At 29.2% G+C, this 125406-nt stretch overlaps 13 protein-coding genes across 16 annotated transcripts; 8 read left to right on the forward strand and 5 right to left on the reverse strand.

The window, feature by feature from the left end:
* Positions 1 to 357: 357 nt before the first annotated feature.
* On the forward strand, positions 358 to 4211 carry Bm3277 (Uncharacterized protein; the record flags this gene model as incomplete). Its single annotated transcript, XM_043079526.1, has 5 exons — positions 358 to 411; positions 2655 to 2750; positions 3206 to 3400; positions 3928 to 4044; positions 4155 to 4211. 5 exons carry the CDS (start codon positions 358 to 360, stop codon positions 4209 to 4211), a joined length of 519 nt encoding a protein of 172 aa, XP_042935460.1.
* Positions 4212 to 5604: 1393 nt separating this feature from the next.
* Bm9107 (uncharacterized protein) lies at positions 5605 to 9913 on the reverse strand (the record flags this gene model as incomplete). The annotated part of the gene is made up of 13 exons (XM_043079527.1): positions 5605 to 5772; positions 5847 to 5936; positions 6020 to 6142; positions 6237 to 6354; positions 6515 to 6610; positions 6890 to 7151; positions 7318 to 7532; positions 7648 to 7853; positions 8246 to 8301; positions 8574 to 8802; positions 9099 to 9278; positions 9532 to 9676; positions 9792 to 9913. 13 exons carry the CDS (start codon positions 9911 to 9913, stop codon positions 5605 to 5607), a joined length of 2010 nt encoding a protein of 669 aa, XP_042935461.1.
* A 3480-nt stretch (positions 9914 to 13393) lies between these two features.
* Bma-ptr-13 (protein C24B5.3, putative) lies at positions 13394 to 24921 on the forward strand (the record flags this gene model as incomplete). Its single annotated transcript, XM_043079528.1, has 17 exons — positions 13394 to 13585; positions 14168 to 14284; positions 15559 to 15678; positions 16237 to 16380; positions 16681 to 16851; positions 17521 to 17640; positions 17937 to 18066; positions 18558 to 18727; positions 20315 to 20451; positions 20822 to 21029; positions 21290 to 21442; positions 22047 to 22198; positions 22613 to 22695; positions 23182 to 23276; positions 23626 to 23746; positions 24059 to 24276; positions 24682 to 24921. The coding sequence occupies 17 exons, from the start codon at positions 13394 to 13396 to the stop codon at positions 24919 to 24921; spliced, it is 2571 nt and encodes an 856-aa protein (XP_042935462.1).
* Positions 24922 to 27041: 2120 nt separating this feature from the next.
* Positions 27042 to 38638, reverse strand: Bma-syd-1 (the record flags this gene model as incomplete). Of its 3 annotated transcripts, XM_043079529.1 has the most annotated exons (16): positions 27042 to 27130; positions 27464 to 27716; positions 27834 to 28102; positions 28250 to 28380; positions 28527 to 28694; positions 28822 to 29033; positions 29307 to 29468; positions 29661 to 29875; positions 31348 to 31756; positions 31922 to 32173; positions 33589 to 33748; positions 34018 to 34212; positions 34507 to 34638; positions 34972 to 35080; positions 37173 to 37260; positions 38519 to 38638. In XM_043079529.1, the coding sequence occupies 16 exons, from the start codon at positions 38636 to 38638 to the stop codon at positions 27042 to 27044; spliced, it is 2964 nt and encodes a 987-aa protein (XP_042935463.1). The 3 variants fall into 3 exon arrangements, with proteins under 3 accessions (XP_042935463.1, XP_001896950.1, XP_042935464.1); XM_001896915.2 differs by lacking the exon at positions 38519 to 38638 and having other exon boundaries at positions 37173 to 37245; XM_043079530.1 differs by lacking the exons at positions 31922 to 32173; positions 33589 to 33748; positions 34018 to 34212; ... (2 more) ...; positions 37173 to 37260; positions 38519 to 38638.
* An 8832-nt stretch (positions 38639 to 47470) lies between these two features.
* Positions 47471 to 49363, reverse strand: Bm9109 (Uncharacterized protein; the record flags this gene model as incomplete). Its single annotated transcript, XM_043079531.1, has 6 exons — positions 47471 to 47682; positions 47856 to 47971; positions 48338 to 48448; positions 48696 to 48922; positions 49041 to 49176; positions 49248 to 49363. 6 exons carry the CDS (start codon positions 49361 to 49363, stop codon positions 47471 to 47473), a joined length of 918 nt encoding a protein of 305 aa, XP_042935465.1.
* An 839-nt stretch (positions 49364 to 50202) lies between these two features.
* Bm18154 (Uncharacterized protein) lies at positions 50203 to 51580 on the reverse strand (the record flags this gene model as incomplete). The annotated part of the gene is made up of 3 exons (XM_043079532.1): positions 50203 to 50229; positions 50948 to 51101; positions 51396 to 51580. 3 exons carry the CDS (start codon positions 51578 to 51580, stop codon positions 50203 to 50205), a joined length of 366 nt encoding a protein of 121 aa, XP_042935466.1.
* Positions 51581 to 55887: 4307 nt separating this feature from the next.
* Bma-mlt-10 (uncharacterized protein) lies at positions 55888 to 59830 on the forward strand (the record flags this gene model as incomplete). The annotated part of the gene is made up of 8 exons (XM_043079533.1): positions 55888 to 56063; positions 56293 to 56480; positions 56621 to 56942; positions 57143 to 57239; positions 57320 to 57553; positions 57986 to 58165; positions 58541 to 58702; positions 59054 to 59830. 8 exons carry the CDS (start codon positions 55888 to 55890, stop codon positions 59828 to 59830), a joined length of 2136 nt encoding a protein of 711 aa, XP_042935467.1.
* A 1046-nt stretch (positions 59831 to 60876) lies between these two features.
* On the forward strand, positions 60877 to 61825 carry Bm12419 (Uncharacterized protein; the record flags this gene model as incomplete). 2 transcript variants are annotated; one of them, XM_001896913.2, is made up of 3 exons in its annotated part: positions 60877 to 60942; positions 61156 to 61333; positions 61518 to 61825. In XM_001896913.2, 3 exons carry the CDS (start codon positions 60877 to 60879, stop codon positions 61823 to 61825), a joined length of 552 nt encoding a protein of 183 aa, XP_001896948.2. The 2 variants fall into 2 exon arrangements, with proteins under 2 accessions (XP_001896948.2, XP_042935468.1); XM_043079534.1 differs by lacking the exons at positions 60877 to 60942; positions 61156 to 61333 and having other exon boundaries at positions 61508 to 61825.
* Positions 61826 to 62717: 892 nt separating this feature from the next.
* On the forward strand, positions 62718 to 65202 carry Bm4314 (Uncharacterized protein; the record flags this gene model as incomplete). The annotated part of the gene is made up of 8 exons (XM_043079535.1): positions 62718 to 62736; positions 63106 to 63266; positions 63445 to 63547; positions 63688 to 63807; positions 63998 to 64135; positions 64445 to 64532; positions 64682 to 64829; positions 65062 to 65202. 8 exons carry the CDS (start codon positions 62718 to 62720, stop codon positions 65200 to 65202), a joined length of 918 nt encoding a protein of 305 aa, XP_042935469.1.
* Positions 65203 to 65816: 614 nt separating this feature from the next.
* Bm4208 (Conserved hypothetical protein, putative) lies at positions 65817 to 70120 on the forward strand (the record flags this gene model as incomplete). Its single annotated transcript, XM_043079536.1, has 10 exons — positions 65817 to 65920; positions 66968 to 67038; positions 67126 to 67251; positions 67572 to 67646; positions 67739 to 67791; positions 67945 to 68115; positions 68222 to 68406; positions 68753 to 68850; positions 68962 to 69083; positions 70091 to 70120. The coding sequence occupies 10 exons, from the start codon at positions 65817 to 65819 to the stop codon at positions 70118 to 70120; spliced, it is 1035 nt and encodes a 344-aa protein (XP_042935470.1).
* Positions 70121 to 74117: 3997 nt separating this feature from the next.
* Positions 74118 to 76480, forward strand: Bm17587 (Uncharacterized protein; the record flags this gene model as incomplete). Its single annotated transcript, XM_043079537.1, has 4 exons — positions 74118 to 74571; positions 74633 to 74875; positions 75758 to 76021; positions 76443 to 76480. 4 exons carry the CDS (start codon positions 74118 to 74120, stop codon positions 76478 to 76480), a joined length of 999 nt encoding a protein of 332 aa, XP_042935471.1.
* A 5819-nt stretch (positions 76481 to 82299) lies between these two features.
* Bm17588 (Uncharacterized protein) lies at positions 82300 to 84210 on the forward strand (the record flags this gene model as incomplete). Its single annotated transcript, XM_043079538.1, has 4 exons — positions 82300 to 82333; positions 82607 to 82680; positions 83274 to 83322; positions 83915 to 84210. 4 exons carry the CDS (start codon positions 82300 to 82302, stop codon positions 84208 to 84210), a joined length of 453 nt encoding a protein of 150 aa, XP_042935472.1.
* Positions 84211 to 114110: 29900 nt separating this feature from the next.
* Positions 114111 to 114873, reverse strand: Bm7966 (gag protein, putative; the record flags this gene model as incomplete). Its single annotated transcript, XM_043079539.1, has 2 exons — positions 114111 to 114277; positions 114768 to 114873. The coding sequence occupies 2 exons, from the start codon at positions 114871 to 114873 to the stop codon at positions 114111 to 114113; spliced, it is 273 nt and encodes a 90-aa protein (XP_042935473.1).
* Positions 114874 to 125406: the final 10533 nt, after the last annotated feature.

Below are 125406 nucleotides of genomic sequence, written 5' to 3' on the forward strand. Positions count from 1 at the left end.
ATAATTTGCTCCATATTACACGAATTAGCAGTAATATCGATAATATTTCAAAAGTTAATTCCCTCTTTTCCTTTTCAAATTGTAAACAAAGCTGTATTATTATTTCCTTCCTTTTTTTTTTTATAATTTTGAATTTAATTATTCTATTTTTTCCCGACAAAATTAAATCTTTTAATTTAACAAAAAATCACATTCGCTGTTTTTATGTCAATGTCACTTTAGTATATTACTAGCACTAATAACAAGCCATAATTTCAGAAAGTAACCATCGCCATGGATACAAAACTAAGCCCTCGATGCTCAACTAGTAATCAGCACTTCATCACCACAACAATGCATTCTTATCATTTCTGAGCGATGTTAACGAGGCCGAGAGAGAGACTCCTTCTCTTCCTCTACTTTACTTCAGTAGTAAGTCCTCAAGTCCTTCCATTATTTGCCACAATAGGTTGGTAATAATAGTAACAGTAGAGCCAGGTAGGTCAGTATAAAAGTTATTATTAACAGTAATGATAGTGGCAATAATGCTAATTTTAATAATGTGAAGTAATGACAATAATAATTAGTATGCTTAATAATGATATTAATATCAATAATAATTGCCCAAAATTTAAGAAAAAAAGTTCTATAATCTCATATGAAAACACTATATAATAATAATACTTTTTTAATAATACTGATAATTTCAGCAACGAAAACATTAATAATGATAATGATAACGATATTAATAGTAACAAAAAATAATAACGGTAATAATAATAATAATAAATAGTGCAGAAATAGCAATGATAAGGAAAATAACAGTGTATGATATAATGACAATAACAATAATAATAGTAGTGGTAATATTGTTAACAATAATAATAATAATAACATTAACAGAAATAATAATAACATTTAACAATAGTTATTGTATTTAGTTTTTTTTGACGGTTTAACTCATATTAATAAAAAGTACTAGCTGCAGTTATTAATGATAATGATAGAGAAAATTGATATGCAGTGATTGATATGCACTTTAGTATTGATGTTACCACTGCCAAACAATATGATAAATCAAGCATTTATTTGAAAAAAAATAAATTATTCTTAGTAGCTGAATCTTATCAAGATGTAAGTATTAGAATTTGAAACTAGAAAATTTTTAACAACTTTTTTAATTTCTTATATTATCATCATTTACACTTTTTTGACATTGTAAAAAAAGCCTGAAATGGATGGTTTTATTAATAAACTAGAAAATCTATTATTATTGATTTAAATAAACAAAAAGCAAATTGAAATAATTGAATTCAAATTAAAAACTGAAAAATTAAAATATAATTGTTATTTTTTGTTTACTATCCCCATTAGCAAGGTAAGCATTACAAATGTAACAAATGTTTAAATATTAATTTGAACAAAATTATTAGCTTTTATAAAAATGATTCATCCAGCCAAAATATTTGCTTTAATAGCTAATTTGCCTTTCATCTCTCTTTTATTTATTTTTTTTCTTTTAAATAATACTTAAGTTATACATATTTTCTCTATATATATGACAAAATATTTTATGTTAATTTGATTGTAAACAGAAAGCGGAAATGATCTGAGATAAATTTATTGCTCTGATAGCAATAAAAAAATTTTTGTGTTTTTTCCTCTTTTCATTTAGTTAGTAAACATTTTTTAAAAAAAGAAAAAAATGAATGAATTTTACATTTAATAAGAAATTTTATGATTTTATATTAAATATAATTTGTTTGTATTTACCACTTATTTCTTTCTTTCAACAATATTTTGCATATTATTTGTACATTTTCTCATTTTCTTTTCTTTTTTTGAGCTTAGCGAGAAGAATAACAAAATTATAAAGTATGATAATTGTGAACTGTAATTGGTTTTCAGCCTAAATTTTATGTGACACTTTTAAGTGTTAAGTAATTCTCAGTCTGCCACTGATGACATTCTCAAATGCATTTTTTTAATTAATTAATATGGAGCGATTCATTTTTGATTGCTAAGGTTTAAACTAATAATTAAGGAAATTGATAATAAAGTATAATTAAACTGTAATATTATGTCTAGTATGATATATTACAAGTAAAAATATTTTTTTTTTGTTGATTTAATTGCTTAGGAAAATATATTATTTTCAAAAAAATATAAGTGAAATAATTGAGTTGGAATAATAGTGTTAACACAATTTCTGGTTCAGGAATGATAAAATTATTTCAAAAATTGCAAAAAAGAAAATATACGGAATTATCCGGATTATTTCGACAACAGGAAATATTACGAATTTAGACGAAATGGTGGAAGAAGTTAAGTTGAGATGATAGAATGAAATGCAATAAGTTAGCTGAATTAAAATTGTCCTCTTTCATTACTAAAGAGCAGTTTTAATTGAAAATTAATAATAGCTTACTTTGTTAGTTTAATTATTTAAAAGAAAAAATTGGAATTTTAAAAGTATACAGAGTAAAAATCAAAGTAAGACAACATCGATACTGATCAAAAAAGACAACTGTTGATTAATAAGACTTAAAAGGTTAATTCAAGCTTAAAATCTAATTACTATTTGTTCATGTCAAGATTGATCAAAATGTTTATTAAATTGTAAAATATTTAATGTAATTTTATTCGATAACTATTAAATTAATATTTAACTTCAGATTTCATCACTTTTGCTGTGTTACTACTCTGGAATTTATTGTCTCTACTCAAAATGCCTACCATCTTGGCTAGCCAAGAATCGTCAACGTGTTCAGGTCATTATTTTCTTCCACTCTTAATTAATTCGATCATTATCACAGCATATACTGATAACCACTACTCTAACCCTATAATCATACCCATAATCAGTAATCATTAGATCACTATATTGTATTCATTAATCATTATAAGCTGCTCATAATCTCCAATAATCATCATTTATTCATGATCATTAGTGATATCATTATATTCATGATAATAATTATCGATTTAACCATAATCATGCTAATCACTACTGATTACAATCTAATAAGTGGTCACAATATCAATACTCATCATCAATACTTGGAGAGTTATACTTTCCACAATCGTTATCACTGTCGTAATAATAATAATATTAATGCATACTATATTTGTTGAAATTGGTAATATTCTTTTTTCTTTTCAAATTGCTCATTATTATCATTGTAGTGAATTATGTTGAGTTCTATTTCCGGTTTTCGTATTTCAGGAAAACGGACAACTCGTAGAAGATGGAAGAAGTAAAATGAGAATAAAAAATGAAAATGACACAGCGAGTAGCTATCAAATATTTGAATTATTTGTAATATGTACAGCAACATTTATCCTATTATTATCATTTATTTGGTTACTTGCTAATTCGATATTTAAAAATGCTGAAATTAGGCAGACGTATGGTAGATTTGTGAGTTTGTTTGTTTTCTTTTAAAAATAAAAGAAATAAAATTATAAATAAAAGTAAATTCAAAAAGGGATTGGAAAAGATGAAAATAGTGAAATAAAAGAAAAAAGGCAATTGCATTAATTATTTGTTATTTTTTTTATTTTTTGAATCAATCAAATTAGATAAGCGCAAATTAAAATAATCAGTAACTATTACATTTTACAATTTTATCTGCAATTTAATCAATTAATTAATTTTGATTGCAAAATTGAAATGTTCGATGCTAAGTAAGAAGAAGTGAAAGTTATACAATATGATTTAAGTACTTTTCAAGATCAAATTTTATTGAAATAATAATATTTTATCATATAATACAATTAGAAATAATCTGATAACTAAAAATTTTTGAAAATTTAATTGCTTTTATTTTAAAGTTTATTTGGAAATTTAAAAGAAAGAAAAACTTAACTAACTTTGTAACAGTTAAAATAATTACCAGAAAAAAGTGAAAATTTTAAAAATTAAAAAGAAAACAAATATATTATAAGGAAATGCCAACTGCTGTGATATGCTCATTATTTGCTGGAATTTGCGCTGTCACCGAATTTCACTATTCCATCGATTATTCATTCTTGCATTGGAGTGATAAATGGACATTCGCTGGTGTAAGCATATTTTATTTTATTATCAATTATAAAAAATTATTGTTAAAAAAAATTAAAAAATTTAAAAATCTGTTTTCTCATTTTCAAAATGTTTATTTTGCTATTTTCAGATTGATGCAACAGCGCTATCGTTTTTGCATGCAATTATTGCATTTGCATTACATTAATTGGAAACCAATGAATTTTTCAAAAAATTGCAATTCTTAGGTTTCTTTTTTTGTGCAAATAAATTTGTAAAATTTTCGTTTCTTTTTTTGTCTTAAAGTGATTATTGTTATTATGAAGAATCTGTTATATAATAGTGTTGGCTAAAATATTTAATGGTATTGCGATACTATCACACGATAAATGCTGACAGTTTGTATGGTAATATTAATAATATTTTAAAATCAGAAATTTTCCAAATGCAATTTTTTCTTCTCAATTTGATTGAAAATGAAAAAAGAATTTACCACGTATTGATGATAATAACATATCATGAATTAAATGGAATAATTTTAAATGTCAATTTCGAAATGAATTATACAAAATTTTAAAAAATGATATGTCGACAAGCTAATAATAATGTCGGACCAAACAATTGAGTTAGGATAAGAAACAATATTACTTTTGAAAAGGATGCACTAAATCTTTTAATAAGTTACAACAAGTTGTTCATTTTATATAATTAGCTTAATCTTTTTCTATTTCGATTATGTGCCTTCTTTCTTCTATTTTGTTGAAATAAATTTGTGAAATTTCTTATTTTTTGTTTGTTTAAAGCAAGTAATTATCGTTGTTGTGAAGAAACTGCTACATTTGTCATTTCGGAACAATTTCATCGAAATGATAAAGAAAAAAAATTGAAACTTATGTAACGCATATAAACTTTTCAACGACAATTGTAATTGTAATAGTTAAGAAATGAAAGTAAGCATTATGCTTCACCAATAAAATAACTCATGCATTTACAAATGTATGAAAATCTTTTGTACTTTTGAACACAACAATAATATGAACGATACTTTTAAATGAACAACAGTAAACAATCTAAGTATCATTCACCCGTAATAGAAATGAAATTTAACATGTAAAAAAGAAGCATAAAATGTAATCTTTTCAAGAGAAAAGAAAAACAAGACAAAAATTACATAAAAATATAATATTTATGCAGTTTATTATTGGTCATCCGAACATCTAAATGTCATCAAATCGATAAGTGTATATATTAGAATAAATTGAACAAATGGTATTTAATATTTTTTTCAGCTACATTAGAGTAACTGTCATATTTTTCGATATGAGCACAAAAAATATCTCAAAAAATTTAATATCTTTCCCAAAAAAAGAACGATGAGATCAAGAAAATAACAGATTGATAATAAAGAGTAGGAGTAAAGCGAAACATAACTTAGATCAATCACAGTTGCTATCTATCATTTCCAATACCACTCGATTGAGCTCGATGGGATATATGCATGCTAACTAATGAATGATGGTATCATTCTATAATAGAGCGATTCATCTTAAAAGTTAGAATGATGAAAGACATCCACCATATATATTTAAAACAAATAAAAATTACTGTTTGAAGAAAGAGCCAAGACGAAATTCAAAACTGCTAAAATTTGCCATTTCATCAAGACCAGCTGCGTCATTCATTCCTGGACATTTGAAACGGCCACTAATTTGACCGACGATGGAGGTTTCTTGGTCTAACTTTGAATTATGCCGAAGAAAATTTTCCAGCTGTAAATAAGATTATTAGAAAATGTACAATTTATAATAATTCAATAAGTTCATTCTTTTCAATAAAGACCCACCATTGTAATCATATGAGGCATAATAGGACCATTTTCCCATTCACATACATAAAAATCAGCACCATCCTTTGTAAAATCTCGATATTGACACTGAAAAATTATTGGTCAGTTACAAGATAAAAATTTCGAAATGCTTTCAAAATCGTTGGAAATTGAGAAACAAATATATTCACTTTCAAATTTTTCAACACTGCGTTTAGAAATGGTTGTCTCGCCAAAAGTGTAGGTGGAAAGCCGGCTTGTGGCCCAGTAGCAACGCGCCCAAAGTTCGATGTAGTCATCATGTTGTAAAGAGCCTTAAGATATCATGAATTACAAAACAGAAATTTATATTAACAAATATCTCGAAAGATTCCATAATGAAGAATATGAAATGAAAATCAGAGTTACAGCAATGCTATCCAAATCCTTTAACACAATTGCACTTTTCTTATTTTCATCTGTAAAATCTGGATCCAATGAGAATGAACGTTCGTAATCGAGTGAATGACTTGACATCACTGATTTACTGTAAGGAAGATTTCTTATGAAAAATGTTTGAAAATACTGAAAAGACATGTGAATTCCATAGTACCATTAACAAATATGAATTTTCTGGTAGTTTTGTATAATTTTTTTCTTTGGAAAAATCGATTTTCCAACTTCATTTAGAAAGTATCAAATATTACTTTCGTGTAATTTTTAGGGTTTTCCTCGGAGAAATACCTATTCCTCTCAGCCATTCATCATTGTCCGTATCATTCGAGCTGTTCAGGTCATCCGGACTGAAACAAAGTTTGTAGGAAGGATGTGACTAAATAATAAATAAATATAACCTGACAAAATAACCAAAGAATACGATGTATGTAGACAACAAATTGATGAATATCATGTGAATACTATCTGCAGTTCAATATACTGTTATTTCTTTCAGTATTTTAATAGGTTTCAATTAACTCTTGTCCATTTCATCTTCCTACTCTCTCATCACTAATTTAAGTCTATAAAACCATAGAACAGTTAAATATGGCTAAGATATTTTTTACGAAATAAATATGCAATACCTTTCGCTTCCCTTGTCATTTTTTTCGTTTTTTCTTTCCTCATCGTTTTCAACTTGATTTTCCTTCGAGTCGCTTATTAGAATGAAATCGTCACGCTTTCCAGAAAGTGAGCTGTCTGATGATACCCATGACTGCTCCTTCTTGTTATCAGAAATTAATGGTGGCTGACTCTGGGTAGTACCCAGCAAACTATTATCATTTAAAATAGAATGCCTGGATGATGAATATCGTGAATGACGAAGTGGCATCGAATATTTTATACCTAAAATTACAACGTTTTACTGAATAGCAAATTGAAAAGGATACCTGTTCAACAATGCAAATTTTTCTAGCAAAATTTAAAACCAACACTATTTAGAAAACATGAAAGAAGAACCATTACATAAAGGTTAAAACTAAAGTATAAACAGAAATTCAAAAAATATTACCGTCTTCTCGCAACTGTTGACGGAATCCATATGTTGTAGGTGTTATAACAACCTGAAAATTATATTTTTCATCACTTTTGCTCAAATGCTCATCCAATTCAACAGTGCCTTTTGGAGTCTTCCAAAATAATATCGTATATGTTGGACAGCAAGCGTAAAAGTATTGTCGCGTTCCAAATAGCCATGAATGATAGAGTTGTTCAAGTGATAAAAACCTATAGAAATATAAAATTAAATCATTTAAAATTTCCACTATATTAATAAAGTTTTATTAAAAGAATAATCAAAAAATATTCCAAAAATCTTCGCTAATAATTGGCCTAACTATACCATTGCATCGTTAGCGCTTGAACTAATGGATCACCGAGTGTATGTAAACTTGGCACAACAGGATTTCGCACACCTATCAATCGAGAGTCATTATCCAAACGTGGAAATGATGGTTGCCACGCTAAATCCGGAAATTGCCAATAAAGAGTGCAGGCTAGAAATTTAGATAAATCGCTCACCGATCTCTCAGTTGTTTCCATAGCTATCTGAAATATCACATCGTTATTTTATCTTGGTATAAATAAGCTATGTGTAACTGGCCAATCATTATTTTCTCCATTTTCAAGTTCAGATATAAGGCGGCAACAAAGAAAATGCTAGAATACACAAGAAACATAAAAACTAAAAAATAAGATAATGTAAAATTTAAAAAAAAATTATTAATACTAATCTACAAATAATTATCAGCATAAAAGATGAACTTCTATGAATTTAAAAAAGAAGCAAGCAATTTTTCCCCAATTTGGAATTGATAAAAGGCAGAACTTATGGCAAACTATAAATGCTAAACAGTCAAGATAATCAAGCATAATAATTTAATTAGCTATTGATTAAGCCGTTAAATACAACTGACAGTTCTAAATTGTTCACATCTTACTTCATTAGCTCCAGTCTGTAACGAACAAAACAGCTTGATTGCATCGTCATAAGCTGCTGAAATATGAAAAAGAGAAGAATTACACCAGAAAAGTGAATCAACTCCTAAATCCTTTTTTTTTACTCTATTTCAATTCTAAAACTTAACTTCTCTTCTAACAATATTGAAATTTTCGAAAAAATTTGGAGAAATGACCGGCCATATATGAACTTAACTAAGGAATTGAATCGTCAGGAATCAGTCAATACAGTATTTGTCAACTGCAAAGAAAAAAAAAATTTCCAAATTTTTGATGATATTACTTAAGATTATAGTTGCAAATCCTTACCGATTCCTTTTGATTTTTCTAGCCAGAAGAAACGTTTCGGCGATTCTAAGCGTAATTTAAGGCCAAGTCGGAGATCAACTGGAAGTGAATCTACTTTTGTCTTTGACTCTTCTACTCTTAAAGTTTTCTTTTTTGGTGTTGAACAACTGAATTCATCAATACTTGAGAAGTCAACTGGAAGTGATACCGTGGTGGAAGTAGTACTAGTGCTAACGGAGGTACTGCTTCGCTGCAATGCACATCAACATATTATATGATATTATAAATAATGCCATCATTTCTGAAGATCTGTAAATTTATGATTAGTGATAAGGCAGGATATTTGAAAATATATATTGGAAATTACAATGTTTCTTTTTGAAATGTAAGTTTCAGGACTAGCTTCTGGAAAATGAGTAAATTTTTGAAAAAAAAAAAAACTTCAATGGTTAGATAAATAACCGGTTGAGCAAAAATATCAAATATATTTTGCTTATAATAATGTCAATTAAAAGTAAAAAAGAAGGAATTTGTTACAAAACATACAGCTTCTGTATCTTTAGGCATGGAAATTTTCTTCACCTTGTCGAAAACACTTGATGGAAATTCCTGTAACGCATTACTGTCTGCTATGAGATCAACAACTGTCGATGAGACACCACATCTATCATCAATGATTTTCTCCGGCAAGGTATTTCGGTTTAATGATCTTTTACAAGATACTCGCTGTAAATCATATGTTATGAATTAGATAGTAGGTATCATGGAGAGATAATATTAATTAACCAAATAATAAATCACACATTAAACATAAACTAATACATAAAAAGTAAAATTGATTTGTTCACCAGTAAGCTGAAAAAAGAAATAAACATTAAAAATTATTTAGGCTTCTAAATCCAATGTTATTGCGCACATGCTTGATAGAAATTTTTGATAAAGAAGTATATTTGGTAAGATAAAGGAAAATGGATAATACTCGAAACGGATTTATTATAACTGAATCAGCTCCTTGCAATATCTTTGTTGAAAGCACCGAGAATCTTTCATCCGCCTCATTATCAACGGATAATTGTTTTAATGATGATGACGGTGATGACGAAGACGAAACTGATAATCCTCGTCTGAAATCATTAGAATTTACCCGACATGTGAATTTTCGAAAAAACAAGGATCAATAAAAACTGCATTTAATAAAACATAAAAAGAAAAAGTTAAATACTTAACAATATTAAAAACATCTGAAGATTTTTATCAATTTTTTTAAAATGCTGCCTGTTCTTGCGAATTCCTTTCTTAATAACATCGCAGGGATTTTTCCACGCTGGACTCCTAATTGAATGTTTGTTCCGATCATTCATTATTAAGCTATATTATCAGAAATTTTTATGTACTATTTCTGAAATGATCTAGCATAAAGCACGAGATTTTGAAATTGTCACTTTTTCGCATTCGCTTAATTTTCTTCTAAAGTAATAATGCATACTTCGATTTTTAATATTCTCGAATTATACAAGATAAACGAATTGCAAATAATAATTCTAATCAATATTAAATTGGAAAGAATAAACAGATGTAAAATAGAATGTTTCAGATGTAAAATAGAATGTTTAAGACTGAAAAAAATTGGCTGAAATCAAAAAAAAAAAATACGTGTTAGGAGATAGAAATACAAAAATATTGTTAACATCAATAAATGTCCAAAGAGAGATGCAAGCTAATAAAAGATTTAAGATAATGACATATATTACTACAAATGCTTACAGTCGCATTTTACAGCAATGAAATAACAGGTCGAAAGTATTAACAAAAAAAGCATCGAATAGATGAAAAAATGTTGCAAAATATTACAAACAGACAAATCGTAGCATAAAACAAGAGAAACTATAAAATATTAAACATCGTAGCCATTAAACAGTCAATTTTTGGGCTTCCTCACAAACTAGAAGTCAAATTATTCCTACTTAGTTAAATTATTCATTAATTTAAGGCTGCAAAATGAAAAAGAAAGATTGCATAACATATTTGATTTTAAAAATTGACTAAAAGGGAAAACAATTCATTGCAGTTTAAGAAATTTGAAAAAATAACAGAAAATTTTGAAAATGTGAGAAAAATACCACAGCTCAAAGGTGTATAAAAAATCATAAGAGTAAGAACAAATCGAACATTTTTGGAAAGGAAAAATTTCGGAAATCAGAGAAAAACAGCACAAACTGAAATTCATAAAATCATAAGGAAAGGAAAAGAAAAAAATATTTTCCGCAAAAATCAATTCGACATTTCCGGAAGAGAAAAAAAACACAACCCGAAAGAAAAAAAAAAACGAAAAACAAAATTCACCGCCAATTTACAGCTGTTCAGTTAGACGGTGGCCAACTAATGATTATTCCTTACAATTTTCCTTTTTTTTTTTGAATTTTGAAATAGGGAAATGTTTGGTACTTTAGTCAGGTCAACCGGATCCGGCATTTGCATCTCTACAATAGTATGATTGGTTATTTACCTAAATTTCTGTGTGACAGAATTGCTTCCTGTTTATAATGAAATATTTAACACTAATTCTTTGCATTGTTCTTTCTTTTTTGAATATTATATTGTAATAATTAAATAATTAGTTAATGATTGAATGTTAAATTCAGATTAAAATTAAGGAAATTAATTGTGAAAAAAGTGAGCGTAAAAAAATAGCAACGAATAATATTAGCAAAGAAAATGTTTAAATTGCTGAAAGAAGTAAACATGAAACAAGTAGAAAGCTAAAAAAGAGAGAAAGAAAAGTGATAGAAATTGGAAGAATTCATTTATAATATTTCATTGCTTTTTTTTTTTTCTTTTTCAAAAAATAAAGCTCAAAAATGCACTTTTATTAAATTTATCCTTCTATTAAATTTTTTACTGAATTTTTTATTGAATTTATTGAATTTGGGAACTTTTCAAGCATTTCAAAATAAAATCAGTTGCTCTGAGAAAAATATTCACAAATTATTTGCAGATTTCATTTTGTATAATTTGACTAAATTAAACGGCAGTTATTAAAATTTTATAATGAAATGATTATAAAATTGATTGTGCTAATTTTTTTTTTTTAATTTGTAAACAAATGAGAAAAGAAAATGAAAAAAACTCAATTGAAGTTTTGGAAAAATGATGATAAATTAATGCAATAGTTCGAAAAAAAAAGAAAAAATTTTCCATTGCAAATTAGAGATAAATGAGTGAAACAATAATTCAATTTAATTCAATTTTATTTTATTATTCATATGACAAAAAAGTTTATACATTAACTTACACTATGATATTGCAGAAATAAATGAGAACATGAAATTGTCACTATTAAATATGACAATAATAAAGCAATAAAGTTATCTTCCAGTTACGAAATAAATATAAATTTTCAGAAATGAAAATTTGCCTATATTTCCACTTATGATATACAAAAATAACTGAAATTAAATACTTTTTAAACAGAAATGCAAGCATTTTAAAAAATTCAAAATTCATTTCCTTGCCATTTCTTTAATGAAATTTGAAAAAATTGTAAAGATGAGAATGAAAATATTAGTGGAACATTTTATTCCAGATTTTATTACACTGTACTTTCAAGTTTTTAAAGTTCTTTAAAACTTTTTAAGTTGTCATTTCTTTGATGAAACAGAAGAGCTGTTTTAAAATTTTAAAGTAAAAATGAAAATTTTTTCTTTCTTTTAGAAACAAAAATGATTGTAAGTGACATAAAATTAAATTACAGCAAAAACGTAAAATTTTGAAAAATTTTGAGTAGAATTATACACGTGAAATTGCATGCAATCATGAATGAGATGGACATATGCGCATTTGTCTAAGCGCATATGTCTGAGCGTTTATGGTAAAATACAATTAGCTATTTCATAATGGCTAGAAATGAAATCTTTCTACTAATTGAAATGTGATAAATGAAACTAAAAAGTGAAATTTGAAAATTTTTTTCATTTGAATTTTCGTGTTAAGTTGATCAGTTGATAAAAACAAGTTATTAATAATTGTTTAAGTACTGAGAGAACAAAAAAACTATGATAAATTATTAGAAGCAAAAATAATGGAAATTTTGGAATCAATTTGTAAAATTTGTTAATTGATCAACACATGATAGAAAGTTAAATAATTACCAAATGAGCAAAACATTCGTTTAATGAAAATTAAAAATTTTTATTAAAGATCTGAAAAATTAAAAAATGGAAATAACTGAAGAAATAATTTAGATATGAATAGCAATTAAAGTACTCTTACAAATAAAAACTATGATTAATTAAATTTATTTATTTCATTTTTTTAAGTTCAATAATATCATTTTTACAAAGTCATCCATTTTAGACTTCTTTTCCAAACACTTTTTTTTGCTTTTTAAGCAACCAGTTCTCTTCGTTTCTTATTTTGGTCCTTTTAAAAGTTTGTTAAATGATAATTGAGTTTATTCGTGCACACCATTGCTATCATTTTTGATATTTCTTTAATTTTTTAGAATTTGAGTGTCTTACAAATTAAGATTTAATTATTGATCGTACTTTATCAAATTGCTTCGCGCAAAAAAAATCTTTTATAATTTATGATATAATTTATAAAAAAATTAAATATTGATTATATATATTCAAATACAAAACTGAAATTGTAAAGTTAGAAATGTTTATTGATCAGTGTTTTAATTTAAATTGTTATATAATCTTTTTCTTCTGTTTATTCTGTTCAAATAAAAAAAAAAAACATTCAAACCATGAAATAATCAAAAAAAAAAGAGAAAGAAAAATAAACTAAAAATATTTGAAGGTGAAAAAATTGATGTAAATTAAATTTTGGATTTAATAATGAGAAATATAGCAATTATATCATCACAATTTGGTTATTTCATTGGTACATATCCAACACAAACAATTGGTGTAGCATTAATACTTTGCTTTTCAATTCTTATCACATTCGTATTTCATCCGCCAATTATCGAAACGGATATACGACACGGATTTGTGCACCGGAACAGTCGAGCAGTTCTTGAATTTCAGGTTGAGAAAAAAATTCAATGGAATTCTTCAATTCTATTATTATTGCTAATCGCTTCTTTTTCAAAACTTTTGTTTAAAACTTTTGTAAAAAATCAAACTGGAAGAAAAAAAAAAAGCAGAAATTTAAGTATAACCAGATAGTTGAAGAGAAAATTTCTTTTAGCGATTATTAAAGAATTCTAATTTTCTGAGCTAAAATAATGATAACAATGATAATAATAATAATAATAGGAAAAGGTAAGCAATAAAAGTTAACAGCGATGAATTTCGTCTTTTTTTTTTCCTTTTAAACAATATGAAGTTGAACTTTTATCGAAAAAAAAAAATGTTTCAAATATTTCACACTCATATTCATAATTAAATGCAAATACTAATATCTCTAAAATTTTTTCTGCAAAAATATTAAATTAGCCAAACGAATATTGCACTTTTGATATTGCCAGGAATGCATTTCAATAAATAAAATTTTTTAAATAATTTAAAAAAAAAAAAGAGAAAGAAGAAAAAGAGTTTTTGAATAGTAAATAGTTGGATAATTTAAGATTTTTATGTTATCTGCCATTTTCATTGGTTGTTTTATAGCGTTTCGCAGAATTTTATAATTCCTCATGGATGGATATTGAAATGATGGTTGTACTGATTAAACCAAAATATTCAAATGATAAGGTTCTCCAAATTACACCTCAATTATGTGACCAGGTAAGTGTAATTTATTTTGGGGTAACTTCATAGGTAAATCCAATAAATTATATTTTCCTATTATTTCATTTTATTTTTTTTAATTCAATTAAAAATATTTAATTATTTTTGATAACATAATATGGTAATTAAGTGAAGCAGTAATTAGTGGAAGTTGAAAAAGTATTCTAATAAATAAAATCTTTTTTTTTTTTTGAGTACTTTTCAAAAACAAAAGAAAAAATATTTTAGACAAGCCATATTATGCTATGAAATTAATTAAGCAAGTTAGAATACTTTTTTCAACCTTCACTAATTATTCCTTTACTTAATTATTTATAAATAAAGTAATGGACTCGTTTTAATTTACTATAATAATTAGTTGATTTCTTATAATAATTGCTGATAGTGCAAACTTCGAAATCACCAATCTGATGAATTTATGCAAGTAAGTTGAAAATGTTGAAAATGAGAAATGTAAGAGTTAAATTTTGGATGAGATGAAGGAAAAAAATTTCATTATTTTTTAATACTAAATGTTAAAAAAACTCCGCAGCAATAAGTTTTTCTTTCTTTTTCTGACTCATTCTGTTCTGTGACAGAATATGCATTTTCAGTTGACAACAACTACATTAATTTCCTAGATAGAAATATTTTTAATTACAATAAATTCTTAAAGAGAAATTTTTAACTAAAATTTATTTCACTTGTTAATTACAAGGCTAAAGTTAAACTTAAACTTGTCAACTTTATAAGCATAGTAAGTTATAATTTTATTATTTAATAATACACAGCAATGATTTGGTCAAAAGTGGACATTTTTTCCGTCCACATTTATTCTCCTATCAAAATGCCAAAGCAAAACGATGAAAAGTTGAAAAGTTAAACAGAAGTGTAGGGATACCATTATTATATGCTATTAATTTTATCAATAAACTTCTTTAATGATATCAAATTTCCAATTTAATTTTTTCGTTTCTTTTTGATAATATTTAACTTATCATTTCATCTGTTTGATATTTAGATTTTTCTCATTTAACCTCACAAAATCTTGTTTTTTTGATCACTTTTGTTGAGGTTTTGTTATTTTACTGCCAGTCAATTCTATTATTTAAATAATTTTGTTTATTCTTAAATTTTTATCCATTATTGTTGACAGAGTTTAACTTTATTGATAGTTAATTTCAAAAATTCTTTTTTCTTCCTTTCAACTCTTTTATAAAAACAAAAAAAAGAGAAAAGATAACGAATTATTATTGCTAAAACTTCTAGCAGAAAACTTTCAAATTTTTTAGATAAAACAACTTGAATTACACATTCAATCATTCGAAGTCCCAAATAGTGTGAAACCAATTAAATATAATGAATTTCGTGTACCTGGTGGTAACCTTAATTACTTCTTCGATGCTTTCAAGGTATGCACTTGAAGCATTTCTTGTCACCTGTTATGCTTTTTTAATTGGAATCATAGCAATTAGAAATGATAGATTGGATTAAATCATTCATATTTAGCTAAATTAATTTTTTTTCTGAAAATCTGAAAAACTAACTTTTTTAAATAGCACTGATCTCATCGTTCTGTCTGAAATTTAGATTTTCCTCACTTATTCTCATCAAATTTTCTTTTATTTTTCTTTATTTCTTATTTTATTTTTGTTTTTACCAATTTTTACTGAACGATTCTATTACATTGGAATGTCAGGAATGATGCAGTAAACATGAAATTAAATTTTAATCATTCAGTTTAATTCATCATTTTGCTTTATATTATTAATTAGTTACAACAACAATTGCTATTGCTTGCTAATCAGATGCATAAATAGGGCAAAAAGCAATTTTATACACAATATTTCATCAAATTTCTCTCTTTTTAAATAAGTAAGCAAACATATGGAATTAAGAAATTCTATTGATTTTTTAATTAAGCAATTTTATTAATTAAGCGATTAAAGATTGAAATGTTATTATTGCAGTTCGGCTATGATCTTTTAACTCGTCAAAATAAAACAGATGGATCAGTTGTGTTGACATACCCACAAGGATCAATTTTTGGTCATCATGTCTCTCTGGCGTCACATTTTTTTGGAGTTAAACTTGTTGAAAATTACACAGAAAAGGTTATATCACTTTTCTACCAAAAAAATAATAAAAAAAGAGAAACGAAAAAAAAAAACAAAAACAAAGACGACAAAATTATATTTTGAACTAAAAATATATACATTTGAATTGTAAAAATTCTGAATTTCTCTTTATTTTATTTTATTTTTGTTTGAGAATATGATTAAAAATGCAATTATAATATTAGCCAATATTTTCACACATTATTCTTATTAATATTAATAAAAACTTTACTAAATGAATGTATACATTTTTTATAGAATTTTTTTTAAGCAAATTTAATATTTAAATTATTTTAGGGTTTACCAACAGCAATGGAATCAGCTGCGACAATTTCGTTATTTTTTATGGTAAAAGCTGATGGAATTTTACAAAAATATCGTTTACGCCACTGGCAACTTGCATTGAATGAATTAAGCGAAACCGGAAATTATTCCGATTTATTTGTTTTTTATATTTACGGCGACCAGGTGGGCAGTATACCTTAACTTAAATAAGTTGTTGAGTCTGTCAAAATTTTGACTTTAAGTTAAGAGTTTACATAAGTATTGAGGTGAATGGTTGACGAATAAATATTAAAGTGTCACAGATTAAATTGTTTCAGCAATGGACTATGTCTCTACTAAGCATATTATTATTATTATCATTGTCATTATCATTATCATTAATATTGCTACTATTATTGCTTATTATCTATTATTACTATTACTTATATTAGTACTAAATGACTTTTATAAATTGAAAATATTACATCCCAGAAGTTTATTTGTTATAATTCATTATTATGCAATTATATTTGTCTGTATATGTCTGTCATAATTGTTTATACTTTTCTTCTTTTCAACAAAAAAAAATAAAGAAGAAAAGAAAAAATAAAATTTAGCTGAGAGTAAAGTAAATTTTAAAAGTTCTAATTTTAAAGCATAATTTTGAAATATTGTCAGTGGTTTAAGTGAACGTTAATAGTACAAAGAATTAAGACAAAAACAAAAAAAAAAACAAGAGATATGGTTAAAAGTAAATAAATAAAGCAAATTTTCTATTTAATTCAAAAGTATTTGGATTGCTTATTTCAAATGTTTGGCACTCATTCAAGCATTTCATGAATTCTTCAGTTATTAGCTTTTCTCGTTACTTAGATTGCAAATGCTGAAATGGAAAGAGGAAATTTAAAATCACTGAAATTATTTGCAATTGGTGCATTTATAATGATTGTTTACATCGCATTTATTTTACGTATGTTTTCAATTAAAAGTAAGGTAAGAGAAAGTAATGTGTCATTAATGTTTGTCATACTAATAATAAATAAATTAATTCTAATAAACTAATTCCAACAAAAAAAAAAATTACCATTATTAAATTAATTTAATCTTGTTAATTAATATATTAGATTTGGAAAAAAAATTTTCAAAAAAAGAAACAAATGCCAATGAGTTCTAAGTTAAACATATTTAATCTATATGAATGAATTCAAAATTCGAGCAAATTTTCCGATTCGAAAGCTGAAAATAAAGAATTTTATTTAATTCGTTAAGTTTTATTCAAAAATTTCTAGATTTTGCTTACGTTAGCATCAATTTTCTCACCTCTATTAGCAACGATCGTTTCATTTTCATTAGCACAATGGTTTGGAATATCAATCACATCAATTAATGGCTTTATACCATTGCTAATGATTGGAATCGGTAATGCATTACATAATTCTTAGAAAATTTTCATTAATTACTGTGGGAATATGATAAGCAATAAAAAAAGTACTGGAAAATTTTATTTTAGTCAACGAAATTATCAGATTGTTCCATTTAATATTTTAATATTTGAAATAAACAAAACGAATTTTTTGTTTTTTGTTTATTTGCATTTATTTTAGCATTTTTTTTTAACTATTAGTTCTTAGCAATATATTATTGCAAAAAAATTTTTGCAGTTTTTATAAAAATGCCAATATTTCATTGCTTTGATCTTTCCGCATCGAAAATAGAGCGATAATCATTTTCGTGTATCGAAATTTAAGACAAATTAAAATTATTAATGGATTAGCTTTTTCACAAAATAATTAATTAGTTTAAAAAGAACAAATAAGTAATTTGTTAATAATTGTTTTTTTTTTTTGCATAATTAATGTTTAAGCTATTATTTAGCGATGCGACGTTAATTCAATATATTTGAATTTCAGGTGTTGACGATGCATTTCTTTTAATTCATGCCTGGCAAGACTGCGCTTCAATTTCAGACAAGCGAAACCGTATGGCAAGTGTGATCACTGCAGCTGGGCCAAGTATAAGTATTACAACAATTACTAATATTCTTGCATTTGCTGTTGGCGCAATTACTGCATCACCTACGGTTATTTTTATTATAAAATAGCAATAATATAATAATAATAACAGTAATAACAAATGTTTCGTAAACATGTAAGAATAATTGGTAGACAAATAAGACTAGACGAACCCTTGGCCTGAATTAGTGAGCCAAGATTTGTGGATGCATCTGCTCATACTGTAACACGGTTGCTCCTTTTGATAGGATTGTGACCCATCTCTCGCCGAATCTGAGGTCAAAGTGAAGGCGCTCGATGTGTCCAAGGTGAGAGGTCATTTCGGAGAATCCTCGCACTCTTTTTTGGTACCTATTGTAGTAGTCAGTGGCTGATAAAGTCCTAAGAAGAAAAGCAACTATGTGCTAAGTAACATAGACTTCTGTATTGGTCACGTGGCCAAAGTAATGGACATTTGGATGACGTGGAGGGATGATTGAAAAACCGTTTAAGGAATTGCAGGTAAGACAGTATGATTAGAGAGGAGTGGACAGTACCCAGACACTGATCTTGGTGTTTCCATGCCTTCTGTGATGGGTTTCTAGAAGTTTGTCAAACTTTTGATTTTGGTGATTGAGGGAATGGTGCTTTTCAGATATGAAAATTTCTGCTGGGTTGATTTGAGCTTAGATAAGCCAAGCCTGTGGGACATGGGAATAACGACAATCTACCCGCAATGGTGATTGGCATAGAACTTTTGTCTTCTTCAGGCTGACGTCCAGTCCGAATCTGCGGGTAATGTGGGTGACACTGTCTCAAAAGTTGCCTTGAGAGTAACGTGGGAATTTGCTTTTTGAGTAAGTGGGCAGAATTTCGGATATGCTTCAATTATTGGAGATTGAACAGACTCTCGTCAATACGAGTGCAAAAGTTTCTTCAGATGTTTCACGCCGTTGATTATCAGAAAAGCTGAAAGAGTGGCTTATCATACCCACTCAACCGCCCTAGTATGCTTACTTAAGGAACTTAGGACGGCGTCCTATAATCATTGAAAGTCACGTAAAGTCTGTACACGTCGCCTTCAATTATCTGAGGACAAATGTCATCTGCAATACTTCTGCTAGTTGCAAAAAGTACATTGGATTCTACAAAGTGAACACTAGTCTGTGCTATGTTTATTCTCACGAAATTTTAGAGAGCGCAAAGTAATACTTTAATATTTTGAGTGAACAGTGGAACTTTTTTGCTTTCTGTTAAACAGATTGATGATGACCATGTTCCGGAAATCCGGTAATTCTGCTCATTGTTGAGTAATATTCCGAATGTTGAGCCTTTACCTGAGCGATGGACACTGAAAAAGAATTGAAAATGTTCAGACCATCGCTGACACGGAGCTGAAGATTACACATATTTAAATAAATACTAATTGATGCATTATTTAACACATAATATTGAAAACATATTAGATTATAATGTTAAAAGTAATGAAACTTACTTTTATGTGTTTTTATTTTTATTGTAAAACAAATATGTCCAAGAAATTATAAATAATTAGCTTTGCTAACGAAACTACACATTTCTGTTAGAAGTAACGATTCGTTCAATTAAGATTTCATTTTAAATGAATCTAAATTATCAATAATTCATTTTGATTAAATTAGCAATTCAAATTTTAGATGAGTTCATTTTGCTCATGTATGTTAATAGCAATTACATTAGATTATATCCTTGAATTGACCATTTTTGCCCCAGTACTTGCTCTTACGACAAAATTTGAGCGCGGTGATCAATCTGAAAAGCGACAATCATTTTGGTTAGTTCATTTCATTTTTATTTCTATGTTTTATTAAAAAATATAATAGAATAACTTGAGAATAATGCAAAAACAAATTTTTTTTCTTCGCCTTTATCACAAAACTTTTAACAACTTTTAAACTTCAAAAGTATTAACTGGTTCAATTTATAAGAAAAAAAAAAATAAAATATGTATTACTTACGGCTTTTTTCCTTTTTCTCTTTCCGCAAAAATAATAGTGAAGAATAGAACTAAGAAAATACAAAACTTAAAATTTTTCAGTTTTACAAAAAAAAAAATGTATAATAACTTTCTCTCTTTTTTAACTTTTTTAAAACACAAAAATTGAGATAACCTGTACGAGCAATTAAAACTGAACTAATTTCAGCTATTCGTCACAGTGTTGGATTTTACTTTCTCGATTTGTTATTTCTAAAGTTGGCCTAGTGACTATTGCTGCTATGCAAATAATTTTGTACATTGTTGCTACTGTGGGTATAATGCAGATGAAAGCAAACTTTGACCCCACCAGAGCATTCTTGTCTGACTCAAAATTAATTACATGTGTAGAAATTGTTAATTCCATTTATCGTGAGGTAAAAAATAGAAATAAATTTGCTGAATTTTCATGCAACAAAAACTAAACTGGTTCTAATAAGATGTTTTTTAATTCAATTCAGAGTAATACTTAAATATTACCAAATTTTTTGAAGTAGTTAATTAGAAGCAACACCATTCCGGTAAAGCTTCAATAATAATAATGACAATAAATTATATGTAAAAATGAAGCAAAAAAGTATTTAAGAGAAAAACTTATTTGTAAAAGAAAAAATGAATTCGCTGCAAATGTTTACAGTATGTTCCGACAGTTTTCGTTGTCAACAATCCACCTGACATTAGCAACAGTACACAGTATGATGAGTTCATGGAGTTAGTTGACAGACTGGAAGAACTTCCTTCGTCATACGGAGCAGAGAGGACATTACTGTGGCTTCGAGACTATGTCAAAGTAACATTTTCCACTTATTTTCCAAACTCCAGTCGGTAACTGATTTCGTTCTTTTTAATTAATAAATTGATTAATGAAGAGAGTTTTTCAATTTATAATAATTATACTATTGTGATTCTAATTATTTTGATAAAAGCAACTAAAAAAAGCTTGAATACTAGTAATGAATTATTGAAATATCTCAAATCAATTATTATTACTTAAATAACAGTGCTGAAATTAGCTGTTTGTTTTTTTTTTTTCTTCAGTAAGAGCTTAAATGAGAAGAAGTTACTGAAATATATTAAATTAATTACTACCATTCCATAATATTCCTTCTTTTGCTAGCAGTAATACATTCAATTTAATTATTAATAACAGCAAAAGAAAAAAGCAACGGAAAAGTTGACAAGCAATCATTTATTTAATTAAACGATTTAAATTGAATAAGTTAAATGAATTGTGTGAAATAATTCTCAAATCACTTATGAACTGTAGGACAAAATTGAAATATACATGGTAATACATTACTTATGACATACATTTTGCAGATTTTTAGCATATTAACTAAAAAATTCAAATGGATTAAAAATTTTTCAATTTCAGTTTTTTGTTTCCTTTTCAGTACCTTGAGAAGAAAAGGAAAAGATCTGGCTCTCATAATACTAATTTTACCTATCAATATGTACCCGAGTTTCTCACTAGCAAATTTTTGGCTGATAAGAATGTTTTGCATTATCATATCGTTGATAGGCATGTTATTTCTTACCTATCCTTGTTATTTCCTTGTTCTCATTATTAATTTAGTGTTGGCCAAGACAAAAAGAATAGCCAATAGCTAATATAGCATAAGCCTTTGTTGTGAAATTGTTTCGCTTCTCACAATTAAAACATTCATCGAATTTTGCACCAATATAATTTCATTAGTGAAAAAGTTGAATCAAATTTTTGATCGCATTATAATGCTGGCGTCACACGGAACCGATTGAACTTTTCACAACAAAATATGACTACAGGTGGGAAGTGGTGACTGTTACCCTGATGTCGGGCAATGTCAAAGTAAATTGTGATGTTTTGACATGAACTGAGATATTAGCATTAATTTGAGATGAATTTTTTGATTCGATATCGAATAAGTAAAGCAGTATTTGATGAAATTAAAGAATCATTTCTACGCACTTTCAATTTAAGGCATTCAGTTATCGTTGATAGCTTTTTATTCATAATGGTTTCATGCGGGAAAGGTGGATGGACACGACGAGCTCATTTCGTCGGTGTGTGGTATAAAATTTAAACACTTTTACTGAGTTAAAAAAAAAGAATAAAAACATCTGATTGGATGTACTGAGTCAGATAATATCAATGATTCTCTGTGTAGTGAATGTAATATTCAAATATGGCAATTTCTCCTAGCTTTTAATAATAATGCATAAATACCAGTCAGAGGGATTTGATTATTTCTATCCTAAAATAGAATTTATTTTGAGCAATTATTTAAATTCGAATAAATTTGGAGCATTAAATTATAAAATTGGCTATTGTGAAAATTTAACTAAATTATTTGACTAAAATTATCGATGTAAAAATCAAATTATATGTACGCAAACCACTGAATATAATTTTTTTTTTTAAATAATTATTTTTAATAGATAAAATTTAAAAACTGTGTTTCCGTAATTTTCATCTAGTTAACAATTTGATAAAAATATATACTCTATTTCGGATATATTTAAAATGATTCTTAAACTGAGATATTTCAGATCCAATTCGATCTATTTTGGATGAATATCCACATTATAATGTTACTTTGTTTGATTACGATGGAACAATTTTTGATCTGATATCAAATGTTAAGGTATAATAATTAAATTCATTTTGGAAATAGTTACAATTTTTGGAAGATCTAAAATTTCATTTCTTAAATTAATCAATAATAATAGTCGAAATAATTTTTGATCATATTTTTATAGAGATCAAACATGACTTGCAAAAAGTAATTATTGATTATAGTGGAAATCATTTTCTCGGAAAGTTTTCTTAAAAGAAGAAAAAAATAAAATAAAAAAATTATCATTTTTTGAATGATAGCATATCATCTGTTTCGATAATTTGAACTTTTTTGTATTCATAGCGAAATCAAAAATTAAACTTCAATTAATAACTCAAATTTAACCTTACAAAAAACTAACAACAAAAGTTGACAGCACGAACTGATCAAAGCAGTAATAATTACAATGGTATGCATTATGCTCATATGCTACATATTCATAACAAAATTACTTTCAACAGTTGTCGCATCATTTACCATTTTCTCAATATTCTACTGTTAGTTCACTTTGCTATGGTTCTACTGTTTATTTGTGATAAAACTGTGACAAATGTGGTATGTAATTAATTATGTAAATATTATTTACGTCCATAACAAATATTTATTATGAAAATAGAATGACACGTAAGTGGGACCATTTCGAGGGATATAATATAGTGTAAAGAATGCAAATTTTGTTGAAATCAAAAGATCCTTTCGGTTATTTTTTGAGAATAATTCATTTTTAATCAATATTGCAGTTCAAATTCATTAATGTATTATATTGGAATGTTAGAATTATATGCAAATTCTGCAATGTTATATTTCAGGTTTGATAGGAATTTTAAGTTTAATTGGCCTTGATTTGGATCCAATAACGATGATTGTTGTACTAATTGCTATTGGATTCAGTGTTGATTTTACGGCTCACACATGTTATCACTTTTACCACTATGATAATTCGGCACATAATTCCAATAAATGCAATGATTATCGGACACGAAAACTTGCTGACATATACTTTGTCGTTGGTGAACCAATTGTTGAAGTTTGTTTAAATATCATACTTTATAATTTAATCCACTTTTTTCCTACAAAATTAAAACATTATTTTTTTAAGAAAAGAAACAAACAGTTTTAGTTAAAATGGATTTTAGAAAATTTCACTAAACTTCTAGCTTTTAAACAATTTTCATTTTTTATCGAATATTTTAATCATCTTGCTATCTTTCACTCTATTTATTTATTTATTTTTTTGAAAAATAATTTGTATTAAAATAATGTCTTTTTTCTGTACTTATTTATGTTTATTTATTTTACTTTTACATATTTACTTTATTACTAATAACTCTTGCTTATTTCACATTCATCGCAAAACATATTACAATAAAATACTTTTATTTAAATTATTTACTCAGTTAACCATTTCCTTTTAACTCTCTTTCATTTCCAGGGTGCTGCATCGACCATCCTATGCATGTTACCAGTGTTTGCAATTTCAACTGAATTAATCAAATCTCTCGCTAAAACAATTGTAACTGTAATATTATTAGGTATTTTTCATGCTATAATAATAGTACCTGCAATATTATCATTACGTATCAATAAAACGGATAAGAATGAAGGAAGCATTATGGTAACTAATCATAATACTACTGTCCAATCAGAATGTAAAAATGAAACTGTAATGTGACATAAATACTTTTCTGCTTTATTTTAGAGATAAAATAAAAGTTAAAAAAGATGGAAATAAAAATTTGTTTTTTTTTGCTTCATTTTTTAACTGATTACAAACTTTAAATTGTGGTGAGTAAAAATTTCCAAATGATAGCATTTATTCTTGAACAACTTTTGTTGTAATTTGACTTATTCATAAGAAATCTAAAGTTTCTTGCATCAAACAAACATATGTACTCAACTATTGAACTTTTAACATTTAATTCATATTTATAAAATACTTCTCTCATGAATAAGAATTAATGATAAATTTATTTCGTGCTGCAATCGCTTATCATTATCATTTATTTTTGGATTAATTAAAAATTTCCCAAATGAAAACTACAAATTTCCTTAAAAAGAATTAATTTGCATAAAAATGATTTAAGAAAATGGATTAATTTGCACAGATGAAAAAAAGTGATATTGCACATAAACGTTATCACCAAAGGTTATCATATCATCGATACGTCGTGTCAAACTGATCAGTGCATGTCAATTTTGCGGCAAATTAAATAGCTTGAAATTCATGAGATTTGAATATTTTCAAGAAGTTATTTGTGGAGTTGATTTAGGTGTAGTGAAAAGAATTGAAGGAACACATGATGGAAGCCACATATCACTGTGACATGATCATTTATTGTCAACATGAAAAAGTTTATAGACGTAATTATCTGCAAAACGAAAGAAAATAAAAATAACGATGAATGAACTGTAATAATAACAAAGAAATGAAGAATTAGTGTAAGTGAGCTTGCATACAATCAATAGCAGTATTAAGTAAATCCACAGAAGTAATAAACAAAAGTATGTAAACAATTTGAATGGAAGAGATCGTTGACATATATGAAATATTGCAGCATTCAAGAGAAACAACGAAAAGGAAAGAAGGAAAAATCATTCTGAAAACTTAACATTTGACCTATAACCTTCGAGATTATTCCCCACTCTCTACGTCTTCGAGCATTTTTGATCATGACAACGTCCTTAAAACTCATTGTGTTTCTTATTCTAATTTCTCGAAACTTTCCTTTCGAATTTCAAATACTTTCAAATTTTCATTTTCAAAGTATTTTTAACTTGCAGTCAATCGATGACATAATGATGCGGACAGGCACATTTAAAATGCTCGAACTGGACCAATTTAAGACTGAAAAAAAAACTTTAATCTATTTATCTGCCAAAAAACACATCCCTGTGGACCATTTAAAACAGAATTTTTTAAACTTTGTTATAACCATTTTATAAGTCATTACTACAATGTTTTCGTAATAATAAATTTATAAAAATCCGAACATTTCAGATTTTTTTTTTCATCCAGTATGCAAATCTTTTAAACAATAATCTCCACTGATTAGTAATTTTTTTAATTAAAACTTTATTTACATCAATAAATTGATATAAATAATCAAACTTAACTTAGTGATCACGGATATAATTGCTGATAGTTAAGATGACAGAAAGAGGAAAAGAGGAAAGGGGAACGAATAAGAGAAATGTACAGGTTAAAGTGACTTTGACACATTTACATGAGTAGATTTAATGATGATTAGGCTTATGGTAATAGGCAGTTTCGGTGAACAATTCATATTAATCAATAAATTAACGAATCATTTAACCATTAATCACTGAGCTATCAATTAAGCATGCAGTCATCAATCGTCCTATCAATCAATCAATCAATCAATCAAGAGTTAATTAATCAATCATAACAAAAATAAGTAACAGTAACACTTCTTGCACAGGCAGCCAGAGCATATCCCATATTCATAAGTACGAAGGGAACAATAATGCTACCAGTTACTAGTCCTAATAAGTAACAATAATTATAGCAGTAATTTGATAATAATAAAAAGTAAATAATTCTTATAATAAACAATAACAATATAAATAATAATAGTAGTAATAATGGCATTTAAAGTTAGCATTAGTGGTGGTAGTAGTAGTAGTAGTAATAGTACTACTGTAGCAGCAAATGTAATTATCGTAGTAAGTTATAACGTAGTATTACTGTAGCAGTGGTAATAGAAGTGGTGCAGTAGCGATTACATAAAAATTGTAGCAGGTGCTACCGAGTGATAATATCATTCCGCTCAATCAACACTGAGATTCTGATACCGGATTTATGGTGTTTGTCACATCCGTACTATTGCTGGCAGAACCGGAACTGCTACTGTCGCTGCCATCTGTAAATTTTAGGAGAAAAAAGGACAGCATTAATGATAATCATAAACATAAATAAGAAGAAACATACAAAACGGTATCAAACAAACAAGTACTGCAGTAAATAATAATGATATTAAAAACATACTTTCATTTCTTCAAAGAATTACAATCTTTATTTCCAGAAACAAATAAAAAATTTTATACTTTTAATTCAAAAGTTAAAGTTTAATTTAAAAGAAATCGAACAAACTAATGAAACCATGAATAAATACATGAACTGAATAATTAAATTTACAACAAATACTGAAAAAATGATAGCATAAAGGAGAGAAGAAATGATTAGTCAGACTTACTAATTCGGCTTGGCCATATGTCGACCAGCAAGCGAAGTGTTCGAGCTGCCTGATCCGTGTCCAACGGATTGACGACCATCTTTGGTGGATAAATACTGCTGCCACCCTGAGTACTACCACTCTCCGTTGGTGCATTACAGGAACAAAAAAGCAAACAACCGAATATACCCGTCAAACGTGCGGCGGTAATACCGTTGTGTTGCTCCGAACTCATCACTAATTTTAGATGATCCATTATTTGTATCAGTGTATTCTGTGAAAAAAATAATGATAAGAATAATTGCTACTTTTAGAATTAGCACTAATTAACCGATTGACAAGTGCACAACTGCATATTCAAGGTTAATAAAAGACAAATTCGAAATATTACCTTATTTGGTACAGGTAAGCAGTCGATAACTCTAAGCAGCAAACGGCGATTTCCCCGTGGATCGTTGGGCAGTGCAACGGAGAATGCTTCTACAATCATGTTGTAAATTGAAGTGGATATCAGGGGTTCTGGTAATTCACGCAAAAAATCCTTTACCAAACATGCCAATACATTAGTATCTGGAACTGCTTCCACATTCAATCGTGCTCGTTCCACGTTTAATTCCAACTCTTCACGTAACATACGCTTCTTCTCCAATGAGCCACATACTGTAACATCTTAACTACAAATAAATATAAGTAGCGAATTTCAGTTTTGAAAAACTTTGACATTATGCAGCGACCTATATTATATATTCTTCGTGAATTTCTGGACTTTGAAATTTAGGATTATTTGTTAGAGAAATCCAAACATACGTATATAAAGACCGGAGTAATCGATACCACGATGTTCAATTTCCTGCAGAAGGCGGGAAAGTATCAGGGGTGTCTCTCGTCCTTCCCTTGCAACCAGTCGTTGCAAGGGTATTCCAAATAATCCATCATACCTGCAGGAATATTTTCAGCACATAAAAAAAGTGTGCCGAACAAGTATTTTTAATATACAAAGAGGTCATTGCCATAAGTTTTTAATTTTTTTTATTAATTTCAATTGAAATAGTCATAAGCTAATAAGTAAGAAAAGAACATAAACCTGCAATTAACGATCCTTCGGAATGCTGCAGCAACACTATGAAACGCAATTTTGACAATTAGCTGACCTTTAGGCTCCAAATTCAGTGCAAACATCCTATTTCCATTCAAACGATCCACTACAAATGCTTCCAGTAGCTTCAGCGACCCCTTATGGCACAATTTATGCCTGAATGTCTAAGTAATTAACTTATCTAAGTCATTAACTTAGGTATCTTTCAAGAGTACTAACACTCTTTTTCTTTTTGTCTTTATCCTGAATCAGACTTTTTTAGACTAAATTTGACAAAACATACCTATATTGCGGATGCCAAGAGTATACGAAGAAATTAGTATGAGTAGCGTGTTGCACATCAATTTCAAACGTTTCACGCCATCGAAACTTCTGCTCAGCTGTGGAAACACCTGTTCTTGCACGGTGTGTTTCGTTTACCTCCAACACACAGTACATCTCTTCAGTGAATGCTTTTTGCTTTTCTGGCATTCTTAATCCTCGTCCTTCGATAATCTAAATGAAATGAAATGAAATATTTAGAAATGGGAAACGATATTAATTACATGTTATGAAATAGACAAGCAAAGATAAATAAATGATGGGTAAATAGTGGTAAAAGAAGCAAAGATTGCTTGAAATCGGCTGCTGAAAGTAATAAATAACAGAAAGACAATTAAACAATGATCAGTGGATGCTAATTAATAAGTAAATGATAAGATCAAAAAGTGATAATTAATAATGGAATGATATAATTATTTCAGTAATAATATGATTTGAAATAAATACCTGTACAACAAGAATTCCAGTAAGTGAAGTAACGTCTAACGGAGTGTCAACATCGAAACCTGGTCCAGCTACTCTTAGTGGTACTCTTCTATTCATCAGTGGTGACACATGCAACCTATCTAGCAAGTCACCTCGTTCATGACCAAGCGAGAATCTATTTGCCTGAAAAGGTGAAAATCTCATCAACAAATAATCAAATACCACTGATGTCAAAAGCTTACTTTTTTCCTTCTTTTTAAATACTAAACTTATACTTTATGGTAATGCCTACTTTACATTAGAACTTCAATGAGACAATATTTTAGAAATTGAATTTCCTGAATTGAAATGGGAAGCTAATTTAGTACAACTAACAGCAGTTAACATGGCCCTGGAAGGAAGAGAAGAGCTCCGAATTGAAGCACCAGGTTTTTCACCATAGGTATGTGACCACCTTGATTGTCTCTCCTGCGGTCTAATCCCCGTATCGATAGATGCCCAATTGCGGTATTCTTGCGCCGAAAATATATCATCAATAGTTCGACCATATTGTCCACTAACATTGCTACTACCAAGTCGCACTCGAGCATCTGAATTAGACAGGAAAATGAAATGACATGAGATCAGTGAAGATGGAACGATTGAAAGCAGTTTAATATATATGTTGGTTTTGGATTTTTTGAAGTTAAGATTCATCTTTAGAGACCGACTAAGGTTAGCTTAATGAAGTTTGAGTTGATTGAAAGATTCGTTAAAGTTTTAGAAGTGCTAAAGTGAGATAAGCTTCAATTCAAGTAACCAATCAAGTACAGCAGCTCTGTGCTGATAAATTTGAAGGATAGTTTGTTTTTCAGATTATTTCCTTCTCAATTATATCTTTTTCAGTTATGTCAAGCATCTTAATTTGTTTTATAATGTAAGATTTGGCAATACCATAAAAATCAGACTTTTCGGATCCGAAAATCTGCGAATTGTAAGATCTCAGGGATGAATTTAAAAGAAGAAATTGAAGCATTCGAAGTGAAATAGAAAAGAAAATCGATGAGATTCTTGTCGAAAACTAATGTCCTAGGAAAATCGAAGTAAGATAAAACTTCGAATCAAACAGTGAGCCGAATGGAAAATATTCTCTGCTCAAAAAGTAGACAGAAATCAGCACAAAATATGATAAGGTATCAGTATTTTGTTGATTTCTTTTCCTTTAATTTGAATGACAGTAAATACAAATTTACTTGATTCGCTTTAGAAAATTTAATAAAACTAACAATGACAAGAACAGTTTAGAATTCAATAAAGTCAATTAAAATTGAATAGAAATAAATTGTCTACGCTGAATTTAAATTAGTTATTATTCAATTTAACTCGTAAATTTATTATTCCATATTTACAACGATTACTTGCATAACAACAATGTGAAACACTTTCAAGTTGAACGAAATTTTGGATATTAGATAGCATAAAATAGATTAGACAAAAAAATCCAAATTTCTGTGATAAAGGAAATTCCAAAGCATTAAGAAAATTAAGAAATGAGAATCTCTGAAGTATGTGCGTAATGGCAAATATAATAAGAATCAATAAAAGCAATATATGATAAGAATGGTCGAAATTAAATATGGACACTTAGTGAATATTTACTTATTAATTAAATCTTAAATAATAGTAATCCACCTCTTAAGAAAATAGTTTTAAAGCTGGAAATTGAAATAGAATGAGTGCGTTGTAAAATAATATTTAAAAAGAAAGAAGAGAAAGAATCTTGGAGGAAAATTTTATAGCAGAGACAATAACTTCAATATGTGAAATTCAAGTGCTAGACAAAGAATTTCTGAGAGCTTTTCGAAATACGGTACCAACTAGGATGTATGCGGTCTCGGAGGAAGGAGAAAACACAACTCAGAGTTTCGAGAAAAGAAGGCGAAAGGGGAAGAAATGAAGATGTGAGTGTGGTATGAGGTATTTTTGTTGTTTACTTGTTGTTTACAATGTGAACTAAACAATGGACATTCAAGAAAACTGTTACAATCAAATACAGAAATGTTAAAAATAAGTATAGACAAACTTGCGCCATCAATGACATCGTTCCGCCACTTCACCGTCCGCGGTGCGGTACCTGATGCAGTACGTCGACGAGGTAATGAGTTACTTCTACTTGATGGGTCAACTGGATGCCAAGCTGACTGACCACGAAACATATACCTCGGATCCGTAACTCCTGAGGGAGAACAAAGAGAATGATGCATAGCATAACCAGCTACATCACTGAGCGAACGTTGGTTGATAGGCAGTGGACGAGATGCACCGGGTGGCACGTGGAATTGTGAAAAACCAAGACTTCCCGGGAAAGCACCGTAGCTAGATGATGCCGGGAGGTAGTCAGGTACAGTTGATGGCCCAGGGAAAGGTGACAAGGGAGGCACGGGTCGTTGGGTCAACGATCGAGGCATTGAATAAGTATACGAAGGTAGCATCTGGAAAGTAATATTTGATTTAAATTAGCAAAGTGACCGATAGATGGTCAAAAAGGAACTGAAAGACTAGAAATATTTTCGGAACTTTTCTTGAAGAGATATCAAATGAGTCACTTATGAATCAGTATAATATACATGATATCAAGATGAAATCCTAGTTGATACCTGGGTGGGTAATTGAGCAGTGGTAGTGAAGCTGTCAGCACGACGTACTGAAGAAGGCAATAATTTGGGAGGTGGCACTCGACCGGTTCGTGAAACGGTCTCTTCCAGTTTTTCCGCTTGACTGTTCAAAAGACGAGACGGATGACTGATGAAATGTTGTCGTGGACTCATTGTCACCATAGAAGATACACCAGTTGCTGTTGCTGAAGATGATGATGCGGAGGATGGCTGTGAGCATCGTTTAACCATTTCCTGAATTTTTCATATATTAATCAGCTAACTGATAACAAAACTTATCACTTCCTGACCTTTTATTACTGTTAATAACTACCATACCTTAGATATGGCATGTGTACAGTATCACTTATCACTTGTCATCATCAGCTGCACATATTTAAATAATGTCACTACACTTATTTTCATCAATCACTTTTCTATTTCTTTGAGTACACTTCAGTGAAGCATAATCTAGTATTTAAGTAATAATATTTTGTGTCCTGCATTTACGGATTTTGGTGAATTCCAATTTACAGATTTTCATTTTTCCACGCTGCTTATTCCCTCTATCCTTATAAAATTAATCTTTCATTATGGATTTCGCGTGGAAAATCCAATGTGGCACTTTTCAGAATTGTCAGTAATGATCTAAGATGAAGTAATTTGAGCGCTTTAATTAAAACATCCACAATAAAGTGATCGAAAAATCGAAATTAAAAAATTAAGAGAAAGGAAGAAATTATATTATAAATCTCAGTTTAGTCAGACATCTTACAACTGAAATCGTAAACTTATTAAGCAAAAGTGAGGTGCACTACCGAAAATGAAATCATATGGATCAGAAGACAATAGAGCAGAGGTGCACTACCGACTGTGCCACTGTACTTTAAGGAGTATTCAAATTGAACAAGAAAGAGTTATAGAGAAACTGTGATAAGAATACAAAATGACACATAAAGTTTTAATTTTAGCACAAATTTTGAATCACAATGCATAATGGTAAGGATTCAATGAATTTATTAAAATTGAAAAATTAACTCTCATAAAAATTAATTAATTATTAAAGGTGACAGGTGACAACCAAAGGAACGAATAAAACAGTGTCACAGACTGGAAGAAAATCAAAAGAGGGAAGTTTAACATAAGATAACTGAAGGCTTTAGAAGTCAGATAAAATAAATTATTGGACTGTTCTTGTCCTTACTGCTTTTAGCAGAGACTTCATGAATTGCTGATAGTAATTAGCGATTTATAGTGGTGACAGTGGTGACACAACGAAAAGAAAACGTGCTCCTTTTTCTTGAATGATCTTTTTCTTTTCAAAGAGAAGGAAAAGTTTAAGTAATTCTTCACAATTATCATTAACCTAGTCATGCAAACAGCACAACAATACTATCGCTATCACAATATGCAAATTAGATGCATGTATTCATGTCCTTCTGATCAGATGGGCAGATGAATGCAGAATTCAAAGATTCATTTTTTGCAAATCAATATTTATTTAAATTAGATCAAGAATAAATAGTAATGTGCTGGTCTGTTCATAAATATAAATACTCATGCTTTTATTACAGGTGCAAATTTAGAGATCCAAAATGAGTCATCAAGGAATGCAAAATAATTTTATTCAGACAATAACTCAGATTATAGTAATTAGCTATGCAAAGTACCTGTTGTTGACGAGCTTTCTTTCCAAGCCATGTATTGGCAGTTGAGGTTGGATGATTCAGCAAGGTAGACGAAGGTGTGTCGTCGTGTTGCTCCTGATCACTCCTCTGAAAAACGACTACAGGTCGTGCTACCATTGATTGTGACTGTGTCAACCTCTCCCTGAAATTACCTACTGTTACGTAGTTGTTGTAAGAGGATTAGCTTACTTTTAAGTTAAGTATAGATCCTAAATGAGCAATTTTTAATTAGTCGTGAACATGTTACGACTGACTGCTCTGTCAGCACTGTCAAGTGTGTCACAGAATGAGTGGGCATCGAAATTTCAAAAATTTTAAAAAATGAGACTTCTGTTGGGTAAGAATAACAGAGGTCATATGCACCGACGACACAGCAATTTTAATTTAGATTACGAGAAAGACGAGATGTACCTTTTGTTTTTAATAAAGCGTATCCTAAGTAGAAGACGACGTGGAATCGAAAGTACCAATACTACATCATCGATACTCATGGCGGATACGTCTACGTTATTAACCGATAATATTTCATCACCGGGCCGAATAATATCGCCGTATTTTTCCAACTCTGAATTCTCTCCGAAGCGAGATGCAAACACACCTGATGACCTGAAATCGGTTTCTTTTTTCTGTAATCTATGGGAAATGAAGAGTGGCTTAAGCAAACAAGAAATAGTAAAGTAAAGGTTGCAGATACGTCACACGTCATCTTAATTATACTAATATGAAAATATTTCGCAAATTTAAAATTCGATGCGTTATTTTTCTGATAATCAATAATTCTTACAAACAATACAAGATAGCACTACGTTTAACAATTTACTTAGCTGCTCGCTATATCTGTAAGAGTAAATTAGCAATTTTTGACAATAGCAGCAAATTATTATGATATTAAGTTGATACCTGTCAGTACCGTTACCCTCCCGAAGATATAAGCCAAGACTTTGCCCTGGTTTCTTAATAATTTCTACCAACTGGACAACAATGATATCACCAGTACCAGTAGCCCCTCGTTTTTCCATTCGATATTCTGACCTAAATGTTTTCTTTTTTTACTGAAAAAATTATTAAATAGAAAAAATTGGTCTAAATAATATTCATTACTTTATGTCATCAAGAATAACATTTGGTCCACATGAAAGACTGAATGATAATATTGAAGGTAAACATGGATTTAAAGAAATTATGGTTATCCTTTAATGTCACCTTTGATAAGAGAACTCCACACTTACGGACGAATAAGCATATCAAAAGAAATAACACTATTATTCTATTATTCCTGTTGTTTACATATGAAATGAACTATTAACTATTTAGTAATTAGTAAACAGCATTAAAATCATTTACTACGAGTGAAACTTCACTGACTTGTCAAGGATACGGGCCGAAAAGCCAGTAATACCGGATGCAGTAAGTGTGGAACTTTGTTGATCTACCTGATGAATTTTTCGGACAACCTCCTCTGGTAATGAACATCCTGAAATTACCATAGTTCAATGATAAGGGAGGAAGAAGACTGTAGCTAAACAAAGGGTTATGTTTCCTTCATTGAAAAGCTCACAAAAAGCCAAATTAATGTTGGAATTTCTATTATTAGCAAAAAAATTAAATCATCATATTCTCTAATTTTATCTAATTAAAAAACATTCCGAACATTACTAAAGAGATTAACATTATCACTAAAATTGTCAAACAATTATCACTTTCAATATTTGTTGTGATTAAAAACACTGTGAGAAAATTATTTAATAACCTTTGTTTGTAAGTTTCTCTAAGAAGGAAGAAAATTTTAATCAGTTCTATTTTTTAATCGAGGCGATTTTTTTTTTCGAATTAATTTTAAAAATGTGAAATGAGAAGATAGTCAGCAGAACAGATGATACAACTAATCAATCGGTATGAATAATATATAAGATGAAAAGAGCTCCCGGGGGATTGTTAGTTATCCTTTTTCTGCCAAAGTTGTAGCATATTTTCACTTCATTCTCTTCAATTTTTAATTTTCAACTTTCTTCAGATAGAAATAAAAGTCGAAATTACTCAATAAAAAAAAAAAGTTTTTAACAAAACTTATCAGCAATTAAAAGGAGTAAAACTTGTTGATACATTCACATAATTAAGAAGCTTATGAAAATTAAAAAAGTTTATGAATTAACATCCCAATAATTGCTTAATGAAAATAATAATAATAATAGCTAATAATCGATGGTAAAAATAATAATTGCAATGATGATAACAAAAACTGTAATTAATAATAATAATAATATTAATGACAAATTAGTAATAATTAATTAATAATAACAATAGTAGCATAAATAATAATGGTATAATCAGAATCATAATAAAGAAGTGGAATATGCAAATTTTCTTCTTTACCCTTTCTCTTCCCAGTTGTCATCTTTAGTTGGAAGCAGTTAGATTGTTAGCAATAATCAATATTATTTCCTTATTATAAGCGGAATTATCTATTTCAATCCAATGAACATTTCAGTGAGAAGAAAATGAAAAAATAAGGCTCAAACATTCGCTGTTTTCTTGTATACTTGAAATAGGAATGAGTCAAATTATTTATCAGTGTATTTATCAGTATCTATCAGTGTACTATCACTACATGACAAATATGTTGCATACAGAATTAATTTAATCAAAGTTGCAAATTGATTCTAAAATTTGAATCCTTTTACTTCCAAATTATACGAACGAAGCAAAGCTAAAATTCAATCTTTGAAATTATTTCATAAGTTTTAACTTTCTTATTTACAGAATAAACCATAAACTGTGAATACAATGCATCGTTAGATGTAGCTTTAAGCCGAAATATGTGAGAGATTTTTCTGACATCGAATGTTGTGATTCTGATTAGATCTTTAGTTGGATTATAAGTGTATGGTATATTTTGGAGTGAAATGTGTGTGTAATATAAATGAAGAAAAGTAATGAGATGATCAGTAGAAAGAAAAGAACGAAGAAAAGAGAAAATAAGTTATCGATGGTCCATCAATAAAGATGAGATGAAAATGTGAAATTGAAGATGGTTCTACTACGTTAATTTAATCATTCAAAGTGTCTCTTGATATGATAAGGTGGAGATAAATAAATGAATTAATAAATTAGATGAATGATAACAAATAAGATAAAGAAAGTGATGGATTGAATGGGAAATTAGATAAGAAAAGGTAATGAAATAAAGCAGAGAGAATGTGTAATTAAATGTCGCATCAGCCAGACTGCTGCGACATTTATGGCTATCGGTGGCTTCAGGTTGAAGGCGAACTACTGCATTCAATCTGTTTAGCATGGTTTGCAGGTCAGTTTTCAAATCAAATCACTTCAGCAGCACAGCTATTAGATCAACGGAGAATATGCATCATTCATATTGTGAGATCAAAGCCACATTAATTGTTGCTATCAATGGAGCGAGCATAATTACCTTATCAAATTTCCCATGAATGAATTATTTAAATAAGTAAATCAAGTAGTATTATAGTAAAGTAATTTATTGGTAAAGTTTTTGAGCAAAATTCAATGACAAACTAAGAACATTCAAAAATTTAAGAAAGAAACAAGACCTGGTTGTTGATCGATAGATTGCTGCTGCTGTTGCTGCTGTTGTTGTTGTTGTTGAGACGGATTGTAGGGCATAGAATTAATCCGTTTCTAAATATAAAATAAGCGTAAATGTCTCTTCCTGTAAATGTTAATAACAAATGATATGATATTTGTTATTAGGATTGATAACTGTAATACTATCCATATGAATCGCAATATTTGCAAGTAATAATAATAATATTAGCCATATATGAAAGTAGAGATGAGTATTTCAAATTCAGTTATGAAATTCAATGTTATTTCAACTACTTACTACTCATCTTTGAATGCTTTTAACCGCTGGTGACACTGATGTCAAAGATCAGAAGGAGAAGAAACACAAAATACGACGGATTTACATATCACCGATGTTCATAACAACATCGGGTAGTAGTGCACACACACACAGACACACACACACACACACACACAGAGACATACATTATGCAAGCTGCGACACACTTCAGTGAGCTAACGCTGTGGCGAGATTTAGCTTCTTCCCTCATCCATGAAAATCGCAGCGGGAGAGGACAGTGGACATGGATGCAGTAAGGTAGCGGTGGTGTCGACTTGGCTGGCCTAACTCTTGGCCACCGTCCCTCACCTCCCTCTGTCCTCCAGCTACCCTCACCGATGTCTAGCTGTCACCATGACAGATGCTTCGAGTGTGACACAACGCTGGGAACAAAACTGAACTCTCTGACGTCCACTATATTTACAACCTTATTTCATTCACACTAGGCTTCCCCCACTCTCATACTTATTGATTACGTTGAAAAATGCAACGCCTCACGAAAATGGCCAGATGTGAAGGACAGTTTGCTTACCAGTAATGCACATCTAGCCAAATAAATACATACACATACATACACACACACACATACATACATACACATATACATGTACATACATACATACACAGTTACAAACAGTCAGCAACTTAGAAATCTATTTTCCTATTAACATCTTTATGGGGATGACTATTGGAGGAGAGAGAGACAAGGAGGAATAGGGGAAGCCCAGTTAGAGCATGAAAAGTTTTTTGAAATGTAAAGTTGTGCTCTTTTATTTCACCATGATCTCTCGGGAACAGATTTCAAGAAGACTTGTTAATTGTAAGCCAGGCAGAGTGTCTCTGTTTTTGATTAACGAATTTGAAAATTAACTATTACTTACTTAAATTAAACGATTGTTTTTTTTTTTTTTTTTTCAAATTTCCATCATCAAACATTGTGCTTATAGAATAATATATTCGACTGTTCTCATTTTTCAACAAATTATTATAATCAAATTCAATGTTTACTCTTTTTTATAAAGTAAAGCTAACATCTCGTAGACAACAGCATAGCAGACGGTAACAGTTAGACGGCGGACGACGTCTTCGACTCACGTAATATCCATCGACCGGAATATTATAGTATGATGAAACAAGCGGAACATGGGACATTTAACGTGAATGATGCATGTGGCTTCCACTTCCACTTCCGCTACAGTATGCAATTTAATGGTGGAGGGTTACTGTCACTGATACTGTACCAGCAGTATTGCTCCACAGTACCACCTCATCCACACTGAAAAGTTAGCAGTCAGAGTTATCTGCACGATTCACGATGAAACTCAAATGTTAGCGACAAAGTAATGTGAGGTAAGTTGAAAGTAAGATAGAACTAAATGTATTAGTACAAGTAAGTTGGGAAGTTTCGTGACGTCATGTAACTGTGATAGAGTTATAAGTTACATGGGTAACCTTCTTTAGTTGAGTTTTGGATGCAATTATCCAACCCCGGACAGACTTACAGTGATGAATATCAAAGCTGAAAATGGAAATGTTATTGCAGAAGGAAATGAAACAAAATGCTACCGTATACGAGGTCAATTAAACTTTGATATGCAGTAAAACCAGCTGTTACGTAATTATACTTACGTTAAAACTGTCACACAACGTCACACAATCTTAATCTTGATTAAATATATAATATTAATGGTAATAAAGAAAAAAGAAATGTTAGATTGAACTGATTTTGTCTAAAATTTTTCCAATTAATTAATAGTAGTGGTAATAACAATAATAATAATAGTGACAACAAATGAAAATTTTGGGATATTAATTTCATTTTGAAAATATTGCTAGGATGAAGATCCAATAACTGAGTAATAAGCAATGGCTTAAAAGAAAAGCAAAAAAGAGAAAAGATCTCAAAGACTTAAATGATCATTTAAAAAATATCTGGAGAAAGAGGTACGGATAAAAGAGGGAGAAAGCGGGAAGAGAAAATGAAGTTCAAGGTTTAATGTATTGAAGATAGGAAGGGAAATATGAAAATGATAGAATGTCTATGCATAAATGCAAAAAGACTCGTATTCCTATCTCTTTCCTTTTTTTTCGCAAACATAGAAATATCATTACAACTATCAAATTACAACTATCCATTCTGTCATTTGTCCCAAAGATATCAATTATTAGTCGTTACTGTCACCCAAATTGCCAATAAGATAATCATTGATTATTCTACAAAAAATTCTTGTAATTTCACTCTTTGAAATTATCTCAATTGCTTACTTTATCGCATGAAATTCAAGCACTATAAACAAAAAAAAAAAAAAATGAATAATTAATTGCACGAATAAAGACGGAGTTAAAAAATTAAAGTTTTTGGATGGAAATTGTGAATATTAAACACATATGCATGTGATTCACTATTTGAAGAGGTGCAGTGCAAAGGTCATATCACATTACTGATACTACAATTTTAATAGATACTAAGGTGACGAACCGCTATTTTGGTCTCATCGAGGCCTAGAAAAACCTAATAATATTATTCGGACGCGTTGATCTGACCGAAGTCGAATTCAATGGAAAATTCAGTGTTATTTACGGAAGGAACTCTTCGTATCAAATAACATTGAAAATGAGAAAAAAGATAGAAAAAATTCAATTTCGTGCGAAGGAAAATTTTGGTTCACACAATTTGTACGTTATAATACATACATAATCAAATGAAAGAGTCAAATTACAGTCAAATTTTCTAAAAAATCGTGCAAAAAAACTTTTGTTAAATGCTCAGAGAAAAAGAAAAAGGAAAAAATGCATTGCAAATAAACTTTTGAAAATCACTGCAATAAAGGAAAAAGATGAAATAAAGGATGCAGTATTAGTGAGTTGAAATGCATAATAATTAGGTGTGTGGGAAGAATAAACAATGAGTGCTTATTCTTTTTATCTTTGAATATTAATCTAATCAGTAGTGATATGAATGAGGATGTGACACAGTCGTATGGGCCACTAGCAAAGATAAAACATGAAATTAGTGTCGGAATTCTTAAAGAAACGATTAAAATCTCATTTAATTTGAGTAAGAAAAACTCCGATTCTCAAGTTTATTTACCTCTGTGATGCTATACATTTTTCTATTTTAGGTTATCCTTTTCAAAGGGCTTTGTTACGCAGCTTAATATTATTTTATCCTAGCAAGAAAATATAATTCTTTTCCTTTTCTTCTCCTATAATTAACTAATATTGACTGATCGGAAGATCAAGGCGCTAAAACAGGAGAAAACAGTGGACACAATAAGAATAATATCTCTATTTTACTTTAATGTAATTTAATTTATATTTAAATACCTCATATGTCGTTCTGCTTCTATTTTTTATAAAGCCTAATTATAATAATTAGCCAAGAGATCGTAGAGGACAGGTAAAACTAGCTCACAGCCATGCCTATGTGATGGAAATTTGACACATGAAGAATTGTTGGAGCAAAGAGAGGAAAGAGAAAACGATTAAAATATATATCCTAAATAAATTTTGTATTCTTCTATGTGAGCTAATCTTCTATTTAACCTGCAAGAGATCACTGTGTTCTTCTGCCAGGACAATAGTAAAAAATTATGAAAGTAATAAATATTATGAAAAAAAAAAGATAATAAATTATGAAAGAAATCAAAACGGACAATTTAAGTATGGAAAAAGTGTTTGATGCTTTACATTTCAAATTAAATAAATTGGAAAATGAATGATTTTTTCCTGAAATTTAAATTAAACAATTTCAACACTAATTTTGTCTCTTATCTTTACTAATATAAGTATATTTTTTGGTCAGAACTAAGGATTATAAGCTTGAAATTTGACAAACTAATGAATGAAAAGAGGAGAAAAAGAGCTGAATAAGGTGTAAAAAGTGATAATCAATTTATCTTTCTATCGTACAAATTGAACAAAACGACGAAAGATGGAGACGATAGCCCTCCTGCAGATATGAGCCATATTGCCTCATGAATCCATCGATTCCGTAGACACTTCGTCTATATTGGTGGATAAGAGACATGTCATCATCATCCAGGAAAACATTATTATTAACGATTTATAAAACAAATGGTGATGATGATGATGATGATGACAGTGATGACAGTGAAGAATAATATTTGAAGACAATTGACAGACTAATGGCGATAATAGCAATTTCCATTTCAATTTCTTTTCCATAAAAGAAACGAAAGACATCTGCTGTATTGTCTTCATCAAATTGCTTCTTTTCCTTTCCTCCTTTAAAACATTTTTCAAATATAAGACACAAATTGAAATAGTTCAATAGTTCCAATGCATACATTTATCACATTATTTATCTCATCACAGCTTTCCCTCTCTCTCTCCCTCTCTCTTCCTAATTATACTACTAAGATAAAGAAGCTACATTAATTTACCTAACATAGTAAGTATTTGCAACATTTTAGGCTCAAAGCGATGATAAAATGGATGAACAGATCAACAATGGCAAAACCTTTTGTTTACTTTTCTATTTAATTCATGTAAAAACACTTCGATATTTTAAAGTGCCTCCTTATAAAGTTCCATCCATTCACAAAGCATCCATTCACACACCCAAATAATAATAGATTAGTAAACTAATTCCACATTCTCCCCTATTATTTTAAAAATAGATATTCTCCACCGAAATAGGTTGCTTATTCCAGCTATTGTCACTCTATCAATGACATTTTCTTTGCTAACATATAGTAATTTGTTTGAATTTGTAGCCAATTCTTTATGCCTATAAAATCACAATGATAATTATCATTGCAACAAATTAGATCTTATGAAAGACTAAAGACAGAAAAAGGATTGCTAGGAAAGCAAAGGCATATTTTGAATTCATCGGATGAATAGCAAAAAGAAGTAATGCCTTAAAAAGAGCCAAACACACAATTTAAGGGTTATAATAATGGCCAAAAAAGAACTGAGAGCGAAAGCTAAAGCCCAAGATAAATTGTCATATGTGGAAACAACACCACTGATACTTACTACCACATTTCATCCTTTTCACTTAAAAGAAAAAACATATATATTCCTCAATCAATAGTTCCCATTCATTATTGTGCAGTAGAAATGCAAAATAATGTGCAAATTTCGATTTTTATTGTTTCAAAAAAAAGAAATCAAAACTTAACATTTATTAAGCATCTGGAAGAAACTCAAACTCATACTCATTGCTCATTAACCAGTTTTACTGATTTTCCATCTTTTAATTTCTTTATTCTTATTCGCATAAAGCACAGTATTGAAATATTGCTCGAAGAATTGAATTCTAGAATGATCAGATCATATCTGATCGATGCTGTTCAGCAATACTTTATAAATATTAATAATTTGATTGAATACATAAAATGAATTGTCTTTAATTAATCTGATCAAAAATGATATTTCCACTACTAAAAAAAGACAAATATAAAAGGCAAAAAAAGAATGGAACTGAAGTTGAAATCTACGCTTACTGGCCAAGTGGAGACTGATTGTAATTGATGAAGGAGGCTTTGAAGAAATAAGATTCGATTTTTTAAATTAGACTAAATATTCTTTCATCAACAAGCAGCATTTAAAAAAAAAAAGCAATTTGAAAATTTAAACTGTATGATCTAATTCACTTCATTTCATTTCGAGTGGCATAATCAATTGCTAATTTGATTAAGCTCAGTTTATTTTAATTTAATCGATCTGGACAGAATGAAATTAGAATCATTTATTTCATTTTACATTAAATGGAACAACTAACAAGCAAAGTATACTTGCACTTTTCAACAATGGATGCTAAATAAAAAATACACTTAACAGAAATATTATTCCTCTTCAAATTAACTTAATAAGAAAAGAATAAAAAAAAAAAAAAAAAAAAAAAAACACTATCATCATCAGTGCTCCAAAATGAGAAGGAAATGGAGCTGAAAGAAGTATGCAAAGTTAACTTCAATGCCTTTAAAATTCGACTCGTATTTTGCTTGAATTGAAGAGGAAGGAATCCTTCGACTAAGCACTCCATATTCAATCATCATTTTACATCAGAAGCAGTCATATTCTTGTGGAATGTCTTCTCGTAAAATTTGAAAGTGCCTTGTTTAGTGAGATGCAAACTGGTGACAAATCGAAAATATGATACGGAACGAATAAATTATCATTTCTGTTTTGTTGCTATGGTGAATTTATTTTTTATCCACTTTATCATTCCACAATTATTCATCCTTTAACGTTGAGAAAAAGACGCGCACTTCTCTGGTGACGTCCAATGAGCCATAAATTTCATTGGCCATAACTTTTACATTTGGATGCAAAAAAAACGAATTGGCAATAGTCTAACTACGCCAATTTCTTTTCCTTTCTTTTTAAAAAAAAAAAAAAAAAAAAAAAAAAAACAGAACCTAAGCTAATATCATTAATCTTACAAGAATGTTGTAAATATAATCGATAGATCATAGACTAATTAATGGCTCAGTGAATTAAACATACAGCATTAGTAATAGTTTCAGCAAAAATTGCAACTGCAATAATTAGATCGAACATTCTCGATAAATTTCTCGAACAGTTCCATAAACATATGCATTTGAGTCAATGTCATAGCGCAGCATAAGGCATATCTCGTTGGGCGCTTATGTGCGGCCTTCTTCAATTAGAAATACAACAGCGCATGTTGCATAAGTAATGTCATCTGAGCCACCCACTTGAGCTTGGCGGATAACAGAAGTGAAAATGTGAGCGCTTGAAATAGAATATTTGGAGAAGGATAAATGAGTCGGAAAAATGAGAGAAGAGGAATAGAAGTAGGATACCTCGATGGTTTAAATTGTTTTGCAAGGTTGAAATATGTAAAATAGAAGAAAATCACAAAGATATAAATAAACAAGGACAGTTGAATGAGAAGGAATGAAAAAGCAGTCCTTTTGAGAATAATGGGAAAGAAGTAGGAGTGGAAGAGGTTTAATTGAGAAGCTCTTATTTTGAGCTATCGAAACGAACACAGACCACCACCAGAAAAGCAGTAGTGAAAATGATAGCGCCACTACTGCTACTCTTCTACCGCCATGCAATTTTATCTTCCTCATCAGTAATTGAGCAAACAGTTTCAGCTAAAGATAAAAGTAGCAAGCAGTGCAGCAATTGCTTTTCGGACATGGCAATAATATTGAAATCAGCTTGCTTATATAATAATATGATTAGCAATAATAATAATAATAATAACGATAATGATAATAATATAACCTGAACTCGATGACATTATAGAACGAACGGCAGAAGTGGAATAGTGCTGAGTGATTGTGATACGATGTTTGGAGCGTAGATAGACGGATAATAAATTTTGAAAAGTATTCTGCGATAATGAAATAAATTCTTTTCCTTTTGATCATTTTAATTATGAAATGAATGTGATTGCCACAAATAATTTAGCACATTGAAAGAAGCGCCCTTTCAGCTGTCACATAAAAATGACTGTCAAATTGAAATGTACGAGATTTCATGTGAACATCAGAGAGAGAGAGAGAGAGACTAAAATGACAGAGCAGCAAGGATGCACTGCACGAATGTGATGTATCGTACGCCCTGCATCTGCAAATTATTGGTGTTAGCAATTAACCGAGGCGGTAAGGGATGGGAGGGAATATGCGCAATAGGACACTTATGGTCAATTGAAGAAGAAAGTGAAGAGTGGAGAAGGAGATCTGAATAAATTATCAATGATCGTCTTGGTTAATTCACTGATTCACTCTTCAGGTCCGTTAGTAACTCACTCTGTTACAGAGTAAGGAGTAAGGGAAGCGATAGATTCAAGTTGATCCTTCCGCTGAGTTAATTCGGGTTGTGAGGGTGCCCGTGGGAGAGTAGAATCAACTTAGACTTTAGGTAAATGTTCCAAAGTGAAAATTTTATATAATTTGTCAGAAAAAAGAAGGAAGAAGGATAGTTGGTGATATGACTGCAATCAGTAAAGCAACGAGAAGGAACTTTTCGGCTCGGTCTTTTTCGTCTCCCAGTGATTGGACCAAGAGAGATCTAACATTCTTAATGTAATAAATAATAAATATTCATTACATTATAACGCCCTGCCATACCTTTCTTCCCTGAGCATACAAATGGATTATCAATTGTGAAAGAAGGGAGGAACCGATTATCTGAATAAAATCGTAAAGCTCTCTTTAATTAGTCATATCATAACATATCATCTCTTATTAAAATTCCTATTAAATGCTTATTATTGTAGATGAATGAATGAATATCGAAAAATACGCAAATATTATTCGAAAATTTTTTATAAAGAAAATATTAGATGGGAAAAAATGGAAAATATTCTGTCTTATCCGTTTGAGCCGCGGTAAATTTTAATTAAATGTACGCAAAATACTCCGTTTTTCTTATTTCTCCTTACCTCATTGACCTCCTCCTCATATATCTCGACGAGACTCATAAGTTAGTAAACAAATAAATTCAAAAAGAAATAATTCACTAGAAATGAAATTGTACATTGTTAGTGATACTACAATCGACCGACCGCACATCGTTTCCTTTGCAGACTTCACTTCTTCCTGTTATCGTTTTATAAGAAATAATTGAGACGACAAAATGGAAGAATTAAAAAGATATTATAGATGCGTGGAATAATTTGATTCACAAAGAATCTATGAAATTTACTCACACAGAATTAGCGAAAAGTTACTCGGTGATATGATGCAAAATGTATCAAATTTATGCTCCTGCCAACTGATCACGGGCATATGACAGGTGTTGATTAATTGTTATGAAGTGCCGAACAATAAAATGTTATCGTCTTGAAATATTCTATATTAATTCGAACTTGCTAAAAAGCCAATTAAAAAGTGTAAAAATTTAAAGCATAAAATTTATTGCAATGTAGTATATCATAGTTGAAAAATGTGATCATTTATGCAAGAAGAGAAATCGACAAAATTCCCTAATATCCTGAATCATTTTTACCTTTTCACTGTATTGCCGCTGATCTAGAAAAATTGATCTCGTTGACGGGTCACAGAAAATGAATCATTTTCACATCCTATTTACTTACTGCAAATGAAGCAAGCAGCGAGAGCATTTTTTTTTTTTTTTGCTTTCACCGCATTTAAGACAGTTTTCTCGAATAATAATCTGATAGGTCATTTCTTGTTGAAATGTTGCACACATTATGAAATGAATCAAAAAATGCCCTGTTCTGGTCATTGTGCTGGTAATATTGTCAAGACCAATTAAATAATGATGACAAGCCACTTTCTTCATTTCCATCTAAAAGTGACCCCTCATGATGAGAAATCTATAATATGGCAATGAAATCATCGTAAAGGATTACCCTGTTTAGCCTTGCGGAAAGAAACCGGTAAGGAAGGGCGGTGTTGCAATGTGCTGATTAATAAAAGTATGTGTATCATTTAATTTTATGATAAATTCGACATTTAATTTCTATAAATTTCTGAAAAGTCCTGGATCTATACGATTGGCTTACCTACAATTACAATTCACCTTGTTATCTTTAAGTGAATATTTCGCTACAGAATTTTTCATTTTATCTCATTTCTAAAATTGCAAAACGTTAATGTCATTTGCAATGGTTTAATTATTTACTTCTGAAATTATTCTCTGAAAGAACTCGAAAGGCGTTTTGCATGAATAAGAATTAATTCATGTGATCGGTATCAAAGCTTTCAAGTGAAAAATTAATGGATGAGTTCTTATCTAATTTTCAATGCAAATTTCGCAGCATTGAAAAAAATGTCGTGACCTCGCCTAAGTGTTGGTTAAGCAGCATGCTGAATCATACAAGATACTCGAAAACTAGTTTCCGGAACTTCCTAACATAACCTTTATTGGAGATATACCAATAAACACGTAACAGTACAAATTTATATTAAAGATCAAAAATATGGAGCAGTTCCTTTCAAACAGGAAAATGACTGATTTATTCATTCACCAAAACCAACAATTACAGCTGGTTGGACATGTTGTTTCCGTTCACTGAATAGGTGTTTGAAACACTGAACTGCGGCGTACCGGAAATCTCTTTGACGATATAAAAATAACACGACCAAGTTGAAGGAATTCAATAGGCGCAAATATACACAGCACATCACAATGATTTGCGATGTTATAGAAGAATCCATCACGTAAATACATTCCACCGTTGACGGCACAACGACAAGAACTGCAAGCTAATGGAATATTACCTGTAAAACTCACTATTTAATATTTAAGCAGTCCGACCGAGCCTATCCCAAGGCTATTTGGTCACTTTGGTACTGAATTCATAAATCAAACTTATGTTTTAGAGTGCAACGGAGCATCACCGTTTCGAAAGAATTTAGCTTTCTGACCACAAAATCTGGGAGGAAGAACATACAAAATGTAAAACAGCAAGAGATCAATGCTGTTTGAGTGTATCGCTTTTGATTTTTCAGGAAATGTGATAAGTCGCGGTTATGCGAGTGACTTGAAAGGAACTGTGCGCCGAACTTCCTGAAAGGATATGATAATGATATGATTAAAGTTTCATTCATATTTTGGGTTTGACTTTGTTAATGAATTGTCACCTGCCGTAAATGACGTAAAAAAGTGATAATTAAACAAAAAGAGTATATTAGTTCTTTTTTTCTATCGCTATGTGCTCGTTTATGATAATTTTATTTTCATAATCTTATTAAAAAATTTTATTTTTTTTTGGCAAATGACATATTGCTTTCAATTTTCCATATTGTCTGACAATAAGCAGTTACGTATATTACATTCCTGTTTTAGGATATTGATGGCATTTTTAAAATTAGAATGATTCTGATAAATGTTATCTTTGATTAGATGATTAGTAATAAATATTTAAAAGCATACTTTCTCAGCACGACAACTACGACGACCATAAAAATAACACTCAGCAATGAAGCAACAGAGGTCAGTACTAGCAGTGCCTCATAAAAATGAGTTAAATATACCTCTTGCACTCTGCAAGAAATATTGCATACATTTTGAAATTAAAAAATTGTTATCTATTTTGAAAACTGTCTACTTATAGTGTCCACAAAAGGTAGATTTTTTCCTTAGAATTTATTATTGTAGTTGTAATAATGTTTTAAAATATTAATTAGCAAAAGGTCTTGAAAATTGCCTGATTACGGTGCTTGTGATTGAAATTTTTTCCTTGGAATTTATTACTCGTAGTGTTCAAAGTAATTTACTTATTATTACTTACACACAAAACTTAGATATAAGCCGAATTGGTTCAATTAAACTTGCAATGACAGCAGCAGTTACCACAGTGATGGTAATCACATATTGTGCGGTAATTAACGAATAACTTATTCGTGTGCTGTGAGCATAGTAATATATTGGGAATGCCACAACACAAAACCTTTCCAAGCTGTTCGTTAACAAACTTAATCCGTTCAGAAAATGTGATGTGAAAAAAAGTACGGATATCTGAAAATTCTTAACATTTACTTTCTTTTATTCTTCGTAACTTATTGTTGTAACTGTAAAAATTTCATAGAAGGACGTAATTTCCGGAATTCCTTTAAAAAGAAAAAAAAAAACAAACGCTCAGCACACATTCATGATGACTAATGAGTTTTTCATCAGCGGAATAGATTAATCGTTTCATCCCTAGTAATATCACGCTAATTCCGGTAAATCCATTATTCAAGAACACAACAGCGATAACCACATAAGTTTTCCTGAAATACTCGAAATAATGCTTCCATCTGTTGTTATGCAATCCAGGTGTGATTGAGATAAATCGGTTGACCTGAGTGCTTTACGAATTATCACAAGCAGAAAGGCCGGAATGTTGATCAGTATAAGCATTGTACCGACAACGAAATAGCCATATGTGCGTAGAATATAGGTGATATTTGGTAGCATTTACTCTTCTTTTAATCTTCACTCTTCACAACGGTGTGACACTTTCACTTTGTCTGCAACAGATCAATTGAAGTGGAAAAGTTTGGTAAAATTGGTAACCTTAGATTAAATGGGGTTACATCAACAGAAACATTCACTGTTTCACTCTTTCGATGACACTGCAAAATATTAGGACTAAAAACGATAGTTAGGGAAGGTCGCTATTGTCTGACACTGCTCAAAAGTATGTAACATTTGGCTTGCAATAAATGAGAAATTTGAAATTACTTTCGCATATGATGAAATGAAACTCAGAATAAATTCTTACATGCAATTTCACTTTAAACTGAACCTTTCGTGTTCGTTTTGCACTTTCAAAATTCAAAAAGAGTACCAAGAACCTTTCAATTGTTGTTCGCTTTCCATCACTTCAGTTGTAACGAATTTTGATGTAAAATTTTATTTTTTCGTCTAATAAATTATTCAGTAGCACTATTTCAGTAGTAGTCACCCAATATTCAATGCCAAATTGTATTAATCATCGAAATCTCAAATTAGTTACTGCCGTGAATTCCTAAACCAATTTTTCAGTAAATTATTGAGGTAACATTCGGATTGATGAAGAATTTCTAATTATTATTTATTCACAGGCAACAAATCGTCTATCAAATCTCAAATAACTGCCATGCTGCAATGATGTCAATCAGTCTCTCTTACAATTTCAAATAAGTGAAATTTGATCACGAAATTTCTTACAGAATGATACTATCGGACTGTTTTCACCTCTCAAATATGTGACACTTAGTCTCGCAGATAATGTCATAACAGTTAACAGCTGGATGACTCCTGAGTTCTTTGTTTTATTCGCTCTCTTTTCTTGCAGTTCTCTGAAAGCAAATATCATGTCTGTCTGTGGTACTACTTTTATTAACTTTGAAAAACATTGGCTTCGAAGTAGAAGTGCTTCTGTCCATTTTTGCAAGAATTTTTACTAGCTCGAAAAAAAACCGAATTATAATAGAAATAAAATTATATTAAATCCACAGAACTAAGGATTGCATTGTTTGAGTTTGGACAAATGTTCTAATGTCACATAAGAGATCATTTATCTGATATTCATCTTTCTTGTAGCTGAGCTTATTTGCATTGTTTGTTAACAAAGAATAAGTGTTGATTAAATTGTTTACAATTACTAGCTCCTTACTGTTACAGTTGACTCTTTTTGTTGTTTGTCGGTTCCCTATAAACTGTAAATTATATTAAAATTTGACAGGGTTAACAGCACTTTGTTTAGCTGACCTCTCCTCTACAGTATTGTAAATGACGCGTCTTGATGCTTACTATTTAAGGAATTACAAGCTTTATTGAGGCTAGGTTTTCTGCTTAGCAATGTGACATTCATGCTGTCCTACAACTACTTACTTCCTCAAACTTTCTAACACTGCTCAATAACTACGATCAACAATAATCTTTGTCTCTCAATAAAATAAAGATTGGTCGGTCAAACTTGTCCTTCCTTCCTGCAAAGTAACAACTATTCAACTCGAATCAGACCCTCTTTCAGGACACAGCTATAGAGAGCAAAGTGATACTTCAATAACATACCGCGAATGCATCCTCTGGGCACTGAGATGTAGTCGGTGGGGGCCAATGACCCAAAGGGTCCAGGGTGCACACCGGATTGTTTTTAGGCTGTCTATCTGCTGGAAGACTGTGTTTGTGATCTGAACAGAACCTTGGAAGGGAAGACCCACTGTCGCTGCAATTCCTAACACAGTGCTTGCGTAGTACTCCTTCCCACACTTCAAAGTTCTTTCTACTATGGCATTGAAGTCAGGATTATGATCTTATAGTTTGGCGGAACATTTTGGATGGAGGATGAAGGTCAATGTAGGATTTGGTTTTGTCGACAAGGTGGGTGACAGTTAGAATGTGTGTGCTGAAAAGGACAGCATGTTATTTATTTTGCAATTCAAGGCTTAGCCAGATAATGCGATTAGAATGACCTGTCGGCAAGTTTAAAGGAAATTGGGTTCCTAATCATGAGGTCAACTTATGAATGGGAACGTCCAGTTTATCTGACGAAAAGAAAATGTAGCTGGCACCATTTTCTTTTACGTTGCAGCGATGTATTTTCATTTCTTTGTCCGATTCGATCACGCTGAAGACGTCGGTTAACCACGCAGCCAACCAACCGGACTGTAGATCATACAAAAGATATAAAATAGCTAATTTCATACTGAATGCCCCTGAATCCGTCAAGAAGTATCGTTCTTATAGACATACGGCTTTTATAGGTTAACGAACCCTATTTGTAAAGATTTGAAATTAGAGTTAATGTATTCATTACACCTGTGAACTTAACTTTTTCTGACTCTTCAGTTTAGGCAAAGAAAATACATAGAAATGTTTAACACGGGACCTTATCTGAGGTATATATCATTTTTAGAATAGCTCGCAAAGGTATGCAAGACAAAGGTAGTCAGCGGATATTTATACATAACAGAATTAATGATATGAGGCGCAGTTCAAAGGTTATGCTACGACTTATTATTGATACTGCAAAGCTAGCAGAATATTAAGTTGACATTTGAAGTGACCATTATTTTGAAATCATCAAGGCATAGAAAAGTCTGAAATTGAATCAAAGTCAAAGATGCGATGATAATAATACAAAAATGAAATCGAAATAAAGGACAGTTGAATGAGAAGGAATGAAAAAGCAGTCCTTTTGAGAATAATGGGAAAGAAGTAGGAGTGGAAGAGGTTTAATTGAGAAGCTCTTATTTTGAGCTATCGAAACGAACACAGACCACCACCAGAAAAGCAGTAGTGAAAATGATAGCGCCACTACTGCTACTCTTCTACCGCCATGCAATTTTATCTTCCTCATCAGTAATTGAGCAAACAGTTTCAGCTAAAGATAAAAGTAGCAAGCAGTGCAGCAATTGCTTTTCGGACATGGCAATAATATTGAAATCAGCTTGCTTATATAATAATATGATTAGCAATAATAATAATAATAATAACGATAATGATAATAATATAACCTGAACTCGATGACATTATAGAACGAACGGCAGAAGTGGAATAGTGCTGAGTGATTGTGATACGATGTTTGGAGCGTAGATAGACGGATAATAAATTTTGAAAAGTATTCTGTGATAATGAAATAAATTCTTTTCCTTTTGATCATTTTAATTATGAAATGAATGTGATTGCCACAAATAATTTAGCACATTGAAAGAAGCGCTCTTTCAGCTGTCACATAAAAATGACTGTCAAATTGAAATGTACGAGATTTCATGTGAACATCAGAGAGAGAGAGAGAGAGAGAGAGAGAGAGAGAGAGAGACTAAAATGACAGAGCAGCAAGGATGCACTGCACGAATGTGATGTATCGTACGCCCTGCATCTGCAAATTATTGGTGTTAGCAATTAACCGAGGCGGTAAGGGATGGGAGGGAATATGCGCAATAGGACACTTATGGTCAATTGAAGAAGAAAGTGAAGAGTGGAGAAGGAGATCTGGATAAATTATCAATGATCGTCTTGGTTAATTCACTGATTCACTCTTCAGGTCCGTTAGTAACTCACTCTGTTACAGAGTAAGGAGTAAGGGAAGCGATAGATTCAAGTTGATCCTTCCGCTGAGTTAATTCGGGTTGTGAGGGTGCCCGTGGGAGAGTAGAATCAACTTAGACTTTAGGTAAATGTTCCAAAGTGAAAATTTTATATAATTTGTCAGAAAAAAGAAGGAAGAAGGATAGTTGGTGATATGACTGCAATCAGTAAAGCAACGAGAAGGAACTTTTCGGCTCGGTCTTTTTCGTCTCCCAGTGATTGGACCAAGAGAGATCTAACATTCTTAATGTAATAAATAATAAATATTCATTACATTATAACGCCCTGCCATACCTTTCTTCCCTGAGCATACAAATGGATTATCAATTGTGAAAGAAGGGAGGAACCGATTATCTGAATAAAATCGTAAAGCTCTCTTTAATTAGTCATATCATAACATATCATCTCTTATTAAAATTCCTATTAAATGCTTATTATTGTAGATGAATGAATGAATATCGAAAAATACGCAAATATTATTCGAAAATTTTTTATAAAGAAAATATTAGATGGGAAAAAATGGAAAATATTCTGTCTTATCCGTTTGAGCCGCGGTAAATTTTAATTAAATGTACGCAAAATACTCCGTTTTTCTTATTTCTCCTTACCTCATTGACCTCCTCCTCATATATCTCGACGAGACTCATAAGTTAGTAAACAAATAAATTCAAAAAGAAATAATTCACTAGAAATGAAATTGTACATTGTTAGTGATACTACAATCGACCGACCGCACATCGTTTCCTTTGCAGACTTCACTTCTTCCTGTTATCGTTTTATAAGAAATAATTGAGACGACAAAATGGAAGAATTAAAAAGATATTATAGATGCGTGGAATAATTTGATTCACAAAGAATCTATGAAATTTACTCACACAGAATTAGCGAAAAGTTACTCGGTGATATGATGCAAAATGTATCAAATTTATGCTCCTGCCAACTGATCACGGGCATATGACAGGTGTTGATTAATTGTTATGAAGTGCCGAACAATAAAATGTTATCGTCTTGAAATATTCTATATTAATTCGAACTTGCTAAAAAGCCAATTAAAAAGTGTAAAAATTTAAAGCATAAAATTTATTGCAATGTAGTATATCATAGTTGAAAAATGTGATCATTTATGCAAGAAGAGAAATCGACAAAATTCCCTAATATCCTGAATCATTTTTACCTTTTCACTGTATTGCCGCTGATCTAGAAAAATTGATCTCGTTGACGGGTCACAGAAAATGAATCATTTTCACATCCTATTTACTTACTGCAAATGAAGCAAGCAGCGAGAGCATTTTTTTTTTTTTTGCTTTCACCGCATTTAAGACAGTTTTCTCGAATAATAATCTGATAGGTCATTTCTTGTTGAAATGTTGCACACATTATGAAATGAATCAAAAAATGCCCTGTTCTGGTCATTGTGCTGGTAATATTGTCAAGACCAATTAAATAATGATGACAAGCCACTTTCTTCATTTCCATCTAAAAGTGACCCCTCATGATGAGAAATCTATAATATGGCAATGAAATCATCGTAAAGGATTACCCTGTTTAGCCTTGCGGAAAGAAACCGGTAAGGAAGGGCGGTGTTGCAATGTGCTGATTAATAAAAGTATGTGTATCATTTAATTTTATGATAAATTCGACATTTAATTTCTATAAATTTCTGAAAAGTCCTGGATCTATACGATTGGCTTACCTACAATTACAATTCACCTTGTTATCTTTAAGTGAATATTTCGCTACAGAATTTTTCATTTTATCTCATTTCTAAAATTGCAAAACGTTAATGTCATTTGCAATGGTTTAATTATTTACTTCTGAAATTATTCTCTGAAAAATTTTTCTTTATTCGTTTCAAATTTCTTTTTTTGACAAATCTCTCACTTCACACAAATTGGGTTTTGCTTTTCGAAAAGCACTTAAGCTTTATTCATTTAAGTTCATTTTTTTTTATTTTTCTCTTCATGATGTCGCACAGTAAGCACATCATCGGTTTCACCTCCGTATTTTCCACCTTCTTCAATATGCAAATTCAAAATTAATGGTAAGAATGGACTCATTTGAAGTTTGCAAACTGAATAAGGTGTGTAAAATTATTCCATTATTATTATATTGAGCTACTGATTCAACTTCTTCTTACCACATAATATTTATAATATTAATCTTTCGTATAATAAAGCATTTGTTCTGAATAAAACTTCAAAAAATGCAAATTGATTATGTTGTTTATGTTTTGAGTATTCAAAAATTATATCCAATAATACATACCTTTCATGCAATAATGATGGTCAATCAATCAGGAAGGGCAGCTAATTTATTCAGCACAAATAATCATCGTTTGACACTGATGGAGCCAATTTCACTGAACTGTTTCTACTCGAACTTCTATTAAATTCAAGGTTCCATTTTTTTCCTTACCTGTAGTGCAGATTGCAGGTAATATAAGCAATTGTTTTGTACCTCATTTTCCACTTCATTTTACATTATTTCCCTTCCCACTTTCAAGCAATCACTCACTTTTCTTCCTCATCCTTACATACACATCCATTTTCGCAGCGTGAAAAATCGCTCAAAGTATTAAATTTTAATTTAAACAAAAAATTTGGTTTATATTAGCTAATCGTACAAATAATTATTTGATTAATGAATAATATACGCATAATTTTTCATTCTGATAATGCCTTGAACATTTTCAATTATTTCACTTCAATTACTGTTACTGTTATTGTAACAATTCTTCTGTCATTGATATTTTCAATCATTGAGCAATGATAGTTTTCTAAATGAACGTTATAAAAGAAAGATTGAAGTAATCCAGGTGTCACTCTCCACTTACTTCGTACTCAACTTGTCACCAACACACAGGGAGGAGTATCCCGATGTACCACACCATCATTCTTCTCCTGGTGCTGCTTCATAAATCGATGTCACCAAGGATTGACCTCGAAGAAGAAGAAGAAACAAGCCGTTTGCTCAGAAAACACTTCTATGATGGCAACAAAATTGTACTACCACTTTCCAAAAGTGCCACTCTTCAGTTGTTAAATCATTGGGTTCAGCAAGCAGCTAGTGGCTTTATGGCAGCTTTTGCCAGCAAAAGGTTAATTTGAATTACAACTTTCCGTGTTTTAATTTATCACTTCAGTACTTTCTTGGAAACTTGGTGCTGATCAGGTTATGTTTGTTGATAATTTATAACTGTCGATGACATTTGCAACTGGGAATAGGAGATGATCCTGCAAACATTCACAGTAAATCTGTACTGTCAGTAGTTCTGACTTGAAGGATGTCAAACTTTTTAACAGTTCACAAATCATTGCAAATTCTAGGATGAAAAGATTTAACACTCGAAATGGCGAACAATTTCATTATTGTTCTCAGGAAGCAAATTCGATTACTAAGCATGCAAAATGTGTTGTGGATCTATTGATGCTGGAAAAAACGCAAAGTTTTCCATTTTTTAACTTTGCACAAAGTCTTGAAGGCTTTTTGAGAATTAGTAGGGCGGATGGTCAAAGTTCATCGGCATATTTTAGAATTATGGCACCTTAGAAATTCTTTTATAGACTGAAGTTTGGAGCTCTGCAAAACAATAGTTCAATTCAGTTGAGGTGACAGTGGTGCTTTTGATATCGAATTTTTTGTCTTTCGTTTCAGCCAAAATCCGTAAATCTGGAAATGCAAAACGGAAGTACGAAATGCTAAAATACCTTCCGACCTGGAAAATTACACTGCGCAAACCAGATGCCAGAATTGACCGGAATCGGAAATATATGCCGAAGTCCGATTACTGGATAGGCAAATTCCGCATATTTCGACATAAACGAGCTGCAGAAACAGCGAAATGGAAAATAAAAAGAGTTAACAAAGATTCATATCGATTGCTAACTGATAAAGATACAAAGACACCTTTTGGAATGATTATAAATGGGTTGAAAAAAACTCTTCAGAAATTGAAGCGCCAAGAAACTTCTAAACCGTAAGCCTGCAAATTTCCTGCAAACCTCAGATAACTCTTTCATTTTTGAATCCTCAAACTATTATTGAATGTTGGAATATATCGCAAAATCTATACGAAATTACTTGCCCTAATCAAATATATCTGCACAGTATCTGAAGTCTCTCTCGAAATGATCTAGGTGATATCTGGTAAACTTCTCACCAATCAGAATGTTTCAGATGGTCGGCAACATTAGCTGACATACGACATTTAGTTAAGCAAATGAAGGAACGAGAGGAATTATTGAAGATGTTTGGGATTAAAGCCCAAAATAATGTTCGTTTTTCAAATTTTCTTCATACACAATTGTTGTAAAGAAAATGCAATAATCCCAAAGAATCCTTTCACCCTTTCAGGGTATCAATTTAAGTAACTTTAAAAAAGTATTGATTGATCCGAGAAAGGTAAAGATATCACGAGACAATCGAATGCAGTTAGCTGCATCACTTTCAAAACTGCTTCGTGACGCTACGACACTGCTTGCAGTCACAATGTCAAATCAAAGCATTTCAAATTTGCATAATAAAACAATCCGAATAGCATCACCCAGATTTTTTTCAATTTTGCCAGATGACGACACACAAAATACTGTACGTTCTTCATTGCCTATTACACTTCTTTCCACTTTTTTTTGAAAATGTCTATCATTCCTAAATGCAAATTCAAAGTTAAATTTAGTTTTATATTTTCAAGTTTTTGCGAGTTAATTTTTCATACTCACCGATTGATCCATTCATTACATGTTTACTTGGACTATATATTGACTAGAAAGTTGAGAATTCTGACCCAAGCAGATAATCTTCGTCCCGAAGAAGATTTAATTCCGCCTCATGTCAACCATCACCATCTGACCAGTGTGTGTGCCAATTTGAATTTCAATACTGCATTCGCAGAAATGGTTGCAGGAAGCTTTATTGTAAAGGCTATAATAAATTCTTTGCAAATTTTGATTTGAAATATACTTACAAGTCTAAAATATGAAAATGCTAGGGCACTTGAAACTTGTTCTACAATTATTTCAGATGAATTTACTTTCACCATCAATTTTAAGTCTGCATAATGATGGCGGAAGTATGGAGCGCAAACTGAGTATATCAGAATTGCTTGGTGCATTCAAATTGATAAATGAACAAGATCAAAATGCACTGCTCGAACTGATCTCCGAAGCTTCTGGACTTACTGAAGCTATACAACAAATTCATGTTTGTTTACATATTTCACATTTTTATCAAAATTCCTAACGTCCATCTGCAGATTGAAATTTCAGCTAAAAGCAAACGATATGAAAAGAGAAAAATACATTTCTGCATTACTTGTATAATATTTGATCAAATCTCATTCAAACATCTAGGTCAATTCAGTTAGATTGTGATGACTAACTCATAACTGGATGAATAAACCTACTAAATCCTTAACTGAAAACTTACAAAAGCACTCAATTTCGAACAATAACTTCCACCATGAAAATTCTAACAGGATGGAAATCTGAGCCTAATTAAATGAATTCAATCGAGACATAATTAACTAAAACTGATTGAAACACATTTAAATCTTACAAAAAAAAATCGAGATTTTAGAAAAAACTTGAAATGGAAAATAACAATATGCGCCACGGCAAAGGTATCGATGGACAACCCCTGTATTTCACGAAACAAAACGTCAGCGAGTTGTACGGCAAAATAGAAAGCGATAAAATCGATACATTTGAGAAACTCTACAAGACATTAAGCAAACCACAAGTTAATTTTTAATTTAAATAAGCAAAAATTGAGATTTCATTTAAACTAGGTAAGATAAATTCCATAAATTCTTGTGAAAATTTTCACTTTTTAAAATTAACTCATCCCATGTTGTTAAATTACACATTTGCATTCGCTCATTTATGGCATTCTCGAACTTTTATATTGCAATTCAATTTAAATAATATCAATTTCAGTTATTAAATAAAACATTGCAAGCTTCTTTCAGTTCTGTCTGAGTGCTTCTCGTTTCTAACGTCACTTAAATCCGTATTCATATTACGACGCCGCTCTAACGCTGCGACCTCAACAAAGTGAAACAGATTGTTTAATACGTGGAAAATGTTACAGATTGGAGAAATGAATGCTACTGGTTACGCAGTACTAAGCAAAAGACAGCTAAGACTCATTTATGGTCAGCGATCACCGTATTACCATCCAGTTGCGCTGAAGAGACTGTCGAAGTTGCTCGATCAAAATGACGGAATACAGAAATCGCTTGAAAGTGAACTGAAGAAATTAGCAAAATCTGAAAAATTTGGCTTACAAAAAGAAGAATTACACCGAAGACAAAAGCGCTTCGGTATTTCCCTTTCACCCTTCCTGCTGTCACCATTTATACTAGCATCGGGAGCTCTGTCACAGCCAGTCCTTCTTTCTCCAGTAATCTTGTCACCTATAGTCTTGAGTCCAGCGATTCTCGGACCCTTCATCCTAAGCCCTTGGATATTCAACCCAGTGATCTTATCACCTCGAATTCTTGCTCCTTTCATCCTCAGTCCTTTCATTTTCTCTCCTCTAGTGCTATCACCCGTTGCACTACATCCATTCATCCTTTCCCCCGGCATATTCAATCCGCTAATTCTATCACCGCTGTCTTTATCACCCTTTATACTTTCACCTCAGGTGGCAACGCCACTGATACTATCACCGATGATACTAAACCCGCTGATACTGAATCCAATGGCTTTGTCACCACTCGTTTTCAGTCCCTTCATTCTATCACCACTTGTGTATTCACCTCAATACCTGTTCGCTCTCGTCTTCAGCCCTTATCTGCTCTCGCCAATAATTGAAAGCAAATTGATCAATAGCACGGTTATTATGTCACCAAGTATTTTAAGTTAGCATTCATGGAATAAAAATCTCAAAAATTCTCTCCATCTCTCTCCCTCAGTCTCTTTCATTCTCTTTCTCTCTTACATATATAATATACATTGTATGGATAACACTTACTGATAATACTGTTTAAGAAATTCCAACTGATAAAAAATGTTGAAAAAATGATTTGTTTCCAGCATGGCAAAGATTCTTTTCCTCAGCTCTCTATTCCGAGATGTAGAGAGAAAAGAAGAAGAGAATAAACTGCTTATCAGTATAATGCTTAAACGAACTGATTAGCCGATCCTTTAAAATGATCAAAAAAGAAAAACATTTGAATTGCTTCTCAGATCATTCATGCGACCACTTTTCTTTTGCCTAAAATCCGATCAAGCAATAAACATTTTCTCCAACATATTTATTCATTTCGAACAATTAATCAGTTAATCAACTGAAGCACTGTGCTAACTTTAATTAAACTAAATACATCTGCTGATAAGGAATTTACTCTAACGATTAACATCCAAAATTCATTTCTCAAATTTATACAAATACGAAACATAAGGAAGTTCTGCTTCTTCAATAATAATTAATAATAAAAAGTGAATTAATTGATTTAATCGAATAAAAGTAAATAAACATGTAATTCATTCGCTTCAATAAAATCAACCTTCCTTCGGATGCTTTTTTCTCTAGCAATGGAGTGCTCACAATGACTGCTTCCATTGTCAACACTCACTATTTTCACATTTTCCCCACTGCATCGCACTGCTACCTCTCACAATCTCTAGTGCCTCTCTCACATTTCAGCAATCTTGCACCAACCCTCCCACCCACTGTGCAAAACTATCTGCAACAATCTCTAACCTCCACTAGCACACTATCTCACAAACTCACCCGACCTCCTCCCTCTCCTAAAGCCATGCTATTCACCCAATACCAACGCATCGCAAGCGGCATCTCTTCCACTTCTCACTGCAACGCAACTTCACAAACGCTTCTGCGAGTGTTGCATGTCCCGTGCATGCAACGATTCATGAAATACAGTTTCGCAAGCTGTCAATACTGGTGCGATGGCTTTCGAGTATGGCTTGTCCGTTCCTGTTCAATTTGTTGTTCTGCATGAACTGAAATTCAATGTTTATAAGTAAATCTTTGGAAATAATTGTGAACTGCTCACCATGAATCATGGAATTCAGGCTAATTCACTGTAAACTGTAGACAATTACAAATATTCCCATCAAATTGTAGCAGTAATTTGGCTAGGTTCTGAATAACAATTTTTAGCGGCTGTGATGAAAATGAAGTGTTCTACAAAGTTTTAGATATTCTCGAGATTACTTTTATTTCAGATGGCATCGCAATTTTACAAACGCTTCCTTCGATTAGCTTCACGTTGGCCGCAACATCCCGAGAATTTGCAGCCAGCGAATCGAGATGCAGCGGTATTTCTGAAGAGTGAAATAGAACGAATATTTCGAAAAGAGCAAAATATTTTCCAGGATGAATTTTGCGAAAAGCGATTTAAAAGTATATTTTTCTTCAATTCAGCTATTTACCAATAGCTTTGTGCTTCATATTTGCGGTATATGTGGTAGGAATATTTTGAAGACGATTGAAAATGTATTTTGAAAAAAATATACTTTCGATAGACATCGTAATAATGAATCCATTTTTTCTTTTTCATTGTGGAGCGATGCTGGAATGATTTCAGGTTTGGAACAGCTTGTTTCGAATAGTCATTTGGATAACTTCCCCTGTAATTACAAAGCAGGTGCGCTGGCTTTGTCGCTTAAACAGTTAAGGAGGATAAATTCACCAGAAGGACGTTTTATGTTAGGCCTAGAATTACAACCACCTGGAACAGACACAGTTAATAAAGGAATCTTTGCCAGCCTATTCAGTAAAATGAAATTGGCACTATATCGTAAAGGATTTTTGAGGAAGTCATCGATTGAATTTTCAGATATTGAGTTAGATATTTCAGCATTACCGAAACCTAAAAGAGAGTCGGCGAGATAAAAAAACTTGAATTGAAAATATTTTACTGCAGCACAAAATACCTTTTGTAATTTGATTAGCACTGATCACTACATAGATATTAATTTAAAAGTGCTGTAATGGTAATCCACTTACACTCGTGTTTTCTTCAAATTTTTTGTGAAGTGTCATGCTAGAAATAGGAACTGCTACTTTTACAATCTCTTTCAAACGACTTGTAAATTTTCATCTGTAGGAATAGAGAGCTTCTTGCAAGAGACTAAGTAATTTCTGCATCCGTTATCCATTCGGTCGTTGACCAATGATTTGACCATTGAGTAACAGTTTCTTTTTTTTTTTTTTTTTTACGTTGTTTTTCGGCATTCTTTCTAATGCAGAAATAATTACTTAGTCCTCAAATGTGGTCAGAGTGCCGAACTTGAAATAGCCTATACTGCAGAGTGATGTTGGTGCATTGTTATTTTTGTATTTGTTTTCATAACTTTTTATTATATGTGTAATTTAGAAAGCATATATGAATGTGATTATGGTATTTTAATATTAATGAGAAGGACGTCAATATGTTTTAGTATTCCATAATTGATTTTCTCACGCGAATGACGTAATCAGCCGAATCGTGGTCCATTTTTACTGTATTTAGTGACATGTGTAACTTAGGTTGTTTAATTGATTATAGTAATCGGTATTACTTTTTATATGTAAATAAAGAATAATAAAATTCTACTTCGTTATGATTTTTATTATGCCAAGTTTTTTCTTTGCTACTTTTTACGAATAATTTGTAATTTTCTCCTTGCACTTTTTTTTCCGTTTAAACAGTCTTTTTTTCTAGTAGTACTCCCATTTCAGTCACCGTTAATCCTATTAATTTTGTTGATTTCAAGTGAAATTGATAAGTGTTCCAAAAGTTATTATGGCGTCAACTACAGAAGGCTAGTTTTTTGTTTTCTCAATTAATAGATCTTGAAAAATTTAATTCAAATTTGCAGTTCTGCTGATCAACAGTGAACTTATTGGTAATCTGTTTTACATCACTTCTATAGCAGTACTTTATCTATGACAAGCAGTTTTGCTGGACCAATAATATATATACATATACTTTAGTAGTTTTAATTTTAATAACTAGTAGTGGGTGACATAACTCTTCATCGAGCACGCTGATAAGACCCCCCAATGCCTTCTTTTGAAAGAGATTTAAAATACTTATATTTATTAAACCATCAACTGATTAAATTCCTTTTGTATGACTTCTTACATTACATTCTGCTTTTTTTTCTGTTTCTTAATTGCTGAAATTTTAGTTTTAAAATGGCAACGTTTCTTCATTGCTGCTGGTATCCCTGGTACAGTTGCATTAAAGTACTCTAAATCCTTTGCTGACCAGCGAATGCAGTTTACAATGTTAGATGTTCTGGATAAATCGGTGCTGATTGAGCTTGGTATTGTAACAGTTGGAGATCAGGTGGGATTAGTTGTTGTGATGTATTCTTAAATCTACAATGCTGATTTCACCTCTTTTGATTTATTAGCTTTTGCTTAATTATATGTCAACAACAATACTTTGAATTAATTCAAATATGATAATCATTAAATAATTTAATTTCTCTGTTGTATGATTTAGTTTCTCTGAAAACATTTAGATCGCTATTCTGCAACACATTCGAAAACTAATGTCATCTAAAAAAGAAAGGGTGGACTGCAACTCGTCAGCACTGGAATCGAATAACATATCCGCTGCAAGAGGTTTCTTGTTTATTGATGATGAAGAGTAGCTGATGACTTAAGGGGGAGTCATATTTGTTGATTTTTTTAAAATTTGGTGAAGAAATCTATTCTTTGTGCAACTAATTTTTTGAAAAATTTATGATGCTTTGAAATTTCAGAACCGGAAGTGATATCAGCAGCACCAGACCGTGACGACATTTATCACATCCATCTGCCAGTTGGTACAACACCAAAAACTCGAGCTATTCTTCGAAAACACAGCATGCTAAAATCTGCAGGTTAATAATAATGAGAGTTCATATTCTGCACAGATTATAATCATAAGATCATTTGCCTAACATCTTTTTTGATGAATTAGATTGCTTGTTGGTGATTGAAGAGATTGGTGTTCATAACCCGCAACTTTTAATCCATCAACTGAACCGAAACCAATAAACTTCTAGGAATCATTCAGTAATTCTTGTTTAGGTTTGTTGAAACGTGGTTCCAGTGGGATACGACAGTCAGGGAAGGATATTCTTCCATCAGCAAAACAGAAGAATGGAGTTCGTCAGAGCAGTACAGCAAACAACAAATACAGTGTTACTAGTGCGGCAGCATCGTCAGGTATGATAGAGCCTTGTTTTAGCTTTAAATGAAAGATTCATTTCAGTTATATTCTTTCTGCAATGAATTTGCCAAAAAAATTATCTTGATATCTAACAGACGGTCGGATTTAAAAAGTAGAGACGAATTAAAACTTTATTTAGGAAGATTATGTGAGAATAAGTTATTTAATACTTGATAATCTTTTTGAATAGCCTAATGGTCATTATTTATTCACTATATGGTAACATTATTGAAATCATGCAGCTAATAACCTTGAAGAGCAGATAATGCAATAGATTTTCAGCTACAGTATCGTGTGAATTTTAGAAGTGTCTTCTACAACGGATGAATTTTATGATCGTTTGGGTGTTAAAGGTCTTGTGTCCGACCAGCTGGATACACGAAAATATTCTGGGTAATATTTAAGTACATTTTAAAACAGTTTAAATATTTTGAGGAGGAATTATAATTGCCTATTAATATCCGACATGCTTTTTTTCTTTGTGATTTAGATAACCGTTCGTCAGATTTAATGTGGTAGTTTTAAATTGCATCACCTTTCAGAAGTATTCGAACAAATGCTTCATCATCAACAAGCTTATTTGAACGTGCCATCAATGAAAGTGCAGTGAACCATATTTCAGAACCAGTATTTCGAGTTAGAATCAGTGGAATGGAGGCGTGGAAGTCTTGCGACAAAATAAATAATCCAGTCAAGATTTCAGTATTTTGAAATTTATTTTATACTAAAAATGGTCCACAACTAGTTTTACAAATATTGAGTTTCTTTCAAAATTTCACAATAAATCGTAACTTTTCTGAGGTAGTTGTAATATTCTTTTATGACAATGGTGATGCCAACTTTTGGGCTATTGTAATTTGAGCCATGGATGCTAATGCATCATTTATATCTAAACCATTCTTCTATCAAGCATAATTTCTAGATTCGGTCAAAGTTCACCGGAGCAATAAGGAAACAGAGGTTACAAGGTGCTGCATCCGTAAAGAATACAGCGCTCTCCGTTGCTAACACGAGACGGATTGTTGGTCGGGGCAGACCATCTGTTTTTTATCGTCTGAGTTGATCACTGATGAGCTACAAATTTGATTTAAAAAACACTAGAAACATTATTCCAGATGTGTTGTCAGTTTAAATTAAGCTTTTTTAACTAATTTTTTGCCTTTCCTGCTTGGATATGTTTGACTTTGCATGCTGTCGATTAATCCCATGTTCTTTTTTCCTATAAAGTTACAGGAATCTTTGTAGCATTACGCTGTAGTGTTAATTTTAGTCTGAAGAATTATCTCTTTCTTTGTTCATAATTTTAAATTTATTACTTTTTTCCTGCCTTCGAAAAATATTTGTCTTCTAATTAGCTTTTTTTAAAGAAATTTCATCTTGTTCGACTCTTATTCAAAAATAAAACTCTTGTTGTCATCCAGTTCAAGTGATAAATCGTGGTTTTGGCAACACTTTTCAGCATATTTGTCGTTTTTTCTTTTTTTTTTTTTTTTTTTTTCTATTTTTATAAATAACTTTTCACTGCAAATTCAGTTATTGAAATCTTTACAAAGAGATCTACAATCCAATGTTTTTGATATATTATTTAAATTTTTGATCCATTATTTAAATTATGTATATTTTAAGTGCATATCATTCCAGAAAATGTATGTAATTTAAGTTTGAATTCCAAAGACAATGGGCAGTGAACGTTTGGAACCGTTGGAAACGCTCGAGAAAGATTATTACTTAGATGAACGTAACGACTGGTATAGTGAAGGTGAACAAAGAGACAGCGAAAGGTTTGTAATTATCTGTCTCCATCTTTATCTTTTTACGTGAATTTTTTGTTTGATTTCGGATTTTCGTAAAGCTGCAGTACATTCTAAAGTTTGCAGATCATATATGAATAATACAGCTCGTGACCCAAGAAACATTTCAAACATATTAAAATAAGACTTTTTTAATTGCCGAGTATTTAATGGGTTAGAGTTGATTTCCAGTGCACTGAAATTTCGCTAAAAGATAAAAGAAAATGACAATAGAATCTCTTCTAACGATAAAACCAACCTTAGTTCAAGTGGTCAGCTATAGATGTGATTGGCCGGTTCCGTTGTTGAATTTCTCCAGTCTTGTTTTTTCTTTAGTTGATCCACTGCTTGTAAATCCATAACTCCTGTCCTGCTGTTGAGATATCGTCTTATTAAATATCTCTTCCTTTTCTCGATCGATTTTTACATATCAAATGAATCGCGATTCTCTGCTATTACCGTTGGCTTGCTCTGATCGACCAGAATTAGTGAGTGAGAAATTTTTTGAATTATCCTTTTGGGCTGGTTATTCTTAACACCTTTTCTCCTTTTCTTTCTTGTTTTGGTGTCCATTACTTCTGTTTCTCTTCTACCTGTTTTCACGGTTGTTTACTTTACAATTAACTTTTTCCATTTGGTCAAACCTATTTTAATAACTGCATCCTCTTTCATCTTTATCATGATTAGCTTTATTATTTATATTTGATCAGATACCAAATCACTTATCTAATAATCAGTTCACTCAGCTCTTTATTCTTACTACGTTAAAAAGTACGAAAATATAACACAATTCAAATGGAAACGAGCAAAGTGTTTATTATGCAAGAAGGGTTGGATTCACTTTCTCGAATCATGTGTATATACATGACTAATATTTCACAAATTTAACGTGAATTGTATAAAAATTTTTACATAAAAAAAAATTATTCAAAACTTCTAATTATGTAGCTTTGTTAAACGATGTTACTGGGCATCATTACTGATATAGAACATATTATTATGAGGTACTTATTCACTGACACTTTTCTTTTTTCCAAGTTCCGATGATGAATTACGCGAGCAGTTACTGGAACTGGCTGGCATGCGGTGTGACTCTGAGAAAGGAAAACGTAATATTTTAAATTACTTCAAAGCTATCATTTCCTGGAATAATTTGCGTTTAGCAAATCTAATTGTTGAATTTGCGTTCGTTTCAGAACGGGGAAAGGTGAAGAAGTGGGATGAATTTGAAGCAGATATGAACAGTGAACTGAGCGAAAATTTTGTTGCGCATGCATCGAAAATATTTTCGTTGAAAGAAGGAAATGCAAAGAAATTAGAAAGTATGTTCCTGTCTTTATTGCATCGTTCTAGGTCTGTTGAGCGCTTTACAGTAATGGTTGCAGTAATCATTTGAAACTTTTCCTTTGCCTTTTGTTGTATACCTTCAGGTATATTTTCTTCTATTTTCTAATGCAAAATTATTAGTGGCTTTTTTTGTTTTCCATCAAAAATTTAACACTTTTTTTGGTCTGCTTTGACACCTATAATGCTTTTGATGGAAATTTTAATAGAGATTTTGACAGGAATAAAGACTAATTTCATGTTTACCCGGATGATGGAAACTCTTCATTTTGGTGATTAAGAAAAATGTTAATTTTAGTTAACGACGAAAATGAGATTGATGCAAAAGGTCATGACAGCAAAGCCATACAGAATGAAACCACTTCAAACAGCTGTAATCATTACATTTTATAAATAAAATTGGATTAGATGTTTATGGCTAGTTGCTATTATGTTAAACTCATTTTAAGCATCGCAAAATTTTAGATGTTTCCCCATCAACGAGTAACAACAATTTTTCAAATAACTTTGCGAAATCGGTTAGTGGAACAAAGATAGACTATTTGCATGTTTCCTTTATAATTATTTATTAAAAAATTTGTAATTCGTTCGAAATCAGTTAGATTCAAAATACTTATAATTGTTTTTTGAAATATTGTTCACTGTTTATTATCATGCATTTGTTATTTTAGGTAACTTTCGAAAACCAGCTCGACAAACTTACTGACTTTGAACGCAGTTCAAAATCTTTCAGTAATAACAGCAATTTATCAGATAAGGCATCAAACAAGGCAACGAAGAAAGCAAAAAATGAAGCAGTTGAATTTTATGATTCGGATGAAGATGAAGACAATGAATGTTGGGTATTAATGTTTCAGTTTTCCGAAATTTTTATCTTTAGGCAGAAGTTTTAATTCCTTAATTTTGGAGGACATGGGATTTAGGGGTTGTTAAATTACAATAATTTAGGTACGGCATCATCGAGAACAATTGAAAATCGTAAAACCTTTGAACAGTTTTTCCAATGAAGATGACGGATCGAAGCAAAAAAGAGATCAGGATCATGCAACTGATGCAGTACTGTCTTGTCCTGCATGTATGTCGTTATTAACACGAGATTGTCAAAGGCATGAACTGTATCTTAATCAGTATAGGTATGATTTTCCAAAACTTTTTTGAAATTAGAAATTAGTGGTAATATGAAGATTATGGAAAACTCTTGTGTTGAACTGTTGTTCCTCTAGCAGTTTGTAAAATGCAAATTTAGAGATATATTGTCTCTCGTTTTATGATCAGGAAAACAACTGCTGGCACTGCCTCTATATGAAAGAGGATATTCTAGAAGATAAGGATCATAGTAGAAGTAACTAATTAAATAAATGTCAGCAATAGCAGCAGCGGGAACAGCAGAATTGCAAAAAAGTCACTGCCAAATGAAAATTATAAAATAATACATATGTGAATTAAACCATATTGCATTATACGAGTTAATATTTTCAGGGCTATATTTGTGGAGAACTGTAATGTGGTAAAAAATGAAGTGTTATTTTTGCCTCAGTCAGGAAAAAATAAGCAAAAAGCTCGAAAGAACGTTGCAGGTTGTTACCTCATTCCAAATATTTTCAGTTGTTTGCAATTAGAAACACCATTTTTTGTGTCAGAATTTTTTTCTTTAAACTAGTGTCAAAATTTTCGCAAGTCTTTTCTAGGAATTAAGCCAAACGCTGTCGTTGATGCTGGCGATAGTACAATCCTTCCAAAGGAAGATTTATTTCATCCAGTCCTTTGTAGCATTTGTACCACAAATGTTGGAGTGTATGATTATGAGGAGGTTTTTCATTTTTTCAATGTTCTCACAGGTTATGCTTGAAATTTGCATGACATATTGATTTCATTAGATTTTTCACTCACAAGTCTTCATCTATATTTTATGCTACTATGATATTTAATATTTATGACATCTCATCTTTATTAAAATTCATGTACCTGATAGCACATTAATTTCATTGGCTTATCGTTTCATTTGTGGGATTCATCAAAAATTGTTCCTTTTTTCTAAGTTTAATATTTTGTAAATGGTGTTCTCTTGCTAAAGCAATAGAGAAGTTAAATTACGTTTCACATTTTAGTATATTACATCATTTCATGACGTTAAAGATACTTTTTGCTGGTACCCAAGTAATTCAGGCAATACTGAACACCGTTCAGCTGGAGATAGTAACATTCAGAAGTATGTAATTCTTAACAAAAAGTTGAAATAAGCTCCTTCATATTTCTACGAAATACAGCCTTCAACTCTTGGAAGTGTGTTCCCATGAAAATATTTCATTCTTTTGTGTCAGCTGTTTCTATAAAAACTGAATGGCACAAGAAGGGAAAATGCAAATATTTTAATTTCTGTTCATTTCAAATCGAAATTTCTAATTGGAAAATTGTTGATAAACATTAATAGATTAAAGGGAAAAGTAAGATAGTATTAATTGATAAACTATTGCAAGGGTTCATTTTTGTTTTGCGTTATTTCCAAAACGCTTCCTAACATTCAAATATTGCGCTACATCACTTTGAAAGAGTGCTTGAAGCCTCTGAAGGAGGAATATAAGGAGATAGAGAGTGAAGTACTGTGTGATTTGCTGTATGGATTCTTCCAAGTTTTATAATACAGAATTTTGAAAATTTTATGACGAAGAGATAAGATCTTCATTAAAAGATTTTAAACAAAATACTCATGCGTACAGAGTTGTCTTAGTAGACAAACACGGAATAATAGTAAAGCAGCAGTTCCTTTCAAACAGGAAAATGACTGATTTATTCATTCACCAAAACCAACAATTACAGCTGGTTGGACATGTTGTTTCCGTTCACTGAATAGGTGTTTGAAACACTGAACTGCGGCGTACCGGAAATCTCTTTGACGATATAAAAATAACACGACCAAGTTGAAGGAATTCAATAGGCGCAAATATACACAGCACATCACAATGATTTGCGATGTTATAGAAGAATCCATCACGTAAATACATTCCACCGTTGACGGCACAACGACAAGAACTGCAAGCTAATGGAATATTACCTGTAAAACTCACTATTTAATATTTAAGCAGTCCGACCGAGCCTATCCCAAGGCTATTTGGTCACTTTGGTACTGAATTCATAAATCAAACTTATATTTTAGAGTGCAACGGAGCATCACCGTTTCGAAAGAATTTAGCTTTCTGACCACAAAATCTGGGAGGAAGAACATACAAAATGTAAAACAGCAAGAGATCAATGCTGTTTGAGTGTATCGCTTTTGATTTTTCAGGAAATGTGATAAGTCGCGGTTATGCGAGTGACTTGAAAGGAACTGTGCGCCGAACTTCCTGAAAGGATATGATAATGATATGATTAAAGTTTCATTCATATTTTGGGTTTGACTTTGTTAATGAATTGTCACCTGCCGTAAATGACGTAAAAAAGTGATAATTAAACAAAAAGAGTATATTAGTTCTTTTTTTCTATCGCTATGTGCTCGTTTATGATAATTTTATTTTCATAATCTTATTAAAAAATTTTATTTTTTTTTGGCAAATGACATATTGCTTTCAATTTTCCATATTGTCTGACAACAAGCAGTTACGTATATTACATTCCTGTTTTAGGATATTGATGGCATTTTTAAAATTAGAATGATTCTGATAAATGTTATCTTTGATTAGATGATTAGTAATAAATATTTAAAAGCATACTTTCTCAGCACGACAACTACGACGACCATAAAAATAACACTCAGCAATGAAGCAACAGAGGTCAGTACTAGCATTGCCTCATAAAAATGAGTTAAATATACCTCTTGCACTCTGCAAGAAATATTGCATACATTTTGAAATTAAAAAATTGTTATCTATTTTGAAAACTGTCTACTTATAGTGTCCACAAAAGGTAGATTTTTTCCTTAGAATTTATTATTGTAGTTGCAATAATGTTTTAAAATATTAATTAGCAAAAGGTCTTGAAAATTGCCTGATTACGGTGCTTGTGATTGAAATTTTTTCCTTGGAATTTATTACTCGTAGTGTTCAAAGTAATTTACTTATTATTACTTACACACAAAACTTAGATATAAGCCGAATTGGTTCAATTAAACTTGCAATGACAGCAGCAGTTACCACAGTGATGGTAATCACATATTGTGCGGTAATTAACGAATAACTTATTCGTGTGCTGTGAGCATAGTAATATATTGGGAATGCCACAACACAAAACCTTTCCAAGCTGTTCGTTAACAAACTTAATCCATCTAGACAAAGCACTGTTAGAAGAAGAACGGGAATCTGAAACTTTTCAAGGTATTTGAATACTTTAATCTAATTTGGTAATATAGCCAGAGGAATAATCTAAAAAAAAAAAAAGAAAAAAAAAACAAACGCTCAGCACACATTCATGATGACTAATGAGTTTTTCATCAGCGGAATAGATTAATCGTTTCATCCCTAGTAATATCACGCTAATTCCGGTAAATCCATTATTCAAGAACACAACAGCGATAACCACATAAGTTTTCCTGAAATACTCGAAATAATGCTTCCATCTGTTGTTATGCAATCCAGGTGTGATTGAGATAAATCGGTTGACCTGAGTGCTTTACGAATTATCACAAGCAGAAAGGCCGGAATGTTGATCAGTATAAGCATTGTACCGACAACGAAATAGCCATATGTGCGTAGAATATAGGTGATATTTGGTAGCATTTACTCTTCTTTTAATCTTCACTCTTCACAACGGTGTGACACTTTCACTTTGTCTGCAACAGATCAATTGAAGTGGAAAAGTTTGGTAAAATTGGTAACCTTAGATTAAATGGGGTTACATCAACAGAAACATTCACTGTTTCACTCTTTCGATGACACTGCAAAATATTAGGACTAAAAACGATAGTTAGGGAAGGTCGCTATTGTCTGACACTGCTCAAAAGTATGTAACATTTGGCTTGCAATAAATGAGAAATTTGAAATTACTTTCGCATATGATGAAATGAAACTCAGAATAAATTCTTACATGCAATTTCACTTTAAACTGAACCTTTCGTGTTCGTTTTGCACTTTCAAAATTCAAAGAAAAAAAGAGCCAAGCGAGTTCCATTTGTTTCTTTTCTTTGCTTCAGTAAAATAACAATGAATTTTTGCAAGAAATATTATTTTCATAGCTGCTTTGATTAACGGCTATCTGGTGTGTGGAACTTGTATAATCTGAAATCGAAGTATAAAATTAAGTTAAGCCATACTGTTATATATGTTGTGAAGTGTTGGTATAAAATGCTGAATTCATTTTTTAATTTCAGTTAAGAGGAGCTGAAATAGTTGAAAATAAAAACAATTTACGCTTCATACTGTGCATATTTGTTCGGGTTTAACGCATTGGAGATAATTTAATATGCAAACACTTAAATATGTGCATGGATTTGTGGGAATATTTGTGAGAACTATTATGTGACTTTGTGAGAGTTTCATAAAAATATACGAAATAGCAGGATTGACTTATCAAGTTAATCTGTTCTTTGTCTTGCTGTAATCGAATTGCAATGCAATCACTTAATTATATTTTAGCATTAAATTCGTTTTCCAAACATATCTGTGAATTCTATATACTTGAAGATTTGAGTTTTTTTTTTTTTTTTTTTTTTTTTTTTTTTTTACAAATAAGTGTTCGAACAAATATAAATACCACAGTAAATTTGGGTGATAGTCGTTGTACAATGTTGCTTCAATCGAAACAGACTATAGAATTATTAGCATGACAATTAAGATGATATTTCAAGTTCCAGTTTATTTCGACAAACTTAAAATTAATTACAATTATATACGTTCAGTGGTATACTCAAATGTATAATTGGATAAACTAATACCCACCGTAATAAATTCATTCTTCTTTACTGTTTCTTTTGGATATATAATTTCATAAAATTTTCAAGAAAATGTGTGAATTCTATTAAATCTTTTTTATGTTTATTTAGTTTTTCGTTAATTGTTTCATTAATTTTATTATTACTATGTGTTATTCTGAGATTTATGAATGATGATTATTAAGGATAAAATTATCAAATCTATAAATGAGATTTACCTAATCACAAACGACTTCTAATCTCCTAAGAATAAATATTGGAAATAAGTCAACATATTTCCAATTGTCATTTAATTTACGTCACCAAAATTTAAAACTGAAACTTTTTTCAAAATGCAAATAATTCATTCAATATTTTACTTACCTTCAATAAACTATATTTTATTAAACAAAGAAGACAGGATTATTTAATACTGCACAACTGATTAAATATTTCACCATACGATGACATTTAATCCCAGCTATTCATCAGTTCCCTTTATGCAAATGTTACTCCATTTTGTCAACCAAACTTCTAGAATTTGTTTCAAACATCAAACATTGCTTATGTTGAAATTCTTTCTGATAATAGCAGTGGATGTATGTCAAAAAGCAATAATTAGCAAATTTCAGGTGATGCTTCCATCCGATGAAGTTCCCATCGGTGATACTATCAATAGATGTGAAGATGCTACTTTATTAAATGAACCCATTAAATGCATCGAAAATGATTAGAATCTTATTCCTCACGTCGTATTACTGAAATGATGGAACAATATCCTTCCTAAGTATCAGATTTACGTACGCGCTATTGTAACACTTCCTTCCGGATTCAAAACAGCATTCATAAACCACCAGTTGGGCGAGAGAAAAGCGAGAATGTAAAAGAACAAAAAAAAAACGACAAACAATAGGCAGATTAAAAACTGTTTGAACCTTTGATCTTTAATTGAAATAAAAAGCTTTCATTTGAATATTTCTGTCATTTCACAAATTGTGTTCCATCATGTTCATCACTGTATCTATAACACCAATCATCTGGTTCAATCTTCTACTTTGCATCGCTTCTGATAAAAATGAAACTTCTCATCTACCTAATTTCGGTGCTGATAAAATTGTTACAAATAATACTTATTCTGGTATCTCAGAGAATTTTGATTACAATAACTTTGAGCCATTATTTAGCTCAGAATTTCTGTCCGATCCTTCGCAGTTCATTGATTTCGCTCAGATGAGTGAAATTGAGGATATAAGCAGTAAAGAATCGAATTCTGAAACTGAACTGTTCACAATTACTCCTCATCCTCTCTTCATCTCATCTAGTTATGATGATTTCATTGTCCACACTAATTTGGAGTCATCACTTGACTTAGATTTCGATTCATACAAGAATGTGTGGAGAGATGCCAATGGAGAATTAAAAACGAATGATGATAAAGCACGATATCCTTCCATTAGAGGTGAGACTTTTGCTTCAAATATGTGAAAAGTGAACAACTTCTTGTGATCTAAGTTATTTAGATGCTCAAAGTGAAACTTCTTCGTCACTTAATGTCAACACCGATGACATTATCACATGTATGTACTTACCTGGTTCACAACAAAATGCGGTTCCGATCTATTTTCACCAACTTACTCTTTCCTCGGACGATACATTCAGTCAACATGGAAATACTAAAGAGAGCAACATCGATAACAAACAATTCCTGAATAGCTTGAGTATCCACGACTGCAGGGGAAGTACCAATGAAGGATCAGAAACAGGTAATGATGAATTGCGCAACGACTTTTCGTTCTATCTCTTATAGTTTTTCACTTTCATTAACAGCATGAAATTGAAGATAGAAGTAATAACGAATCAAAAACCAAAACTCATTTCGTCGTTCAGAAGGCGACATTAAAAGTATGATTATTGCTTAAAACATGTGAGAAGATAAGTAAATAACTACTTGTCACCTAAGTTTCCGCCATAGATCATCATTTTGTTGTTGTCACATGCAAACTCATCAACCTAAGCATCAATGCAGAGATTGCGGCAAACTCTTCAGTAGGAAGAATATATTTTTTAAATTCGAAAAAAAAAAAAAAACTTTTTTTTGAAAAAAACAATATTTAAAAACGCTCAATTTAAAATATAATGTATGCGGAAATATGTTTTAAAACATCGCCGACCATGGTATAGCAATATACAATTCAGAAAATGCTGCGACATTTTTCTAACCTCAGTTTCTTTTGTATATGACAAAAGTCCTGTGGCAGGCAGTCAGCATACAGTGACAACTGATTTTTTAATATCGCGACAGATTAATCTTTTTTTTTTTTAAATAAATTACTTGTCCATTACTCGATTACTTGAAGTTGGGAGTACAAACAATGACGAAAACTAAACTTGATTTCGCCACAACAGAAAATTCACAATCATTTGTTGTGCTTTCCATTAGAAATATAGCATCAAAAGTAAAAAGTAATACCAAAAGTTTTGTTTCAAACATATAAGAAGATAAATAAACAGATTATTATGATTTAAGCAATTTGAAATGATAAAAAAAAGTGATAATATAGTAAGATTATTTTATGCACTGATATTTTTATGATTTATCACATGGATTAATAATTGCAAAGACCAATATCATAAGAGTTTTTTAGACGAACGAAGCTACGAATGTGTCTATCGAGGATGTACTATGGTCACAAAAGATTACAATGAATATATAGCACATAGAAGAGCACATGGTCAACCCTTCATCTATGAATGCAAAGTGCTCCGTTGCGGGCGAACATACAAAAATAAATCATCGTTTTGTCAACACAAGCAAACGCATGAACCTCCTCAGTGCAAGGACTGTGGCAAATTCTTTTGCCGTAGGACTGCATTAAATTTTCACAAGAAATCGTGTTCCAGAGCTCCTAGTTAGTTTTCCAAAGTTAACAAAACTTATGTGAGCCTAAGATAGAATGCACGTGAAATGTGTTATGAAAGATTTGTGACCGTTGAGTGACAATACAAAATTCATTAGACACATTCATTAAGATGCTATATATATTTTTTTTGCACTCAGTAATACCGCTCACGTCCTAAGAACCAACTGCTTAAAGACAGTGGTGACAATAGCGCTTCAATATACATTAACAAACATTGAAAATATCAACAAAGGAAAAATTATCCTTTCACTCTTAATCAAATTGCTTTATTTTTCTAATTCGTGGAATGTATGCAGAAAAGCATACATTCCACGAATATTATTCTATCCACAAAACCAAACTGCGACAAACTGCAATTATTATTATTATTAATTTTTTGGCGTTATAAAACTGAAAATTTTCATTCTAGAAAACGGGACACAATTTGGGCATTCTTCGCAAGCATGAGGAAAAGACGTAACAATCGGACGTTTTCGAAGCATCAGATTGTAGCGACCGGTTAATAATTTTATTTTACCATTGGATTTTTTAAATATTTCTTCCCTATTTATTATTCCATGAATATCACAGAAATGCATAAATGTACTAATTGACAATAATATTCGGAGGCAAGCATTTAAATGTTCAAAATGCGCTCACAACTGAAATAAACGATTTGTCATGCCAAAAGCTAATATGAAAAAGCATCATAAATGAGAAAAAAGTATTTACCTAAAAATTTATAACAAAATTGACATCACGAAGTGGTTTTAAGCAAAGAAATGGTATTATAAGAAAAAAGTATACCACTTATAATTTAGCCTAAACCTTAACGTGCAAAATAAATGGCAGATATTATGTTTAATGAAAAAAACTTCTCCGAGTATTCGACACTAAAAAATTTTTTAAGTTAATCATTGAAAAGTGGATGTAGAAAAACTTCTTTAAGATCTTCACAAGAACAATATTGCTTTTCTATATATGAAAGGCACTGTTTCACATCTAATACAGAAGGCGACAAAACCAACATTTATCATCAAAATCAAAATTGTCGTTAAAAAGAACAACAAATGTGCATTTACTCCAATAAAATATGCAATTCTTCATGTAATCATATCATATGGAAAAGGATTAGGATAACACTTGCATTTAAGCTTAGGGTTAGGTTTAGGATGATACCTATACTTACACACACATTAGATGCTGCAACATTTTTCTCGTCATTATCACTCACTCAGATGTATTAGCTGTCGATGACCAATGAATCATTTGCTTAAAAGGTTGACAATGGTGAAAGTGATGCTTCAATGATACATCAACAAATTTTGGAAATGTCAATATAGAAATGAATACTCTTTGCCCTCTCGGCTAAATTCATAATTCATGAAAGATATGCATTCTATCTGCTAAGCCAAACTGCGACTGTTCATTTATTTTAGCTGAACAAATTTTAGCTGAACATTTATTTTAAGCACCTAAAAAATTTTTGTGATCAGTTTATGATCTGATTTTATTTTCATAGTTGTTTATAATTAATTATCATATTTGTCACAGCTTAAAAAAAGTAACTATTGACCCTTGAAAAATAAATGTAGCAGAATTTCCGAGGACTTCAGATCTCCTTAAAAACAATTTATTAAATACATAATGTGTCAAAGTTTTTTCCTTCTATAATAAAGCATAATTTACCAATATTTGTGACTTAGCAAAAACCTAAATGTGAAGAAAAAAAATTTTTCTTCAAAATATTTCCTCAATTAAGCGACAAATTTCCGCTTAACTTTTCCCAATTTTCTAGCACTGAAAAATTTAAAAAAGTAAATGACGAAGATTCAAATCTTTATAAAAACAATTTATCTACGATGAGAATAAAGAGAAAATGATTAAGATAAGATATATACTAAGTGAAAATTTGCTCAAAAACTATTATTATTTTACAAATTGATAGAAAAGCCTAGCACTTAACACATCGAATCATTTTGCAATTTGTCTGCAGTCTACTAAATCGCTTATGATTCGACTTTGACACCTATCATGTCAACACACAATAATATTTTTTAGTCTACCACCGAATAAGTTTTTTGCTGTAACTGGCTTACCATTAATCACTCTTATGATCTACATAGAAACAAAAAATGGTGCAATCGTAATTACGAAGTATTAAACAATGCTGAAGTAAGTAATCTTCCATATCTTTAAGCCATATCTCGTGAAAATTATAATTCTATATATATTGGTGATTAAAGTAAGTAGGTAAAATTCATTTGCAATTTAAAATTAAAAGAAAAACTGAAGTGCATCAAAGCTAATCGTGACCCAATTCATTTTTTTATTATTATTTACAAAGTACTCAAATCACCAAAAGAGAAAAGAAGTAAATATTAAAAAATATTACTTTGGTCATTCAAACAAATGCTGAAGTACTGATTGTTATACCCTATTTTAACTTACCTGATATAATGAATAAATTAACCATTATCATACTCTTATACTTTTAATTGTTTGGTGACATAGTCTGGCAGCAAAATTAGCACTTAATCATCACAATAAAATTGGACGATAGATTTGAAAATTCCTTTCAACAAATTTATTCGTAATTTTTTAACAAAAAAACAAATGTCACAATAAATAGGAGTTAAATTCATCACTTCAATCAGTAATGTATTATCAGTTAATTTTTGATTAAACAAACAAATATATTTTCAAATATTAATGGAATTACTGTTGCAAAAAAAAAAAAAAAAAAACCATATGTATGGAATATTATTAACTTAATTATTAGGTAAAGAAATTAGTTTAGAAGAACAGATGGGAAGAAAGATCATGGAATTAGATATGATCAATTAAAATGCCATTAAGCTACCAGGCAGTACCTAAGAATAAATGTTGGAAATAAGTCAACATATTTCCAATTGTCATTTAATTTACGTCACCAAAATTTAAAACTGAAACTTTTTTCAAAATGCAAATAATTCATTCAATATTTTACTTACCTTCAATAAACTATATTTTATTAAACAAAGAAGACAGGATTATTTAATACTGCACAACTGATTAAATATTTCACCATACGATGACATTTAATCCCAGCTATTCATCAGTTCCCTTTATGCAAATGTTACTCCATTTTGTCAACCAAACTTCTAGAATTTGTTTCAAACATCAAACATTGCTTATGTTGAAATTCTTTCTGATAATAGCAGTGGATGTATGTCAAAAAGCAATAATTAGCAAATTTCAGGTGATGCTTCCATCCGATGAAGTTCCCATCGGTGATACTATCAATAGATGTGAAGATGCTACTTTATTAAATGAACCCATTAAATGCATCGAAAATGATTAGAATCTTATTCATCAGGTCGTATTACTGAAATGATGGAACAATATCCTTCCTAAGTATCAGATTTACGTACGCGCTATTGTAACACTTCCTTCCGGATTCAAAAGAGCATTCATAAACTATCAAGCGAGGAGGTTAAAGAAAAAATATGACAAACAGCGGACAGAGCTCAGGAATAGCAGAAAACCTAGGACTTCCCAGGGAAATAAAAGAATTAGATTTGTCGCTAATCAATTAACCGTGGTATTCTTGAATCAATTATGAACATTCTCGATTCTATTCAAAAGGAAAGAAGAAATTTATATAGAAATGGTTCATTAAGAACAAGGTATAAAATAAGTCAATGAAGAGATTTGGATGGGATTTGCTAAGGAGTTGCTTGAGTTGTAGTTTAAGAGAGTTCTTAAGATGCCAAGGCAAAAGCTCTTCGAGAGTATGAAAAAAGTTATTGTGTAGAACTATAAATGAAGAAAGAACTAGATAACGAACTCTTCCTAATGGGTGATTTACAAAGATATGCTGTAATACTATTGTGAAGAGAGTTACCTGAACAAAAAAGGAAAACCTTAAATATTAGTTATCAGAGTGAAAATGTGTGAATCGGTTTTTGGTATTTAACCATTGATGATAAGCTGATAGTTAAAAACAAAGATGAAAATTAGATAAGTAGTTCATTACATCATAACACTCATTTGCATTCATTTTGAATCATTTGATGAGAAATACAATTGAAGTTATGAAATGAACTGTTCTTAGATTGGATTACAACAGCTCTTTCTGGAGTCCGAAAATCAGGAAAAAAAAAAACATGGAATTCCTGTTTTCTAAAAAATAATTAAGATCCTAGCTGACATTCGCTTCCATCTCCATTTGGCTTTACAACTAAGTGACTTAGTCAGATGTTAGAATGCTGTTTCAGCACTTCTATTGTACACAATTTCGTTCTCTTCAACATAACTTTGTCACTTTGATTTTGCTAATATTATGATTCGGTCGCTCAACTTAAATTTCTAATTGAACCCATTTCGACTGTTTCAATACGAATGTCCCAGCACTACGGTTCACAGTAACCACCAATCCTATCAATTGTCACAAGCTGTTGCTCCCATAAGTGCTTTAGTCATCGATTGAGTGAGAGGATGGCAAGTCAGCTGCTTTCTGCATCCATTATTATGCGTGGTATTACGATGTGATAACTGTGGTCATATCTCTTTGAAATATAAGAGAAATTTAGAGAGTTCAGACGGTGAGGAAATCATACCCGTACATATTTTTTATGCAAATTATTTAAAATTAAAGTTTACAAAATATGTAGCTAGATGAAAGACAGGTTTAATAGAGTGAGAAGGAAAAATAATTCCATCTTTATTCTCTGTAGGGGCGCTTTGCAGTCGGTGAACTTTTTATTGTCGTGCGCTGAGGTGAGACTGCGCTTGATTTTCAAGTTTTTGCTTAAATCTGAAAATGTCAAAAAGAAGATACAGGTGGAAGGAGAACAGGAGGAGGAGAAATGAGAGGGATCTAAAATGGTGTTACAGCATATGAAATGAAATGATAGTTGTCACTGTCGAGTATCATTTGCAAATGGAGCGACTGGCTACACTTGAACTGAAATTACAGCCAAATATTGTTTGGGGAGATAGTGAGATGTATTTTCAGGTTGAGAAATTGTTGATTCCTGTCACTCTTAATATAACGTTAACGCTAATTGTTTGAATTGGTATATATCATACCAAAAAGGATTCGAATTCTGTCTTCTATTATAAGTTCGATCCGGTCCATAATCATACAACCGAAAATGAAATCGTCGACGGGATGGCTAGAGCTCTCAAAGCTTGCAAGTAGTCAGAAAATTGGATTGCACAGCAATGGAACTTTATTGACTTCATTTGACCTTTACTTTCTTCTACTTGATGATTCGAACGAAACACCGCAGTGAATGTTCTTCACTGTCATTACATTAAGTGATAAGTTGGTTATCTTACATTTATGGGTAATGATTTAAAACAGAGAAAAATCTATTTAATAGTGAAGGCTTGTCGAATGCTGCGGAATAATTGCAATTGTAATTGAGATCACTGAGATTCGCCGGTCAAATTCTCTAGGGGGATTGATCTTGGTGAATGTCATGCAAAAATGGAACTTGAGACTGCTTCTGGAACAATTTCCAATCAATATGCTTCTAGCTCACAGTAGCTCGAATCGCTTTACGTAGTATGTTTAAATTCACAGATAAATGGAATCGGATGCGTGTTGATGCTAGCTATAATAAATTTTGCACTAAAAGCCGAATTACAAACATAAATCAGAATAACAACCGGTAAAGATTATCCAACCAAGAGTGACTGCAACTTGTACCTGAATCTGAAATCCGGAAGAGGCAGGCTGAATCAAATAGCGTCAATTATTAATTAATTGCATCAGAACGATGTACAAAGTGGTGTCACTTTATAAAAAATACATTCGTGCAACAAACTGCGTTATTACCACAAGTGCTCATTGTCACTGCCTTCAGAGAACGCTTTATAAAATATTTCTTGTCAGTGAACTTAACTCTTCAATTTACTGAAAAGCAAGAGATGTCGCAGTTTAGAAGCTAATGAGTTAAAAAGTTAAGGAATTCTCTTCAGTGAATTTCAGATGACATTAGCCCAATTATGTCATTAACTATCATTTATCATATTATCCTTAATCTATCCTTTATCATATTGATCATAAGAATAGTAAGATATTTCAGAGACTTATTCAAAGCAATTGGCTTCCAGACCGCCCCTCCTATACTCACAACACTTACTGTTATTACATATGGTACCATCGGTATCCTCGTATTCTTCACCAAAAAAACTCCTCTTTACATGCATCAATTCTACGTCATTTGCAACTGTTCATTGGTTTCTGTATTTTACCTTCGAATGTTCCCTACACATACTGCGTGGTTTGTATTGGTATGCTTTGGGTTGATGAGTTCGTTATTATTTGGGGTAAGTTGATGAGAGTTCGCTGTACCATCTAAGTAATATTTCTGTGAAACCCTCTCTGACTGTAAGCAGTGCATATGAGATTGTGGACAGTTGCAGAATCGTATGAATGCGATCATTGCAACAAATTAGATCGCCGATCAAAATGACCAGAAAAGGGGAAAGACTTGAGAAAAGAGATAAATTTTATCTTTTAGAGAAGATAAAACATTCTAATCTTAATTATTCCATAAAGAGATTGAATTGATTCCTAATCGAATACAAGAAAGCATTCAGATGCATTCGCAGTGCTTGCACCCATCGGTCCATTGCGACGTATCAGTGGAAAAGCTCACGAATACAGCGACCAAGTAAGTAAGGCAATTACTTCTCAATTGCTTGATATAATAAGCATTAAGAATTGCGACAACTGTTTGCTCCTTACAGTATTGCGATTCTTAATGTTCACAGCTGAGGATAGAAATGACGAGCGGAGGGAAGAAATCGTAAGTTCTCTTAGGCAGTGAGCTTTCTGCTGTGGTAGTAAGTTCTATTTCTCTTGTTGGTTGACTACCATCCGCTTCCCGAAAGAAACAAAGAAAAAGAAAAAATTTTTTAAAAGAAAAAAGGTCTTTGTAGATCAATTTTGATAAAATTCTTTATTTTCAAAGCAAATTTTAGCAATTCTGTCCTTGACTCCTACAAATCGTTCACATGAGATTTATAACATAACTGAAAACATCAGACATGAAAAAAGAAACAAAAGCAGCTTTTTCAAAGTTAATCATTCAGACAAGCAAGAGATGTCTTGTCGAGCCAAAACAACAAAAAGTGAGGAGAAGCCTAAAATAAGCTCCAACAAGGCTGGATTCAGTATTTTTCATCGATTTAGCACATCATATCTTTCGATAGATCCATGTCTTGAGTCCTAAAAATTTTGAAGTGAACTTTGTCTAAATTACAGGAAGCAAAGAGCAAACATATCCAACAGCGTAAAGCGTTAGGTCACAAAAGTAATATATGTGATGAAACGATCCGGAAAATTTGCACAAAGCTTGGAACATCCAAGAATAAAAGAAAGAAACGAAATTTAAAATCTACGATGCTCTGAATGATGGATGTATTCGTGGAAATTTTTTCGTCGAACAGGTATCGGGAAATTGGCACTTACGAGATTAATTTTTGAATCGAAATAAAAAAATAAATTGAAAATCTCATTCTGATTACAAATCCTTCAGAACGCTTCATTCTTTTCGCCGCTATCAATGTGATTAACATGTTTTTTTCTTTCAATAAGTATTTTTTTCAAATAAGAGCAATCAAATAAGTATTACCTGCTCAGAACTTTATCTAATTAATTCCTTCAATTAATTTTCATAACGCGACAGAAACGACAGAAAGATAAAGCTGTGGGAAATCCAAGCTGTAAAATACTTATTTCTTTGGGAATTATTTTCTTTCCAAATCATCTTCTTGACCTGCCAACTCGGTAACTGACCAGTCATCCCACAATCATCAAGCGAATCATCCCACAATTCAGAATGCCTTATAATGTACTATATGATGTTAAATTTAAACTAAAATTCGTAAATATGCAAATTTCAGCATCGGTTCGTCTTGGCATGGGCGACTTCATTTTCTATAGTTTGCTGGTAGATAAAACCTCCGCGACACGTAGTATGTGCGTTGCTGACTCAATGGCTGGCTGGCTGGCATACTCACCCTGGCAGTACTGTCTAGCTACGATGAACCCACTACAGCACTGTCTGTTCCGATCGATTACCATCGCTGTACTGCTACATTCCGGCATTTATCTGTTCGTCGAACCATTCCATAATCGCATAGTGATGAGCACAAAATTATTTACCTCTAGACAAAACAGAACTATCTCCACCATATGACTTCTCCAGTTGCAGGCAAGTTCATCAGTTCATAAATTTGATACATGCCAAAGATCATAAGGGATCATCTTAGTGACAGCATATTTTGCATTAAAAAACAATACAAAGGAAGCAACGCTACATTATGAAAGAAATAACGAATAAATAAAAGAAAGTGAGAATGCAATCAACAATGCCAAATTTAAGAATAAACTTTAAAATACGAAGATGAAACGAAGGAGTCAAAAAGTAAGCAATATAAACTAATTAAAAATGCAATACATTCTAGGTATAAATAAATGAAGCGACAAATACTATTATTATTATTATTAAAAATCCAACACTTTAAAAGTCAAAGAGTAAAACAGTTGAATTAAATCCTTGCTGAACACCCCGATGCTGAATTCATCAAAGTTGAAGTGATACAGGCAAACATTACGCCTAAATAATTAAGTTGCAATTCAAAGCAGCATAACAGCCAAAAAAATCCACTATTCCTAGAAAGTTCAATCTGTATTAATATTAGATTTAAGGCTTAATGTTTCGTAAAATGTGAACCGAGGAAAGTTAGGCAATGAATCATTAAATTTCATCTTATAAATATTTCGTATAATATCAATTGATTCAGATAATGAAACTTAACTATTACATACTTCTCTCAAAACTTTACTTCGCCGAAATAACTATTTATTACAAGTACCGATTATCCTCCAACTTAAAATTACTATTTTACATGTTTTTTGAAAAAAGCATTCAGAAAAAAAATCCGAAAAGATTATGCTTCAAAGTGCTAAGGAAAACGAAGAGCAAATAATTTAACCTATTGTGAAAAGTTTTCTAGAAAATTCCAAGAGAAGGAATATCGATTGCCAAAAACCAATCGATTGGTAACCAAAACTGCATGAGATCCAAGCAAAAAAAAAAAAAAAAAATAAAATAAATAAATAAAAACAAAAAGACACAAAAAAGAAACAAAAGAATGATTGATGATGATTTCGATAAGAATGAGACGTTGGTCATGGTCGTTTAATAGAAATACATGTAGAAATAACATCAACATAGTTCACAGTAATATTTTTGTTTCCGAAATTGTACTTTCCTTTGTGTTATTCAAGTAAATGAGATTAAAGGTTGTCTTTATTTTAGTTCGAAGAAGTTTCGGTAGAATTTATACTTTCTAACTTAACTGCTCACGTCCGCTTACGCCGTCAATTCTGCTTTCCGATCAGTCTAATCATAGAGAGGATAACAGTTTCCATAACATTTAAAAGAAGGAAATTCGCAAATGGTACGTGAACCGTGAACCATGAAACGCTATGGACGTAGCTAACAAATCATATTTGAAATTTTGAACAAAATTAGATATGAAGGGACGGGGAAATGGAACGAAGTGGGAAATAAAAGTGCTAATAAAATGAGTTAGGTGATTCATCGAGGTAAAAATAATAAAGATTAACTGAAATTCATTTGATAGATTGAGATAGACAATTGAAATTCAAATAGAAATAGTGGAAACTGTTCCTTTGTTTCTTTGATATTTCACGTATATTTGATTTGACTGTGAAACGTTTTATCGTTTCTTTCTGTTTCTATAAACAATTATTTCTCTGTTATTAATCTTTATTTTCTTTTCGTTGTAATCATCTCCGAAATTTAGGAATTTTAATTTGAGTAACTGATGCACTATCCTAATCTTTACTATAGTTATAGGAAGTTGCCAATGTTAATTTTACTGTAATCTTTCAGCGATTCATCACCGTAATTGCTATTCCTGCAATAGCTGCAACTGTTTTCAAAGTCCAATAGTCAGGGTTAGAGGCATGACTAATGCTAGCAACAGAACTAAATCTGCTAACAATTTCGTCTTATCAGTGCCACTTACTCTGTCTGCAAGTACTGCACATGAGAGTGAAAAATCTATATCTAGTAAAAATACCGTAATGACAGCTTAGTCTTAAACATTTTTTACTTCTGATAACCATACTTTTGGATCCTCCCCGACTTCTTTTAATATAACAGTATGACACTCTCTGCACGTCCGTAATGTGTTGACTATATCATCTAAACCTTTTAAGTCTATTCTCGCCACCACAGCATTAATCCCTTGTTTGACCAAGGGAAAATATAGTACTTGGATCTGTGTGCTTGATTAGTATGTACTCGCGTTCAGTCAACATGAAAACGTTCCTGTAGACACTAGTAGCTTTTAGATTTGACAAAAAAATCAGTGTTGATGTTTGCTGTACATTTATATTATTTGCTGTAATCTACAAAATAAATTCCAGCAATATCAAAAACTAATTTTAATTAAATGTTAAATTATTGAAAAAAATCAATTCATTAAAAAAATGGATATTTTGCACTTAATTGAATAATTTATAAGCGTTCCATAGTACTGGTCATTTAGGGTGTGGTCATTTGACCAGCATTAATAATAAAATAAACTTTAACAATTAAGTTTTAATTGATATTTGATAGGCAAAATTAATTAAGTTTTTAATTTGTGACGGTTTTAATTCCTTCTTACAAATCAAATCAATTTTTATTTCAAATTTAGATATCAAATTTTATGAAAAGTCAATAATTTATTAGAATTTTGCATATTAATCTACAAAATAAATTGTAGTAAATATCAAAAGCTAGTTTTAAATAAATGTTAAAATTTTGAAAAATATCAATTAATTAAAAAAAAAAATAATGGATATTTTGAACTTAATTGATTAATTTGTGTGCATTGCATAGGTATTGGTCGCATACATTGTGGTCATTTGACAAGCAAAAATAAAAAAATCAAGCTTAGAAATTAAGTTCTGAATGATATTTTAGAAGCAAAATTAATTAATTTTTTAATTAATGGCGGTTTTAATTCATTCTTACAATTAGAATTAATTTTTATTTCTAATTTAAGTACCAAAATTTAGGAAATTTGTACAATTTTTAAAAGCTTTTGCATATTAAAATGCGAAATGAATACATGTATTGTCAAAATTTATTTTAATTAATTGTTAAAATATTTATAAATATCAATTCTTTAAAAAAAAAAAAAAAAAAAAAAAAAATGGATATTTTGAACTTAATTGATTAATTTGTGTGCATTGCATAGGTACTGGTCGCATACATTGTGGTCATTTGAGCAGCAAAAATAATAAAATCAAGTTTAGAAATTAAGTTTTAATCGATATTTGAATAGCAAAACTAATTAAATTTTTAATTTTTGACGGTTTTAATTCATTCTTACAATTGAAGTTTATTTTTATTTCAAATTTAAGTGTCAAATTTTATGAAAATTCATTAATTTATTAGAATTTTGCATATTAATCTACAAAATAAATAGTAGTAAATATCAAAAACTAGTTTTAAATAAATGTTAAAATATTGAAAAATATCAATACATTAAAAAAAATGGTTATTTTGAGCATAATTGATTAGTTATTATTCATTTCATGGATACTGGTTACATACATTGTGGTCATTTGAGCAGCAAAAATAATAAAATCAAGTTTAGAAATTGAGTTCTGAATGATATTTTAGGAGCAAAATTAATTAAACTTTTAATTTGCCACTGTTCTAATTAATTCTTACAATTGAAATTAATTTTTATTTCAAATTTAAATATCAAATTTTATGAAAATTCAATAATTTGTCAGAGTTTTGTATATTAAACTATAAAATAAATTCTAGCAATATCAAAAACTCATTTTATTTAAATGTTAAAATATTAAAAAAAAATCAAATCATTAAAAAAATTAGATAATTTGAACTTGATTGATTAATTTATAAGCGTTGCATAGGTACTGGTTAATCACGGTGTAGTCAATTGGTCAGCATAAAATATTAAAAAAAAACTTTAAAAAATAACTTTTAATCAATATTTTATTAGCAAAATTAATTAAATTCTTTGTTTGTCACGGTTTTATTTCATTCTCACAATTGTAATTAATTTATTTTCCAAATTTAAATACCATAATTTAAGAAAATTGTGCAATTTGCAAAAGTTTTTGCATATTAAACTATGGAATAAATGCCGGTGTTGTCAAATTTCAATTTAATTAAAATGTTAAAACTATTAAAAAATATCAATTCGTAAAGAAAATTAGATATTTTGAGCTTAATTGATTAATTTATAAGCGTTGCATGGGTACTGGTCATTTATGGTGTGGTCAATTGGCAACATAAATAATAACATAAACTTTAATAATTAAGCTTTGATCAATTTTTTATTAGCAAAATTAATTAAATTTTTAATTAATGACGGCTTTAATTCATTCTTAGAGTTAGAATTAATTTTTATTTCTATTTTAAGTATCAAAATATAGGAAATTTGTATAATTTTGCGAAATGAATACATGTATTGTCAGAATTTATTTTAATTAAATGTTAAAATATTTATAAATATCAATTCCTAAAAAAAAAAAAAAAAAAAAAAAAATGGATATTTTGAACTTAATTGATTAATTTGTGTGCATTGCATAGGTACTGGTCACATACATCGTGGTCATTTAATCAGCATAAATAATAAAAAAATGCTTAGGCTTAGGCTTAGGGTGTACTTAGGCTTAGGCTTAAGCATTATTTCAAATCTAAAATTGATTTTGGTGAAAATTTTATAATTTCCAAGAGTTTTTGTATATTAAACGGGGAAATAATTTCTAGTCCTATCAATTTTGATTTCAATTAAAATGTTAAAACTATTAAAAAAATTAGTTATTTTGAAGTCAATTGATTAAATTTATGCATTGCATGGATAACGGTCAGTTACGGTGTGGTCAATTGACAACATAAATTTCAATAACTAAGCTTTTTTTAATATTTGAGAAGCAAAATTAATAAAATTTTTAATTTGTCGTAGATTTAATTCATTTCTGCAGCTAAAATTAATTTTTGTTTGAAATCTTAAGATAGAATTTTATGAAAGTTTAATGATTTGCAATGAATCAAAACCTTTTTTGTATATTAGACTTTTTTTCTATAATTCCTAATAATATCAAATTTTACATTAATTAAATGTAAAACTGTTAAAATATATATTTCATTAAATTAGTTATTTTGAAGTCAATTGATTAAATTTGTTTTCATTGCACAGGTACTGGACGCATACATAGTGGTCATTTGACCAGCATAAATAATAAAATAAACTTTAAGAATTGAGTTTTAATCAATTTTTTACTAGCAAAATTAATTAAATTTTTAATTAATGAGGTTTTAATTCATTCTTACAATTGAAATTAACTTTTATTTGGAATTTAAATACCAAATTTAATGAAAATTCATTAACTTATTAGAATTTTGCATATTAATCTATAAAATAAATTCTAGTAATATCAAAAATTAACGAATTCTTAAAGTTTATTTAAATAATTATGCTGATCAAATGAACACAATGTGTGTGACCAGTATCTATGCAACGCTTATAAATTAATCAACTAAGTTCAAAATATCTAACTTTTTTTAATGAATTGATATTTTTTAATAGTTTCAACATTTAATTAAAATGAAAATTGAGAAAACTAGAAATTATTTTCCCGTTTAATATACAAAAACTCTTGCAAATTATAAAATTTTCACCAAAATTGATTTTTAGATTTGAAATAATGCTTAAGCCTAAGCCTAAGTATACCCTAAGCCTAAGCCTAAGCATTATTTTATTATTTAAGATGTCAAATGACCACAATGTATGTGACCAGTTCCCGCACTATGCGTATGTAATAATCAATTTTTTTTTTTATTAAATGATATTTTTTAATACTTTTAACATCCTTTGAAATTAAATTTTGATAATAGTAGGACTTCTTACCTAGTTTAGTATGCAAAACACCCGTACAAATTATGGGATTTTTATAAATGTATTATTTAAATTTGAAATATAAATTAATTTCAATCGTAAGAATGAATTAAAATCGTGAAAAATTAAAAATTTAATTAATTTTGCTAATAAAATATTGATTAAAACTTAATTTCTAAAGTTTATTTTATTATTTTTGCTTGTCAAATGACCACGCTGTGTGTGACCAGTACCTTGCAACGCATAAAATTCAATCAATTAAGTACAAAATATCTATTTCTTTAATGATTTGAGATTTTTTAATACTTTAAATTTAATTAAAATTAGTTTTTGATGATTTGATATTATTTAATATTTTAACATTTTAATGATTTGATATTATTTAATATTTTAACATTTAATTAAGATTAAATTTGATAATAGCAGGGTTTTTTCCCAGTTTATTACGCAAAAATTCTTACAAATTATAGAATTTTCGCAAAAATCAATTTTAAATTTGAATTAAAAATTAGCATTAAATGCAAAAATGAATTAGATCGATGACTAATTAAAAATTTTATTATTTTCGCAACTGAAATTTTAATCAAAACTCAATTTCTAAACTTGATTTTATTATTTTTGCTGGTCAAACGACCACAATGTATGTGACCAGTATCCATGCAATGCATGTAAATTAATCAATTAAGTTCAAAATATCTATTTGTTTTAAGGAATTGAAATTTTTCAATATTTTGTCATTTAATTCAAATTACTTTTTGATATTGCTAGAATTTATTTTGTAGATTAATATGCAAAATTCTAATAAATTAATGAATTTTCACAAAATCTAAATTTCATATTTGAAACAAAAATTTATTATAATTGTGAGAATGAATTAAAACCGTCACTAATTTAAAATTGAATTCGTTTTGCTAATCAAATATTGATTAAAACTTAATTATAAAAGTTTATTTAAATATTTATGCTGGTCAAATGACCACAATGTATGCGACCAGTACCTATGCAATGCACACAAATTAATCAATTAAGTTCAAAATATCCATTTTATTTTAATTAATTGATGATTTTCGATATTTTAACATTTAATTAAAATCAAAATTGATAAAACTAGAAATTATTTCCTCGTTTAATATACAGAAACTGTTGCAAATTATAAAATTTTCACCAAAATAGATTTTTAGATTTGAAATAATGCTTAAGCCTAAGCCTAAGTATACCCTAAGCCTAAGCCTAAGCATTATTTTATTATTTAAGATGTCAAATGATAACAATGTATGTGGCCAGTTCCCGCACTATGCGTATATAATAATTATTTTTTTTTTTTTATTAAATGATATTTTTTAATAGTTTTAACATCCTTTGAAATTAAATTTTGATAATAGTAGAACTTCTTACCTAGTTTTATATGCAAATACCCGTATAAATTATGGGATTTTTGTAAATGTATTATTTAAATTTGAAATAAAAATTAATTTCAATTGTAAGAATGAATTAGAACAGTGGCAAATTAAAAATTTAATTAATTTTGCTCCTAAAATATCATTCAGAACTCAATTTCTAAACTTGATTTTATTATTTATGCTGTTCAAATGATCACAATGTATGCGATCAGTACCTATGCAATGCACACAAATTAATCAATTAAGTTCAAAATATCCATTTTTTTTAATTAATTGATATTTTTTAATAGTTTTAACATTTAATTAAAATCAAAATTGATAAAACTAGAAGTTATTTCCACGTTTAATATACAAAAACTCTTGCAAATTATAAAATTTTCACCAAAATCAATTTTTAGATTTGAAATAATGCTTAAGCCTAAGCCTAAGTACACCCTAAGCCTAAGCCTAAGCATTTTTTTATTATTTAAAATGTCAAATGACCGCGATGTATGTGACCAGTACTATTCAACGCTTATAAATTAATTAAGCTCAAAATATCTATTTTTTTAATGTTTTGATATTTCTTAATTTTTTAACATTTAATTAAGATTAAATTTGATAATAGTAGGGTTTATTTTCCAGTTTATTATGCAAAAATTCTTACAAATTATAGGATTTTCATAAAAATCAATTTTAAATTTAAATTAAAAATTAGCATTAATTGTAAAAATGAATTACATCTATGACTAATTAAAAATTTTATTATTTTCACGAGTGAAATTTTAATTCAAAACTCAATTCTTAAAGTTTATTTAATTATTTATGCTGATCAAATGACCACAATGTATGTGACCAGTACCTGTGCAATGCAAACAAATTAATCAATTAAGTTCAAATTATCTAATTTTTTAAATGATTCGATTTTTTTTAATATTTCAACATTTAATTAAAATGATTCTTTGATATTGCTAGAATTTATTTTATAGTTTAATATACAAAATCCTAACAAATTATTGAATTTTCATAAAATTTGAAATAAGAATTGATTTCAATTGTAAGAATGAATCAAAACCGTGATAAATTAAAAATTTTAGTTAATTTTGCCTATCAAATATTAATTAAAACTTAATTTTTAAAGTTTATTTTATTATTAATGTTTGTCAAATGACCACATCGTAAATAACTAGTACTATGGAACGCTTATAAATTAATCAGTTAAGCTCAAATTATCTATTTTTTTTTTTAAACAATTGATATTTATAATATTTTAACATTTAATTAAAATGAATTTTGACAACACAGGGATTCATTTTACTTTTTAATATACAAAACTCTAATAAATCATTAAATTTTCAGAGAATTTGATATTTAAATTTGAAATAAAAATTAATTTGAATTGTAAGGATGAATTAAAACCGTGATAAATTAAAAATTTAATCAATTTCGCTAGTCGAATATTGATTGAAACTTAATTTTTAAAGTTTATTTAGTTATTTATGCTGATCAAATGAGCAACCGTAGATGACCAGTACCTGTGCAATGCATACAAATTAATCAATTAAGCTCAAAATATCTAACTTTTTTTAATGAATAATATATTTTTTAACAGTTTTAACATTTAATTAAAGTAAAATTTGATATTACTAGAAATTATAGAAAAAAGTCTAATATACAAAAAAGGTTTTGATTCATTGCAAATCATAAAACTTTCATAAAATTCTATCTTTAGCTTTCAAACAAAAATTAATTTTAGCTGCAGAAATGAATTAAATCTACGACAAATTAAAAATTTTATTAATTTTGCTTCTCAAATATTAAAAAAAGCTTAGTTATTGAAATTTATGTTGTCAATTGACCACACCGTAACTGACCGTTATCCATGCAATGCATAAATTTAATCAATTGACTTCAAAATAACTATTTTTTTTTAATGAATTGATATTTCTTAATTGTTTTAACATTTAATTAAAATCAAAATTGATAAAACTAGAAATTATTTCCTCATTTAATATACAAAAACTCTTGGAAATTATAAAATTTTCACCATAATCAATTTTTAGATTTGAAATAATGCTTAAGCCTAAGCCTAAGCCTAAGCATTTTTTTATTATTTAAGATGTCAAATGACCGCGATGTATGTGACCAGTACTATTCAACGCTTATAAATTAATTAAGTTCAAAATATCTATTTTTTTAATGATTTGATATTTTTTAATATTTTAACATTTAATTAAATTGAAAATTGACACTGCCATTTATTATTTATTTGATAATTCCATTTTTCGATTATTCAATGTACATAAACTTTTAAAAATTGTGCGACTTTCATAAAAATCAGTATTTAAATCTGAAATAAAAATTAATTTTAATTGCAAGAATGAATTAGATCTATGACTAACTAATAATTTTATTATTTTCACAACTGAAATTTTACTCAAAACTTGATTATTAAAGTTTGTTTAATTATTTGTGCTATTCAAATGACCAACCGTATATGACCAGTACTATGCAACGCTTATAAATTAATCAATCAAGTTCAAATTATCTAATTTTTTTAATGATTTGATTTTTTTTTAATATTTTAACATTTAAATAAAATGAGTTTTTGATATTGCTAGAATTTATTTTATAGTTTAATATACAAAACTCTGACAAATTATTGAATTTTCATAAAATTTGATATTTAAATTTAAAATAAAAATTAATTTCAATTGTAAGAATGAATTAGAACAGTGGCAAATTAAAAGTTTAATTAATTTTGCTCCTAAAATATCATTCAGAACTCAATTTCTAAACTTGATTTTATTATTTTTGCTGCTCAAATGACCACAATGTATGTAACCAGTATCCATGAAATGAATAATAACTAATCAATTATGCTCAAAATAACAATTTTTTTTAATGTATTGATATTTTTCAATATTTTAACATTTATTTAAAACTAGTTTTTGATATTTACTACTATTTATTTTGTAGATTAATATGCAAAATTCTAATAAATTAATGAATTTTCATAAAATTTGACACTTAAATTTGAAATAAAAATAAACTTCAATTGTAAGAATGAATTAGAACAGTGGCAAATTAAAAGTTTAATTAATTTTGCTCCTAAAATATCATTCAGAACTCAATTTCTAAACTTGATTTTATTATTTTTGCTGCTCAAATGACCACAATGTATGTAACCAGTATCCATGAAATGAATAATAACTAATCAATTATGCTCAAAATAACCATTTTTTTTAATGTATTGATATTTTTCAATATTTTAACATTTATTTAAAACTAGTTTTTGATATTTACTACTATTTATTTTGTAGATTATTATGCAAAATTCTAATAAATTAATGAATTTTCATAAAATTTGACACTTAAATTTGAAATAAAAATAAACTTCAATTGTAAGAATGAATTAGAACAGTGGCAAATTAAAAGTTTAATTAATTTTGCTCCTAAAATATCATTCAGAACTCAATTTCTAAACTTGATTTTATTATTTTTGCTGCTCAAATGACCACAATGTATGTAACCAGTATCCATGAAATGAATAATAACTAATCAATTATGCTCAAAATAACCATTTTTTTTAATGTATTGATATTTTTCAATATTTTAACATTTATTTAAAACTAGTTTTTGATATTTACTACTATTTATTTTGTAGATTATTATGCAAAATTCTAATAAATTAATGAATTTTCATAAAATTTGACACTTAAATTTGAAATAAAAATAAACTTCAATTGTAAGAATGAATTAAAACCGTCAAAAATTAAAAATTTAATTAGTTTTGCTATTCAAATATTGATTAAAACTTAATTATTAAAGTTTATTTTAATATTTATGCTGGTCAATTGACCACAATGTATGCGACCAGTATCTATGCAATGCATATAAATTAACCAATTAAGTTCAAAATATCCATTTTTTTTTTTAATGAATTGATATTTTTCAATATTTTAACATTTAATTAAAATTAGTTTTTGATATTGCTGGAATTTATTTTATAATTTATTATACAAAACCTTAAAAAAATATTGAATTTTGTTAAATTTTGATATTTAAATTTGGAATAAAAATTAATTTTAATTGTAAGAATGAATTAAAACCGTCACAAATTGAAAATTCAATTAATTTTGCTAATCAAATATGGGTTAAAACTTAATTATTAAAGATTATTTATATTATTCATGCTGATCAATTGACCAATTGTAAATACAAGTACCAATGCAATGCATAAAATTTAATCAATTAAGCTCAAAATATCTAATTTTCTTTACGAATTGATATTTTTTAATAGTTTTAACATTTTAATTAAATTGAAATTTGACAACACCGGCATTTATTTCATAGTTTAATATGCAAAAACTTTTACAAATTGCACAATTTTCTTAAATTATGGTATTTAAATTTGGAAAATAAATTAATTACAATTGTAAGAATGAAATAAAACAGTGACAAACAAAGAATTTAATTAATTTTGCTAATAAAATATTGATTAAAAGTTATTTTTTAAAGTTTTTTTTAATATTTTATGCTGACCAATTGCATAGGTACTGATCGCATACATTGTGATCATTTGAACAGCAAAAATAATAAAATCAAGTTTAGAAATTGAGTTCTGAATGATATTTTAGGAGGAAAATTAATTAAATTTTTAATTTGCCACTGTTCTAATTCATTCTTACAATTGAAATTAATTTTTATTTCAAATTTAAATATCAAATTTTATGAAAATTCAATAATTTGTCAGAGTTTTGTATATTAAACTATAAAATAAATTCCAGTAATGTCAAAAATTTATTTTAATTAAGTGCTAAAATATTTAAAAATATCAATTCTTTCAAAAAAAATAGATATTTTGAACTTAATTGATTGATTTATAAGCGTTGCATAGATACTGGTCAAAAACAATTAAATAAATTTTAATTTTTAAATTCTGATTAAAATTTCAGTTGTGAAAATAATAAAATTTTTAATTAGTCATAGACCTAACTCATTTTTACAATTAATGCTAATTTTTATTTCAAATTTAAAATTGATTTTTGTAAAAATCCTATTATTTGTAAGAATTTTTGCATAATAAATTGGGAAAAAAACCCTGCTATTATCAAATTTAATCTTAATTAAATATTAAAATATTAAAAAATATCAAAACATTAAAAAAAAATGGATATTTTGTACTTCATTGATTGAATTTTATGCGTTGCGTAGGTACTGGTCACATACATCGTGGTCATTTGACCTGCAAAAATAATAAAATAAACTTTAAAAATTAAGTTTTGATCAAAATTTTATTAGCAAAATTAATTAAATTTTTAATTTTTCACGATTTTAATTCATTCTTACAATTAAAATTAATTTATATTTCAAATTTAAATAATGCATTTACAAAAATCCCATAATTTATACGGGTATTTGCATATAAAACTAGGTAAGAAGTTCTACTATTATCAAAATTTAATTTCAGAGGATGTTAAAACTATTAAAAAATATCATTTAATAAAAAAAAAATTGATTATTATATGCGGGAACTGGTCACATACATTGTGGTCATTTGACATTTTAAATAATAAAATAATGCTTAGGCTTAGGGTATATTTAGGCTTAGGCTTAAGCATTATTTCAAATCTAAAATTGATTTTGGTGAAAATTTTATAATTTCCAAGAGTTTTTGTATATTAAACGGGGAAATAATTTCTAGTCCTATCAATTTTGATTTCAATTAAAATGTTAAAACTATTAAAAAAATTAGTTATTTTGAAGTCAATTGATTAAATTTATGCATTGCATGGATAACGGTCAGTTACGGTGTGGTCAATTGACAACATAAATTTCAATAACTAAGCTTTTTTTAATATTTGAGAAGCAAAATTAATAAAATTTTTAATTTGTCGTAGATTTAATTCATTTCTGCAGCTAAAATTAATTTTTGTTTGAAATCTTAAGATAGAATTTTATGAAAGTTTAATGATTTGCAATGAATCAAAACCTTTTTTGTATATTAGACTTTTTTTCTATAATTCCTAGTAATATCAAATTTTACATTAATTAAATGTAAAACTGCTAAAATATATATTTCATTAAATTAGTTATTTTGAAGTCAATTGATTAAATTTGTGTTCATTGCACAGGTACTGGTCGCATACATAGTGGTCATTTGACCAGCAGAAATATTAAAATAAACTTTAATAATTAAGTTTTAATCAGTATTTAATTAGCAAAACTATTTTAATTTTCGATTTTTGACGGTTTTTATTCATGCTCACAAATATAATTCATTTTTATTTCAAATTTAAAATTTAAATTTTATGAAAATTCATTAATTTACTAGAATTTTGCATATTAATCTACAAAATAAATTGTGGTAAATATCAAAAGCTAGTTTTAAATAAATGTTAAATTTTTGAAAAATATTAATTAATTAAAAAAAAATTTTGAACTTAATTGATTAATTTGTGTGCATTGCATAGGTACTGGTCGCATACATAGTGGTCATTTGACCAGCAAAAATAATAAAATCAAGTTTAGAAATTAATTAAATTTTTAATTTTTCACGAATTCATTCTTACAATTAAAATTAATTTATATTTCGAATTTAAATAATACATTTATAAAAATCCCATAATTTGTACGGGTATTTGCATACTATACTGGGTAAGAAGTCCTACTATTCTCAAAATTTAATTTCAAATGATATTAAAAGTATTAAAAAAAATCATTTAATAAAAAAAACCAAAATTCGAAAGATTTATGTTATTCAGCTATTACTTTATTTATTTTTTTGACTTAACAAAGTTTAATTGCAATATTTTAAGTTGAAATTTTGTGAAATTTATTAATATTGCTATATCAAATAAAAAGAGAAACAGAAACAGAAAAATTAATACAAAATAATAAACTATGGAAATAATTCAAAGAATACTAATACTTCATTAATTAAATTAGAATTAAATTGGTATAAATACAAATTATGAAATGGAAATTAGGATAGAATGTTGCAATTATTTTTCAAAAAATAATAAAATTAAAAAAAAAAATGCAATATTAAATACATTGTGTGATTGATTCAATGGAAAAACTAATTGTATGTCAAGTGTAACTAAAAAATTCTCATAATTTAAATTTAATTAATTTATACAGAAAGTTATTGATAAGAAGTTGAATTGAATTAATTGATTGAATATTATGCGTTGCATAGGTACCGGTAACACAAATCGTGGTCATTTGACCAGCAATAATAATAAAATAAACTTTAGAAATTAAGTTTCAATCAATATTTTATTAGCAAAATTAATCAAATTTTTAATTTTTCACGATTTTATTTCATTCTTACAATTAAAATTAATTTATATTTCAAATTTAAATAATACATTTATAAAAATCCCATAATTTGTACGGGTATTTTCATACTAAAATAGATACGAAGTCCTACTATTATCAAAATTTAATTTCAAAGGATGTTAAAACTATTAAAAAATATCATTTAATGAAAAAAAAAATTGATTATTTTATACGCATAGTGCGGGAACTGGTCACATACATTGTGGTCATTTGACATCTTAAATAATAAAAAAATGCTTAGGCTTAGGCTTAGGGTATATTTAGGCTTAGGCCTAAGCATTATTTCAAATCTAAAAATTGATTTTGGTGAAAATTTTATAATTTGCAAGAGCTTTTGTATATTAAAGGGAGAAAAAATCTCTAGTTCTTTTCAATTTTGATTTTAATTAAGTGTTAAAACTATTAAAAAATATCAATTCGTTAAAAAAAAATTAGTTATTTTGAACTCAGTTATTTAATTTTATGCGTTGCATACGTAATAAGAGAATAAACTTTAATAACTAAGTTTTTTTTTTAATATTTGAGAGGTGAAATTAATAAGATTTTTAATTTGTCGTAGATTTAATTCATTTTTGCAGCTAAAATTAGTTTTTGTTTGTTTTTAAAAAATATCAATTATTATTAAAAATATCAATTATTATTTTGAACTCAATTGTTAAAATATCAATTAAAACTATTGAAACTATTAAAAAATATCAATTCATTAAAAAAAATTAGTTATTTTGAAGTGAATTGATTAAATTTATGCATTGCATGGGTAACGGTCAGTTACGGTGTGGTCAATTGACAACATAAATAAGAAAATATACTTCAATAACTAAGCTTTTTTTAATATTTGAGAAACAAAATTAATAAGATTTTTAATTTGTCGTAGATTTAATTCATTTCTGCAGCTAAAATTAGTTTTTGTTTGTTTTTAAAAAATATCAATTATTATTAAAAATATCAATTAAAAAAAAAAATAAAAAAAAAAATATCAATTAAAAATTAAAAATATCAATTAAAATCACTTTTTTTTCTATAATTCCTAGTAATATCAAATTTTACTTTAATTAAATGTTAAAACTGTTAAAAAATATATATTAATTAAAAAAAGTTAGATATTTCGAGCTTAATTGATCAATTTATATGCATTGCATAGGTACTGGTCATTTACGGTTGCTCATTTGATCAGCATAAATAACTAAATAAACTTTAAAAATTAAGTTTCAATCAATATTCGACTAGCGAAATTGATTAAATTTTTAATTTATCACGGTTTTAATTCATCCTTACAATTCAAATTAATTTTTATTTCAAATTTAAATATCAAATTCTCTGAAAATTTAATGATTTATTAGAGTTTTGTATATTAAAAAGTAAAATGAATCCCTGTGTTGTCAAAATTCATTTTAATTAAATGTTAAAATATTATAAATATCAATTGTTTAAAAAAAAAATAGATAATTTGAGCTTAGTTGATTAATTTATAAGCGTTCCATAGTACTGGTTATTTACGGTGTAGTCATTTGACCAACATTAATAATAAAATAAACTTTAATAATTAACTTTTAATCGATATTTTATTAGCAAAATTAATTAAAATCTTTATTTGTCATGGGTTTATTTCATTCTTACAATTATAATTAATTTTTTTTCCAAATTTAAATACCATAATTTATGAAAATTGTATAATTTTTGAAAGTTTTGTATATTAAACTATGAAATAAATGCCGGAATTGTCAAAATTTAATTTAATTAAATGTTAAAATATTTATAAATATCAATTCTTTAAAAAAAAATAGATATTTTGAACTTAATTGATTAATTTATAAGCGTTGCATAGATACTGGTCACATACATTGTGGTCATTTGATCATAAATAATTAAATAAACTTTAAGAATTGAGTTTTGATTAAAGTTTCACTTGTGAAAATAATAAAATTTTTAATTAGTCATAGATCTAATTCATTTTTACAATTAATGCTAATTTTAATTCAAGTTTAAAATTGATTTTTATGAAAATTCAATAATTTGTCAACTTAATTGATTTATTTGTGTGCATTGCATGGGTAACGGTCAGTTACGGTGTGGTCAATTGACAACATAAATAAGAAAATATACTTCAATAACTAAGCTTTTTTTAATATTTGAGAAACAAAATTAATAAGATTTTTAATTTGTCGTAGATTTAATTCATTTCTGCAGCTAAAATTAATTTTTGTTTGAAATTTTAAGATCGAATTTTATGAAAATTTTATGATTTGCAATGAATCAAAGCCTTTTTTGTATAATAGACTACGAAATAATTTCTAGTAATATCAAATTTTACTTTAATTAAATGTTAAAACTGTTAAAAAAATATATATTCATTAAAAAAAGTTAGATATTTCGAGCTTAATTGATTAATTTATTTGCATTGCATGGATACTGGTCACACACACCATGGTCATTTGACCAGCAAATATAATAAAATATACTTTAGAAATAAAGTTTCAATCAATATTTTATTAGCAAAAATAATTAAATTTTTAATTTTTCTCGATTTTATTTCATTCTTACAATTAAAATTAATTTATATTTCAAATTTAAATAATACATTTACAAAAATCCCATAATTTATACGGGTATTTGCATACTATACTGGGTAAGAAGTTCTACTATTATCAAAATTTAATTTCAAAGGATGTTAAAAGTATTAAAAAATATCATTTAATAAAAAAAAAAATTGATTATTACATACGCATAGTGCGGGAACTGGTCACTGAATTAAGTTCAAAATATTGCTATTTTTAGCAGTTTTGGCACTTAATTAAAATAAAAATTAATAATTTAGAACCAATTTCCTTGTTTAATGAAAGAAAACTATTACAAATTTTAAAATTTTTAAAAAGTTCAAAATTTTAATTTTAAATTAAATTTAATTTTGAACCTTAAATTGAATTAAAACCATCATTAATTGAAAGTTCTATTAATTTCGGTGATCAATTTTTGAGCAAAACTTAATTTCAAAAGCGTATTTTAATATTTAAACTATAAAATGAACACACTATATATGACCCGCTCTGCTGCAATGCTTACAACATAATGAATTAAGTTCAAAATATTGCTATTTTTAGCAGTTTTGGCAATTAATTAAAATAAAAATTAATAATTCAGAACCAATTTCCTTGTTTAATGAAAGAAAACTATTCAGATTTTAAAATTTTTAAAAAGTTCAAAATTTTAATTTTAAATTAAATTTAATTTTGAACCTTAAATTGAATTAAAACCATCATTAATTGAAAGTTCTATTAATTTCGGTGATCAATTTTTGAGCAAAACTTAATTTCAAAAGCGTATTTTAATATTTAAACTATAAAATGAACACACTATATATGACCCGCTCTGCTGCAATGCTTACAACATAATGAATTAAGTTCAAAATATTGCTATTTTTAGCAGTTTTGGCACTTAATTAAAATAAAAATTAATAATTTAGAACCAATTTCCTTGTTTAATGCAAGAAAACTATTACAAATTTTAAAATTTTTAAAAAATTCAATATTTAAATTTGAAATTAAATTTAATTTTCAACCTTAAATTGAATTAAAACCATCATTAATTGAAAGTTTTATTAATTTTGCCGGTGAAATATTGCGCCAAACTTAATTACAAAAGCGTATTTTAATATTTAAACTATAAAATGAACACACTATATATGACCCGCTCTGCTGCAATGCTTACAACATAATGAATTAAGTTCAAAATATTGCTATTTTTAGCAGTTTTGGCACTTAATTAAAATAAAAATTATTAATTTAGAACCAATTTCCTTGTTTAATGCAAGAAAACTATTACAAATTTTAAAATTTTTAAAAAATTCAATATTTAAATTTGAAATTAAATTTTATTTTCAACCTTAAATTGAATTAAAACCATGATTAATTGAAAGTTTTATTAATTTTGCCGGTGAAATATTGCGCCAAACTTAATTACAAAAGCGTATTTTAATATTTAAACTATAAAACGAGCACACCGTATATGACCCGCTCTGCTGCAATGCTTACAACATAATGAATTAAGTTCAAAATATTGCTATTTTTAGCAGTTTTGGCACTTAATTAAAATAAAAATTAATAATTCAGAACCAATTTCCTTGTTTAATGAAAGAAAACTATTACAAATTTTAAAATTTTTAAAAAATTCAATATTTAAATTTGAAATTAAATTTAATTTTGAACCTTAAATTGAATTAAAACCATGATTAATTGAAAGTTTTATTAATTTTGCCGGTGGAATATTGCACCAAACTTAATTACAAAAGCGTATTTTAATATTTAAACTATAAAATGAACACACTATATATGACCCGCTCTGCTGCAATGCATATAACATAATGAATTAAGTTCAAAATATTGCTATTTTTAGCAGTTTTGGCACTTAATTAAAATAAAAATTAATAATTTAGAACCAATTTCCTTGTTTAATGCACGAAAACTATTACAAATTTTAAAATTTTTAAAAAATTCAATATTTAAATTTGAAATTAAATTTAATTTTGAACCTTAAATTGAATTAAAACCATCATTAATTGAAAGTTCTATTAATTTCGGTGATCAATTTTTGAGCAAAACTTAATTTCAAAAGCGTATTTTAATATTTAAACTATAAAATGAACACACTATATATGACCCGCTCTGCTGCAATGCTTACAACATAATGAATTAAGTTCAAAATATTGCTATTTTTAGCAGTTTTGGCACTTAATTAAAATAAAAATTATTAATTTAGAACCAATTTCCTTGTTTAATGCAAGAAAACTATTACAAATTTTAAAATTTTTAAAAAATTCAATATTTAAATTTGAAATTAAATTTAATTTTCAACCTTAAATTGAATTAAAACCATCATTAATTGAAAGTTTTATTAATTTTGCCGGTGAAATATTGCGCCAAACTTAATTACAAAAGCGTATTTTAATATTTAAACTATAAAATGAACACACTATATATGACCCGCTCTGCTGCAATGCTTACAACATAATGAATTAAGTTCAAAATATTGCTATTTTTAGCAGTTTTGGCACTTAATTAAAATAAAAATTATTAATTTAGAACCAATTTCCTTGTTTAATGCAAGAAAACTATTACAAATTTTAAAATTTTTAAAAAATTCAATATTTAAATTTGAAATTAAATTTAATTTTCAACCTTAAATTGAATTAAAACCATGATTAATTGAAAGTTTTATTAATTTTGCCGATGAAATATTGCGCCAAAACTTAATTACAAAAGCGTATTTTAATATTTAAACTATAAAACGAGCACACCGTATATGACCCGCTCTGCTGCAATGCTTACAACATAATGAATTAAGTTCAAAATATTGCTATTTTTAGCAGTTTTGGCACTTAATTAAAATAAAAATTAATAATTTAGAACCAATTTCCTTGTTTAATGAAAGAAAACTATTACAAATTTTAAAATTTTTAAAAAATTCAATATTTAAATTTGAAATTAAATTTAATTTTGAACCTTAAATTGAATTAAAACCATGATTAATTGAAAGTTTTATTAATTTTGCCGATGAAATATTGCGCAAAACTTAATTACAAAAGCGTATTTTAATATTTAAACTATAAAATGAACACACTATATATGACCCGCTCTGCTGCAATGCATATAACATAATGAATTATGTTCAAAATATTGCTATTTTTAGCAGTTTTGGCACTTAATTAAAATAAAAATTAATAATTTAGAACCAATTTCCTTGTTTAATGCAAGAAAACTATTACAAATTTTAAAATTTTTAAAAAATTCAATATTTAAATTTGAAATTAAATTTAATTTTCAACCTTAAATTGAATTAAAACCATGATTAATTGAAAGTTTTATTAATTTTGCCGGTGAAATATTGCGCCAAACTTAATTACAAAAGCGTATTTTAATATTTAAACTATAAAATGAGCACACCATATATGACCCGCTCTGCTGCAATGCATATAACATAATGAATTAAGTTCAAAATATTGCTATTTTTAGCAGTTTTGGCACTTAATTAAAATAAAAATTAATAATTTAGAACCAATTTCCTTGTTTAATGCAAGAAAACTATTACAAATTTTAAAATTTTTAAAAAATTCAATATTTAAATTTGAAATTAAATTTAATTTTCAACCTTAAATTGAATTAAAACCATCATTAATTGAAAGTTTTATTAATTTTGCCGGTGAAATATTGCACCAAACTTAATTACAAAAGCGTATTTTAATATTTAAACTATAAAATGAACACACTATATATGACCCGCTCTGCTGCAATGCATATAACATAATGAATTAAGTTCAAAATATTGCTATTTTTAGCAGTTTTGGCACTTAATTAAAATAAAAATTAATAATTTAGAACCAATTTCCTTGTTTAATGAAAGAAAACTATTACAAATTTTAAAATTTTTAAAAAATTCAATATTTAAATTTGAAATTAAATTTAATTTTGAACCTTAAATTGAATTAAAACCATGATTAATTGAAAGTTTATTAATTTTGCGATGAAATTTTTCAGCAAAACTTAATTACAAAAGCGTATTTTAATATTTAAACTATAAAATGAACACACTATATATGACCCGCTCTGCTGCAATGCATATAACATAATGAATTAAGTTCAAAATATTGCTATTTTTAGCAGTTTTGGCACTTAATTAAAATAAAAATTAATAATTTAGAACCAATTTCCTTGTTTAATGAAAGAAAACTATTACAAATTTTAAAATTTTTAAAAAATTCAAAATTTAAATTTGAAATTAAATTTAATTTTGAACCTTAAATTGAATTAAAACCATCATTAATTGAAAGTTCTATTAATTTCGGTGATCAATTTTGAGCAAAACTTAATTTCAAAAGCGTATTTTAATATTTAAACTATAAAATGAGCACACCATATATGACCCGCTCTGCTGCAATGCATATAACATAATGAATTAAGTTCAAAATATTGCTATTTTTAGCAGTTTTGGCACTTAATTAAAATAAAAATTAATAATTTAGAACCAATTTCCTTGTTTAATGAAAGAAAACTATTACAAATTTTAAAATTTTTAAAAAATTCAATATTTAAATTTGAAATTAAATTTAATTTTCAACCTTAAATTGAATTAAAACCATCATTAATTGAAAGTTCTATTAATTTCGGTGATCAAATATTGCACAAAACTTAATTACAAAAGCGTATTTTAATATTTAAACTATAAAATGAACACACTATCTATGACCCGCTCTGCTGCAATGCATATAACATAATGAATTAAGTTCAAAATATTGCTATTTTTAGCACTTTTGGCACTCAATTAAAATAAAAATTAATAATTTAGAACCAATTTCCTTGTTTAATGAAGAAAACTATTACAAATTTTAAAATTTTTAAAAAATTCAAAATTTAAATTTGAAATTAAATTTAATTTTGAACCTTAAATTGAATTAAAACCATCATTAATTGAAAGTTTTATTAATTTTGCCGATGAAATATTGCAGCAAAACTTAATTACAAAAGCGTATTTTAATATTTAAACTATAAAATGAGCACACTATATATGACCCGCTCTGCTGCAATGCATATAACATAATGAATTAAGTTCAAAATATTGCTATTTTTAGCAGTTTTGGCACTTAATTAAAATAAAAATTAATAATTTAGAACCAATTTCCTTGTTTAATGCACGAAAACTATTACAAATTTTAAAATTTTTAAAAAATTCAAAATTTAAATTTGAAATTAAATTTAATTTTCAACCTTAAATTGAATTAAAACCATGATTAATTGAAAGTTCTATTAATTTTGCCGATGAAATATTGCGCAAAACTTAATTACAAAAGCGTATTTTAATATTTAAACTATAAAATGAGCACACCATATATGACCCGCTCTGCTGCAATGCATATAACATAATGAATTAAGTTCAAAATATTGCTATTTTTAGCAGTTTTGGCACTTAATTAAAATAAAAATTAATAATTTAGAACCAATTTCCTTGTTTAATGCAAGAAAACTATTACAAATTTTAAAATTTTTAAAAATTCAAAATTTAAATTTGAAATTAAATTTAATTTTGAACCTTAAATTGAATTAAAACCATCATTAATTGAAAGTTCTATTAATTTCGGTGATCAATTTTTGAGCAAAACTTAATTTCAAAAGCGTATTTTAATATTTAAACTATAAAATGAGCACACCTATATATGACCCGCTCTGCTGCAATGCTTACAACATAATGAATTAAGTTCAAAATATTGCTATTTTTAGCAGTTTTGGCACTTAATTAAAATAAAAATTAATAATTTAGAACCAATTTCCTTGTTTAATGAAAGAAAACTATTACAAATTTTAAAATTTTTAAAAAATTCAAAATTTAAATTTGAAATTAAATTCAATTTTGAACCTTAAATTGAATTAAAACCATGATTAATTGAAAGTTTTATTAATTTTGCCGATGAAATATTGCGCAAAACTTAATTACAAAAGCGTATTTTAATATTTAAACTATAAAATGAACACACTATATATGACCCGCTCTGCTGCAATGCATATAACATAATGAATTATGTTCAAAATATTGCTATTTTTAGCAGTTTTGGCACTTAATTAAAATAAAAATTAATAATTTAGAACCAATTTCCTTGTTTAATGCACGAAAACTATTACAAATTTTAAAATTTTTAAAAAATTCAATATTTAAATTTGAAATTAAATTTAATTTTGAACCTTAAATTGAATTAAAACCATCATTAATTGGAAGTTCTATTAATTTCGGTAATCAATTTTTGAGCAAAACTTAATTTCAAAAGCGTATTTTAATATTTAAACTATAAAACGAGCACACCGTATATGTCGCGGATTTTAATATCGCGATCTAAAAATATGAGTTGCAAATTGTAGTAAAGATATCTACGTAATTTCCGCAAATAATGCTTATACTTCGGACTCTTTGTTTCCAAATTTATGCTTCTACATATTGAAACAATTTACATCGTTCTTTGTTAGCAATCCTTACAATCATGAGGATATCTACATTGTTCTTTGTTAGCTATCATAATCATGCGGTTATCTAATAAGCTCTTTATTAGCAACTGGTGCCCATGCAAGCACCTCCTCTCCTTTGTTCGGATCATTGTCTAACATCAATGTAGATTTATAACCATACTATTGTCAATTAGATCTGTTTTTAAATCATCCAATCCTCCGAATCAGTTTTATTCAATTGTTGCCCAAATATTTAGCTGGCATCCAACACATCTCCCTGACATCAAACTTCTCCCCCGAATAACAATTTAACCAAATCATAAAGGTTTGTTTCCAAAAACATTTTTTTGCTTCCACTACAATTTTGGTGCCACGAGCCGGGACATGTCCGACAGTATAAGAAAAGGAAGCGAATTATCGAAGTCGAGAACTCTAGAACTTCTTAAAGAAGCAAGTGAACTCGATCTGACCTCCCCGTCTCAAACACTATCACGAGGGGAACTTCAGCATCAATACGAAATTAAATTGCGAATCGTCAAGGAGAAGATCGCACATCTCGAATATTATGCTGGGTTACTCGAAACAGCTAATCAAAATTGGCTGGATAATATTCAGAGCTTGACAATAGCAACGAGGAGAAAGGAAGAGGAGACGAAATACGCCAATATGGTTGACGATCCACAAGGTATTTTAAGTTTAATCACTAGAACAAGAGAAACTATTATTACCCTTAAAATACATACTGATGAATATTGCTCGGTACTACAACATTTAAAACAAGAAGAGGTCAAAGAATCATTTCCAAAGAATAGTATGATTCACACAAATCAAGCAGAAATAAAACTTCCTCAATTACCACTAATAACGTTTAGTGGGGATCCAAAATTGTGGAGGCAATTTTGGTGTAGTTTCAAGGCAGCAGTCCATGAGCAAAGCATCCCAGATATTCAAAAGTTAAACTATCTGATATCATGTCTTAAAGGAGATGCTTTGTTATCTGTAAGAGGTTATGATATAGCGCCAGAAAACTACGATGTTATAATAGGTTTACTAAAAGAGAAATATGGTAAACCTTTCCTTATAAAGAAATCACTCTACAACGAGTTGAATACCATCAAAAAAAATGACCGAGAGTGGAAAGCAACCATAGAAGCCATGGAGAGAACATTTCGACAACTGGAAGCTATAGGTGAAAATTTAGAGCATTCAAGCATCGAAATTACAATTGAAAATAAACTACCAGCGTGGATAATTGATAAATTATACCAATTGAAAGAGGATTCGACGAGTTGGTCAGTTAAGGATATCCGGCAGTACCTGACAAAACTAGTTCTAAGAAATGAAGAAGTTGCTAGAAGTCAAGCAGACACAAGGGAGAAGAAAACAAACAAAAATAATGTTAGAGGCGAAACGTCAGCTTTCGCCACAATCAACCAAACAAAGGGAGATAATACAATCAAATCAAAAAAGGTTCCAGGAAAAATTTCTATAAATGGGAAAAGGAAACCATGCGTATTTTGCAATAAGGACCACTGGAACAATGAATGTAACATCTATCCCACTCTCAAACTCCGGATGGAACGTTTGAGAGAAATCACTGCATGTTTCAAATGTTTACGAAAAGGACATGCAACAAGTGATTGTAAAAAAGGGAAACCTTTGTGTTTCCATTGTAAAAGTCCACACAATACAGCACTGTGTCCCAACAACTACAAGGAACTCACGCAAGCAGTGGATTCCAACAAAGAAAGGTTGGGTTCAGTCACAATCGCTAACTCCATTACCGAAAAAGGAAATCAATGGAAAAAGCGAACCTTACTGTTATGTAAGGAAATAAATGTAACCAATCCAAATCGCCCAAAAATCCAACAAAAGGCTTTAATTCTATTCGATATTGGTTCTCAATTATCGTTCATATCAAAGGATTTGGCTTATCGATTGAATCTACAAGAAACTAACGAAATGGAAATAAAAATTGCTTCATTTGGTGATAAGACGCCAAAAACGTGTATCACTACTAAAACTGAAATCGGAGTAAAAATTGGAAATAAAGAAATAATCCGATTAGATGTAATAACAGTTAACCACTTGACGAATGAATTGCAAGTAGTTAATCTAAACAAAAAGGAATTGTTGATGATAGACAAACGAAATCAGTTTAGTAATTTCAAAAACAAATGGAAAAAACCGGACATACTCATAGGTGCGGATCACTTCTTCAAGTTTATCCAGTTTGACCAAGCAGAGAACTTAAAATCAGGATTTTCATTGATCCATACAAAGGTTGGACCTATAATAGCTGGAAGTGGGTATATAAATGAAATACACGACAGTATTTCAGAAACCACATCAGTAAGTCCGATTTCTCAAGTCAATGCCGTCAATATTCCAGACTTAGATCACTTTTGGAAACTGGAATTAATGGGTATACAAGACAAAATAAACTCTGACAATGATGAAAAAGCATTGCAGCAATTTAAACAAACTATCACTAGGGACAAGGGAAGATATCAAGTTTGTTGGCCTTGGAAAGATTCAAAGAACAAACTAAGCGATAATTTCGGACTTTGCCTTGGAAGATTAAAGTCGTTAATTAGGAGGCTTCAAATGAAACCTCAATTACTAAGTCGATACAATCAAACTATTGAAGAACAACTCAATTCCAATATAATTGAGAAAGTGTCATCGGAAATGAATGAAGTTGGTATTATTCATTATCTGCCTCATCACGAAGTAATAACACCAAATAAAACCACGACAAATCTGAGGATAGTTTATGATGCATCAGCTCATTGTAAAGGAATGAAAAGTTTAAATGATGTTTTATATCGGGGACCAATAACACTCCCTGATTTGGTTGGAGTTTTGCTACGTTTCCGTACAATGAAAAATGTAATAATAGCAGACGTAGAAAAGGCGTTCTTGCAAATAGAATTGCATCCAACAGATAGAAACTGCACTCGATTTCTTTGGTTGAAAGACATTCGAAGTCCAGTTAACGAAGAAAACGTAAGTTGTTACCGTTTCCAACGAGTTCCATTTGGAATTGTATCATCTCCATTTTTATTGTCCGCTACACTCAATTATCATTTGGAAACTTGTAAAAGCAAAATCGCACTCGAGTTAAGGAAAAATCTCTATGTCGATAACATTATAATACCAACCAAAGGAACCAACGAAGCTCTTTCCAATTATAAGGAAATTAAAATTATATTCAATGAAGCATCAATGAATGTACGGGAATTTCTCTCTAACGACCAAGAAGTCAATGAAAAACTTCCGGTACAAGATCGAGCAGAGGTAAGTTCAATTAAAAAAATTCTAGGTCTCAATTGGTACCACAAACAAGATATCATTCAAATAACGTTAAAACCATGGTTTGGTAAGAAATTAACTAAAAGAATTATATTGCAATTCGTAGCCTCACAATATGACCCACTAGGATTCATAGTTCCTATACTGATAAGATTCAAATTGTTTCTCCAAACTTTGTGGAAAAAGAACCTTTCATGGGATCAAACTATAAGTGAGGAAGATGAAACCACGTGGAAATTACTCACGAACGAATGGCCAAAGAAACTAAAGGATCTACCAAGATTCACAACAAATTGTTCCAAGCAAGTACAATTTCATGTTTTTACTGACGCATCAACTGCTGCATACTCAGCAGCTTTATACATTCGAACTCAAGAAAGAGAAGTATTCTTAGTGTTTGCTAAATCCCGAATTGCGCCAATTAAAGGAATGTCAATACCTCGATTAGAATTACTGGCAATACTCATCGGAGTGAGAATGGTACAATTCGTATTAAAACAAAAAGAGCTTGAGGACGTGATAACAATTTTATGGTCCGATTCTCAATGTGCGCTTCATTGGGTTCACAATAGTTCCCGTTTACTACCAACGTTCATACAAAATAGGGTAGAAGAAATACGAAAGGCGAAAATCCATTTTAGATATATCCCAAGTGAACAAAACCCAGCTGATATAGCTACAAAAGGAATCTCTCCGAATAAACTAAAAGGATATGATCTTTGGTGGAAAGGACCAAAGTGGTTAACAGAAAACGAATCAAAATGGCCACAGTGGAAATACAATTACAATGAGGATTACCAGGATGAAGAAATTGTGGCCCACATCACAGAACCAATTATCATAAACAAACATTTCGGAATCTTAGATGCTAGTCGTTTTAGCAAATGGTCAAGATTAATAAGAACAACTGGTTGGGTTCTGAAATTCATAAGATTAACAATGAAAAGGGAAATTCCTTGGCTAAAGATGGCAACGAAAGAAAAGAATATATTGACAACACAGGATTACGAGTTGTCAGAAATTGTGCTATTCAAACAAGCACAGTCAGAAGGAGTTACCAAAGATGAAATAATCAAATGGAATTTGTTCTATGATAACGAACTATGGAGATACAAAAGCCGCGTAGTTAACTCTGAAATGAAAGAGAGTAACTTACACCCAATATATCTCCCGAGACACAACACCATAACTGAACTCTTTATTCAGCAACGACATGAACAACTGTATCATGCTGGAATTGCTCATACACTCTCAAATCTGAGATCGACGATATGGATCCCAAAAGGTAGAACGGAAGTCAAACGAATCTTGAATAAGTGCATGAAGTGCAGACGCTGGACAACTAAACCATTCAAATTACCAACTATGGCTGATCTTCCAGCATCTCGGACCACAAGATCAAGACCCTTTGCGCGAGTAGGACTAGACTATTTAGGTCCTGTGAATATCAGGAGTGATAATGGGCTAACAAAAAGATGGGTAGCACTATTCACATGTTTCACAACAAGAGCTGTACATCTAGAAGTAGTAGAAACTCTTTCAGCCGAAAGCTTTTTACATGTTTTCAGAAGATTTACAGCAAGACGAGGCTTTCCAGAATTAATCTTAAGCGACAACGCTGGTCAATTCCAGTTAATTTTTAAAATCATTGTGAAACAACAATTAAATGAATTCCTAGCGGAAAGGAAATGATCTGGAAAAATATAATACCAAAGGCGCCTTGGAACGGAGGAGTATATGAGCGACTTATTGGGTTAACAAAAAGGGCAATGAAAAGAGCCATCGGCAGAAAGTTATTATGGGAACGGGAATTGATTACGCTAGTAGCGGAAGTGGAAAGTATTTTGAATACTCGACCACTAACTTACGTAAATTTTGATGATTGTATCATATTGCGTCCAATTGACTTTATACTACCGAATGCGCATCTAATCATGCCTGCTAAAAACAAGAATGAAATGGATGATTTTATCCCTCATAAATTGGATTCGAGAGAAAAACTCATTCAATACTGGTCAAATACACTAAAGGCCCTCGATGCCTTCTGGGAAATATGGAAAGAGGAATATTTAAATACTCTTAAAGAAAGAGCACAAAGGGAACACTCTTCTCCGAGAGATGTAGTAAAAAGAACTCCCCACGAGGGAGAGATTGTGTTACTAAATGAACCAGAAATTCCCCGTGGCATGTGGAAACTAGCCAGAATAAGAGAAATCAAAACAGGAAAGGATGGAGAAGTGAGAAGTGTCTCGATAGAATTACCGAAAGGAAAAATACTCAACAGACCGGTGAATATGTTATACCCACTGGAAGTCAAAGGTGAGGAAATTGACCCTCAACCAACAATGTTTAACAAATCAGTGCAAAATGTCAATGAACAAGAACCAATTGCTCTACGAACTAGAAGCGCTATAAGGCGAAGCAATCAACCAAAGCTGTCCAACGAACTAAAGCATTTAGCTCCTTCGGTCGGGAGTGTCGCGGATTTTAATATCGCGATCTAAAAATATGAGTTGCAAATTGTAGTAAAGATATCTACGTAATTTCCGCAAATAATGCTTATACTTCGGACTCTTTGTTTCCAAATTTATGCTTCTACATATTGAAACAATTTACATCGTTCTTTGTTAGCAATCCTTACAATCATGAGGATATCTACATTGTTCTTTGTTAGCTATCATAATCATGCGGTTATCTAATAAGCTCTTTATTAGCAACTGGTGCCCATGCAAGCACCTCCTCTCCTTTGTTTGGATCATTGTCTAACATCAATGTAGATTTATAACCATACTATTGTCAATTAGATCTGTTTTTAAATCATCCAATCCTCCGAATCAGTTTTATTCAATTGTTGCCCAAATATTTAGCTGGCATCCAACACATCTCCCTGACATCAAACTTCTCCCCCGAATAACAATTTAACCAAATCATAAAGGTTTGTTTCCAAAAACATTTTTTTGCTTCCACTACACCAGTTGTCACCAGTTTTCCATTTCTTGCAGCATGTTAGCGTATTGGCACTATCTTTAAAATTCAAACCATAATAATAAAAAAAAATTCGAACATGAATATAAATGAAACACAAACAAATGAAAACAAAAAATAACAACAACAACATCATAGCTTTTGTTGCTCTCGAGAAAACATACTTGCTAGTCCATTCCAAACAATAGTTTTTGCACGTCCCACAACTTCAACAAATTGCTTGGCTGTTTCCGGTCCAATATCTAGATCCATCCATCTGGAATACCTGAACTGAGGTAGACTATTTTGAATTGGGTATCCTGAAGGAAAAAGAAATTAACAAACTTGATTATAATTGTTGGTGTCAACCGGTTTTAAAAAGAAAAGAGAAATGTCAGCGAGCATAGCAATAAGCGCCAATTTCATGAAAGGTAAATTATAAAAGACACTCAATGAGATTAAACAGTTGAAAGTAATCCAACCGGACATTATTGCGGGTGGAAAACCAGTGACGCTCGAAAGAAACAACGACGCTTAATTAAAAATGGCTGGAATTCCTGCAAAGTTAAGCAAGAAGAAGAAGATCAACGACATGAGACAATAGTTGAAGATAATGGGGGAATTCTGAAATTAATCGAAGATGGCTGAGAAACATTAATATCACTTAAGCTACACATTAATGATATTCAAGCAACGATGCAGTGTCTACAACAACCAATGGAATGAACGACGCGAAATAATTCTGAATCGGATAGAATATCGAGTCAATAAGAGCAAGGATCAACGGACGTCAACTAACTGTTAAATTACCATATCTTGCCCTTAAAAATTTTGATGGGAATCCAAGCAATGGAGAAAATTCTGGAGTGGGTTTGAAGCAGCAGTACATCAACAGAATACGTACAGAAACTGGCATATCTTCTCTCTTGCTTAAGAGGAACCGAATTAAATGCAGTAGAAGTGCACGAAACAACACCAGAAAACTATGAGATGATTTGGAATCATCGAAAGATATGGAAGTCCTTCCATCATTAAACGAACGTTATATCACGAATTAAAATCATTCAAACATAATGATCATGATTTGAGAACAATAGTAGGGATGATTGAAAGAATCTTCAGGCAGCTGACGAATTTAGGTGAAAACTTAGAACAAACGAGTATCGAACTGACTATTGAAGAAAAGTTACCTCTATGGGTACTCGATGAAGTATACAAACGGAAGGAGCTAGACCCAGATTGGTCTGTTGGTAAGTTTGACAATGCTTAGAAGCTATTGTGAAATGAAAAGAAACGATTAACCAAATTCACGGATCAAAGAATACAGATGATGGACGAACAACGTACAACAGAATTCAATTCCATCAACTAAGAAGAACATCAGCAATACAATTTCAAAAAGAAACCACAATTCGAAACATCAATTCCAACAAAAGGTCAAGACCTTGTGCATTTTTTATCGGTGGAAACAATGAAAACAAGCAATTCTTCCTCACTTGAAGTTTTTTCTTTGTTTATATTTAGGAAAAAAAATGGAAATGATATGATTGAGGATAGGGTTGAGTCGTTTTATTGTTAATCAGATTCTTTATTTATATAAAAGAAAAAGAAAAAATAATTTACTAATAAGTCTTGAAACAATAAAGAATAAAAAATACATAACGATTATATCTGAAAGTCTTTCAGTTCTTTGATAAGATTTTAATTAAATTAATTTAATCATTATAATTTACTAATTAATTCAAAATTTTCATTTTCTAACATTTTTAATGCATTCAGCCATCTGATTTTATTCCATCAAACCAGCAGAATAATAACGCTCGTATACTTATGAAATTGTTTTCAATTTGAATTTCAAATTTTATTTATTCTTTTCTATTCTTTTGCTCCTCAATTTCGTATGAATTTTTACAAGCTATTTATAAACAATTATTTTTGACAAGTTCAATATTTCGGTGCAATATTGCTCACTTGAAGTCCACTATTTTCTTTTGTAATAAAGTTGCAATGGATTGATAAATTAATAACCGATAAATTAAAAATATTTAATTTTTTTTGGACAAGAATTTCAAAAATGCTAATTTATGAAGTGCAAGATTTAAATTTTACGAATATAAATATTAAAAACATGAATGGTATAAAAGACTTATTTTCATTTCTAAATTCATTTGTTTTAATAACCATTGCTAGTTGTCGTAAATCGTAATTAAGATGGATGAAAAGAGACGTAAATCATTCGTGAACAAAATGAAGAAGCTAATGTTTTCTCTGAATTGCTAATTTTTCTTCCGTTTTTTCTAAATTTTTTTCCAAACTTTTTCTAAATGTTTTATAATGATTGCACCTATTTTATCGTGAGAAAGAAATTGAGCAAAAAAAAATCATTAAACTCGATTAACAGCAAAATAAACACTTTTTTGTTTAATTCATGTTTTTCCCGAAAACGATTTACCGAATAAGCAAATTTTGACAACTGATTGATTAATCGTTTCTTACTCATTATCTCTAAAATTTTATAAAGAAAAAAAAACATCAGATTTTCCACAAAAATTTATAAGTTGAAGTCGGAAAAAATTTTTACCTATATGAAATATGCCAAAACCTCAACCGTTCCTTTCATTAAAACAATTTATTTTGTCGCATTACTTGTTCCTCTAGCTTTTTCGTCAGTCACAAACTTTTTTCCATTTTCTTCTTCATTTATTTTAATTTTACTCATACCATTTCTCTACAGATATAACAATATCACTAGAAGACATTTCGATAAATTAATGCCACTCTCTGCAAATATAACAATATCACTAGAGGACATTTTGATTAATTCATGTCACTTCTCTGCAAATATAACAATATCACTTGAAGACATTTTGATTAATTCATTAACTCACACCATTTCTCTACAGATATAACAATATCACTAGAAGACATTTCGATTAATTCATGCCATTTCTCTGCAGATATAACAATATCACTTGAAGACATTTTGATTAATTTATGTCACTTCTCTGCAAATATTACAATATCACTAGAAGACATTTCGATTAATTCATGCCGTTTCTCTACTGATAAAACAATGTCATTAGAAGATATTCTGATTAATTCAGTAACTCATACCATTTCTCTGCAGATGAAACAATATCACTAGAAGATATTTTGATTAATTGATTAACTCATACCATTTCTCTACAGATATAACAATATCACTAGAAGACAGTTTTTTTAATTCATGTCACTTTTCCACTGATGTAACAATATCACTAGAAGACATTTTTAATTCATTAACTCGTACCATTTCTCTACAGATATAACAATATCACTAGAAGACATTTTGATTTATTTATTAACTCATACCATTTCTCTACAGATCACTAGAAGACATTTTTAATTCATTAACTCATACCATTTCTCTACAGATATAACAATATCACTAGAAGACATATCGATAAATTAATGCCACTCTCAGCAGATATAATTTTAATTCATGTCATTTCTCCACTGATATAACAATATCACTGGAAGACAATTCGATTAATTCATGTCACTTCTCTGAAATATGACAATATCACTAGAAGATATTTTGATTTAATCATTAACTCATACCATTTCTCTACAGATATAACAATATCACTAGAAGACATTTCGATAAATTAATGCCACTCTCTGCAAATATAACAATATCACTAGAAGACATTTTGATTAATTCATGTCACTTCTCTGAAATATGACAATATCACTAGAAGATATTTTGATTAATTCAATAACTCATGCCATTTCTCTGCAGATATAACAATATCACTAGAAGACATTTCGATTAATTCATGTCATTTCTCCACTGATATAACAATATCATTAGAAGACATTTCTATTAATTCATGCCACTTCTCTACTGATATAACTATATCACTCACAAGAAGATATTTTGATTAATTCATTAACTCATACCATTTCTCCACAGATATAACAATATCACTAGAAGACAGTTTTTTTAATTCATGTCACTTCTCCACTGATATAACAATATCACTAGAAGACATTTCGATAAATTAATGCCACTCTCTGCAAATATAACAATATCACTAGAAGATATTTTGATTATTTCATTAGCTCGTACCATTTCTCTACAGATATAACAATATCACTAGAAGACATTTTGATTTTTTCATTAGCTCATACCATTTCTCTACAGATATAACAATATCACTATTAGACATTTTGACTAATTCATTAACTCGTACCATTTCTCTGCAGATAAAACAATATCACTAGAAGACATTTTAATTACTTCATTTACTAGTACCATTTCTCTGCAGATAAAACAATATCACAAGAAGACATTTTGATTAATTCATTAACTCATACCATTTCTCTACTGATTTAACAATATTACTAGAAAACATTTTGATTTTTTCATTAACTCTTACCATTTTTCTACCTATATAACAAGATCACTAGAAGACATTTTGATTATTTCATTAACTCATACCATTTCTCTGCAGATATAACATTATCACTGGAAGACATTTTGATTAATTCATTATCTCTTACCATTTCTCTGCAAATATAAGAATATCACTCGAAGAAATTTTGATTAATTCATAGACTCATACTTATTCTCCACAGATATAACAATATCATATAAGATATTTTGATTAATTCATTAACTCATACCATTTCCTACAGATAAAACAATATCACTTGAAGACATTTTGATTGTTTCATGTCACTTCTCTGCAAATATAACAATATCATTAGAAGACATTTTGATTAATTCATGTCACTTCTCTGCATATATAACAATATCATTAGAAGACATTTTGACTAATTCATTAACTCGTACCATTTCTCTACTGATTTAACAATATCACTAGAAGACATTTTGATTAATTCATTAACTCATACCATTTCTCTACTGATTTAACAATATTACTAGAAAACATTTTGATTAATTCATTAGCTCATACCATTTCTCTACAGATATAACAATATCAATAGAAGACATTTTGATTAATTCATTAACTCTTACCATTTCTCTACCAATATAACAAGATCACTAGAAGTCATTTTGATTACTTCATTAACTCATATCATTTTTCTTCAGATATAACAGGATCGCTAGAAGATATTTTGATTAATTCATTAACTCTTACCATTTCTCTACCAATATAACAAGATCACTAGAAGACATTTTGATTAATTCATTAACTCTTACCATTTCTCTACCAATATAACAAGTTCACCAGAAGATATTTTGATTAACTCATTAATTCATGCCATTTCTCTGCAAATAAAACAAGATCACTGAAAGATATTTTGATTATTTCATTAGCTCGTACCATTTCTCTACAGATATAACAATATCACCAGAAGACATTTTGATAATTCATGCCATTTCTCTGCAAATATAACAATATCACTAAAAGATATTTTGATTAATTCATGCCATTTTTCTGCAAATATAACAATATCACTAGAGGACATTATGATTTTTTCATTAGCTCATACCATTTCTCTGCAGATAAAACAATATCACAAGAAGACATTTTGATTAATTCATTAACTCATACCATTTCTCTACTGATTTAACAATATTACTAGAAAACATTTTGATTAATTCATTAACTCATACCATTTCTCTTCAGATATATCAATATCACTAGAAGACATTTTGATTAATTCATTAACACATACCATTTCTCTACTGATTTAAAAATATCACTAGAAGACATTTTGATTAATTCATTAACTCATATCATTTTTCTACAGATATAACAGGATCGCTAGAAGATATTTTGATTAATTCATTAACCCATATCATTTTTCTTCAGATATAACAGGATCGCAAGAAGAAATTTTGATTAATTCATTAACTCTTACCATTTTTCTACCTATATAACAAGATCACTAGAAGACATTTTGATTATTTCATGCCATTTCTCTGCAAATATAACAATATCACTAGAAGACATTTTGATTATTTCATTATCTCTTACCATTTTTCTACCAATATTACAAGATGACTAGAAGATATTTTGATTAATTCATTAAATCATGTCATTTTTCTTCAGATCGCTAGAAGATATTTTGATTAATTCATTAACTCATATCATTTTTCTTCATATATAACAGGATCGCCAGAAGATATTTTGATTAATTCATTAACTCTTACCATTTCTCTAGCAATATAACAAGATCACTAGAGATATTTTGATTTATTCATTAACTCATATCATTTTTCTTCATATATAACAGGATCGCTAGAAGATATTTTGATTAATTCATAAACTCTTACCATTTCTCTACCAATATAACAAGTTCACCAGAAGATATTTTGATTAACTCATTAACTCATACCATTTCTCTGCAAATATAACAAGATCACTTGAAGACATTTTGATTAATTCATTAGCTCGTAGCATTTCTCTGCAAATATAACAATATCACTTGAAGACATTTTGATTAATTCATGCCATTTCTCTGCAAATAAAACAAGATCACTGAAAGAATATTTTGATTATTTCATTAGCTCGTACCATTTCTCTGCAAATATATCAATATCACCAGAAGACATTTTGATAATTCATTGCCATTTCTCTGCAAATATAACAATATCACTTGAAGACATTTTGATTAATTCATGCCATTTCTCAGCAAATAAAACAAGATCACTGAAAGATATTTTGATTATTTCATTAGCTCGTACCATTTCTCTACAGATATAACAATATCACCAGAAGACATTTTGATAATTCATGCCATTTCTCTGCAAATATAACAATTTCACTTAAAGATATTTTGATTTAATTCATGCCATTTTTCTGCAAATATAACAATATCACTAGAGGACATTATGATTTTTTCATTAGCTCATACCATTTCTCTGCAGATAAAACAATATCACAAGAAGACATTTTGATTAATTCATCAACTTGTACCATTTCTCTACAGAAACAACAATTTCACTAGAAGACACTTTGATTGTTTCATGTCACTTCTCTGCAAACATTATAATATCATTAGAAGACATTTTGAATAATTCATTAACTCGTACCATTTCTCTGCAGATAAAACAATATCACAAGAAGACATTTTGATTAATTCATTAACTCATACCATTTCTCTACTGATTTAATAATATTACTAGAAAACATTTTGATTAATTCATTAGCTCATACCATTTCTCTACAGATATATCAATATCACTAGAAGACATTTTGATTAATTCATTAACTCTTATCATTTTTCTACCAATATAACAGGATCACTAGAAGATATTTTGATTAATTCATTAACCCATATCATTTTTCTTCAGATATAACAGGATCGCAAGAAGAAATTTTGATTAATTCATTAACTCCATTTTTCTACCTATATAACAAGATCACTAGAAGAACATTTGATTATTTCATGCCATTTCTCTGCAAATATAACAATTCCACTAGAAGACATTTGATTATTTCATTAACTCATACCATTTCTCTGCAGATATAACATTATCACTGGAAGACATTTTGATTAATTCATTATCTCTTACCATTTTTCTACCAATATTACAAGATGACTAGAAGATATTTTGATCAATTCATTAACTCATATCATTTCTCTTCAGATCGCTAGAAGATATTTTGATTTATTCATTAACTCATATCATTTTTCTTCATATATAACATGATCGCTAGAAGATATTTTGATTAATTCATAAACTCTTACCATTTCTCTACAATATAACAAGTTCACCAGAAGATATTTTGATTAACTCATTAACTCATACCATTTCTCTGCCAATATAACAAGATCACTGAAAGATATTTTGATTATTTCATTAGCTCGTACCATTTCTCTGCAAATATAACAATATCACCAGAAGACATTTGATAATTCATAGCCATTTCTCTGCAAATAAACAAGATCACTGAAAGATATTTTGATTATTTCATTAGCTCGTACCATTTCTCTGCAAATATAACAATATCACCAGAAGACATTTTGATAATTCATGCATTTCTCTGCATATATAACAATATCACTAAAAGATATTTTGATTAATTCATGCCATTTTTCTGCAAATATAACAATATCACTAGAGGACATTATGATTTTTTCATAAGCTCATACCATTTCTCTACTGATTTAACAATATCACTAGAAGGCATTTTGATTTATTCATCAACTTGTACCATTTCTCTTCAGATATATCAATATCACTAGAAGACATTTTGATTAATTCATCAACACATTCCATTTCTCTACTGATTTAAAAATTTCACTAGAAGACATTTTGATTAATTCATTAACTCATACCATTTCTGTGCAGATATAACATTATCACTAGAAGATATTTTGATTAATTCATTAACTCTTATCATTTTTCTACCAATATAACAGGATCACTAGAAGATATTCTGATTAATTCGTTAACTCATATCATTTTTCTACAGATATAACAGGATCGCTAGAAGATATTTTGATTAATTCATTAACTCTTACATTACTCTACCAATATAACAAGATCACCAGAAGATATTTTGATTAATTCATTAACCCATATCATTTTTTTCAGATATAACAGGATCGCAAGAAGAAATTTTGATTAATTCATTAACTCTTACCATTTTTCTACCTATATAACAAGATCACTAGAAGACATTTTGATTATTTCATGCCATTTCTCTGCAAATATAACAATTTCACTAGAAGACATTTTGATTATTTCATTAACTCATACCATTTCTCTTCAGATATAACATTATCACTGGAAGACATTTTGATTAATTCATAGACTCATACTTATTCACCACAGATATAACAATATCATATAAGATATTTTGATTAATTTATTAACTCATTCCATTTCTACAGATAAAACAATATCACTTGAAGACATTTTGATTGTTTCATGTCACTTCTCTGCAAATATAACAATATCATTAGATGACATTTTGACTAATTTCATTAACTCGTACCATTTCTCTACTGATTTAACAATATCACTGAAGACATTTTGATTAATTCATTATCTCTTACCATTTTTCTACCAATATTACAAGATGACTAGAGATATTTTGATTTATTCATTAACTCATATCATTTTTCATCATAATAACAGGATCGCTAGAAGATATTTTGATTAATTCATAAACTCTTACCATTTCTCAACCAATATAACAAGTTCACCAGAAGATATTTTGATCAGCTCATTAACTCATACCATTTCTCAGCAAATATAACAAGATCACTTGAAGACATTTTGATTAATTCATGCCATTTCTCTGCAAATAAAACAAGATCACTGAAAGATATTTTGATTATTTCATTCGCTCGTACCATTTCTCTACAGATATAACAATATCAGCAGAAGACATTTTGATAATTCATGCCATTTCTCTGCAAATATAACAATATCACTAATAGATATTTTGATTAATTCATGCCATTTCTCTGCAAATAAAACAAGATCACTGAAAGATATTTTGATTATTTCATTAGCTCGTGCCATTTCTCTGCAAATACAACAATATCACTTGATGACATTTTGATTAATCATGCTATTTCTCTGCAAATAAAACAAGATCACTGAAAGATATTTTGATTATTTCATTAGCTCGTACCATTTCTCTACAGATATATCAATATCACCAGAAGACATTTTGATAATTCATGCCATTTCTCTGCAAATATAACAATATCACTAAAAATATTTTGATTAATTCATGCCATTTTTCTGCAAATATAACAATATCACTAGAAGACATTTTGATTAATTCATGCCATTTCTCTGCATATATAGCAAGATCACTGAAAGATATTTTGATTATTTCATTAGCTCGTACCATATCTCTGCAAATACAACAATATCACTTGAAGACATTTTGATTAATTCATGCCATTTCTCTGCATATATAACAATATCACTAAAAGATATTTTGATTATTTCATGCCATTTTCTGCAAATATAACAATATCATTAGAAGGCATTTTGATTAATTCATGTCACTTCTCTGCATATATAACAATATCATTAGAAGACATTTTGACTAATTCATTAACTCGTACCATTTCTCTGCAGATAAAACAATATCACAAGAAGACATTTTGATTAATTCATCAACTAGTACCATTTCTCTACCGATTTAACAATATCACTCGAAAATATTTTGATTTTTTCATTAGCTCATACCATTTCTCTACTGATTTAACAACATTACTAGATAACATTTTGATTAATTCATTAGCTCATACCATTTCACTACAGATATAACAATATCACTAGAAGACATTTTGATTAATTGATTAATTCTCTGCAGATATAACAATATCACTAGAGGACATTATGATTTTTCATTAGCTCATACCATTTCTCTACTGATTTAACAATATCACTAGAAGGCATTTTTATTAATTCATAAATCCATACTATTTCACTACAGATAAAACAATATCATTAGAAGACATTTTGATTAATTCATTAACTCTTACCATTTCTCTACCAATATAACAAGATCACTAGAAGTCATTTTGATTACTTCATTAACTCATATCATTTTTCTTCATATATAACAGGATCGCTAGAAGATATTTTGATTAATTCATAAACTCTTACCATTTCTCAACCAATACAACAAGTTCACCAGAAGATATTTTGATCAGCTCATAAACTCATACCATTTCTCTGCAAATATAACAAGATCACTTGAAGACATTTTGATTAATTCATGCCATTTCTCTGCAAATAAAACAAGATCACTGAAAGATATTTTGATTATTTCATTTGCTCGTACCATTTCTCTACAGATATAACAATATCACCAGAAGACATTTGATAATTCATGCCATTTTTCTGCAAATATAACAATACCACTAGAAGACATATTTGATTAATTCATGCCATTTCTCTGCAAATATAACAATATCACTCGAAGAAATTATGATTAATTCATTAGCTCATACTTATTCTCCACAGATATAACAATATCATATAAGATATTTTGATTAATTCATTAACTCATTCCATTTCCTACAGATAAAACAATATCACTTGAAGACATTTTGATTGTTTCATGTCACTTCTCTGCAAATATAACAATATCATTAGAAGACATTTTGACTAATTCATTAACTCGTACCATTCTCTGCTGATTTAACAATATCACTAGAAGGCATTTTGATTAATTCATTAACTCATACCATTTCTCTACTGATTTAACAATATCACTAGAAGACATTTGATTAATTGTTTAATTCAAACCATTTCTCTACAGATATAACAATATCACTAGAAGACATTTTGATTAATTCATTAACTTGTCCCATTTCTCCACAGATATAACAATATCACTAGAAGACATTTTGATTAATTCATGCCATTTTCTGCAAATATAAACAATATCACTAAAAGACATTTTGATTAATTCATTAACTCTTACCATCTCTACCATTATAACAAGATCACTAG

The sequence above is a fragment of the Brugia malayi genome (genome assembly GCF_000002995.4).
Source record: "Brugia malayi strain FR3 genome assembly, contig: Bm_v4_Chr2_contig_001, whole genome shotgun sequence".
Lineage (NCBI taxonomy): Eukaryota > Metazoa > Nematoda > Chromadorea > Rhabditida > Onchocercidae > Brugia > Brugia malayi.